At 34.5% G+C, this 144,179-nt stretch overlaps 7 protein-coding genes and 1 long non-coding RNA gene across 14 annotated transcripts; 4 read left to right on the top strand and 4 right to left on the bottom strand.

The window, feature by feature from the left end:
• The first annotated feature begins 30,697 nt into the window (after positions 1 to 30,697).
• On the top strand, positions 30,698 to 33,629 carry LOC111902990 (phosphoglycolate phosphatase 1A, chloroplastic). The gene is made up of 11 exons (XM_023898782.3): positions 30,698 to 31,247; positions 31,847 to 31,914; positions 32,022 to 32,114; positions 32,192 to 32,263; positions 32,371 to 32,442; positions 32,524 to 32,583; positions 32,683 to 32,735; positions 32,839 to 32,936; positions 33,033 to 33,132; positions 33,208 to 33,311; positions 33,406 to 33,629. Exons 1-11 carry the CDS (start codon positions 30,950 to 30,952, stop codon positions 33,510 to 33,512), a joined length of 1,125 nt encoding a protein of 374 aa, XP_023754550.1. The 5' UTR covers positions 30,698 to 30,949; the 3' UTR covers positions 33,513 to 33,629.
• A 1,467-nt stretch (positions 33,630 to 35,096) lies between these two features.
• LOC111902991 (probable E3 ubiquitin-protein ligase ARI8) lies at positions 35,097 to 39,244 on the bottom strand. The gene is made up of 15 exons (XM_023898783.2): positions 38,776 to 39,244; positions 38,161 to 38,285; positions 37,974 to 38,076; positions 37,804 to 37,894; positions 37,334 to 37,506; positions 37,142 to 37,246; positions 36,980 to 37,068; positions 36,808 to 36,915; positions 36,620 to 36,710; positions 36,438 to 36,527; positions 36,294 to 36,341; positions 36,128 to 36,199; positions 35,921 to 36,020; positions 35,705 to 35,831; positions 35,097 to 35,629 (listed from the first exon to the last, which is right to left on the bottom strand). Exons 1-15 carry the CDS (start codon positions 38,941 to 38,943, stop codon positions 35,356 to 35,358), a joined length of 1,764 nt encoding a protein of 587 aa, XP_023754551.1. The 5' UTR covers positions 38,944 to 39,244; the 3' UTR covers positions 35,097 to 35,355.
• Positions 39,245 to 62,188: 22,944 nt separating this feature from the next.
• On the top strand, positions 62,189 to 63,456 carry LOC111902992 (uncharacterized). Its single transcript, XR_002854018.3, has 2 exons — positions 62,189 to 62,608; positions 62,953 to 63,456. It is a non-coding gene; the product is annotated as an uncharacterized LOC111902992 (long non-coding RNA).
• Positions 63,457 to 64,334: 878 nt separating this feature from the next.
• On the bottom strand, positions 64,335 to 67,723 carry LOC111902993 (putative metallophosphoesterase At3g03305). Its single transcript, XM_023898784.3, has 4 exons — positions 67,240 to 67,723; positions 66,467 to 66,708; positions 64,749 to 66,281; positions 64,335 to 64,634 (listed from the first exon to the last, which is right to left on the bottom strand). Exons 1-4 carry the CDS (start codon positions 67,496 to 67,498, stop codon positions 64,500 to 64,502), a joined length of 2,169 nt encoding a protein of 722 aa, XP_023754552.1. The 5' UTR covers positions 67,499 to 67,723; the 3' UTR covers positions 64,335 to 64,499.
• A 1,796-nt stretch (positions 67,724 to 69,519) lies between these two features.
• Positions 69,520 to 70,828, bottom strand: LOC111902996 (acyl carrier protein 2, mitochondrial). The gene is made up of 2 exons (XM_023898789.2): positions 70,546 to 70,828; positions 69,520 to 69,922 (listed from the first exon to the last, which is right to left on the bottom strand). Exons 1-2 carry the CDS (start codon positions 70,750 to 70,752, stop codon positions 69,746 to 69,748), a joined length of 384 nt encoding a protein of 127 aa, XP_023754557.1. The 5' UTR covers positions 70,753 to 70,828; the 3' UTR covers positions 69,520 to 69,745.
• A 1,993-nt stretch (positions 70,829 to 72,821) lies between these two features.
• Positions 72,822 to 75,660, top strand: LOC111902994 (uncharacterized). 3 transcript variants are annotated; one of them, XM_023898787.3, is made up of 13 exons: positions 72,822 to 73,046; positions 73,166 to 73,221; positions 73,503 to 73,536; positions 73,664 to 73,762; positions 73,833 to 73,993; positions 74,095 to 74,133; positions 74,208 to 74,300; positions 74,400 to 74,498; positions 74,586 to 74,675; positions 74,847 to 74,930; positions 75,049 to 75,114; positions 75,360 to 75,473; positions 75,556 to 75,660. In XM_023898787.3, exons 1-12 carry the CDS (start codon positions 72,971 to 72,973, stop codon positions 75,441 to 75,443), a joined length of 981 nt encoding a protein of 326 aa, XP_023754555.1. In that variant the 5' UTR covers positions 72,822 to 72,970; the 3' UTR covers positions 75,444 to 75,473; positions 75,556 to 75,660. The 3 variants fall into 3 exon arrangements, with proteins under 3 accessions (XP_023754555.1, XP_023754556.1, XP_023754554.1); XM_023898788.3 differs by having other exon boundaries at positions 73,845 to 73,993; positions 75,360 to 75,660; XM_023898786.3 differs by having other exon boundaries at positions 75,360 to 75,660.
• Positions 75,661 to 90,911: 15,251 nt separating this feature from the next.
• On the bottom strand, positions 90,912 to 117,420 carry LOC111902997 (endoribonuclease Dicer homolog 2). Its single transcript, XM_042898673.2, has 22 exons — positions 117,180 to 117,420; positions 98,542 to 98,719; positions 98,332 to 98,448; positions 98,128 to 98,262; positions 97,955 to 98,039; positions 97,799 to 97,863; positions 97,564 to 97,704; positions 97,346 to 97,477; positions 97,143 to 97,272; positions 96,957 to 97,050; positions 96,624 to 96,819; positions 96,387 to 96,547; positions 96,082 to 96,300; positions 95,139 to 95,368; positions 94,795 to 95,060; positions 94,274 to 94,710; positions 94,076 to 94,179; positions 93,138 to 93,334; positions 92,851 to 93,060; positions 92,367 to 92,777; positions 91,997 to 92,275; positions 90,912 to 91,443 (listed from the first exon to the last, which is right to left on the bottom strand). Exons 1-22 carry the CDS (start codon positions 117,236 to 117,238, stop codon positions 91,087 to 91,089), a joined length of 4,203 nt encoding a protein of 1,400 aa, XP_042754607.1. The 5' UTR covers positions 117,239 to 117,420; the 3' UTR covers positions 90,912 to 91,086.
• Positions 117,421 to 126,034: 8,614 nt separating this feature from the next.
• LOC111902998 (uncharacterized) lies at positions 126,035 to 128,184 on the top strand. Of its 5 annotated transcripts, none has more exons than XR_002854020.3 (5): positions 126,035 to 126,340; positions 126,448 to 126,853; positions 126,950 to 127,167; positions 127,250 to 127,319; positions 127,916 to 128,184. XR_002854020.3 is itself a non-coding variant. In XM_042898676.2 (3 exons), the coding sequence occupies exons 1-3, from the start codon at positions 126,994 to 126,996 to the stop codon at positions 128,032 to 128,034; spliced, it is 363 nt and encodes a 120-aa protein (XP_042754610.1). In that variant the 5' UTR covers positions 126,042 to 126,993; the 3' UTR covers positions 128,035 to 128,184. The 5 variants fall into 5 exon arrangements, 1 of the variants encoding a protein (XP_042754610.1); XR_006187603.2 differs by having other exon boundaries at positions 126,038 to 126,723; positions 126,807 to 126,853; XR_002854021.3 differs by having other exon boundaries at positions 126,038 to 126,743; positions 126,807 to 126,853.
• Positions 128,185 to 144,179: the final 15,995 nt, after the last annotated feature.

The raw sequence follows: 144,179 nt of genomic DNA, 5'->3' as shown, positions 1-144,179 counted from the left end.
ACATCCTTTCCTGATTATTTTTAAAAACAATTTTTGAAAATCATTTTTAAACCTTTACAGTTCCTTAGTTTGAGACTGGATTCCCACGAATGTTTCTTCACTCAAACCAAGACTTTGATACCAACTTGTAACGTCTCGAAAATCACAACAAATTTAAATTTTTTAAAACAACCAATTTACTAATGAAAGTGTTTACAAAACCATTGTTTCCAAAATATTACTTAAAACCAGAGTCTCCCAAGATCAACAATATAAAATCAGGATGTGTACGGTCATGCTTTCGCCCTGTCACGGTCCTCTGAAGTACCTGAAACTATAACCAAAAACTATAAGCCAACGCTTACTAAGTTTCCCCCAAACTACCACCACATAAACATAACAAACAATAGCATGCATACAGAGCCTTCAGCCTAACTAGACCGTCGTAACAGCCTACAGACTATCTAGGCCGTTCACAGAACCTTCAACATAAATGGACGCCACAACGGGCCTTCATCCTATCTGGACCGTTCTCCGGGCATTCGACCTGACTGCTCGCCTCACATGCCTTCAGTCTATCCGGGTCGCCCTGGGTTTCTTCAGTCTCCACTGGTTTGCCTTAACCCAACTACACATAACATGTCAACATATGCATAACAGATAAACATATACAATCAGTCAACTGACAATCAGGAAAATCTACAGATCATTAAGCATATCATCATCCTATATACCAGGATACCGATCTAACAAATCACTACAACACGATAACATACGAACACATAACAAGATATATAATCTAATAGGTCAGCCTTGGTGCCTTTGACCCGTAAGTATAGTGAGGAAAACTAACCCCTCAATCTGAACAATAGCTGATGAGGTCCCGACTCCAAATCTCAGCTTTAACCGTCACCTATCCATCCAAATGACCAATTCTCAAAACAATGCAAAATACCCAAAATACCCCTAGGTCAACTTGGTCAAAGTCAAAGTTAAGGTCAAAGTTAACACCCGACCGAGTCGACTCAGTCGAGTACGCTTGGTGTACTCTTCTGTACGCGAGGCGTACTCAGTGTTTAACCAAGTTACGGGGCTATGAATGCGTACGCGCAACGTACCTCCAGGTACGCCCAACGTACGCTGCCCAATCCCAAAACTTCATTAAGAGCTTATTCCATTAAGCCCTTCTGTCCAAAACTCAAATCCAAGCCCAAAATGATGTCATATGTCATAAAATTTCCAACTTTATGACTTTGCATGGCTATTAAGTGCTTAATGTCCAAACCCCTATGTTCTTAACCCGATAAGACCATCTAACATATGCATGTGTTACATACAACACTCAAGATCATATTTTTATGGTTCATAATAGCTCCATAATGGATAAAGTTGGAAACTTTATCCATTAGAATGGTCCCACCAAACAAGATCTAGTCTTTAAGTCTCAAAGGGACCCAAAAACTATATCTTTTCAACTTAATCCATTAAGTCCCAGTCTCTAACCTTCAGATCTGAATCTGGATAAAGTTTCCAACTTTATCCGTAACAAGGTCACAAACTTTCAAGATCTAAACTTTATGCACTTAAAGTGACTAAAAGCTCATAACACCCAAAACTAGCTAGATTTAACAATATCATCATCAAGATTCAAACTTTATACCTCTAGAAGAAAGATCAAGGTGAACAAAGTCTGATCTACAAGCTTCAATGCAACCAACACTTCTTCAATGAGTTCCTCCTTCTCCAAGGTGCACCAAGAGCACTCCAAAACACTTAAAAACACCTTCTTTTTGCTCATAAGGCTCAATCTAGGGTTAGGGTTTCAAGAGAGGGTGTTGGAGAGGTGGAGGCTAAGAATGGAATGGGTTTGGGGGAGTTAAGGAGCTTAAATAGGGCTCAAACCACGAAAATAGGGTTTGGGCACTGATCGTGTATGCCCTACGTACTCAATTAACGCCCAACGTACTAGGGATTCCCTAGTATGGCCAGCGTACATGTTAAGTATGCCCAGCATGCTAGGGATGCCCTAGTACACCCTGCGTACTCCCCGTAGGCCTTGCATACGCGGCTGACCCAGAAATCGCCTAACTTCAAATAATCGTAACTTCTATGTTCCAACTCTGTTTTCGACGTTATTTATATCCATTGAAAGGTATTGAAGAGCTCTATAATATCATCTAACTATCTTGGAAAAAAAACTTCTCGAAAAAAAATCCATATTTTATGCAAGAACCCGACTTATGACTTTTCCCTTTTTACCCTTCGACCCAAAACACAATTCATGGTTAAAATCTCTTAACTAACATTACCTCCTTCGACAAGGACTAAACTTTATCACCTCAAGGCCCAAAGCCTTAAACAATTGACTTCCAGCCCACTGCCCATAAATGGAAGGAAACAGGATGTTGCAATTCTCCCCTACTTAAATTAGATTTCGTCCTCGAAACCTGTCTCGGTTACGATTTCTAAAACAACACCAAGATGTTCTATAAACTCCCTTTAACCATTTCGAAATCAAGGCTTCTTATAAATAAAACTCGAGAAACCACTAAGAAACCCCCAACTGCCAACAAGCAACCCAATAAATTGAAAATGCTCAAACACAACACTTTTCTTTCTCTCCCTAACTGCATGATCCAAGTTCTAGAGAAAACCACACAAACCAGGGACTCTCAGTACTATAATCACAAACCATCCTTGTCAATATATTTCCCGAAACCAGGAACCCATCAGTCTGTTCTCAAAAACCATACCCTAAGAATGATGACCATCCATTCGTCGAACCTACCCCTAGTCCCTGATTGGGGACACCACCAAAACATGCTAAAAAGATACTCAAAACATTCTGATTGCGAATTCCACATAAAAACTTTAAATATACTCTTGACTTCTTGAAAAATCATCACCAACCCGCTGCCTCCATAGGCATAAGAATGGTCAATCCAAGAATTTGCACATTGCATCAAAATCCTCATCTACTCAGGTGTACCTCCACCTTACAAATCACTCAAGATTTTAGAACCAACTCATCATACTGGAAACCAAATCCTAATAGACAACCTACAAGAAGATGAGGTCCACCATAGCAACCATTCATTAAGCGACTTCCGTTGCGCAAATAATATACCATTCTAGATAACTTTTCCTGACCACATGTTCCAAACCAGCTGGTTATCGAGTCTCCCGAATCCTAAGAACAACACACTTGTAACGACCTAATTTTTCGCAGAAAAAATTTCATTTTTAATTAATTAAAACCATTTGCCATAACTATAAATCCCCAAAACATTTGTTTTCAAATCCACATTCATTACATCATTATTTTACTTTTAAAACATCAGAGTGTCCCAAACACTAGTAGAAGAGAGATAGAGTGCATGACGCGCCATCACGCCTTGCCCTTGCCCTTGGGATCAGAAGTACCTAAAACAAATCAACAACCCGTAAGCGAAATGCTTAGTGAGTTCCCCCATAGCATACTATACACAAACCATATACACATATCCTGTTAGCTATTAACGTTATACACATACCACAAAACCATGCAAATACGAACCAGCAAGAATGTCATGGGCTACCCCACATGGTCTTTACCTAGGACTTCCATGGGCTACCCCACATGGTCTTCACCTAGGACTGCCATGGGCTACCCCACATGGTCTTACAGCCAATGCCACGGGCTCCCCCCGGGGTCTTCCATGCAAAACACATAATCACATATCATATCAAGTCACATAATGACCAACTCACATAACATAATCACATAATAACTAAAACATATAACATAATCACATAATGGGCCGGCCTTGGTGCCTTAGACCCATGGGTATGGTGAGAAGACGCACCTCAGACTGCTGAATACAAATACTGCTCTCCTAACCGTTCACAACCTCCTGAGCTGAATCATAATAATAATAATAACATAATCAATATTATGACTTTAAATTAACCAAGGGGACAACCCAACCTCCAAACCCTCACTCAAGACTCAAATACCCTATCCTTGCTAATGGGCCCCAAAGTCCAAGTCCAATATCCTTAATGGGCCTTTTGGACCAAAAGGCCCAACCATTGAATCCATGGGCCATAACAGATGAAAAAGCCCCTAACTCACAGAATCCAATCAAGCCCAAAAACCAATGAAGCCCAAAGGCTCAAAGGCCCAAAACAGTTTAGGGCCCAACTATGTTGCATACACCCAGTGTACCACCCTGGTACGCGCGGCGTACTAAGGGTTTAGGGACTACACGCCGCGTACAGCTAGTTATGCCCAGCGTACAATCAGTTTAAGCACTTTCTCCATTAAGTGCTTAATGCTCGATTCCATCACGACCAAAAGTCAGATCTAGACTTGTTTAAAAATCCTAAGGCATAAAGTTGCCAACTTTATGCCCTTGCATGTCTCATAAACACCCAACACTTCCATTAAGACCTTTCCAAGGTCCTTAATCCATGCATGAGACCAATACATCCATCAAGATCCTATTTTGATGCTTCTAAATGACTAAGGGACCTTAGATCTGACATTCCCACCTCATGGAGTTGCTTAACTAACCAAAAGAGGTCCAAAACCAACCAAAAGGGTGTAAACTAGAAAACCCTAGCTAGATCTAAGGATTTAGATACAAAGGTGTAACCTTTTTACCTCTAGAAGTCTTGCAAGATGCCCAAAATACAGATTCTTGAAGCACCAAACCGATCCAAGCTTACCTAGCAACTCCCCTTCTTGAAAGAACTCCAAAATGCTCACCAAAACCCTCTTCTTAAGCTCAAACTCTCACTCACACTCTATCTCAGCTGAAAGTAGATGAAATGGGGCTAAAGAGGCTGATAGGGTTTGGTCCAAGAGGCCAAAAGATGTTTAAATAGGGGTTCAAGTCCGGATTTAGGGTTTTGGCCTTCACTTGCATATGCCCGACGTACCCTTACGTACGCCTCGCGGATGCGAAATGCCCCCATGATCATTCATGCAGAGTACGCTAAGCGTACTCATAAGTACACCCAGCGTACTCCAAGGGACCATTTATGACAAAATTGGAATTCTTCGAGGGTTTTCAAGCCATACCCGATTTAGGGTGTTATAACTCTCCCCTACTTGAACTAGACTTCATCCTCGAAGTCTGCAGCTGTGAATAGATCAGGATAATGCTCCTGCATCTCCTCCTCCGGCTCCCATGTCCATTCGGAGCCCTTCCGGTGTTGTCACTGCACCTTTACCAACTTCACTTCTTTGTTGCTAAAACCCTTCATCTTCCTATCCAAGATGGCAACCGGCTTCTCGACACAATTCAGGCTCCCATCCACCTGAATGTCGTCCAAGGAAACAACTGCGGTCTCGTCAGCAACACACTTCTTAAGCTGAGACACATGGAAGGTGTTGTGAATTTGACTAAGCTCCTCTGGAAGCTCTAAACGATATGCCACCTTTCCCACTCGAGCTATAATCCTGAACGGGCCTATGAATCGAGGCCCCAATTTTCCCCTCTTACGAAACCTGATAACCCCTTTCCAGGGCGACACCTTCAGCAAAACAAAATCCCCCACCTGAAACTCAAGATCCGAACGCCATCGGTTAGCATAACTCTTCTGTTAACTCTGCGCGACTCGCAGCCGATCGTGCACCTGATGAATCAATCTGGTAGTCTCGAGCACTACCTTAGTGCTCCCCATGACCCGGTGCCCAACCTCGTCCCAACACACTGCGGTCCTGCACCTCCGCCCATATAACATCTCGAATGGAGCCCGGTCAATACTGGCAAGATAACTGTTATTGTACGAAAACTCTGTCAGTGGGAGGTACGTGTCCCAACTCCCTCCAAAATCCAACACGCATGCTCGCAGTATGTCCTCCAATGTCTGGATTGTCCTCTCACTCTGACCGTCAGTCTAAGGGTGATACGCCGTACTGAAATGCAGATGAGTACCCAGTTCCTCGTGGAACTTCTTCCAAAACCTAGATTTGAACCGAACATCTCTATCAGAAACCACCGACACTGGAACCCCCGTGCCTAGCCACCACTTCTTGAACATAGATGTCTGCCAACTTCTCTGCGGATATAATCTCGAAGATCAGAATGAAGTGGGCACTCTTCGTCATCCTGTCCACGATAACCCATATGACATCCACTCCCCTCGGCGTCCTCGGTAGCTTCATAATGAAGTCCATAGTGATCTCTTGATTCTCTTCCCACTTCTACATGGGAATGGGTAGTGGCTGAACCTTGCCATGAGGACGCTGATGCTCGGCCTTGACCTTCCTGCAGGTCAAGCACCGCTCTACAAACCAGGCGATCTCCCGCTTCATGCAGGGCCACCAATAACTCAGTCTCAAGTCGCTATACATTTTCATTGCACCTGGATGTATATATAACTTGGATTTATGTGCCTCCTCCTGTAGCTTCTGCCTCACTCCCCCTGATACTGGCACCCATACTCGGCCACACTACGTCAAAAGGCCGCGACTATCCTTAACAAACAAAGGATACTACCCCCGAATCCGCTCTATCTTCCAATTCTCCTTCTTCACTCCCTCGACCTGAGCCTCCTTAATCAAATCCAGCAGAGGAGAAATCACTTTCATCCTCATACAAACGTTCCCAATCGGGGACCCTGTCGTCTTGTGGCTCAATGCATCGGCAATCACGTTGGCCTTCCTTGGATGGTATAGGATCTTGCAATCATAATCCTTCAACACGTCCAACCACCTCCTCTGACGCATGTAGAGGTTCTGTTGATCCATCAAATACTTTAGACTCTTTTGATCGGTGTAGATGGTGAACCGCACCCTGTACAAATAGTGTCTCCAAATATTGAGGGCAAACACCACTGCCCCCAGTTCCAAGTCATGCGTGGGGTGATTCACCTCGTGGGGCTTTAACTGCCTCGAGGCGTAAGCAATCACATGCCCCCTCTGCATCAGCACCGCACCCAACCCTGCTATCGACGCGTCACAATAAACCACTAAATCATCCAACCCCTCAGGTAGAACAAGAACCGGAGCCTCGCATAACCTCCGTCTCAGGGTCTCAAAAGCCATCTGTTGTTCTGTACCCCACCGAAAAGTCACATTTTTATTGGTCAAGCGTGTCAATGGCACAATAATCTTGGAGAAATCCTGAATAAATCTCCGATAGTAACCCGCTAAGCCCAAGAAGCTACGAATCTCTGATGCATTCTTCGGCACTTCCCACCGCATCACAGCCTTGACCTTAGTTGGATCAACCGAAATACCCTCCTGATTGATGTCATGCCCCAAAAACTACACTTCTCTCAGCCATAAATCACACTTGGAGAACTTTACATAGAGTTTCTCCGCTCTTAAGGTCTCCAATACCTCCCTTAAGTGCTGCTCATGCTGCTCCCTGGTCTTGGAATAGACCAGAATATCATCAATAAAAATGATCACTGACTGGTCCAACATCGGCCTACATACCCGGTTCATGAGATCCATGAATGCTGACGGGGCATTGGTGAGCCCAAACGACATCACCACAAACTCATAATGCCCATATCTAGTCCTGAAAGCCGTCTTTGGTATATCCTCGTCCCGAATCCTCATCTGATGATACCCGGACCGAAGATCAATCTTGGAGAACCAAGATGCACCCTGAAGCTGATCAAATAAGTCGCTGATCCTTGGCAAAGGATAACGGTTCTTCACCGTCAGTTTGTTCAGCTCTATATAATCGATGCACATCCTGTGCGATCCATCCTTCTTTTTCACGAAAAGGATCGGTGCTCCCCATGGAGAACTGCGACGAATGAACCCTCGGTCTAGCAGCTCTTGAAGTTGTGTAGATAACTCATGCAACTCGGGTTGTGCCAATCGATATGGTGCCCTGTGTTGGATATAGTGTCTAAGTTCATAACTTTATTTGGTATGTACTTGACCCGACCCGACATGGTCCATTTGGGTTGCATGGCATTGCAATACTTGGATAGACAAAATGAGAGAAAGTACACTTGTGATTATTAATATATTATAAGTTCTAATATATTAATAATAGTATTATTTAATTAGTATTGATCAAGTATTAATTTGGTGATCAAAGTGAGACTAATTAAATATATAGGGTTGATTATGACAATCATCGATTCTTTTATGGTGGATTAATGATCCATGGTTTATGGGTTTTGTTATAACCATATGGAGCTCCATGGATAGTCCATGGGAGTTACAAACCCATGGGTCATGAGAAATAAAGAGTCATGACAATTAGGGTTTACATTTGTAACTCCTAATTATGACACACTATAAAAGAAACCCTATAGCATGCAAAATCGGCACTAGAGTGGGGCATAACCGATTTTCAAGTGTAAGAAGTATTTTCTCAAGTTATTCCAAGTTTTGTAGTGTTGTGTGAAGCATTTGAGGCACAACATTTGGGGTGCTAGGCTCACAAAGTCTTGAAGGAATCCAAGCAACAACAAAGTATGTATTTCTACTAGTTTTATGCTTTATATATTCCCCATGCCATGCTAGTTAGGAAATAACCTTGAAAAAGAAATTTGCATGTATATAGAGAAAACATAGATTCAAGGTTATTAGGGTTGCATGTACACTTAGGAAGTGTTAGAATGCTCAAAACCCATCAGTGGTATCAGAGCCTAGCATTGTTTTCTGTCTACTTGATGCAAAACTGCTTAAAAATCGAAAAATCTGCTCACTGGCGACTGGACTCGCCGAGTTCATGGGGAGGACTCGCCGAGTCCATGAACAAATTCATCCAACTCGTCGAGTAGGTTCTTGCACTCGACGAGTAAGAGCGTGTTGGGTAGTTTTTCGAGTTTTGTTGCTGAAAATGGATTAAAATCATTATCCCAAACTGGTTTGGACTTGTAAAAAAATTGTTTTTCAAAGTGGTAATGATTACGTTAACCCATTTTAAATGAATATTATCAATTTTCAAGTTTTATATGTGTTAATATGATTTCTTGAAATTGTTTGATATTAATATTTGTTCTTATGAGTTTTAGAAGATCATAGGAATTATGTGTAACCTACATGTTTGTTTAATTCACGATCTTAATGTTAATGATGGTGTCCATAACTTGTCCTCAAGTTATGGATAACCAAAAGTCACTACTTTAAAAGTTGTCATTAAAGAATAGTATGTTTCATAAAATGAAGAGTCTTCAACTTTATGAACCATTAAACTCATAAGTTACAAATTTGAAGAGTCTTGAAATAGTTTCAAAACTTGCCCTCAAGTTTTGGAATTTGTAAAGTCTTAAACTTTAATTCCAAATTAATTTTTTTTTAAAAGTTAAAAAATTCAAACTTTATGGACTTCATTAAATTAGTTAATGTGTTTAATTAAAAGAGTTAATAATTCCATAAAGACATGGTTTAAGTTTAATTAAATTAAGAGTATAGTTTAATTAATAGATTAAACCACCAAGTATTTTAAATGTTTAAAATACACCTTTATACTATTATTATAATTTTAATTATATAGATATGTATAAGAATAAGTCAATCTTACCATTAGTAGGCCTAATTCACGAAGCCGGTCTATAAGGGGGGTATAAGGTTACTGCCTATAAAATGGCGTTTAATGGGTGTCCACTCTCACCCACCGCTTCCTTGACTGGTGGAGGGTCGTTAGCTGAAAAAGGTAGGATAGGACCTTAATCCTCATTAAAAGTATAATGAAATTATAAAGTAACTATACCTTAATAATTCTCAATCTTAGTTACTTTAGGAAAATGTGAATTTGGTGTTAACCCATAAAATTACACTTTGTACCTTACCAAGTCGTTAGTGGAGCGTGTGTGGTTAACCGGCACACTAACAAGAACTAGTAAGTGTGGCAAGGGGTAACTTGACCTATTATAGATCGGTGGAGCTGTGTGGCTAACCGACACATCGATTAGGTGATAAAGTTAAGGGTACCAAGTCAATTTGTATGGTTATTCACACCTTGTTTGTGATCCTCGGCATCCCAGTCACAAACTTGAGAGGGCACAATCGAGATTCAAACATGCCATTGAAAGTTTAATGTATCTCAAAAGATCTAGGAGTTTCAAATCCAATTAAAAACTTAATTATATTTCGTTTTTATGGTGGAAATTGGTAATTCGTCATTTACCTACCTTCAACTATTTTATAATTTGGATTACGGCATCCCTCTTGCAGTTATAAATAGGTTGGTGGGTCCTAGACTTAATATTTCATATTGGGTGTTATATTAAGGACTTTAAATCAACTAACTTGAATTTCTCCCATTATAGATGTCTAGTTTAGACAGCTATGGTCTTCCCAAATCTTTAGGAACAAGCTTCCTAATGAAGATGATATCCCAAATGGCAACCAAGGTGAAAGATCAATCCCTTTGTTGTGCATTAGTGGGACTGGAAATCATACTTCACTTCCTCCACCTCCTCCAATAAATCTTCGTATCCCACAAGTTTCAAGACCTGATAAGTTCTAAGTCACTCAATCCCTATTAGAAAACAAAGTCTATATGTGCTTAGGTCTTGGAGATTAAGTCCCATATTGACAAGTCGGGAGAGTCGGGTGTTGAAGTCTCGAGGTAGCTGGCTATTGACTTGGTTCTTCAGTCACCCCCTGATGACAGGTCACGACATGACCCTTAATGATCTTACCTATTTGCTTGATGATGTTGAATCAGCAATGATTTGGAGCATTGGTAAAGCAAAATTTAATTGGAAGATCAACTTCCCAAACTTCCATGGACATTGACAATGGTAACATTGGAAGTCCAATAAAACTTTCTCTTCCCAATTGAAAGGGATTGGCCATAGTCAACTCGGTTGACCAAATGGTAAAGAGAAAGGATAAGTCTGTGTACCGTTTCCAAAGAGTCCATATGTTTTTGTTGCCAAAGGAAGGGCATTGGTTGCGAAGCTACCAAATTTACCTAAAAGTCCATAAGGATAGTAAAGTCAAATGTTTGACTCTGCTTTAGGTAAAGTCCATTATCTAACTTTATTAAGTTTCTGTTCTGATATTCTTATTGCATGATGTGACTGGGTCACATATTGATGTTTTAAGAATCAAAGAAGAGTGAAGAAACTTAAAAGAAGTATATGTTGATTCTGATCGTGAAGATGGATTTCGATCGCATGGTTCGGTGATCAGAATTTTGAGTTGTTACTTAAGAGTTATGATATATTTCTTAGGAATTGATAACAACAAGTTTTCCATATGGATTTTAAGGATAAGTTTTCCGCAAAGTTTTAAAATAAAAGAAAATGGTTTTGATTTTATTTATTTTAAGTATCCTTACAATGGCATTTGTGAAAAAGGTTGTTGCTTATATGTTTCCATTGATAAGCAATATAGGTAAATGGATGTGATTCTTTCATTAGTGGTAGTGTCATAATTTACCAAGTAAGGAAAGATTCTCATCACCCAAGTTTCAATTGGATATAAACTTGGAATCATGCAAGTTGTATTGTGTGATGAATGAGAATTTTCATCTTTGGTAAATTAAGACTAATTCCTTGTTCACATTCGCATGTGAGTCAAGCGAAGGACTAAAGGGTCGGGTACATTAAGTTGTGCACTAGTCAGGTCCACCACAAAGGTAGATAAGATTATTCGTTATGATTTACTAAAGTTTAGTAAATATGGTTATGTTTACGAGTTTAAGTGTAATTCTGAAACACTGGAAAAGTTTCAATGTATGGCAGAATGAATAAGAAGAATCAAATAAGGTAGAAAGATAAAAGTTTCTACAATCTGAAGAGATGGGAGAGTACTTGTGTATTTTGTTTTATGATTATCTTAGTGATTATGGAACCATATCACAATTGATCCCTTAAGGACACCTTAGTGTGTTTGTTGCCTGAGGAGAGGAATCATGAATTGTTGAAATGGTTAAATCAAAAGATAATTCATACTTCGTTCCATAAACAAATCCTGGAGTAATAATCCAAGATTGTAACTTGAGTGACATAGTCTTTAGAAAGTTCATAACACTTGTCAAATACTCAAATGTAGAGTAAGATGTTTCCTATTCTTGTACATTTGAGATTGGTAAGTTGTGATGTTTTGGATAAAACAAAGACCAACTAAGACCAATAGTGAGAAGTGTTTAACTTGATAAGAATGCGCACTAGCTCTTGAACATTTGTATTGTCAAGAAATGGTTCTTGAAAAAGAGAAGTCTTATATGTCAAGAGGACAGTGGGAGTCTAAAAGATTTTGAAATAGTTTCAAGAACTAATCAAGAGTTTTGTTAATCACTAGCCCACGACTTGAGGTTTGTAACCTATCGTGTTGACATATTCTTATTTTTGTGTCTATTCCAGTTAAAAGTTGATTATTCTTGTGAGTTCTCTGAGTTCTCAATTGTTTGTGTAACAACCCGGAAGCAATGGTGGGCATTGTGCTACCAGGTGGCAAGAAATTAAGATTGAACAAGTTCAATCTATATGAGTTTGGATTTGTCACTAACCTTGTCTTGTGATTATGGTTATGAAAAATTCACATGGATAGGAACACATACACCATAAAAATCTAAGTGTCATAAGGTTTCTCTTCGATTCATGAAAATGATGGTCAGGAAACTCTTTCACTAAGTAGATTTTGAGTAGATAGCAATTGTGAGAATGACAAAAGGTCTAAACGTTATGATTACGACATCCCTCTTCATAATTGTTTAGACACACAAGTGAGCTATCTAAGGAAAGGTGTATGGTTTTGATAAAGTCTTATCAAAGAAATTGCGTATCAGAAATCTAAACTTTAGTAGAAAAGTCAATAAAGTGTTGGTTTCTAAAAGTCCAGCTGATCTCTGGATACATGTCAAAGCTAGTGGGAGCATAAGTGTTATGCTAGTAAGATAATAATCATGATGCTAGTGGGAGCATGATTATTATGTTAAGTGTTGCAAGTCAGCAATATTAATTATAGAAAACAAAAGTTTCAATTCGCCTTGAAAAAGTTGTTATGCTATAATTATAGGAGAGGATTTTATACTTCACTCTAATTCTACAAGCTTAGATTGAGAATTTAATCTACTTTAGTCAAGAATATATATGAATGTTATGTTGGAATGGTTCAACATAAGGAAATTCTATATATGTTGCATTCTCAAAATTCGATTATGATTCCAGCATCCCTCTTCATAGTTCGAATTATGAAAACATGGCAAATAAAAAATTTTATAGCATAAATCATGTCCCATATGCTTTGGGTATAGGTTTGATTACATGTGCTATAATATTCATCCATTCTAAATTTTCCAAATGCCTAGGGCATTAAGATGGAAAAAGGAATAGAACTGGAAATGACTAAAATGATTAAGCAAAGTTGTTGAGGACAATCTGAGGTTTACCAAAGATTGGTTTCTCATGGACAATTAGAAGTATAGAGTAAGGACCATATTGACATATTTTGAAAAGAGGCAACTCTTGTTCAGAAGTGATGGTCAAAATGGTAATATGGAATTGTCTCCATAGGTGGAAGTTATTCTTTGAATATGTGTAAGATTAAAGAACTTAATGCTAAGAAGGATGTTCAAAGGAATGTACTTTGAATTTGAGACTTCATTTCCATGGAATTGTTTTCCATTGGAATACTTTGTAATGTCTGTTGCCAACTCTTTGTGACTTATGTGCATAGTCATTACAAGGGGATCATTGCATATAAGTTTAGAATCTAACATATTATAGTAAATGGCAAGAGTTTGGTATTCTTGCATTTACAACAAGGATTGGAATTATGAAATGAGCATCATTGGAATATTGTCAATTGATCTATTTCACAAAGAGAGGACCATATGTAAACATAGTATGCATACTTGGAGTATGGCATAATTGTTGTTTGGAAAAACATAGTGTACATGCTTGGAGCATGGGACAACTAATGTTTTAATTCAAGCATAAAGTTGATTAATCGAAACATAAATAATGAGTAATCAATATGGTGCTTAAATAAAAGGTGTTTTTATTTACACTCAAAGTGTTGGGGCCATATAAGATTAGTATTATTCTTGTGTTTCACTTTGCATGTTTTGACTTCCAGAATAATTATGTTATGGTATATATCATATTATTCAAACCATCCACAGTCAGTCATATGTTGGAAGTAGATATGAATCAAGACTTACATGAATTTGGCTTGTATGATTTGTCTAAAGTGCTTTAGACAATGCAATGGTTGCCACAACATTCATGAGTACTCATAAGGGTTGAGTATTGGATTCAACCCACGCTCACTTGCATCACTTCGTGGAATTTATCTCGAGTGATCGTGAGACGGTAATATCAAGTAAATCTTCAAACCTAGATATATGAGTTGTTGACTATGAGTTGGTTATTCATTGATTGTACGAAAACACATTGGTAACTTGATGTTATAAAACATGCCTTTGTGAATAACTCAACAAGTAGTTAGTACAAGCATATCAGTCGAAGTTTGTCTATTCCTTCTAGAAATAGAAGCGATATCTGGGCCCCTCGATGATTTGGTTTTGACCTATGTACCAGGCCCGGTCAGAACCTAATTGATGTGTTCAATTTAGTTCTATGTCGAAACAAATCAGAGATCAAGAAACAAATGCTGGAAAATAAGTAAGACCATGTTCCATGTGTTTGTCCGACTGATATCATGAGAACATAGGATTATATGATCACTTATCTTAAATGGCGTATCATCATCATCTTAGTTCCGAGAGACTTTGAAAGAGCTACGATTGCTAGTCGGATTTTGAAGTCATATTTGCAAATATAGTTATTAGACTTATCTAAGTGGGAGACTGTTGGATATAGTGTGTAAGTCCATAACTTTATTTGGTATGTACTTGACCCGACCCGGCATGGTCCATTTGGGTTTCATGGCATTGCAATACTTGGATAGACAAAATGAGAGAAAGTACACTTGTGATTATTAATATATTATAAGTTCTAATATATTAATAATAGTATTATTTAATTAGTATTGATCAAGTATTAGTCTAGTATTAATTTGGTGATCAAAGTGAGACTAATTAAATATATATGGTTGATTATGACAATCATCAATTCTTTTATGGTGGATTAATGATCCATGGTTTATGGGTTTGGTTATAACCATATGGAGCTCCATGGATAGTCCATGGGAGTTACAAACCCATGGGTCATGAGAAATAAAGAGTCATGACAATTAGGGTTTACATTTGTAACTCCTAATTATGGCACACTATAAAAGAAACCTTATAGCATGCAAAATCGGCACTAGAGTGTTTCTAGAGAGGGCATAACCGATTTTCAAGTGTAAGAAGTATTCTCTCAAGTTATTCCAAGTTTTGTAGTGTTGTGTGAAGCATTTGAGGCACAACATTTGGGGTGCTAGGCTCATAAAGTCTTGAAGGAATACAAGAAACAACAAAGTATGTATTTCTACTAGTTTTATGCTTTATATATTCCCCATGCCATGCTAGTTAGGAAATAACCTTGAAAAAGAAATTTGCATGTATATAGATAAAACATAGATTCAAGGTTATTAGGGTTGCATGTACACTTAGGAAGTGTTAGAAAGCTCAAAACCCATCACCTTGGATATCGGAGCTGAACCTGGCATTAAATCAATACGAAACTCCACATGCCTCTCTGGTGGCAGTCCTGGCAAATCTTCGGGAAAAACATCCCGGAAATCTTGTACCACTGGCATACTGCCCATATCCGACACGGTCGATACTCTCGTATCCGAAACATAAGCCAGAAATCCCGTACAACCCTGCGGAAAAAACCTCATAGCCCTCGCAGCCGAACAGCGGGTCGGTCCCTGTGAGGCCCTCTCACCAAGAATAACCAGTTCTCCCCTACTTGGGGTTCGAACTCGGACCAACTTCCGGTCACAATCAATCATGGCCATGTTGGCCCCCAGCCATTCCATCCCAACGATTACCTTTAATCCTCGCAACGGTATGGGAACTAAATTGACGCAAAACCTCTCGCAATGCACATTCAAGACACAGTCCTGATATACCCTCATAGCACTCACAGTGTGATCATTTGCAATCTCCACTTCGAGCGGGGTATCCAGAGTCCCCGACGCATCTCGGAATTTCTTGCTAAGCGCAAGGGACACGAAAGATTGGGTAGCACCCGAATCAAACAAAACATGTTCTGACATACCATTGACCAAAAAGGTCCCTAAACAAGCATGATAAATATCAAGCTGACAAGAATAAACACGTACCATCCACAACGTTCGGCGCTGCCCGAGCCTCCTTGGTAGTAAGCTGGAATGCGCGGCTCTTCACCGCTAGAGCTTCCGCCTTGATAGGGCGGCCATCAGTAATCCTCATAGTGGCGGGCGCGGGTGCCGTCATTGCTCCTCCCCCTCCCTGCAACCTTGGACAATCGTCCTTTTTATGTCCTGTCTGGTTGTAGTGAAAACATATCAAGCCCTTCTTGGGGCAATCCTTTCTCATGTGGCCCTGCTGACCACAAGAGTAACATCCTGACGTCACAGTTGTCCTACAAGCCCCACTATGAAACCTCCCGCACTTGGCACACCTGCCCCGACCCTGATGGCCCCTACCCGAAGAATCAATGGTCTTAGGCTTCTTAGCCTAAGCCCCTGTTGCCTGCACCTGCTTAGTCTTCCGCTTCGTGCGGGACTCCAACTCCATCTCCCTCTCACGGGCCTTCTCCACCATCTCATTCAGGGTTTTGCACCCCGTAAAGCTCACAAACTCCCGAATATCCTCCCTCAGCATGGAATGATATCGGGTCCGCCTCATCTCCTCGTCAGTAGCATATTGTGGGATCAACAAAGCTCGCTCTCGAAACTTGGCGGTGATCTCCGCCACAGTCTTGGTGGTTTGCTGCAAACCATGAAACTCCTTCACCAATCGTTGCACCCCAATAGGCGGTGCAAACTCTGAGTCGAAACGTCGAACAAACTCAGCCCATGACATCTCAGCCACAGCGGCTGCTCCCACCTGGCTAGTAACCTCGCCCCACCAATCCCGGGCCCTATCTCTCAACATACAAGAAGCATACTCAACCTTTGCCTCCTCCGGGCAAGAACTCGTGCGCTGGGCATTCTCAATGTCCGCCACCCAGCGTCGACTCACAATGGGGTCCCTGGCCCCAGAGAACTCTGGAGCTCCACATGCCTTGAACTCACGGAATGAGGGAGTTCGGGCTCCAACCTGACCTGCAGAAACCTCAACTCTAAATGCCCTAAGTTTCTCCTCCATAATCTCCATCATACCCTCCTTGACCATCCCAAAGATAACTGGGGTAGCGTCAAGGATGCCCTTCGTGACCTCGGTCGCAATCAACTCACGTAGCCTCTCATCAATACCATCAGTAGCGTCGCCTGACCTTGACCCTGCCCCAGATCTAGATCCCGATCCTGATCCCCCTGCTCCGAATCGTGTCGTCACCATGCTGGACTGAAATGCCATAAAACATAATGATCAGGATATCCATAACAAGGTTCCTTCCATATTGGTCTTCCTTGGAGTTCCCAGGGAAAACATGGGTTTGGGTAGTAGTACAGTCCCAATACTACCTTCCACACCTACCTGTACATTTCCCCACTGCCCCACCTAATAACTCCACTTCATCCCAACACTAAACCATATCCCACAATAATCGCATAAATCAAATCCTGAGTTGTCCTACAATTTTCTCTACCCATAACAATCAAACCAATCATAGCAGGTTTCTTTTATTCATGCAAATTATACACAGAAAGGATCCAATAGAATTTCGAATAAGAGATTCTACCCTAAGACCACATCCAGAAAAGGAAAAGAAAATAAGGCCAAATCAATCATTCTGAGGCTATAAGCTCCTAACCGTATATAATTTTAAAAGCATACACATAGCAAGTTCCATATAAGCAACAAGACTCAAATATCAATATAGCATGGCTAACATGTTGGGGAACTACTTACTTGGCTCGGCTGATCACGCGTGTTGCACTCTCATCCTTCACTTCCTTTTGAAAACCCTTTTGAGTTACTTTTGAAAATCAATTTACTATTTCCTTAGCTTGATTCTTGACACACCCGAGGGTGTGCCCGAATCCCTCAAACCAAGGCTCTGATACCAACTTGTAACGACCCAATTTTTCACAGAAAAATTTTCATTTTTAATTAATCAAAACCATTTGCCATACCATAAATCCCCAAAACATCTATTTTCAAATCCACATTCATTATATCATTATTTTACTTTTAAAACATCAGAGTGTCCCAAACACTAGTAAAAGAGAGATAGAGTGCATGCTGCGCCATCACGCCTTGCCCTTGCCCTTGGGCTCAAAAGTACCTGAAACAAATCAACAACCCGTAAGTGAAATACTTAGTGAGCTCCCCCAGAGCATACCATACACAAACCACATACACATATCCTGTTAGTTATTAAATCTATACACATACCACAAAACCATGCAAATACGAACCAACAAGAATGCCATGGGCTACCCCACATGGTCTTTACCTAGGACTGCCATGGGCTACCCCACATGGTCTTACATCCAATGCCATGGGCTACCCCACATGGTCTTTGTTGAGTCTATTTGTGTTGCGTCATGGGCCTCATGTTTTGTATCGGGATTGGGCCTGTCCATCCGTGATTATCTAGTAGGGTTATAGTATAAATATGCATGCATGTATGCATAATACGTAGTTAATAATTACGTTCATTATTTTGTAACCCTAAACATCTTTACAGTCGAAGTTCTTAATCGAGCTCTTCTGAGGTGTTGAAGTATTAATCATTCGACACATTCAAAGCCATACTCGTGTTCTTATTTACTTTCATAATTTTTTGCTTGCATAGAATCCAACGATCCTTAAAGAACTTTTGTTCTAACAATTGGTATCAGAGCGGGTCTTTAAAGATCTATTAATTTTTGAAGTATCGGTTCAAGATTTGATGATTTTTTGCACAAGTTATTGAAGATTTTGGTGTTTTGGCGGTATGGAATCAAGATTTTTCTTCAAGCTACTGCTCTTGGAAATTTATGGTGTTTTCTAGTGTTCATGTGGGTATAATTTCGATCCAACTCTCTTTTCATTCTTAATTTGTTTTTGGATCTGATCTGCTTTCTTACCCTAAACCAAATCGTCTAGCCGAATTTTTTTTTATCCATATTCTTGATCTAATCACTATGCATTCAGCCGGTCCTTATTAATTTTCTCATTGTTCATTCGTTCCATTCTTGAGCCCATAGTTCTTCATTACTGCTTAATGGTTTAGCCTACATATGGTTCTTTGAAATCGTACCACGCAAGTCGAATCATCTTGTATCTCGAAATCCTTTGTTCAAATTAAGCGATTCATTCTTATATTTTGATTCACTACGCTTATTTGATTTATTAATCGATTTCTGTTCTTGAGTCGAAATTTCTGAAAAGTATCATTCTCAAAATCGATTTTGATTTTGTAATTCGATTATATGTTTGAATTGAGTCGATCTAATCTATCATGTTCCAAAATTGACTCTGTTTGTTGATTAATGATGATTTTTCTGGATACTCTTGAACATGAAACCTCACAATTGACCAAAAGTCAACGGTCAACCTTTGGTTGACCTATGCGTTGCGTACTCTAACTCTACATTGGGCATAGTGTCTTAATCCAGAAAAACGGGTGGGAACCAGGCTACATTGGGCGTAGCCCAGATTATGCCTTATGCATAGAGCCTAAAGGCAATTTTCATTTTAAGCTCTTAAGACCAAACGTCCAACACTCATATCTAAACCTAACGGACGTCTAAAATGATAAAGTTCCTGACTTTATTCCTTTGCATGGCTTAATGGAGCTCAAGACCAAACCCTAGTTCCATAACTTCCTTTAATGACCTCAAACCCTTGCATGGGTGAAATATAACCATCGACATCCCATTTTTAGGCTATAAGATCCTCATAAAAAAATAAGAAATGATAACCTCAAGCTCTGGAGCAGCTAATACTCACAAAAGCCAAACTGATGGGACCAAAAGCATACAAATCTATAGGTTATCCTAGATCTAACCCAAGGAATTGTAAAGGTGAGAACTTTATACTTCCTGAAGTTGGAAAATGAGATGAAAGCTCTTGATCTTCAAGCTTGAGCCACACTAATCCACAATGATAGACTCCTTCTTCAAGATGCACCAAAACACACAAAAAGGCTCAAAACAAGCTCACAAGGGATTAGGGTTTTGAGTTGGTTGATTGGGAGAGTGGAGGCTGATGATAGGGAAGGCCTCAAGGGAGTTAATGACTTTAAATAGGGCCAACCCTAAAAAAATTAGGATTTAGAATCAGCACACCTATGTGTTGCGTACACAAGGGTACGCCCCGCATAGGGCTTTAAATGCCCGCGTCCACTTTCCCTTTCTACGCCCTACGTAGATAATTACCTACGCACCACATAGGACCATATTTGCAAGAATTTTATACTTTAAGCTAAAAATGAAAAGTACCTGCGAAACGGGTGTTACAACAATTTTGGGGGTTTTCTACATGTTCTTCTACAAGTTAATTAGGTTAATTAGCAGCAACATGTTTATAGGTAACAAAGGTCAAATTGTATGTGTGTTTGAGTTTGAGGTATGCGTATGTCTGTGTGAAGTGTTTTTTGTGTTTTCATATTTGATTAGTGGTTTGTTGTTACATGTCATTTGTTCTTAAACTTTAATGTGTGTATATGTGTGTTTCTTTGAGTTGTAGGTATGATAAAACCTTGTTGTATGGATGTGTGTGTTTGACTGAAAAAGGTAAAAGATGATGTTGTGAAATGAGTTTCAAAGGGCTTCTGGTGCGCGCATGTGTTTGAGAGAGAGAGAGAGAGAGAGGGTACCATGAAGAAGTGGTAGGGCGTTAGTTTGTTAGTTTGTTTTTCTTTTATTTTTAAATTAACAAAAGTATTAAAATAAATATTAGACAAAACTTCAAAAATGGTCCCTGTGGTTTTCGAAAATATCAAGTTTAGTCCCTAAGTTCAAAAAACCTCACAGATGGTCCCTGTGGTTTCAAAACTTTTAACAAATGGTCCTTTTCGCTAACACCGTTAACATTTGACCGTTAAGTGAAGGGCATTTCAGTCATTTCACCACCAAGGGACCATTTATGAAGTTTGCCTTATTTAAAAAAAAGAAAAAAATTATAATTATTTAATATTAAAGGGCCCCACCTCTCTCTCTCTCTCTCTCTCTCTCTCTCTCTTAAGATCAAAAAACCCACCTACCCTATCATCTTCTTCCCATTCTTCACCTGCAACAATTCAAGTGGTGAACATGTTATTTTTTCTTGACTCGTGTCTACCTGTTAATAGCTTTTCTTATTTACCCTCCTTTAGACTTTCTAGAATTTTGAATCCTTTTGTTTGACAGAAGAAGATTCAGGCTTCAGAGTCCCCAATTTTCCCAAATCATTCCTTCTTCTATTCTCGTTTCATTCTTCCATGTTCACTGTTTCTGTTTTGTTCTTTCTCTGTTCTAGTATTACTAGAAGTGCAATTCTGAATTAAACCTTGGTAGTATCATTTTATCTTAATTTGTTACAATTTGGATTCATTCCAAGAAAAAAAACATAACCTGTTGCATCAAGTATATGAGGATGATTTAGTAGTATGGCTTCCAGTTCTGCGGGAGCTACCTGATACCCATCAACCACCTTCGCAGAAAAAGTTTGAAGCAAACCTCCTGAAGCTGCTGACCGAGCTTTGGCTTTTTCAGTGAAAAGAAAGACAGCATTTGTCGCACAGCTCTCATCGGCCCATACCCAGGCTTTAGGCCAACCCATGGGAACTCTTCCCTGAACCTACTAGCCACGTCCTTGCTCAAGGGTGCAGCACCTGAGGCCACACTTCTCAAAGACGACAAGGTGTATCCACCTCCATTGTACTTCACCATTGCGAGTATAACAGGAGGAACTGCTAGAATGTTATTCCAGTGTGTAGTTTATGCATCGCTCCATCGATTCACAGGAATCGATCAATTCTTCGACAGAGGCTTCATTGCTTTTTAACGGATCACGAGTAGTGACGATGGTAGGAATTTCAGTCGAGAGTAGTTTATGCATCGCTTGAGAGAGGGGGGGGGGGGGGGTGGGGCCCTTTAATATTAAATAATTATATATATATATATATATATATATATATATATATATATATATATATATTATTAAGGCAAACTTCATAAATGGTCCCTATGGTGGTAAAATGACTGAAATGCCCTTCACTTAACGGTTAAGTGAAAGACCCCAACTTTCGTATTTATGAAAGACCCAAACTTTCATACTATTCCAACATTATTCTTAAGTTACTTCCTCGAAACATGCTACATGCATATTTATAAAACAATATTTTATATAGATAAAGTGATTACAAAGGATTGGATATAAACCGACTAAGTTTTATTACATTTCATATCTACCCAGGAATCTACTATTCATATACATACATGAACATTAAAATACATAGAAATAGTATTAACTATTCTAAATCTTTCAGCAGTATAAAACTATATTGGATACTCATCACCTGCAATTGTTAAATATTGAGAGGGATAAGCGATAATGCTTAGTGAATTCAATAAATAGATACAATATAATCTTATGCCTTATATATATCAATATGACAGAAGCAAAAGGGAACAAGAACAAGAACAACAATAGCATATGCGTATCATATGTCACGCTTTCAATATCAACTCAAGATTTGATTCAAAGATTTACGATCAATGAGACATAACAATTTCCATGCTAGATAGGCATGAATAAAGCTTTTTGGCCCAAACGACACAGAAGATATACAACTTCGGATTAACATTTTGGTAGATTTCAGGCTTAAAGCCCTGTCTAACCATTTGGCAATACCATAGAATAGAGTTCATTCTCTTACGGAGTCATGCTCTACATGGTCAGAGGCTACATACCAGTCCTATCTAACCTTCTGCCAATGCCATAGAATAGAAGTCATTCTCTTACGAGACATGTTCTACATGGCCAGAGGCTACATACCAGTACCACCGTGAATCTAAGTCCTTTTACTGATCACATGGTCAAAGGCATAACTTTGCTATTAAAAATAGCGAATAGAAATAACCCGGGAAAATAACCCGGAATAATAACACTGAAAAACACATAGCACATATAACACATAACATACAATTGTTCCTATATATTGAACTCACCTTAAAATAATCGGGGGTTAAAATAGTAATTTGAGCAGCATATCGGCTCCAAATATGGCTTTATTTGTTGAAAACCGGGAGAATTAGCTAAAAACTGGACTCTAAAAAGGTAGAGCTTCAAAACCGAAAAGATAAATTTTTCGGGATTCTCGGGAGTCTCGGGGTGTCTCATGCGAAGGTGCTCCGGGCTTAGTGGTCCTCGGCTTGGTCCAATCAGAAGGCAACACGCAAGGCTGCGGTCTAATCAGAAGCGAACATCTGTCCGATACGTGGAAGCCTCGCATACGAGGGTGACGTGGCATTTCACTATTCATACGAATTTTCTCGAAAAATGTGCAAAAACTTCTAAAATCCATAACTTTCGCATACGAGCTCCGTTTTTGACGTTCTTTATATGCACGCGAAGCTAGAATTATGCTCTACAACTTTCGTTTAGACTTCGTCGGCTAATTTTGATTTTAATTTTAATATTATTATTTTTAACAGACCGGGGCAGGAAAATCCGTTAAAAATTCATAACTTCTTCATCCGACGTCCGTTTTCGTCAGACTTTTTACCGTTGCACTACTAATGACGAGACCTTCAATTCTCGTTTAGGTTGTGTCGGCTAAAAATCACTCGATCTAAAATTCGAGTTTTTAGCTGTCTACTGCTAAGCTGAAACTTCGAAAAATCATAACTTACTCATACGAAGTCAGATTCAAACGGTCTTTATATGAAAGTTGATTATTTTCACGAGTTCTACAACTTTCATTTACATTACTAAGGCTAAAAATTAGTTTATCGAAAACTAGATTTTTAAGCGACAAGGTATTTTCCGGATTTATCACGGATCTTCGTTTGGTCATAACTTCTTCGTTATAACTTGGATTTCGATGAGGTTTTCGCCTAAATGTTTCTAACGAGATTATCTACAACTTTCAATAATAAAATTTTACTTATTTCAAATTTTATATTTTCGCTAAATTTTCATGATTTGACTATTAATTGGAATCTCATAAGACTTCCAACATTTTATGAGTGATTCTAAACATAGTTTTACTTCATTTCTAGTAAAAACTAGCTGTTAGAACTCAACACTCAATTTTATTCGCTTTTAATAATAACAATACACAATTTCAGAACGTGTATGTTACAAATACCTCCTCCTTTTGAGGATTTCGTCCCCGAAATCATAACGATTAAAACAATTAGGGATACTTCACTCTTATTTCATTCTTACTTTTCCCAAGTATAATTTGAGCCTCGACGGTGTTTCTATATGAAAATCACCAACTCTACATCTTTATTATGTAGATTAGTCGTTCTTTCATTTACGATCTCTTCTACTTAACTTATTATCCAGTTTCACCTCTGATAATAGAACCCTTTCATCATATATGCTTAAACCTTTACACAGATAGCTCACATGAAACATTTCATGAATATCTGTCAAATCTTCAGGCAATTCCAAGCAGTATAATGCCTTCTCATGAAATAACTTCAGTATTACTAAATCATCCACCCGGAATTCTACGGGTCGTCTCCTCCTTTCTGCATAGGGCATTTGTCGATCCTGGGCCGCTTTCATTCTTTCTCGAAAAATTTGTATCTTGTCAATGATGTCTTGAATCATTTCAGATCCTCCAAAGATCTTCTGTCCTAGGTTACGCCAACATATTTGAGTATGACATTTATGCGCATATAGTACTTTATATACCTTCAGTATATTTTCTACTATTTGGATTGCTCTCTTCTTCTGATCATTTGTCTGAGGATGACAAGTTGTGTTGGGTAATTCGAGATCCCAATTCACTCTTCATACTCGCCCAAAAGTGAGAAGTGAAGCGAGTATCACGATTGGAAAAAAATCTTTAGTGGCGCACCATGTCTCGCCACAATTTCGTCTAAGTAAACTTGTGCTTATGTCTCCATTAGAACCGTTGTACGTATGGCGAGAAAATATGCACTCGTAGTTAGCTTGTCGACAATTATCCAAAGGTTATCATTCACAGTGTTCTTCTCCTCTTTCAAGGTATTAACTGTATAAGCCGGATAAGTAGAATATCCCTTCGACATAATTTACGAGTTTCTAAGAAAGAAATTTATTATTTTCACCGTAGACATAAATAGAATCTTCCCTTTCGATAGGGATGCATATCATCTCTTTGTAGCACAAGAGCTCTGCGTGGTTCTTTAACAACCAATCCATGTCGAGAATAATATCAAAGATAGGAATTAGGTTAGCAGGAAGATTATAACTTTCAATTCCTATAATACTAACAGCAAGTAATGATATATTTCCTATGTTATCTATATGAAATGATTGGACAATTGCGTAATAAGCAATTTGAAGAGAATATGCGAATTTATAAGGCACGAAAGAATCCGAGGCATTGAAATCAAATAAGATTTGAGTAAATCTAGAGTTTACGAGAAAATTACTAGTCACAACATTCGAGTTTTAACTTACTTCCTTTGTAGTAATCTAAAATGTACAATATTTAACTTTTAGTTTGCCAAACGATTGTCAAACTCTTCAAACTTATTAATTACTAGCGGTGCTCAAACTTGCACCCGCTCATCATTCTCTATTGGGCTTTCGATCCTAATCTTTGAGTTAAAACTCAATTCTCATTGCAGACTCCTGCTCCTTCTTGGTTTATAGACTAAACCCATGATAAGGTCTTTACTTTTGCTATAACAGCAACTCAAATGGTTTTATTCTAATGACCTTTGATTTTATCTTGCACAAGACACATAACGATCCAAACTCTTGTATTAGAATCAGATCGAATAAATCGAGCTGATAGAATAGCGAAAACAAAAAGAGTTTGATCAACACGTAGATGCTTTGGAATAGAAAGAATAGCGCCACGTATCTCTAATTCGTGCTTTCGAACCTACATATCTTTTAGCTTTTGGTACCTCCTCCTTTTTAGTTTGAGTACTCTTTGATTGTTGAATGGAAACTTGACTCCCTGCCATTTGACTAGTAAGAGTAGGGCAGAAATATTTCTTGTGTCCAGTAACACCACATAGCAAGTCATATCTCTGGCGAATGATTGCTCAATTCTTTAATGAAGATCCTTATATTTCTATCGACTACCTTGACCATTTACTTCTTCAGTATTCCTACTGAAGTTTCGTCACTATATGAGACATGGTTCTCTGAACCAATCAACTCCTTTCGCGGATTTATACTAATCGGACTCGATTCTTTATGACATTAAGACTTGAACGATAATTATCTTCTTAGTCATTACCGAAACGAAGGTAACGACACACATGAATAAAACGAAATCATTTACTAGCTTCTTGATAACCTTGTGACTTTTCCTGATCCAAGTGTGAGTCATGTGCTTCCAGTAGTATAGGCCTCTACTACTATTCACACCTACTCATACTCGTCCCAAGTATTGTCTCGCAGTTCCCAAGTCACCATTCAAAAGTTTCCACAAAGCAACTTATCACACATGAATGTGTTCAAACAAATACATACAACAGTTTCTCCTAGACTCAAATAGGGTTTTCACGTTTTTATCAAACATATATTGGATTATCTATACTCGCCTTCTAGGATTCTTCTCATGCATATGCTCGCTTTAATATATCCTAATACTTTTCCATAGGTCGATAGAAATTTTACTTCCATTTCTTCATATAAATTCTTTCTCGAGTAGTGTCTACTCTACAAGACACACTATTCCAAAATTTACTCTAGCAGCATGGAGACAAATGGTCTTCTACTACCTGCATCATCTTCTAACTCATGCAAACCATCATGCACATTTGTTCATTTCATTATTCTTCCTTGAAATCGTGATTCTTATATCTGAGTAAGCCTAAGTCTACTTCATAGGAGTCTATCCTAAGAAGTCTGCATCTTAGCTGCATCTCAGCAAGCTCTACTAGCTTCAACTTAGTTCTCTGTCATTCCTGACTACAACATCTCTTCTCATACGATACTATGGGTGTATTTCTTCTTCAATTAAGCATTCTACCTTACTTAAACAAGTAAGTTGCTTAACCAATTACCATTAAATGACTCAATTCACCAACCCAATCTTGTATGTTAAAGTTGGCTTAACATACAATGGAACTTCTATAAGGATGGGATAGAAGTCAATCATCACTTAGTATTATTAAATACTAAGTCTGAACATCTTTTACAGGGTTACTACTCGAACTACATACTACATCACAAAGTCCTGGCCTATTGAGTCTGAAAAACTTCATTAGCCTTTCCTTTGATCTTCATTTAATTCTTCTAATCTTGTACCACATCAATTGAGATACTATTGAAGTATTGACCGCCATCTTCGGTTCTTTTGATTCTCTAAACAATCACTGCTTCAATCTAAACAACGGTGGAAACAACTTCGTGGATTTGCACCAACACATTTGTCTCGCCCAAACGTGTTTCAAACGCACATCTTTCTTCCAAAGATGTTATTATATATCAAATATACCTTAAATGTATATTACCACTCTATTGGCATTAATACACTTATTACGATAATAATTCATATTTATTATTTTACGATATCTCGCGATCGTTTATTTATAAACTTATCGATGTCAACTATCATAAGTCTCTTTATCACTTCGAAAAATTCTATTACGAAAATTCTTAGAATTCTGATCATAAAATTTTCTAAACCAAGGTCAGCAACAGACCTTAAGCTTTCTCAAATAATAGCAATTATAGATAAGCACCTTAAGTCATGCTATATTCATTTATCATTTAGCACATATTAGAATATAAGGCATATCTCCTCTTAATATTCTAGTGCTTGATTCCATTAGGTATTCAACCTAAAATATACCAGATACATATCATATCATCTTTACTTAACAATTCTTGTTTAAGTTTGGAAACTCTCAAAATTTCTAGTTCACTTAAACTAATTTTCTTAAAATTCTGAAGTAACTTAATATCTTAGAATACTAGGGTTTATCACTACCCGATCCCACACTTAAGTATTTCCTATGGTTTGTATCCATATACTTATTATGAATCAGCTCATATATTGAGCTTCCAACAGTTTAAGTCTAAATACCAATCCGTGATATTTAGTTCACTTAAACCATTGCTCTGATACCATGATTGAAAGACCCAAACTTTCGTATTTATGAAAGACCCAAACTTTCATACTATTCCAACATTATTCTTAAGTTACTTCCTCGAAACATGCTACATGCATATTTATAAAACAATATTTTATATAGATAAAGTGATTACAAAGGATTGGATACAAACCGACTAAGTTTTATTACATTTCATATCTACCCAGGAATCTACTATTCATATACATACATGAACATTAAAATACATAGAAATAGTATTAACTATTCTAAATCTTTCAGCAGTATAAAACTATATTGGATACTCATCACCTGCAATTGTTAAATATTGAGAGGGATAAGCGATAATGCTTAGTGAATTCAATAAATAGATACAATATAATCTTATGCCTTATATATATCAATATGACAGAAGCAAAAGGGAACAAGAACAAGAACAACAATAGCATATGCGTATCATATGTCACGCTTTCAATATCAACTCAAGATTTGATTCAAAGATTTACGATCAATGAGACATAACAATTTCCATGCTAGATAGGCATGAATAAAGCTTTTTGGCCCAAACGACACAGAAGATATACAACTTCGGATTAACATTTTGGTAGATTTCAGGCTTAAAGCCCTGTCTAACCATTTGGCAATACCATAGAATAGAGTTCATTCTCTTACGGAGTCATGCTCTACATGGTCAGAGGCTACATACCAGTCCTATCTAACCTTCTGCCAATGCCATAGAATAGAAGTCATTCTCTTACGAGACATGTTCTACATGGCCAGAGGCTACATACCAGTACCACCGTGAATCTAAGTCCTTTTACTGATCACATGGTCAAAGGCATAACTTTGCTATTAAAAATAGCGAATAGAAATAACCCGGGAAAATAACCCGGAATAATAACACTGAAAAACACATAGCACATATAACACATAACATACAATTGTTCCTATATATTGAACTCACCTTAAAATAATCGGGGGTTAAAATAGTAATTTGAGCAGCATATCGGCTCCAAATATGGCTTTATTTGTTGAAAACCGGGAGAATTAGCTAAAAACTGGACTCTAAAAAGGTAGAGCTTCAAAACCGAAAAGATAAATTTTTCGGGATTCTCGGGAGTCTCGGGGTGTCTCATGCGAAGGTGCTCCGGGCTTAGTGGTCCTCGGCTTGGTCCAATCAGAAGGCAACACGCAAGGCTGCGGTCTAATCAGAAGCGAACATCTGTCCGATACGTGGAAGCCTCGCATACGAGGGTGACGTGGCATTTCACTATTCATACGAATTTTCTCGAAAAATGTGCAAAAACTTCTAAAATCCATAACTTTCGCATACGAGCTCCGTTTTTGACGTTCTTTATATGCACGCGAAGCTAGAATTATGCTCTACAACTTTCGTTTAGACTTCGTCGGCTAATTTTGATTTTAATTTTAATATTATTATTTTTAACAGACCGGGGCAGGAAAATCCGTTAAAAATTCATAACTTCTTCATCCGACGTCCGTTTTCGTCAGACTTTTTACCGTTGCACTACTAATGACGAGACCTTCAATTCTCGTTTAGGTTGTGTCGGCTAAAAATCACTCGATCTAAAATTCGAGTTTTTAGCTGTCTACTGCTAAGCTGAAACTTCGAAAAATCATAACTTACTCATACGAAGTCAGATTCAAACGGTCTTTATATGAAAGTTGATTATTTTCACAGAGTTCTACAACTTTCATTTACATTACTAAGGCTAAAAATTAGTTTATCGAAAACTAGATTTTTAAGCGACAAGGTATTTTCCGGATTTATCACGGATCTTCGTTTGGTCATAACTTCTTCGTTATAACTTGGATTTCGATGAGGTTTTTGCCTAAATGTTTCTAACGAGATTATCTACAACTTTCAATAATAAAATTTTACTTATTTCAAATTTTATATTTTCGCTAAATTTTCATGATTTGACTATTAATTGGAATCTCATAAGACTTCCAACATTTTATGAGTGATTCTAAACATAGTTTTACTTCATTTCTAGTAAAAACTAGCTGTTAGAACTCAACACTCAATTTTATTCGCTTTTAATAATAACAATACACAATTTCAGAACGTGTATGTTACATTAAGCCACACTGTGATTTTGATTTGGCACCATTAAACCAGGAAGCCAAAAGATGGTGAAGAGAGGAGCTTTATAAAAGAAATCCACATTGAGACTGGGAGAGAAATGAGACCCTATTATCCTAGGAATATCACTTTGAGAGAGGTGATCCACTCTTTCTATGCAAGGAGAGGAAAGACTAAAAGAAAAATTAGTAATGTTAACAGTGTTAGCGAAAAGGACAATTTGTTAAAAGTTTTGAAACCATAGGGACCATCTGTGAGGTTTTTTGAACTTAGGGATTAAACTTGATATTTTTGAAAACCAAAGGGGCCATTTTTGAAGTTTTGTCTAAATATTACAATACCAAAGGAAAAAAAGGACAAAATTGTCTTTTTAACCTTTCATGGACCAAAATCTCTCGTGCAAGTCTTATCCATCATATCTTCTGAATAGCCACCAATTTTACAGTTTGTCAGAAGAATTTTGTCAACTGAAAAGTATTGTTGGACTTATAAATTTTTACACTAACGGATTTTTGAAATGAGGTGGATCACAATTCGCAAACAAGGTGGAAAGATTGGCGTGAAATTTTTTGGATGATTGGATAGAAACCCGGGGCTGCCGTCCACTCATTCCGCCACCTCACCCAACCCCAAATCTTTAATACAAACTTTTAATCCGTTAATTTCAACCGCCGACGATCGACGGAGATATAGTAGACATGCTTGTTAGCAGCAGAGCAACTGTCGTCTCCGCTGCCGCACCTCAAAGATTTCTCTCTAATTTTAAGCGCATTTCTTCAGTTTCGATCCCCTCATCATTTGGTTTTCCATTGATCAACGACCACGGTGAGAAGAAGATCAACACCACAATCGGATGGAGTAATTACTCTTACAGGATGGATAAGAAGAAGAATCTAGCTTTCACCTGCGCCGCCGCCGCTTCCGTCGCTGCACAGCCTCTGGAAAATGCCGATGCCCTAATTGACTCCGTCGAGACTTTCATCTTCGATTGTGATGGTACCTTTTTATGTTTCTCTTGCTAAACTCGTCGAAGAATTATGTAGATGAACGGTTTCGATCGATTTCAGTACTTGTATTAGTAGTTTTTGACATACTCACTTGCTTGGTTAGTAACTTGTGATTCGTAAGAGTTATTGAATAACATTAAACTCGTTTCATGAAAGGATAAGTTTGCTTCATTTGAGCTAATTCAGGTATGCGTTGCGTTTAGTTGGAATAAGTTAGAGAATTTTGTAGGACAGTGATGAAATTTCCCTCCAGCTTTCTTTTGATTTATGTTCTATCTTCATTTATATGCACCAGAGGTTTATACGCTTGCAACACGGAGTTGTGTGTTTTGAGCTTTGACATAGATAACACCAAATTCGATCTAATAACCTGCTTATTGCAACTAGTAAACCATAATAACTACCAATACTGAAGTATAATGCTATTACCTGTTTACCACCATTGTTGAGATCAGGATCAGGTAACCCACATTCATGGTAGCATCAAGCTGTATGCAATTGAATATCAGAGCTTTAATACCACACCACTATCAATATGTCATTTTTCTTCCCTTGATATTGGTTTCTCTTGGAACTTGTATAACACAGGAGTCATTTGGAAGGGGGATTCATTAATCGAGGGTGTTCCAGAAACCCTAGAGTTGCTCCGATCAAAGGTTTGTACAAATTATGTTCTTTAAGTTTAAGGTTTGTCCAAATATATTCCATTTTCTTTCTTTTCTTGTTTTCTAAGAGGCAAAATTGTTTTGTATTGTTTTGTTAGGGAAAGAGACTAGTTTTTGTAACCAATAACTCAACAAAGTCCAGGAAACAATATGGCAAAAAGTTTGAGACACTTGGTCTGAATGTCAATGAGGTGAGGTGTAACATTGTGCTAATGATTTTCCTATTTTCCATATTGGAAATTTTCTAAAATTCAAGTAAAGGTTTCAGGAGGAAATTTTTGCATCTTCTTTTGCTGCTGCTGCATATCTACAATCAATTGATTTCCCAAAAGACAAGAAGGTATATATGTCTATATGTCATAACTCATAACTACTTTCTTGAAATAATGAGTATCATATTTGAAAAGAACCAGGATTTTCTAATATATCAATTTAAAAATTGTCCAGATTTATGTGATTGGTGAAGAAGGGATATTGATAGAGCTTGAGCTAGCAGGCTTTTCATACCTCGGGGGTCCGGTATGTCAAATGACGAAACTACCCTTCTTTGGGTACTTGTTATTTTCAGCATGAAGTGAAGTTACATTTTTCTTTTTGCAGGAAGATGGTGGAAAAAAGATAGAGCTCAAGCCTGGGTATTTGATGGAACATGACAAAGATGTATGCTTTTATTATTTCTTTCTTGTAAATTATAAATTTAGTTAAATAATATTAAACTTCAGAATTTTTTTTTTAAATGTTGTTTTCTGAAATGTATAGGTTGGTGCTGTTGTGGTTGGGTTTGATCGTTACTTTAACTACTACAAAGTTCAGTAAGTTCTTTTTTTTTTAAATAATAAATCTAATTATGCATTACTCTTTATTAAACTAAACTGAAACATTTCCATTTTATTTTAAATTGTTTTGATTTGCAAGGTATGGGACACTGTGTGTTCGTGAAAATCCAGGGTGTCTTTTCCTTGCTACAAACCGTGATGCTGTAACTCATCTTACAGATGCACAAGAATGGGCAGGTTTAACTTTTTTTTTTTTTTTTTCTAATTTAACTAAAAAATATTTAAATAATATTTAATATTAATAAATAGGATATAATATAAATGTGGTTTTAGGTGGTGGTTCTATGGTTGGGGCTCTTGTTGGATCTACTCAACGTGAACCACTTACTGTTGGGAAACCTTCAACATTCATGATGGATTACTTGGCAAACAAGTAAGATGTTTTTTTTTAAAACTTAATGTAAGGGTAAAATGGTCATTTAGTCTCTCATTCTTATGTGAAAAACAGATTTGGAATCACCAAGTCGCAGATATGTATGGTTGGTGATAGATTAGACACTGATATTCTTTTTGGGCAAAATGGTGGATGCAAAACTCTCCTTGTTCTCTCAGGTGATATATAATTTATACATATTTTTGGTTATTATATTTATAAACTTTTTTTGTTTATTTGTATATACATTTTGATCCCTTTTTATATTTATAGGTGTAACAAGTCTATCGATGCTTCAAAACCCAAACAATTCCATCCAACCAGATTTTTATACCAACAAGATCTCGGATTTTCTGTCTCTTAAAGCTGCCACTGTGTAACAACTTTGAAGCTCATCTTTCATTGCTGCTTTCTTGTATATGTAGAAGAAACAAGAATTATAAATTATAACACAATATCGACTCCATAATCTTTATCCAATTCATTTTTCAAGCGAATGAATTTTGTTGTGTTGGTTTAATAAGGAGTTAAACAACTTAATTTAGGTAGTTGTGATATAAGTGTTTTTTTTTACTTATCAAGGTGGAATGACTTAATGGGTTAAGAGAACAGACTTGGTTTAATGTAGTAAGAAACCAACCATTTACTTGTTTGCCCTTCTATTTTTTTCCACCCACTCCTCAAAAGTTAAAATTGATGTATATTATGAAAATTGATTATTGGAGTTTAAGGATAAAATGATATAATTTAATCTCATTACAACATTTTGTTTATACATACATCGTTATTCATTCCGCTATTTTATCATATAACTAAATTTAAAAAATATATATAAAAAATAACATAATAAAAGCTCTTTGATCCCAAATAATGGAATAAAGTAATGAAAATCATATTTGATTAGTTGTAAAGGTAAATTAAAATTTTATATTATTTATAAATAATGGTGTATTAACTTTACATATTATCTAAATATTATTTAGTGTAAAAATAAAATTAAACATAATAAAAGCTCATAGGTCCCAAATAAAGCTCTAACAAAAAGTAGTGTTATTTTTAAGAAAAAACTAATAACATTCTGAGTTGTTTTTCAATATTTTTTTACAAGTTAAATCAAAAGTTTAACCTAACTTTTCTATTTTTGTTTATTTATCGGCTTTAATGCTTTATAGGCCTTCTATAAAAAAAAAGTGATCAAATATTTTATGATTATTTGCATAAAAAACCAAATATTTGGAACCATTTTTTCGGAAAAGACCTAATATACTTTTATCAGATGAAAATCTGTAAATTAGATAAAACAAAAACAAAACTTCGGTCAAACATTTGGTTTAGATTGTAAAAAAAAAAAAAAAAAAAAAAAAAAAAAAAAAAAAAAAAAAGTCTTAATCTTATCCAAAAAAACATGTTAAAACATTAGGTTTTTCTTATTATTTTATAAAAATAAATGTCATTTAGTTGAAATTGAAATTTTTAGAACTTTTGTATTGCAATATGCGTTACAGATTTTCATTTCATTTCATGATGAAATGATAAAACACGTTTGAACTAAAAAGATATAAATTAACAAAAAAAAAAGTTGCCCTTAATCAATAATTGTCCATTTCATTCAAACAAAATGAACAAGAGTATCTTCGGCAAAAATAGTTTATAACAAGTAGGTAACTTGTAGCTAAAAACATTTTGTTAAACACTATAAAATATCAGTTGGATTTTGAACACTTTGTTTAAATTAAATGCTAGAACGTCAAACGAGACTTTCTGTTCGGAAACACTCAAAAGCTCCGTGCCAAACACACCCTAAAACAAACAACTTTTTTCTTACATTCCCTCTCTAATCTTTTTCATATTATCCACACTTTTACCAATTATTGCAATATTAACAATAATTTTTTCTCAAAATATATATTAAACAAAAAAAATAAATAAATAAAAAGCATCAGATTAGTCAAACACTCTAATAGTTAGATGAAAGAAAGACACATAAATTTCTATATGAATACAACATTCAACTACAATTCCACTCTCTGAGCTTGAACCAAATGTATACTTTTTGTCTAAAAACGTATATTAAAAATACATCCAGAACACTTTTTGAACAAGCAGATACCGTGGAAACTATATACATACAACATCAAATAACAAAAAGAAAAAAACATCAAATTTAAATTCTTTCTTCTTCATTTCTATCATTTTCTGTTCCCTTCCATTTTTATTGCAAATTTATCGACGTTGCTGACACATCTGGCAGACGGTTGCTGACTTGGCATTAGCAAAAGTACAATACTCGCACGACCAGTGTTGTCCGGAATCATCTGTGGCTCTTGAACCGCTTGATGACCTGGCAGCCCCTTTGCTTCTACTGCTTCTGCTCTTGCTGCTTCCAGCTCCCAATGTCCTCGCGCCACCTGTCCGGCTGCTTCCACCGTGCCCATCCACATCAGACAGCCCGTTCTCCAAAGCCCTCACTAGATTCTCAAAATAATTCCTTGTCACACTGTTTAAAAAAAAAATCAGTATCAGTCCAATGCACAACAAACACAGTATTACCTATCTTGTCATGTGAAATTACCTGGTTAGCCCTGCTAGTTTCATGCGGAACTCATTGAAGTCTTTTGAAGGGCTTTCAACATTGAGGTGAGTTTGTAGTTCCTTTTCAGCACATTGATGGAGTCTTTCCAATCCAGATTCTGCTTCACCTGAAACAATTATTAAAAAAAATAAAAATAAAGTTTTATTTAGTAGAATGGCAGTTTGGTAAATTATGGAACGGAAGGATGTGTAGAACCTTGCAAGTATTCAAAGAACTGCCTTTTGGCATGTTCGCGTTCAGGCAAATAATATCCATAAGCATATGTCCACTTTAGCACTCGTCTACATTCAACTATCTATTAAAATTCAAAAAACAATATTTATAATCAGGATTATATTGTTTTTTATAATAATAATAAAAAAAAAAAGAAACACATGTCACCAGTTAATAAAAAATAGGCACCTGTAGCCAGGCCTCTGTGATGAACTTTAGCTGTGATTCAGGCTGGCACTGCTTGTCACTCAGCTTCTCAAGCTACAAAAAATAAATCAAAATTAATAAATATGCTTTGTATTTGTTAAAAATTTAACTAAAAAAAAATAAAGGATGTATAAAAAAAATGGCTTACATGTGTGCTTTGCATTTGCTGAAGATCTGCCAGGGCCTTTTGTCTAGACTGCAGAGCAGAAAACAAAAATTATCATGTTAAAAGTCAAAGATTTTTTTTTATATAAAAATAAACAATAATATAAAAATAATGATATCAGCTTACAGATTGGTTTGTAGCCCATCTTTCATAATAATGAGTGTATCTTTCTAAAGAGTTTTTAGCCATCTCTCTTCGTTTCTCTGTGTCATCATACTGCACACAACAAAAAAACATAATATATAATATTTAATAATTCCAAATGTGTAAATTATTTATTAAATGATATAAATCTTAATTTATCTTACCACTCCCTCTTGTTTTGCTGCCTCATAACGGTTGCACGCATAAAAACCACCTGTTCTTTCACCATGATCAGACCATGCACCAAGACAAAGCCTGAAAAATAAGACATTTCACAACAATTTTATATTAAAAAAGAATCCATAATTACAAAAAGTACATTGGAAAATAAATAAATAAATAATAAACGTACCAGCAGAATTCAAATTTGCAAGGTGGAGTACATGTAATATGCATACATCCTTGGTTCTTTTCAATTGGTCGCTTGCATTTGGGACATGGTTTTGAATTAGCTAATATCCTGAAAAATTAATCAAGTCAGATCACAAAAGTACAGGGGTAAATAAGTAAATATAACTAAATACCAATTCATGTTTTCAGATTCTGCACTGTTCTTCATTATCCACTTTGACACAGTGTCACAGTCAACCGGTCTGTGAGCCTCCTCAGTACACTGTTAATATCAGTCAAAAATAATGAATATTTATTTTGTTTTTCATTTAAAAAATTAAAATAATGAAGCTTACATTCCAGCAAAAGCTATATGAGCAACCACAGGTAACATCAAATGTTCCACCACCAACAATGAAGTCCACAGCATAGTCACAACCAGGGGCAGGACACCATTTTGTCTAAAATCAATAGAAAAAAAAGGATAATATATCAGTGAATAAAGGGAATAATATGTGATGATTTTTAATTATAATAATTTATATTACCTTTCTATTGTCTTCCACAAAGGATCTAAGAAAATAACGTTGATATTTCTCTGCATCATCATGTGAGACCATGGAAACAATCATGTCTTGACCAACAGCTGCACCACAAGATGGATCAGGACACCTCAGAGTCAAGCATCCAGGTCCATCATTGATGGAAGTGCTTATATATCCTGCATACATTCAAAAAAAAAAAGAGAGCAATATAAAACTAGGGACAAAATTGTAATTGTTAAGATATATGTGTATATACGTATATATGTGTGTAGAGAACAAAAATCAGCAATTTAAGATTAGCTAGTTAGTTTTCTAATCCTAAGTCCTTATCACTTTAGGCTTCTCTAATGTATACTTTATTTAAACAATTGGTCCATATCAATAAAAGTAAGAAAGCATTCAGCTTCATCAAAACTAAAATATGCATATAAATATAAGTGGTGAATGGTACATATATGTGCTTCAGAACAAACCTTTCCAACAAGTTACACAAAAAGGATGACCACAAGCAGCAGAACTCATACTATCACAAGGATAAACTTCAAAGCAAATCCCACATGTCAACTGCCAAAAACAAATGAACTGTTAGAAGTGGTAAAGTAAAACACAGGAAATCAATGGCCCTCAAATTGTTGATATTTACCTCTTTGACATTGGGAAGTGCACGTGGTTCCTCTAGCAATCCAACAACTCTGCGAACCTTTTCTTCATCAGCAAACCATTCATCATTCACTTTGCTGACGCTCCTGTAGGTAGAAAACATTGAAATCTAATTAGCAGAATATATATAAAGTTTATATGAGAAGAGGAAGGATAGAAACATAGATTACCAGTTATAATGGCGGAGTAATATGGCAGCTGCAACATGAGAAATGGAAAGTATTGAAGATATCTTCATGATATCATCCTCTTGACGTAGATGAATATCAGCTTCATTTAAAATGGTGTAGTTTTGCTGAAAAAAGAAAGGCCAGAAGCACTTATACTAATGCTTAATATGAAACAGATGTAGATATGACTGTATTTCCTAGATCATTTAGGACATTATCAGGGGGAAGAAATGTCCCTAATTTATAACCAGTTATTAATTGAAACTGAAAAGAAAATCAGCTAGAAAGCTGCATCATGGATGCTGAGTTTCTTAAAACTTTCTGTTACTTCTTAAGTTGTTTTTGATAGCACGCCGCCATTGGTGAATTCTGGAATAACATCAGCACGATTGGACACGACAAAAAGTTCCTAAAATCTGCTAGTTTTATGATCGTCTCACTAATTTATAAGATAAAAACGAGCATCATATATTGTAAAAATCTCAATCTAAATTCGCAGCACTAGATCATCTCAAGGGGTCTATTTCCTTCTCATTACGTTTAATAACGGAAAGTATAGATCACAATACCAAATCAATCAATCAATCAGCTGTTTTGTCACGTAATCCACCGTACCTGGCTACGACGAGAAAGGAGATCATCAGAATCATCGGAATCATTGTCGATGAACTCGTAGTCGGCTGCATCGCCATCATCGGAGTCCATCGCAGTCTCCCCACTGTAGAAGTCATCATCAAGAGACTCGGCATCGTTCGCGTCGTGCATATCATCTTCCGAATCCATCTCAAATATGAATTAACGTTTATTCTTCAACACAATAACGTGCCCTAATCGGTACTCCAAGATAAATAAATTAAAAAACCCAATTCAATCAGAGCAATCCCTAAAATTGAAATAATAAAAAGCCGAATTCAATCAGAACAGAACAATCACACACGGTCTCTCCCTCTCTCCGATTTCTCCAACTGTGCTTTGCTTAAAGCTTGATTGGCCGGAGATTCCGATGATTGAGAGAGAGGGGAAAGAACATATAGCTTTTTAAGCTTTTTAATGGTGGATGGAATGGAGGAAAGAGGTGTATTCTGCATACATACATTTCTACCATAAAGTAGTAGATGGACTTCACCGTCTCGGATGACGGGCTAAAAAACTTATACGGGTTGGGTCGGGTTTTTACTTTATACATATTTTTGTTAAATAGTTATATTATAATTAATAATTTGTTTTTTATAATATAAATCAACTTAGCAAGTATATATATATATATATATATATATATATATATATATATATATATATATATATATATATATATATATATATAGGTTTGTTGTTGTATATATGTAATTTGTTAAATATGATATATAACTCATATTAATATATATCATGAGATTTACAAAAACAATAAAAATGACGTACAAGAATTGGATCAACAATTTAGTGTTCATTTGGATAGATTTGTTCGATTTGATATGATCAATTGATTTAAAGTTGATTTTAGTTTTCAACCATTGATCAAGATAATTTAAACTAAGTTCAAACTCAATATGATCCAACAACATTAAAATTCAGTTAGATCGTTACTTATAATTTGGGTTTTAAGAGGCAAGATAGTTTAAAAATATTTAATTTTGATATTAACCGACTTTATAAAAGAATCTAAAAAAATTGTTTAGTTATACATTAAAATTTATAAATAACTATTAGGAAAAATATATATTATAGTTGGATATTTGGTAAACAAAAACTTTTGATAAGAAATATATATATCTTAATGTATTATATTGATGAAACTTTCTAATATATTAGAAAAATAATTTAATAAATTTATAAACAATTAAAAAGATATATATTAAAAATAATAATATAACTAAATAAATAAATAATTGGTAATTGATTTTTTTAATTATTCGGTTCTTATTTTTATAAACCAAAATCAATTTTAAATTCAAAATAATAACTCAAATTTATAAAAATCAATCTGAACATCTAAACCAAATAATCAAATTCAAATTATCCAATTAAATAATTTGATTTTAAGAAAATAGCAACAACTCTACTCAAAATATGTTCAATGAAAGCTTTTTTTTATTCAAATAATATATAATTATTAATATTGTATACTATTACGTATTCCTTTTAAATATGGATTTCCAATTTGGAAGATTAATATTTTTCATTAATCCGCTACTAGTGTATCAGCTCTTGTCTTGATTTGAACTTACTGACTTTTTTTATCTAAATAATAAATAATAAAATAAATAAATATACTAAATGATAACATATGAGCTAATTGGTGGCCTTTCCGAATATTAAAATGAGGAAACTACGATGTGGACACCAAAAGGATGCTAAATCAGCACTTTTTTTGGTAAACTATCTATATCAGTTTATATAGCACATTTTGAATAATATTAATACCTAGTTACCCTTACGGACATCAAAATATAAATAACAATACACAAAATTTCTTATACACAATCACTTTCCAAATTGAATAAATGGGAATACACAAAATTGTAGGTTGACAATTAATGAAATTAACCTTTCCTTAAATACTTAAATGTCTAAAAAATGTATTTATCTATATATCGACTCGAATCTAAATACCCATAACAAAAATTATTAGCCCCAAATCATCAAAGATTGCAAATTACGATTATATTTAATTTATTCTACATACACTTAAATTACTATTACCTTCATCCACTTAGGATATATCATCATTTTACTTAAAAGTTATTATATTCAATCGCTCATTACAAGTATTGAACATGAGCGTCAATGTTCATCTCATGTCAATTAATCCCCACACTCATCACATCATAGCAAAACTCAAAAAAGATACCATCTTTTAAAACATGAAACACATACCGCACAACGTGTAATCTTATAAAGTTTAGTGAGTTTATGCGTTTAAATAACATAAAACGGTTAAATACATAATTGATAAGAGATATGTTTGAGTAAACACGAAAAGCTTAATGTAACAAGCACAAACTTTCATTCTTATCATCTTATCCTTCAATTATAAGAGTCTCAATTTTCTTTAATATCATATTACTAATAATTAGAAGACAAAATAATAATATATTGATTAAAAATATAGTTACATGCTACTAATCTAATTCATGTTTTGTTAACAAAAAAATTAGGTTTAGTAAATATTATTAATATCAATTAGGATTTAGATAATATAAAGACATTTACATATGCAAGGTTCTACCAAGATCACGAGTTTAAAAAGGCTTTGAACTAAGCCAAAGCCATATATAACTTCTAATTTAGGAATTGATATGATATTTGTTGAGAAAAATAATATTTTTTTAGAAAATACATTTTGACGAAAATGACGATGAGTCATTGGAACTAGTATTTGACCTTTCATCCTAACAATCATTCACGATTTTAAATTTTGTGTAATAGTTGATCAAGTTATTTGTTCATTGAACTAAAAGTTTGAACAATATATTATGGAAACATTTTTGGTTTCTTATTCATAGCATAAAAGTTAAACATACATAATAATATCTAAAGAAAGTTAAAATTTATTTCTAAAGATGCTACAAAATGGTCACATCTAAGATATCAATGGTGATATTTTTTATACAAAAAGCTAGAATTGTTATAATTTTTTTACTAACTGAACATAATACAACTAACATAATACTAAATTTCTTTAAGAAAAAAGGTAAACACTTAACTAGTTCTTTAAGAAAAAAGGTAAACACATGATGTTCCTTTTTTTTCATGATTTCCCAAGGAACATTAGCTTTCTTATTGCCATCTAGGGACCTTTCTTCCATAATCATCCTAAGAGTAGCTCATTCCATAAACCAATGTTTGTTTTAGACATCAAAGAGTAGCTCATTCCATAAACCAATGTTTGTTTTAGACATCAGGTATGTTTTATAAAACTAGTTGGTAATTATAACTTTTATTTGTGTAAAAGTGATTTGTAAAAAGTAATTTTAAACTTTAAAAAAAATAATTACATAAAACATAAAAACTAAAAACTCTCAAAAACTACTTGAATATATTTTGGATTATAATTTTTTGTTTAAAATAAAAATTTTAATCTTGTACTCTTAGACGAATCTTTTCTTTTTAATTCAAGTTTTTTCTTCTAAATGAATAAGGAATCAACAAAAGCAATATATTGATGTATATAATTTTATAGTCGTCTCATGCAAAGTAGAAAAACACGAGAAATCTTATATGAAAAATCAACATCTATTTATACCATTTTAGTTTGATATATTGGTTTCTATGCACCAGAGGAGTTTCTTAAGAGATTCAAACGAATCATGGATAATAACCTTATGATCCTCAAAATCTGTAGATATCTTTTTTAAAAGAAATAGTGTTGGTATTGTCCATTTCTGTATAGATATAAAATCATTAAGAAACATTTGCTTTCCTTTTAAGAAGAAAACAGGATTTAGAAATGAAGCCACCATTTGTCATCTTTCTTCTTTGAAATATTTTTATGTTTTTTGTCGCCTTCTTATTGTTTCTATTGAAATACTAGACGGCTTCATTTGTCATCTTTAGTGTAACCTCTTTTTGTTAATTTTTTATTTTCAATATTGAGTTATCAAATTTTACCAATAAAACATCGTCATCTTTGATCCGAAAAATCACATAAATAAGTGGAGCCTTTGACAAAATAACTCTATTTTTAATTATTTTAACAAAACAACCACAACACCACTTTATGTGGTGAAATTGCTTTTTGAATGTACTTTACCGGAAAAAATATTCCACTTTTTTCAACTTTGAGTTATCAAAATTTACAAATAAAAAGTGGGTTATGTCACAAAAGTTATTATTATTATTATTATTATTATTATTATTATTATTATTATATATATATATGCTTAGTTTATTTTGTTTTTACTAATTATTGTGTGCCAGAATGCACAGATCTGAACCACCGGATGAAATTAAAATCAAAAGTCATGATCTGAGGGTCTATGATATTACAATAAGGTAACATGTACCATATAATCACACAAATTTCAGCATAAGGGCATTTTAGTCAATTGAGACAAAATTAAAAAAGGAAAAATCGAGATTTATGGGATAATTAATGATCTCATGGAAGTTGGTTGTCCCTTCATGGGATAATGAATTCATAATTCAGAAGTACTTATGTCACTCAATATGGATGTCAGTTGTTTATTAATGAACTCTTGGTTCTGATCGATACCGTTGTTAGGAAAAGAGCGATAGCAAGTGGATAATGATGTTGGGAGTGTGGGTTAGTTTAGACGCTATAATTGTTAAAAGAATTTCGAAAATTATATTGATTGAAGATGATTATACTACATAAATCCTTCGGTAAATGGGTTGTTGGGTTGGTGATTCGTCAATTCCGATAAAGGGGTTCATTATCCGTTGTCTTTAGTAAGGTTGGCAAGGTGTAGTTAAATCCAAGTTGGGGGGGGGGGGGGGGGGGGGGGGAACCATTAGGATTATTGGCAATAATTCCATGTGTGAAACAAGGAGGAATTCCATACCTTAAGCAAGTGGAGGGTCGGTTCTAATTGCGGTGTGGATTGAGATTGTATAAGGAATGAAGATTCATGTTATCTTTCCGAATATGTGAAGCATCAGTTGTGGCACATAGCGAATATATGATCAGATACAAGTTGAAGGTTGTGTTAGAGTCTTTCTTCCTATTCTTGTCTGATAAAGGCTTTAGGGTTCAAAGCATGACCTGAACACCTGATTGGGGTATAGTCGGATGCGTCTTCGCCTCTTGATGACTATGGTTTGGGTTGGTAGATGGACATCAGGACCACGGGCTAGATCCATGTAAAATATGGGAAGTATTGTAAGACTATGGGGTAGCCGTAGCATACACAAGGTTGATAGTATGTAGAGTGGTGTTATAAGTATGCGAAGGAGTCGTAGCATTTACCAAGATAAGATAGGCCATTATAGGAGTGATTGTTGGGTTGTAGAAGGATCACAACGCATGCATGGGTCAATTTATACCGCCATTGTTGGTTGACCACTCCTTATGGGGAACGAGGATTATTGGAGTTATGTTGGTATTTCATGCTTGTATAGCCCCAAGTGGGTGAGACCTGTGGGTGAGGTCGTCCAAGTGTATAGATTGGGTGAATCCCATGGGTGAGGCCCATTTGGTTGTGATAGCATGCGTGAGACCCGATGGAAATTGAATGGAGTAAGGCATTAGATCATGTTTTGAGTGGAATAACTTTGTGGTAAGTGGTTGTCATCCGTGTGGTGGTTAGGCTAGGGTATCCCTTATCTGTTAGACTCTTAGTCAGAGCCTTGTGGTGGGACCAGGTGTGAGATAGCCAGTCTCAGTGGTCGGTTGAGGATCTTATATCTCAGTTAGTAAAAGGTCACCATGGAATCAACAGATTTCGGATAGCATGCAAGTGTGAGTCTTTGGATTTTAGAATGTGATGCTTCAGGCCTTTTATTGAATTTAGAATTTAAGTTCGGATGATTTTAAGTTGAAGGAGATTAGATGAGATTGTAGGGTTTCTCATTACCTTTCTAAGCATATATATAACGCCGAAAATGGATTAGAAACACGGAAGTTGTAACCGTTAGAAGTTATTAAAATTTTGGGTTAAGCCGAGTACGTTGGGCGTACTGGGTAGGATTGACCGCAGAGGACTACCTGGTACACTAGTGTACCAGGAATACGTTGGACGTACGCGGCCCAAACTCAAACCCTAATTTTGAGTCTTGAACCTTATTTAAAGGCATTAACTTATTCCCAATCCTCTTTACTTTCAGCCTCCACCCTCTTAAGTTGTTTCCTCGAAACCTTAGCCTTATTTGAAAGATTATTGAGCCTTTGATTGATTTTTGTGGGTTTTTGGTGCACTTGGAAGGGGAAGAACTCATTAGAGAAGTGTTGGTTGTCTTGGAGCTTGTAGATTCATGCCTTGTTCAACTTGATCTATCTTTTGGAGGTTTAAAGATTCAAACTTAATGGTTATTTGATGTAGATCTAGCCTGAGGTCATGATATGAGTATGTTTTGGTCCCATGCTTTGGATCTTGTGAGTATAAGTGACTCCATAACCTTTGAGACCATTTTTAGTTATTTTTGAGGTCATTAAGCTATAAAAATCGGATCATGTTGAGTATAATCCTGCCATGCATGAGTTAGTGGTCTTTTAATGAAGTTAGAGATTTAGGGATTTGGTTTGGACACCATTAAGCCATGCAAAGGCATAAAGTCAAGAACTATATGGCTTAGGACGTCCTATATGAATCAGATCTGGAAGTTATTCATATTTTCTTAAGGCATTAATAGGTTTGGGGTATATTTTGGGCTTCAGCGTCATACGTTGGGCGTACTAGGTTGGTACGCGGGGTTGTCGGGTTATTATTGTGTTGTGTCAAATGTTTTTACTAGAATAGTCTCATTTATAACGGGTTGGCCCTATCCATCCGTGTTTTTATGTTGCTAGGGTTAGACTATTTAATGTGCATGCATGTATCGTTTTAGGGTCATTAATTGTATTTGCCCTACTTATCTTTTATAGAAAATTTCACGTCGAACTCTTCTAAAGCTATTCAATCTAAGCATTCGACACTATTTGATCTTCGTTGTTTGTGTTATTGTGTTCACATCGTTTATAGAATCTATAGATCTACGTTTTTATTGTTTCAACAATTAGTATCAGAGCAGGAGATAGTGTAGTTCAATCGCTATTCTTCTATCAAAATTTTCAACTAGGGTTTATCGTTTTTCTTGGATTTGTTGTTTCTGTATCAACTACTTCAATCGGTTGTAGGCTCCAGATGTAGATATCTTATTTTGCCCTAGATCTCGATTCACATTATTACACATCTGATTCTATATTCGCTTCTGTGAACTCTTGAGAAGATGAATCATGAAGATCCTCATACTCTTTCTTTCAATTTTTCCAACAGTATCGAGTCTATTACCAGAATCCCAATCCTTTTTACGCGGGATTATGAAGTCTGGGCACTGCACTTCGAGGACTATGTTCTCGGCGTTGAAGATCATGGCACCACAATATGGGAGGCCATGACGTAGCAGAAATTCTCTCACACAGCTACAAGGAAGGTTGTCAAGACTCAAGCCGACTACAACACAATTCTTGTTGAAAATAAAGATATTCCTCAAGACAAAAAAAGACAAGTTGTTAAGCAACATCAAGGAGATGAGAATAATCAAGTTCGCTCTACCTCCAGACACTTTTTGTCTGGTGAGTGAATGTGAGACTGCGAAGGATATATGAGACAGGTTATAAGAGCTTTATTCAAGTGACACAGATTTGGAACACTCCGTGCAAACGTTGCTTCTTTCTGAATTTGGAGCCTTTGTTCAAATTTTTGATGAAAAAGTCAATCAGACTTTCATACGTTTTAATCATCTGTTGAGCAGGATGCTTCAGCATAATCTAAGGCATAAAGTAATAGAGCAAAAGTTTACATTCATGAATGGGTTAAGGTTTGAATGGAAATCGGTTGTGTCCACAGTAAAAGCTCATGAATAGTTCAAGAGCTACTCTCTAGCAAAGCTTGTGGGAATTCTACGATCCCTCAAAGATGAAGTGGCGAAGGATGTAAAGCTTGTCTCTAGCATGGGATCATTGGCCTTGGTTGTGAAAGGAAAAAAGGTTGTTGAAGAAGATTCTGAATCCGACTTTTTAGACAGTGAACTCACCAAGGAGGAATATGATTTGATGGTGTCTAATCCCAAAAAGTTCATTAAAAAGAACTTTGGTCGATTCAAGAATAGGAACAGAAAGAGAAACTTTAGTTCAAAAAAGTCTAGAGAAGAGAGCTTCAAGAACTCTCAAAAGGAAGAAGATAAGCAAGAGAAGAAATTGTTAGGCGATTAAGGGTATGACTGCAATTACTGCCATGGAAAGAATCATTTTGCCAAAGAGTGTATCCTACGAAGGATGAATGAAAAGATGGGAACAGAGAAGGATGAAACTTACTATCTTCAAAAGATAGAGGATCTTAGAAAGAAGAGTGTTGCGAACTCAAAGCCTGCTTTGATTGTGCAGGAGGAGAGTGACGAATATGGACGTGTTGAAGTATGGTCCACAAATTCTGAAGATGAAGAGGTTCGGAAGCCCACACATGGGGGATGTTTTTTTTTGGCTAATTCTAAAGAAAAGGAGTATGAAGAAAGATGCCTAATGGTTCAGAACGAGATTTGACTGATGGTGGCCAGGCCTCTAAAAATTGCTTTGCTGCGAAGCCTGTGTCTGAACCGGTGAAAGAATGCGAGAAGGTCATCAATAAGGTACACTATATACTCCAATCTCTTAATATTCCTGCTACACGTTACGAATCTGAATTAGATGATTTAAATTATACTTTCTCTAATTTTAGTGACATCTTAAAGAGAACTCGTCTAAGTAATTCTAACCTAAGTGATCAAATCATCAGGGTAACAAATAAAAGTGAAGGGAGAAGGATGTGGATAGAGAAGTTGGAATTAGAGCTTACCAGATGTCATTTATCTTAAGAAAGACAATTTAGAACTTTTAAAACAAAAGAATATTTTCTGTTTAATTAAGAAGCGTTTATATTTGGAAAATGTAGAAGGTGAAAACAATTCCTCTGAAGATTGTGGACCAAGTGGACGTTTAACTATTAATGTTTGGAAAAAAAACGTGAGTTACCAATCATATCTTACAACTTTTTCTATGTATAACCTTTTGGTTTACATCTACATATCAATTCAAAACTAAACCGATTACATGATTATTTGCAGGCTCATGCCACCAGGCCCTTGTGTACACTTTATTAGTCGGTCCTTTTTACAAAGAGTAGATGCACAAGGGTACACTTGGGTAAAAGTAACCAAAGAAATGCGCGGATTATAGTGGGAGGAGTTCCAGGTAGTTAACTATATGTGATAAATTGTTGTTTGGTAACATTTACATTTAAACTTATGTTTATATTGTTAATGTGTAGAAAAAATGTTGTTGGGATGAAACAATAGACTTGTTGGTGAGGCAAGCTTGGGCAAGGAAAGCGACACAAAGTTATGGACAATATCTCTACAACATGCAGAGCCCACAAAGAAACTAACATGGCTTTAAACCATCTCATATTCCATATGAAGTCTGGAACTCCTGGCAATTAAAATGGAATACAGATGAATACATGCTAAAATCCGAGCAAAACAAGAAAAATAGGCGTAACGGTGTGGCTGATGGGGTAGCACAACCTACACATAATGATGGATCCGCAAGTCATTTGAAGATAGCTTCTAATTTGGTAATTTTTTTAATGGTACATCAATGTTTATATATGTTTATCTGTATATTTGACATTTTATGGTATTTATGCAGAAGATGAAATTAGAACGTGATCCACCCCATAGTGAATTGTTCCTGTATACACACACGAAGAATCAAGACGGAGTCACTTTCACAAATGAAAAAGATAGACAAATTCATGTAATATTCATTTCAATGCAATTAAAATTTTATATTGTAGCTAGTCCATAATATCATTCATAACTTTGATATCTTTTAACTTATATTATTTTTATTTTGTAGGCGACCTATATAGAAAAACGGGAAGAGTTGGAAGCTGAAGGTGTTGAATTTGAGGAGGACAAACTATTTTATGATGTTGTTGGTGGTCATGACAAAAAAAGAAGACTTTATGTATTAGACTCTTTTGCAAAGGCAGTTCCCAATAGGAACAGTAAAACGGATGAATCTTATATTCCGGAAAAAAAAAATGATGAAATAGAAGAGACGAAGGAGCTTGTTGCTAAACAAAAAGAGCAAAACAAAGAGCTTAAAGAAATGATGAAGGCCCAAGAAGAACAAAACAACGCAAGAGTCGGGCAACTTGAAAAACAACTTCAAACGACAATTGATCTTATTAATGTCTTTACAAAACAACAACACTAGTAGGTCATAAAGTGTTGATATATGTTTATTAGTATTTATTTTACATTAGCAACTTACCTTTTTCCATGTAATAAATAATTATTGTATTATTTTATGATATAATGTTATTTGATTTTTTTGTTATTTTTTTTTCATATATTACAACAAAATAATTTGGATCTAATTTTAAATCAATTATCCATCCATATGGAATCTGATATATAATATACACCACGAAAATTACTAGGGATTCATGACCAGGGGCGAGTGTACAGTGTTATAAAGGGTGTCCATGGACACCCCTAAATCTCAAATTTTATTTACAAGATATAATATAAATTCCATGGGACACCTGTTGGGAAAAAGTCTAGACACCCTTGGATACGGTAACACAAAAGAATAAATAATACAATATTTTGATGTGATTTATCACATTTGTCAATCGCAATTTCTTATTAATCTTTAAAACTTTCAAAAAAATTCAAGAGCATAAATTTAGGAGTTTGTTAAGTAAACAAAATATTTTTCAAATATATAATAAGAAAGAATACTGCAAGCTCAGATCGATCTATAAATTGTAAAGGGTAGAAAATTAGTAAAGTGGAAAAACAAAAACCTAAAAAATTATGATTTTCGAGTGCCCTTTGTCTTCCAAAAACCGAATTTCCGCCTTCCGGCCGCCGCTGATTTTTTGGTGTCGCCAACAATAACGACTCCGACTGTCTCGATCTCCGCTGACCACAGGTTGTCTTCAACATGTCTTGGGATCATAGTTTTAGACTACTGGTTGTCTCTCACCTACTCTTCACCACTCCTACCGGATACCATCCCCACATTCATCTGACCGGACTGGACCATCTATCGCCGACACTACAACGAGAAGCATGCGTTGCTTCTCCTCTATTCAATTTTTATTTGGGTAAGTCTTTCTTTTCTTTGTTTGAGGACTTGAGGTTAAATTTCTTGTAGCAGTCGATATGGTTGATATGGACTGTAAAGCAAATAAAGGGAAAAAAGCATAGTCTACCTACAAACTAGAAAAGTCATAGTCTAAACCTATTATTGTTTTTGTGATCATACATGTCAGGCATCAGATGTCTCTTATTGCTTTCTATAATGAACAGTTGTAATTATCAATTTAATTTACTTCACTAAAATTGTACTGAATAATACTTTCGACATATATAACGTAATAAAGCTTAAATGAAACAAAAAAAAATCACTCTTCTTGTTAGGTAAAATGAACAATTATGATTATTATTTTATTATATATATTATAGATTTATAGTGATAGTGTATATGTATTTGTTTTTGAAGATTTATATAGATTTGTAATTATTTATTTTATTATTTTTGGCATAATGCTAAAAATTTACATAAAAAGGTGAAAGAAGCTCTTTTATGGTATGATCATGATACCAACAACAAAACAATAAATAACAAACACCTTGATCAAAGTATATCGACAAACCGACTCATATCCAAAATTTTCAACTCATTTATTTTATACTAGGACACACGTGAGTTTGAATCCTAGATTCGCCACTGTTCATGACCACGTAATTTGCTAGGAAGTCATCAAACAGAAGTTGTCAGGGATTCATTACCACCAAATTTGCTAGGGATCCACGACCATAGAATTTGCCAGGGATTCATCACCACAGAATTTTCTAGGGAATCACCACCACAGAATTTGCCAGAGATTCATTACCATGAAATTTGCTAGGGAATCACCACCACGAAATTTACTAGGGAATAACCACCACGAAATTTACTAGGGAATAACCACACGAAATTTGATAGGGAATCATCACAACAGATTTTGCTAGGGATTAACTACAACGAAATTTGTGATGTAATAACTACCACAAAATTTATGATGGAATCATACTACAAAATACACGACAGAATACCATTTACCACGAATTTCATTCCATTGTCACAATTGCGACGGAATGATTGTTTCCCTAGCAAACACTCGCTACAAAGTTTTTTGGGACAAAACTCGGTCATCGCAAATTCCGTCGCTATTCGTCCTTTGCAACAGAATTTTAGCTTTTCACAACGGAATCCTTCCCTATCAAAATCACGTTTTTTTTATAGTGCTTAAACTTGGCCTCCAATGGAAGAGAGTTTGCGTAAATCAACCAAAAGACACTCAGATATTAATCAAACCCGATCCAAATCTAAAAAATCAGTCCAAAATCATTTTTGAAATTCTGAAACTTAATTGATCACTTGTCAACAAAGACAATCTCACCAAAGAATACCCTTAACGTCCTATAAATGTAGACGCAAGGAAAATCTCATGGCTTAGTCCCTTTGAAATACTTCACAACCTTTTCTATTTATAGAGGAGGAGACATTCTCTTGTTTATTCTCACCATCGATGTGGGATGATGTAACATCCTAAAGTCAGAATCAAGAGTTCAGGGGGTAAAGTGTAAGTTTGGAAAAGAGGAACTCGGCGAGTAGGAGTTGCAACTCGTCGAGTCTAAGCGTGTGTCGGGCACATGTTAAGTGACCGGACTCGCCGAGTCGGAGGTTGGACTCGACGAGTCCGTGCTAGAATGAGAAACCATAATTCTTGGGGTTTTGCACCCTATTTAAAGAATGATATACCTTCATTTCAACCTCTATCTTCCATGAGTGTTCCAGAGAAACCCTAAATCGTGAGAGACTCCATAGTTGAGAAGATTGAAGCTTGGAAGAAGAAATTGGTGAAGAGAAGTTGGAGGAATTTGAGGATAGCATCAAGGGAGCTTGTGGATCTGAAGTCTACATCAGTTTAGACTCATCTCTAAGGTAAGAAGACCTTACCTTAAGCTATTTCCTTTTTATTTCATCCATGGTGTGTGATTTGGGGTTCTTTAGCATGGTTGGGATCTATTTCGGGTATAGAGACTAGATCTGAGGTTGCAACTTCAGATCTAGGTTGGTTTGGAGCCATGTGATCAGAAAGTGATAGCTTTGGGGCGTGATTGAGAGTGTCCTTGCCTTAAACCTTCATTTTAGCTTGATTAGAGCTTGTTGAGCCTTGCATGCACGTAAAGTTGGAAACTTTACGTGTGAATCTGGCCCTAGGAGTCCAAATCTATGTATTGGAAGCAATGGAATGGCCTGTGATCGTCTGAATGAAGATTTTACGTATGGACTCGGTGAGTTGTATGGGTGGACTCGACGAGTTATATGAAGATGGGCAGGAACTCGACGAGTTGGAAGAACAACTCGGCGAGTCTGTTGAAGATTGCCTTGGACTCAGCGAGTCTGTTCTTGGACTCAGCGAATCTGGTCGTGAAGTCCTAACCTTTTCTGGTTGAGCTATGAATCAGTGAGTTGAGGGATGACTCGGTGAGTTGAGCAGGAAGGGACTCGGAGCTTGTTGGACTCGACGAGTCTTGGGGCGACTCGGCGAGTTGAGTTATGGCATAGGATTTTTTGAGCATAGGAACTCGACGAGTCAACGGGTTGACTCGACGAGTAGGGTTAACCAGGAAGGTTGACTGTGACTAAGGACTTTGACTTGGACCAAGGGTTAACCAGTTTGACTTCCAAAGGGTATTTTGGTAATTATTAGTATTTATTGGTTTTGGTTATTTGGTAATGATCAGTGATGGAGTTCGTGCTGGTGGTCGGAGCAGTGTGGTCTTATTTCTTCAAGTCGGCAGTTGCAGGTGAGTTATACTCATTATATCGATAGGGTCTAAGGCACCAAGGCCGGCCCTTTATCGGATGGGAATCCGGGTAGTCGTTTGTTATGTTATTGTTTTGTTATGTCTGCATCCTAGTAGTTAGGATGGTGTATGTTAGAGACCTGGTCAAGGTCGGTATCCGATATATAGGATGATGCTATGCTAGTGACCAGTTAGGTCGGTATCCTGGTTAGGATGTTGCTATGTTATGTGATCTGCTAGATCGGTTGATTAGTTGTGAATTGTTATGTGATTATATGTTTATGTGCACATGGTTGTTGGACTGGGGTTGGGTTGAGGCGGGTCTTGCTTTGTGCTATAGGCCAACATACCCAGGGTGGACCGGTTAGACCGAAGGCCCGACGAGCGGTCCGGATAGGTTGAAGGCCCCAAGAGGGCAGACCAGACGTGTCGAGGCTCGGAGAGTGGACCAGACAGACTGAAAGCCCGGTGCGGGCGGACCAGCCATGCTGTAGACTCAGAGAGTGGACCAGGTGGACTGAAGGCCCGGTGCGGGCGGACCAGTCATACTGTAGACTCGGAGAGAGAGTGGACCGGGCGGACTGAAGGCCTGGTGCAGGCGGACCAGTCACACTGTAGACTTGATATGCATGGTTGTTCTGTTTATGATATGTTATGATATGTGGTTGGTATTATGGTTGGTATTTTGGGGGTAACTCACTAAGCTTTCGGGCTTAAAGTTTCAGTGTATTGTTTCAGGTACTTCAGGAGATCGTGGCAAGGCGAAGGTGTGATCGTACCGCTCCTCAGTTTTATGTTGATGTTTCTGGGAGACTCTGATAATAAATGAACTGAAAACCTTTTTCTAATAACTTAATGAATATGGGTTGTTTTTGAAAAAGTTTAAATTGGTTGTAAATTTTCATGGTGTTACAGATGAAGACATTTTAATTAAAATCCTTTCTTTATTTGCCAATAATTTCATTTTGTTAAATAAAATATTAAATAATAAAATTAAAATGTTTTCCAGAAAATTTATTGTTCAATAGTTCAATTTTTCAGTAATCTCGTAAGTTGCTATCCAAAAAAGTAAGTTTTTATTGAATACTTTTTGTTAAATCCTAAAATCATAAATTCAGTTAGGTACTTAATATAGAAAGTTTGTTTATATGTATTTTCATGATTCAAAAGTTCATTAAAAAATGAATTCATTTATAAAAATATACTCAAGTATATGTTTCGTGCTTTTGAATCAAAGTGAATTTTCAAACAATTATAATTTTATGTTTAGGTAGATTTTTTTTTTATATTTACATAACATTATATAAATTATTGATAATATTATCAGAAACAATTTGAATAATCGTGACAGTTTCAAATGTATGTGGTGGAAGGAAAATATTTCCTTTATCGATCCAAATTGATCAAACTCGGACCGATTCAACTCAATATAACAAACTACACAACATCTTTTCTACTGAAACCCGGTTCGAATATATTTTGTGTTTTTAAATCAAATTCATTTTTCAAATTATATTTAGGTAACTTATTTATAATATTATTAGAAATGATTATAACAATATCTTTAGAAAAATATTTTAGTTAAATTGAGATTACAATTTAGTTTTTGCATTTATCACTACAATTGATCACTTTTAACTATTTACAAAATATTCTTTGGTTTTTTAAATGGAACTGAAATTTATATTTAAGTTGACATTATAACGTTATATTTAAATTAACTATTTAAGTATTTTATCCAAACTGTTCAAAAATTGTAACTTTAAACTGATAATGGTTTACACACAACAACATTTTAAATCTAATAAATTAAGTATAATATGTTAAAAGTTAAAGAGATAACTTTATAAGTAGAAGTAAAAATATTATTTTAAAATTGAAATTTAGTTTATTTATGATTACACTTTAAGTTTGATATTTATTTAACCTTATTAACCAACTTATAATCATTATTATAAAGACACTATAATTTATCACTTTTAACTATTTCTAAAATATTTTTTGTGTTGTTTAAGTTAGACTAAAATTTATATTTTAGTTGACCCTGTAATGCTATATTTAAATTAATAATTTAAGTATTTTATACAAGTTGTTCCAAAATTTTATATTTAAAATGATAATGGTTTACATCCAACAAAATATTAAAACTAATAAATTAAGTATAATATGTTAAAAGTTAAAAAACACAGCTTTATAAGTAGAAGTAAAAATATCTTTAGAAAAGTATTTTAGTTAAATTGAGATTACAATTTAGTTTTTGCATTTATCACTACAATTGATCACTTTTAACTATTTACAAAATATTCTTTGGTTTTTTAAGTGGAACTGAAATTTATATTTAAGTTGATATTGTAATGTTATATTTAAGTTAAAAATTTAAGTATTTTTTCCAAACTATTCAAAAGTTGTAACTTTAAACTGGTAATGATTTACATATAACAACATATTAAATATAATAAATTAAGTATAATATGCTAAAAGTTAAAAACATAATTTTAAAAGTAGAAGTAAATAAATTATTTTAAAATTAAAATTTAATTTATTTATGATTACACTTTAGGTTTGATATTTATTTAACCATATTAACCAACTTATCATCATTATTAGAAAGACACTATAATTTATCACTTTTAACTATTTATAAAATACTGTTTGAGTTTTTTAAGTTAGATTAAAATTTATATTTAAGTTGACCCTGTAATGTTATATTTAAATTAATAATTTAAGTACTTTATACAAATTATTCCAAAATTGTATCCTTAAAATGATAATGGTTTACATTCAACAATATATTAAAACTAATAAATTAAGTATAATATGTTAAAAGTTAAAAAACATAACTTTATAAGCAGAAGTAAATATATTATTTTAATATTAAAATTTAGTTTATATATGATTACACTTTAGGTTTGATATTTATTTAACCTAATTAACCAAATTATAATTATTATCAGAAAGAAATTGAAAAGTCATGGGAGATTTAAATGAATGTGGTGAAAGGAAAAATAAATGTGAGTTTCAAATAAATGTGGTGAAAGAAAAAAATGCTTCCTTTATAAGTGTACTAGTTGAATATCTGTGCGTTGCACAAAATACAACAATATACTTGAAACTTTACAAATATATGTTTTTTAAATATATCAGTGACATTGTTATTAACGTTTATAGAATAAATCTTATAATAAGTTGGTATAAATATTGTTTGTTTTGAATTATATGATAATATAAATATCTTTTAAAATTGTATAATCTTAAGTGTCTTAATGATGTCTACCTGCAGGTTACTTATGAATAAAATTAAATATATTATATGATTATATGATATTTATAGTTGTTGTTATGATTAATTAATTTTAAAAAGTTTATTTGCTTAAAATTTTAATTTCTAGCATTGTAATTATTTAAAACATCAAACATTGTTTTTGTTTTTAAAGACAACAATATAATTTTTGTATATAATTTTACTTTTAATTATTGTTGTTGTAAGTTATTTAAAACAACGTATTTTGAAACTCTTAATTATTTTAATTTGGTTTAAAAAATTTAATGTTTTTAAAAGTTATTTGATGAATATTGTTAGTTTCTATGATTGTAGTTATTTAAAACAAAAAACATTATTTTTTCTTTTAAAGAAAATATTATAGTTTTTTTTATATTATATTACTTTTAACTATTATTATTGTAAGTTACTTTTAAGCTATTTATTTGAAAATTGTTAATGATTATAAAAAATAGTTTCATGGTTTTTTTTGTGAATTTAGGAATACAATTTAGGTTTAACACTATGATTTATAATCTTTAACTATTTATAAAACAATCTCTCGATTTTTTTTTTCAAGTTTAACTGAAATTTTGATTTAAGTTAATTGTTTAATATTATATTGAAATTAATAATTTAACTATTTTGCATCAACTCATAAATTATACAAATGTTGTGACTTTAAAATGATAATTGCTCCTATACGGAGAACATATTTAAACTAATAAGTTAACTATAATATGTTTAAAAAGTTAAAGTCATAATTTTATAAATAGAAATATAATATGAGATTTTAATATTATAGTTTAGTCAATCGTTTGAATGACTTCTATACGCGAGTTACACATGAATAAAATTAAATATAATATATTGTTTAATGTTGTTTATAGTTGTTGTTACTCTTAATTAATTTTTAAAAATTATTTGTTCAATATTTTAATTTCTGTCGTTATAATTTTTTAAAACATCAAACATTGTTTTTTTATGGGTTTAGGTCATTTTTGGTCACTTAACTTTTGGTTTTGTGCTCATTTGGTTACTTCACTATTTTTAAGTTTTAAAAGGTCATCAAACTTTTGACTTTGTGCTCATTTAGTCACTTAACTTTTGGTTTGGTCAAATTTAGTCACCTAACTTTTAGATTTGTGCTCATTGAGTCACCTAACTTTTAAAATTGTGATCATTTAGTCACTCAAATTTTAATTTTTTTTAAAAGTAGCACAATTTTAAAAGTTAGGTGACTAAATGTGACCAAAACAAAAATTAAGTGACTAAATGAGCACAAAGCCAGAATTTTGATGACATTTTAAAACTTAAAAAGAGTTAAGTGACCAAATAAGCATAAAACCAAAAGTTAAGTGACCAAAAATAACCTAAACCATTTTTTTTATTTTAAAGTTAACAATATAATCATTTATATAGAAATATTCTTAACTATTGTTATTGTAAGTTATTTTAATCTACTTATTTGAAATTTTTTAATGATTATAAAAATATTTTTAGGAAATATTTTAGTTAAATTGAGATTACAATTTAGTTTTTGTACTTATCACTACAATTTATCACTTTTAACTATTTATAAAATATTCTTTGGTTTTTCAAGTGGAACTGAAATTTATATATAGGTTGATACTGTAATTTTATATTTAAATTAATAATTTAAGTATTTTGTCCAAACTATTCAAAAGTTGTAGTTTTAAACTGATAATTGTTTACATACAACAACATTTTAAATCTAATAAATTAAATATAATATATTAAAAGTTAAAGACATAACTTTATAAGTAGAAGTAAATATATTATTTTAAAATTAAAATTTAGTTTATTTATGATTACACATTAGGTTTGATATTTATTGAACTTTATTAACCAACTTATAATCATTATTAGAAAGACACTAGAATTTATCACTTTTAACTATTTACAAAATATTTTTTGGGTTGTTTAAGTTAAACTAAAATTTATATTTAAGTTGACCTTGTAATGTTATATTTAAATTAATAATTTAAGTATTTTATACAAATTGTTCCAAAATTGTATATTTCAAATGATAATGGTTTACATCCAATACTATATTAAAACTAATAAATTAAGTATAATATGTTAAAAGTTAAAAAAAACTTAATTTTATAAGTAAAAGTAAAGATATTATTTTAATATTGAAATTTAGTTCATATATGGTTACACTTTAGGTTTGATATTTATTTAACTTTATTAACCAACTTATAACTATTATTAGAAAGAAATTGAAAAGTTATGAGAGTTTCAAATGAATGTGGTGACAGGAAAAATGATTCCTTTATAATATAGTATGATATGATAATGATATATATATATATATATATATATATATATATATATATATATATATATATATATATATATATATATATATATATTTGCAGATCAACACATGCAAAAATCTAGGTAGCATGCCATTTTTTTTAGTTTTTATGGTTCACCATTATGATTTGTTTGTTGATTGTTATGAAGTTCATATACAAAAGTTATCAAAGTTTTTTTTTCTTTTTTTTTTTTTCATAATTCTTATCGAATAGGCTACTTTTAAGCTAAAAAATTGTGAATTTCTAACATCCGGGTTTAGAGTGTAATTTATCTACGGGCAACCCTTGTTAAAAAGTCTGAATTAAAAAAAAATAGTCATAATTTTCAAAGTTGAGTTTTTTTTTTTTACATAAGTTTTACCGAGTAACCTACTTTAAATCTAAAAAATAAGACTTCCTGAAATCCAAATTGGGAGTGTAATATTTTCATGGATAAACTTTATTACAAAGAACATAATGAAATAAGATAGACTCAAACGGAGTTCCTATGCAAAATTTTTGAATGATCAAATTTGTGTTTTTCTTTTCATATATGTCACCGAATAGTCTACTTTGAAGCTAAAAAAATATGACTTTTTGACATCCAAATTTGGAATATAATATGTCAATGGAAAACATTTGTTACAAAAAACACAATGATTTTTTAGTTCAAACGGAGTTTATATGAAAGAGTTATGAATGTTTGAATTTATAAATAAAAAAATGATTTTCACAAGTGGCTCACCTTTGAAAATCATGGCAATAATTTCATTTTCGAAAATTATGACTATTTTGTTAGAAAAAATTTGGTTATTACACTCATTTCTCAAATAGTAACTAGATTTTCAACTCTATACTATCTAATAAATAAAAATGATATGTGTTACATGTCATTTTTCTAGAATATTAGTTCAAAACTTTATCATTCATTCTCTTGTTGACATATATTTTTAAAATAAATTAAGATATTTTTTTAAAACATTATCATTCTAGAATATTAGCCTCACATATTTTTCTCTATTAATTCAGTTTCTAAATCTCTATACTAATTAAAGAATAATTCTTTTGTCATGTGTCACCATATTAGACATTTTAATTAATGTGTTGCCACTTGTCAATCTATTAGTTTTTCATTTTAAATTTATTAGACCTCCTCATTAATATGATTCTATTTTAAATTTTAATTTTTAAATTTTAATTTTTAAATTTTAATTTTTAAATTTTAAATTATTGTTTTCATTAATTCACAAATAAAAAATATCTAATATATATTAAAATTAATTTATATATTTATTTGAATCAATGATTATAATTTCACATAACTAATAAAAAATATCTCTTAAATTAATAATTTATTTAAAATAACTTATTAATAATTTTGAGTTTTTACTATAAAAGTTTGATTAATTTTATAACCGTGGTTCCCACGGGTTATAAACTAGTTTCAAATAAATTAAGATATGTATTAGATTTGAAATTTGAAATTTAAAATAAATTATTTGAAATTCTCTAACATAAATGTCATCAAAATAAGGTAACTAAAATTTAGAGATTTGTAACCTATTTAAATCTTTTAGAATTTAAATTTAAATTGATTTCTTAGGAGTAAGTCTTTTCATTAAAAATAATACCTACAAATCATGGTAACTAATTTGAAATAAGTTCCATTTCTCTATTAACTCGTTTTAATTTTTGATATTTAAATAAATCAAAATATGTATTAAATTTAAAATTTAAAATAAGTTATTTGAAACTTAAAATTTCTATAATATACATTTTAATTATGGGTGGTGATATTTCCACTTGCATATTTGATACTTCCACTTAAAATCAAATTGCTTTACATTTTTACCCTTATTTGAAATTTACAAAAATATAGAAATAGATAAGAAGCCCAATAATCAAGTCAATACGATCCTTCTTTCCAAACATCGAACCATTCCTCTTCCTATTAGCCCATCGTCGTTCAAGAATTTTCCTTTTTCTTCGCATATCGCCATTATTTCTTCTCCGTTTTCTAGTCGTTGCTGTTTCATTGCCCTTCACCGGTTGTCGGTATTGAGAAGTAGGAGCCATAAAAAACAAAGTATTTAACATTTGTTGATTATATTCCTGATTTCATTTGAATTATATTACATTTGTTTCTACCGGTTCATAAGTTTTTCACGATATGAAAAATAAACAAATCTAATATAACCAATTTTTGTTTTAGGTTTTGGATGATTGAGAGTTAGTCGACGTTTGAATCTAAAATTAATATGTGCATGCCCATTCATTTGTTTCTAGAAAGTCGAAGATTAATGATGAGAATAAATGGAATTTGAAAACCAATATTTGGAAGAATAATATTCTCAACTAGAGACCTGGTTCAAGGTTTTTGATGTACAAATTGACAGTTTCGTGAAAGCCCTTGTTGATTGACTTCGACTTATCAAAAGGGAGTGCATTTGAATAATTTGATTTCAAGGATAAATTTTATACATGAATGAAGTCGTAGCATATTTTTAAATGGTTTTATGGTTAACACAGTTTTATATTTTAAAATGACGTTAACTTGAATGCATTCCAATAATTCCAATAATGGGATTGTGTGATGAATAATAAAAACACAAATTGATTTTTATTAGCAATAAAAAAAAAGGGGGGGGGGGGGGGGAAGAAAAGATTGAATCATTTGGTTGAACGTTTTAATAGATAAGAAGCGGCACATGTTATCTATTTATAACTCTTCATTTTTTTTTGTAAACTTTTTAAAGGGTAAAAATGTCAAAACATTTTATTTTAAGTGGAAGAATCATATATACAAGTGGAAATATCAATACCCTTTAATTATGTGTAAACTCCATGAAATACAGAAACAAAATTTTTTGGGATTTGAACTGATTTAAATATGTTATGAATTTAAGTTTACATTGAATTTTTAGGATTAAATCTCATTCATTACTATCGAAGCATACTTTATGTAACCAGATGTTGCTATAGTTATTTATGCTAATAAATCATTTCTAAAGTTTTTCATTGCAAATAGTCAACTGTACAATAAGAATGACACCACGAGACTAACCGCTATTTAAAAAAAAAAACTTTCTAGAGAATACATCTACTATAGGTAAGCTGTTACGGAACTTTGTGTGTATTGTGGTCAAATCCTTGCTGCCATAGTTTTTACTTTGTTAGAATTTTATCTGATGATTAGGTGTGTACTCTTATTAACTTTTTATTCTTTTAGTAATATTTTGTTAATTGTTTTTTGTGAAAAATGCATCTTCAATTTATATGTTCGAAGTTATGCCAAACTTGGTGTAAGAAAAAAATATTTGACGAATATTCTTATATCATTTATTATTATTAATTTCAATATATGAACCAAAAATTGATACATTATATTAGTTTATATTTAGACAAATCCTCACTTCATCTATATTATTTTGTTTATACTTTATTAAATTAAACTTATATTCATGAAACTAAATACTATAAGCATTAAATGATGTATTTTCGTTTAACTCATTTTGAATTTTTTTAGATTTTATTATGAAATATCGATTATATGAAAATATCATATTACCATTTCGCAGTCTTTGTTATTAATTATTGAATATTTTCCTCATTAAATATTTATAATACACCATCCCACTTACAAAAAAAAAATCTTATTTCAACATTCTACTTCCAAACTTTGACTTCAACACTGTATTTTTATAGTCATACTATTTCTTCGTGTTTCTGTCGCTTTTTGTATGTATTTAATAAAATACAATATCATTCTACTTTGAAAGTACAATTTTTCAATACAAATAGGGAAAATCATACGGTAGCACATTAACGTTTTGACAATTGTCTAATTTGATCACTAAAGTTTTTTTTGGTACATCAAACCACTGAACTCCATTTTTACCTTTTAATTACACAAGTTTTCAAAAAATTAGATGGTTTTTGCTTAGATGGATTTTTTCAATTTTATAAAAAAAAAATCAAAAAAATCATATATTTTTTATGTACATGGCTTTTCCTTTTCCCCAAATTTAAAACTCATTCCTCCTCTCTTTCCTCTTTACGAGTTTGAAGAACCATCGCCACCGTTACTTCTTCTCCGGTCCCAGAACCAACCCTAGCCACCTCCTTCATCTCCGAGATTTTGAGCTTCTACGTCTGCCACCAATCGCGCTCCTACGTGGCATGCCATTGATCGAAGCTTCAATTTGTGTAAAAATTTTGCTGAAAAGGTGTTCCAGTCGTTCTCCATTGTCCCTCTCTGTGAACTCCTTCCAAACTTCAAGTTCTCCGACCTCACAAATAGGTATATAAATTTCCATTTTTTATTAAGATTTTAGATTAGATGGATTTTGTTCTTGATTTGGACTTTTTCACGATTTCCCGATTTCAAATTTTGGGTTTTGTTCTAATTTTGATTCCGATTTTGCATCTGGGAATTCATTTTGTTCAGATTTTGATTCCGATTTTTGCATCCGTGAATTCGGTTTCTTCCATATTTGTTGCACAAACTTCATTTTTTGCATCTTGGTTTCGTTGATTTGGATAGTATTCATTTTTTCCATCTGTGTTCTTTGACCTCTAAAAAAATAAGAATCAGGCTTCATTTTACAATATGAATCGTTGAATGCTTTGATTTTTATTTTGCAGATTAGGTAAAGAATTTGGTATCCGATTTGTGTTCTCGTTCAAGAACCCATATCAACGATTGGTTTATGATTTGCGATTTCTGGAACTACTAACTGGAGACCGATGTTCCACGTCTGTTTCATCTGACCTGAAGACGGATGATTTTTGGGTGGTTGTTTATTTCTAGTTTTTGGTTACAATTGCCAATTTTGGGGAAGTGTTAGACGATGTCATTACTAGAGACAGGGGTGAGATTAGGTGGTGTGGGTTGTAGAACACAATGGATTCCATGAACTCCATTTAGTGAACCTGTCATGTCGATCTCCATCTGATTACTTTCTTTGTGCGTGATTGGTCTCTGTTTCATGTACTGCAACATCAATCTCCAAATTTTGTTGTTGGTGGTGAAGGGTGATGATGGTGGTGGGAGGTGGGTTAGAAGAAGATGAATAATGATGGTTATGATTCCAAAAGAATCAAGACAAATTGATAATTAATGATATATCAGAATATTTGATTTTTTAATTTTTAAAATATTCAAAAAATGCCACCTAAGCAAAGGTAACCGGTGAAACCGTCTAATTTTTTGAAAAAAGGTGTAATGTCATTTTCCCATACAAATAAATAAAGATTATAAAAGTAATATTTCATATATTTTCACCATTGTATTTTTCGACATATTTTTGTATGTATTGTATTATTATATTTTTTTTTTATGTTTTATCAATGTAGTTTGATTTTCTAAGTTGTCAATGTATATAATACACGAGTCTCTAATCTAGTATTTTAATAAACAAGCACTTATTTATTTCACAATGGATTCATTGCAAAACCATTTATATAACGAAATTATTTTTTGAATGGTTTTCACCGCAAAAATATTTAAAAGAAATTGACAAAATTCATATAATGCTAGAAGACACGTCATTTATTGTGATTATTTGTGAAATTATAATATATCACACAATATATGATTTTGATAATTTTTTTTTTTTCTTTTATGTTTCTTTGTGGTAAGGACTATTTAAACTTTAAAGGCCACTTCCTAGCATAAAATGGTTTTGCAACTGGCCTATTGCGAAATACATGGTTATTTATTTATTTATTTGCTATTTTGTTAAAAATACTCCACTTATTTTGGTTAATTTTCTGTGATTGAGAGTTCAGCTTTAGATATTAGTCATTTAGTCTAAGGTCTTGTTTTTAATAATGTTTACCTTAGAATATATTTGAGATAATGACAACAAATATTAGAAAGTCAAAAGAAAAACAGTAAATCCAAATGTAAGAAGCCAGGACTTAATAAGATACACGTCATCTCTATAACTAGTTATTAAGTCGTTCTTTTCCCACTTCTCACTTTCACATAATGATGATCAGTTTGCTACATAAAACCAAGTATGATAATTCAAAATGTCAACATGTTAGTGTTTATTCATTCTTAAGTTTTGAATAAACAAACTACTTAATAACATAGCTTTTTGTATTAAGTCAAAAAGAAACATATTCATATATAATATAGCTTACCAAATTAAGTCATATTTGTTTTCATGCTGAACCTTACAGACCTAAATCTGGTGTGTATTGTGTAGTCTTTTTGTCTTGTAGAAAACATAAGCTAATAAAATTGGGATTGAAAAACTATAAAATGGAAAATGCACCACTGGATTCATCTCATAAGCTTTCATAAGACCCCAACAACTCTGCATCCAAAAAATTTATAAAAAAAAAAAAAAAAAAAAAAAAAGTATAAGTTTAATAAAAAGATGAAAATACAATACTATAATAAACAAATGAACTATGTAAATAACACTTACCTTAAAATGCTTCCAACAAATCGCCAAAGAGAGAATCAAAAGTATACTTCGACTCCATTTCCTCAACTTGTCTAAAACAAACCCACTTAATTTATTTCTTGAATTTAATCTTCCAAAATTACCCTCATAATCATCTCTTTTCTTTCCCGAAATTGAACAAACATGATCTTGATAAATCGCCCTTTCAGCAGCTACACCCAAAATTATAAAAAAAGAAGGTAACACCACAAAATATAAATGTGGAATCACAATCACCATTACATCTGGAAACCCAATAAACTCCAATTTTTTTAAATCTTTAAAATCCACCACCCATCCTTTATATGTCATATACCCCCTCTCACCACCTTCAGTAAAAACTTGACCTAAAAGCCATGGACATAGTAAAAGGTACAACAAATACGCCAACATTAATTTCCACAAAAACGGGATGTTATGCACCTCGGTGAAAACCCATGTCAAAAGACTAAAAAGCCCTTTATTCGACTTGTAAAAAAGGTAAGTGTATTGCCTTTTCCACAAAAGGGTAATGAATTTTGGTAGAACAAGAACAATGAACATGAGAAGGTAAAAAGACCAAAAAATCGGGTAGTATAATCCCTCCCATTGGCACCCCATGACAAAAAACTCCTTCCATGTCCATGAAAGATTAGCACGAAAACCGTTTAATGAAAAAGGGATCAAATTTGATGAAATTGTTAAATCATTGATGTCAATTGCTTCGATTTGTAGCCAATATCGTGTAGGATTTGGATCAATGAAAGGTTTAGAATTCCATGGGGAAGTGTATATATGATCTGCATTTTCACTCATGGGTGTTTCAAGAACCATGTAAAGATCCCCATGGGTAGAATCGTAAATTTTCGCGGTAACTTTTTTGATTACATTTGAAGAAAAAACCAAAGCTTTGATGTGTGAGTGTGACATGTCATCTAACGATTGACATTTGTATTTGTTCAAAATGGTTGTTGATAAATATCGTGAATCTAATGGAAATGTAGGCAATATCAAGATTTCTTTAACTCCATTCTTGAAATTAATATCCATGAATGAAATATGCCCTTGATCGATTGCCATGATACGCATAGATCGGCTTTTCCTCCAATCGCCCATTTCCATTTCCCAAAATTCGTTGACTTTTTGACTTTCATTTGGACAAATTGTGCTACTTGATTGAGTCTTTTCATGGATATTGAGTTGGAGAAGGTTGTAGGAGTTTATTTCATGGTGTCGTTTCAAATTGTTACCAAATCTTGTGTGGAGATGGCCACAAAGGTAAGCGGATATGGAATGGTTGAGGAATATGTGTTTGAGGGTATTTTTGGAATTTGTGGATGCGGAGAATGAAAGAGGGAAATGGCCAAGGGCGATTTTGGTTAATGGTTTTGCTGACGTGGCGTCATGTTGTGAGAGATGAGAGTTTAATTCGGTTAAGAGTTGGTCAGTTGGATGGCCGAATACATTTGTGGGCCCGCGTAAGCCCGTGGATGTTGTGCTGTTGAATGAAACAAATAGAAGATCTCGTGGGCCCATCTGGAAAAAAAAAATTAAATAATTATTCGATTCTGATTCTTCAAGTCATAATAATCACTTTGAAAATGCAGAAAGAACAACTTAATAGATTAAGTCCCAAGTTTTTAACAATTTGCCCTCATATATTAAATAAGATATTGATTTATAAATGGATGATAAAATGGAGGTTGAAAATGAAAAGTAACCTGCAGAGTAACACTATTGACAGATTGAGTTCTTCCCAATTGGCCAGTGATGCTATATTTTGAAAAATAATCATATGAATCACCCGTTGTGGGAACACCAAAATTATCATGATTTCCTCTAAGATCATAGAAGATGCTCTTATCAAGGCCACTCTTGTTGATTACATTTTCCATTGTATTTTGGTATTCAATCCACTCTTCTTCATTCTGCTTCATTGTCAATAGATCCTTGCTTTTACCATCTGGTAAGAATTACATGATTATGATTTAGAAAAACAGAACCCATTATCTTAGGGGATGTTTAAATGTGCTACAAAACCAATTCTGATTATGATTTCTTTTAAGGCCAAAATGATTATATTTATTGGGACAGGTTAGAAGTTGCTGCAAGAAAGCTAAATTTTAGGGCAAATGTAACATTAGGTATCTCTATCTTTAATCAAATGATTATATATTTGATTCTTGAAATAAAGATGATCACTTTGAAAACACAGTTAGGTTTAGATGTGAATTCCGAAGTGATGATATGATTAGTTTTTAGTGTTTGGGTAACCTAATTGTACTTAGGTTATTGAAAGCAAAGCAAAATTACTCATGTGCTGTTATCTATCTATTATCTCCTTGTATAAACAGAAATTTTCAAACTCAATATCCTAAAAAGCAGTGATTATTATCAAATTCTGATAATTGCATAAAACGTCATCAAAATCAACTCTTCACCATATGGCATCAGATTAATTCCAAAGAGGTAGTAAAATTCAAGAAAAGAATACCAGTGAGATCGCCAGTGATGAAAACCAACGAAGGATTGATCATGGATAGAGTTGAACCCATAAATTTCTGGAACTCAGAAGCTCTCTCAGGACGATGAACACTAAAATGAAGATCAGAGAGCTGAACGATCCACACCACATCATGCTCACCCTTTACTTCTACTATCTCTCCGTTCTTTACATTGCTATTACTGTCGCTACTATTACAATTCTTACACAAGAACAAAAGGATCAATAACAAGGTAATGTTGATGCCCATTTCGGCAATTTTTTGTTGTATGATCCTCCCCGGCGGAGAAACACCCCCTTCAAGGGTTTCGTGGTGGTGTTTTGGGGCTTCACTTGGCCCCTAGAGCGCAATCACACAAGTCGTGCCTTTTCCTATCAGTGATGATCATGTTGTTCCTGTAAAATCGATAACACATACAATCTGTTTTATATTTGGGTAAATTTTCGGTGTTTGATTCCAACTTTGGGGTTTATGTGTTTCACAGTTAGGACTAGGGCTTTTTTTTCTCTTAAAAAATAATAATAAATAATTAGAAACATAAGCTTGTTTCTTATTGCTAAACAATTAGACTAATTTTATTTATTATTATTTAATATTAAGGTAAAATTAGAGTTTATCAAAATAATGATTAATTTCACAGATAATATCTACGAAAAGGCTATCTTGCAGAAAAAAGAAATAAGTTTTTAATTTAATCTAAGGATTTTGTTATCTAAGAAATGTCGAAATCTTCTGCCAAAAAAAAATGATAAATCTCATTTTTGTCATTTTCACATGTTAAAAGTACAATGTCAAGTTTCTTTGCTATGAAAATAGTTTTTGAAAATTTCAACCATAAAAAACTTTAAATAAATAATTTTTTTACTAGAATACTAAGATTTTATATTTTGCATATAGTTTTGTAGGTCACACATTCGGGATTCTCTAGAATTTTTTTGGTCATTTTCGCGTGTCACAACTACAATATTAAAGGAATATAAGCAATAAGTGTGACATTTCGTCATAAGACGACTTCTATTTTTTAAGTCTACCGTTTATGTAACACTTTTTATAATATTTATTTGATTTGATTGGCTTCTCAACTTTGTGAAACAACAACCTAAAAATTTCAAACTTAAAACCAATCATAGTAACATATTAACTTAGTAAATAATATTTATATTAACATATGTGTACAAATTCGATTTTATTTTAACTTAATAATTAAAATACATACATATATTTCAAGGTACGCATGTTCTATTTATGTATTTTAATTTAATTGTCATTGTTTAGAAATACTAATTCGGAATGGTAAAAAAAATGACCTTTAATAACGATTTCACAGATGAAAGTCAAACACTTTCGCATGTAACAAATGTGAAATGGTAAAAAACGACTTTTTCGCATGTGGAAGTTACCATTTCGCAAAAGACATGTACGAATGACCTTTTTTTTTTAATTTTTATTTTATTTTTAAAAACAATAATTTCTTTGATAATTTATCCACTTTTCGTAGATGACAAGCGGATTGCACATGTGAGACATGCAAAATTTATGGCTATTTACGAAATATCATCCTAATTTTTGGAAAACTTTTATTTTGATTAGTCATTTTTTTTTTCTCATATACTAATATGCTTGGTGTATTAAAAGGAACAAAATATAAAACAATGAAAAAGCTCTATGTAGAGCTTGTATAATTTGAAAAAAAACTTATTGATTAAAAAATCTCTCTAAGAACCGAAATTGCTTTTCCATCAATTTATGCATGAGACATGGCGACGCACAAATACTATTTGTATCATTTTATTATTGCTTATATAAATTGCATATTAACAATTCGTTGAAAATCTATTAAGACACACCACAATCATTGAAAAACTCATGGTTAACACTAATGATCTACAAGATATTAGAAAAACTTTGGATTAAATAAACTTCCACGAATTTTTAAGAACTCATTTGATCAAAGCCTTTCCACTTGAACCCCAAGAAAATCGAATTTAGGCGCACCATAAAGAATAACTTAGTATAGTAAATTTTCTACAATGACTTTCAACATGGCGCCACAACTGCTCACATAGTACACATGCATATTAGAACAAAAAACACAACAGATCCTTTGATTTTGCATATGATACAAAAACCATTGTTCAAAAACATCATTTTCAACCAAGACTAACATGTTTAGTGAGATAACTATAGAGAGAAAAAAATCAACTCAATGATAATATAATCAATTCATTATCCATAGCAGCAGTGTAATGATAATGAATGATAATATGATATGCAGCCACAAAAGCACTTATTTAAGCAACAGAGATACACAAACATATATCTGACACAAATTAATCATTCAAGTTATACTAAAGTAATTTCCGATTAATTGGAATTATGCAAAATGGTGTAACAAATCCAGCAGATGATCTGATATCTGAACTAGAGATTTTGCATGAGAATTCAAAAAAAAACAAACAAAATAGTTGTTGATGACATCACATACTCTTACTCTCCTTATTTAGCCTGAGGATGAGATGAAATGAGTTCAACAGCATGAGTAATGGTGCTAATTTTGTCTGCATCACTGTCAGGAATCTCAAATCCAAACTCTTCTTCAAGTGCCATTACAATTTCAACTGTATCTAAACTGTCTAACCCAAGATCATTTTGGAAATGGGCAGTTGGTGTAACCTGCAAACAAAAAACATTATTGGTCTTAACAAGCTAAAGTAGTAGAATGGCTCTAAAACTCATCAATTTAAAGCCATGGATTAAAGTTCATATACTTTGACCACTCATGCTTTTACTTTTCTTAAAGCTTAACAACCCGTCAATCACATATCAACAATTGGTCTTAACAAGTACACATATCTGGCAATAGATCAGTTAAACTCGAATCTATATGGCTATATATCAGGTCTAGTTATTAGAACCCCTTTATAATTCTTTCTGCGAATGTTTGTAAGGAATGAGCTACTTAACTGTAAGTTAGGAATTGATTGGATTAATACATTGAGATAACAAACTCGCACTTTTTTTATCTTAGGATAAGGATTACATTGCTGGTTGATCTATACACCTATCAAGAATTTTTCATTTCTACATATTTTTTTTTTTCAATTTAATATAAAACAACCCGGTAAGGATAGCAAATCTTGCAAATTTCATTTGGAATGGGTAAATCCAAGCATATAGAGATTGGTATATGGGTCCTGACAAAGTCTCGCAATCTTAATCATGATATCAATAGAAACCCTAATCTAAAAAATACTGTTTCTCGGATATACAAGCACCCATACAAGTCATTTATTTACCTTGGAAGGATCGACTTTCTGGAAATTTTTAACGCAAGTAACCACTCGATCAGTGACCTCAGATTTGTCGAGGAAAGATCCTCTGACTTCCTCGGAGAAATGGCGCCTGAACAGCTGAATTACTCCTCCTCCAATTACTCTAGGGTTTTGAACAACGGGTGTCACATTCACACGCAGGTACTTGAGGAGTGCATTTCTCGCCGCCATGGATAAAACCTAGCTCAGCGATCAGAGAGAGAGAAAATGTGTGCGAGTGTGTGTAGCACCTTCTTGCTCGGTCTGGCTGTTTAGGGGTTTACGCTTATAGCTGGATGTGAAGTTCTTGAACATCCCCTTGGATTTTATTTATGGTCACTATCGACCCCTATACTCTTATATTAACTAGGGCTGTCAAATCGGACAATCGTGTTGTGTTTTTGTCTGACACGACACGACACGACAAAATTTTGTATAACAAGAACACGACATGATGTCGTGTTTTTTTTACATTAACACGAAAACAAACTAATTAAAACACGACACGACAAAGATAATATTTCATAATAATTAGTGTATTTCGTTCATACTTAAAGATATATAACACGAAAAACACAACAACCACATGCTTAATCGTGTCAATTTCGTGTCGACTTATAAACACAAACACGACACGACACGACATCGTGTTTTTTAATCTTGACACGAACACGAATTCGAATTTTGATTTTGTCCCGATTTTGTTTCATTTCGTGTATTTTTTTCGTGTCGTGTCATAAATTGACACCCCTAATATTAAATCTATTTTAGTATACCTCCTATGTGATAATGCGACCAAATAAGGGAAAGTTATCACATGACCAAAAAATTAGGTGTGTACAAAAAAAAAAAATACCAAGAAAAATTTAGTTTCATTAAATTGATCAAGATTTTTGTAGAGACCTTCTCTACCAAAGTCAGTTTAGTCTCATGCACAAGGACAATTTTTTTGAGGAATGATGTTTTAGGGGTATAATTGTAAAATTACATGAAAAAAAAAAACAAAAAAGGGAGCAAATTTGTGGATTCTACATTGTGCTCTGTGGAGGAGACGGCGATGGGACTCAGATAAGTTCACCATCTTTTTCCCCTCTTTGAAACCCTAGATTTTTTAGTTAAATCGTAGAAACATAGATTTGTAGTTATAATTTGTATATTCAATGAATGGTGTGTGTGTCAAATAGGTTAAACCCCGTTAAATTAACAATGAAAAAGTTAACAAAGTCGCTGGAAATTTTGTCTTTGTGAAGAACAAATCTGTAGAGGCTTCCTATATCAAGAACAGATCTGCAGGGACCCGCACCATTTCTGCAGAGACCACCTTTGAGGAAATGTCAAACGTAAATAATACGAGGTAATATCTAAAAGTATTTACGTTAGAGTTGTTTGTACATTGAAACTGAGATCATAATACAAGGTGGTCTCTAACGAGTTATAATCTCGAAATAGTAGATGTCACAAACTTACCAAAACCAAACTAGCTATGGGGATGGACAAACTTACTTTTGAAGACAATGTGGTCCTTTCCAAATACATACCATTTTCACTTGTCACTCAATTGACACATCATTTTTTTAGTTAGGTTGAGTTTTTTTTTTTATAAAATGTACCCGCATGATACAGCTTGAGTGGTTTTCAAGTTCATTTTTTATAAGCAACACCAAAGTCTCTTATAAATTCATCGGATTAAGAATTAATTTCACTAAATCACTATTTACCTACAACTTTATTTGCCATGTTCATTGAAGTTCATGAACTCATCTCCATAACACCAATGCTCAACTCATGGGGTGTTTGACTTAGCTTTTTAAGAGCCAAAAGTCTTTTTTGGAAAAGTTGCAAAAAATCAGGTTTTTCTAACTTTACCAAAAAGTTGATTTTCCTTCTATCAAAAATCCAAAAGTAGATTTTAAAATTGTTTTGTCAAACATCTTTTGGCTTCTATCTTTTTCTAAAAGATCTTTTGGCTTTTAAAAGCTAAGCCAAACACCCCCTCAAATTATTCTAAATTTTGGTTTAACATTTCATATGACATATTGGATCAAGACATCATCTCATGTGTTATATTGACTATAACTAATTATTTGATTATGGTGATTCAATTCCACACACATAAGCCCTCTTATTATCAGGCTAATAAAAAAAAAAAATTCAAACTAATTAGTTATAATCAATATAAAATACAATACTTTCAATTTATACATAACAATTTAAAAAATCCACTCGATTATTGTGTATTTGTGTTCCATTATTTTTGTTAGCATCTTTTGTGGTGGTAAAAAGTCCAAACCATCGAGCCGGGCAACGGCGGTCAAAACGACCTTCCATTCGGTACTCTTTGGAGACACCGATTCATTCTAGACGAAGGTGGCACTGGCAGAATCCCTGCACTCCGACTGAACCTAAAAAAATGTTGTCGATCGTCTTCTCTTCCGTGATTCTTGCTCTGCTTCTTACTTTTTCCCACAAATTTCTCACAGGCGATGGTATTTTCACTCTCCTGCTCCCCCTCCCCACTTATTCACCAACAATTTCAGCTTTCGTTTTGTTGTTAAATACTTAAATTCACGATTACGAATTCCTTAGTTTGTGGCTGTTTCGCTAGGTGATTTCACATTGCTGTCAAAAGGAAAAGTAAAGCGCGAAAGTTTTCAAGATAAGGTATTCGAATCTTTACTTCGAAATTGTCTTTATGAGCTGATCTGAGGATTTGAATGCGAAATGATTTGAATTGCATTATGAATTTAACATCACCAAATTTGTTACAAATTGTTAATGTTGAAGTAAAGTATTAGAACTGATTGGCAGTTTAAAAGTTGAAATTTAGCTGAATTAACATGAAATCGTAAGGGTTATGAGTTTATCCTCTTTTGCCTCGTCTGAAACTAGACTGCAACATTTTCCACCTTTCTATATCTCATACTACTTAGAATGAATAACAGGTTGTCTGGATTACTGGAGCAAGTCGGGGAATTGGTATGTAAAATCATAGCTTTTCATTCTTCTTCTTACTGTTATTCCTCAATTAGGGTTCATATACACATGTGTTGCAAACTCTACGAAGTAGAAGTTGTATTGATTATCTTGCTCTTTTTGCATGAAGGTGAGGTTCTTGCTAAGCAACTTGCAACTTTAGGAGCTAAGTTAATTATTTCTGCAAGAAATGAGCCAGAATTGGAGAGAGTTAAAAACCAAATCTCTGGTACATTATATCACATTCTATGTATAAAATTTCTGGTGTCCTTGTTTTCATGGTTTTAAGATATTTTCAGCTTTGAATTTAGGAAAACATGGACCTGAAGGGGTGGAGATACTACCTCTAGATTTGAGTTCTGGTGAAGATGCAATCAGAGAGGTTGTTGAAAAAGCCATATCTTTATTTGGTGGAGCAGGTGTAGATTATGTTATCCATAATGCAGCTTTTGAACGACCTGTAAGTTAGCATTATCTCTGTTTATGAGATTAAAATGCTAAAATGAAGCATAATATCATACCCTTTTAACCGAATTACTGACTTTTGGCTCTTTGTTGCAGAAATCAACAGCACTTGATGTACCAGAAGCAAGTCTGAAGGTATAACATATTATTCTTTTGAAGTAAATTCATTTGAATTTATTAATTTAATATCTTTATATTTTATTTTGTAGGCTACACTTGATGTAAATGTTGTGGGGCCGATTTCTCTTACACGATTACTACTCCCTCACATGCTGAAGAAAGGAAAAGGACACTTTGTTGTGGTATGTTGAGAAAAATTATTTATATATTTCTTGTAATTCATCTTACATTTTCTTTTTTCCACTTTATATAATTTACAATTCCATTATATTTTTATGTAGATGAGTAGTGCTGCAGGTAAGGCTCCTGCACCAGGTCAAGCAGTATATTCTGCTTCAAAATTTGCTTTAAATGGCTACTTTCATTCCTTGCGATCTGAGGTACACCAACTTTATATTAACTTTTTTTTTAAATAAAAAATCAAAAAGTTTATAATTATGATAATCACACTTTTCTTGTTATTTCAGTTTTACCAAAAGGGAATCATGGTAACAGTTGTTTGCCCTGGCCCAATAGAGACATCAAATGCACCTGCTACAAGCACATCATCCAAGGAGGTTAGTTTCATATCTTGTAATAGTATCCAAATTTAGATATAATTGCAGGAAATAGCAACATACTTTACTCTTTAGACCAATATAGGCAATGTACTTTATAGGTAAAAATTAAAGTATATTGCTAAAGAAATGAAAAACATTGTTTAATGTTTAGTGTGTGTTTGTTAACAGAAACGAGTATCATCAGAGAGGTGTGCAGAGCTTGTATTAGTTGCTACAAGCCATGGTTTGAAAGAAGCTTGGATTTCATATCAGGTATATCGGTATTATTTTTAGTTTTTGTTTATTTGTTTATTAGGTAAAAATGCATGATTTCAGTTATTTTTTTATTGAATGATTATTTATGATTTTTGGTTTACTTTTGCTTTTGCAGCCTGTGCTTGCTGTTATGTACCTAGTGCAGTACATGCCGTCTGTTGGATTTTGGCTAATGGATAAGGTACTTTTTCATATTATTTTTGGTTGATTCCGTGGGATTTGGCTGGAATGGAATTCAATTCCATTCCGATCCTATGGTTAGTGCGGAATTGAATTCCATATTGTGAACAAAATCTTTTGACGGATGAATTTCAACATTCCATCATTAAAACTCATGGAATTCAATTCCCAGCACTTCCTCGTTGAAATTACTCAAATACCCTGTTAACCCCTAACGGAATCTTCATTGATGTGAAATGACTTCAGATTGGGGCAAAACGGGTGGAAACAGCTGCAAAAAAGGGCAATACATACTCAATGAACCTACTCTTTGGTCGAAAGAAGGAATAACTGATATTGGATTAGTAGTTTGGGCCTATGGTATTTGTATATTTTCATTTAAATAAAATCTTTTGAGGCTTTGTTATAAATGAAATGTGTTCTGATTATTTTTTTTAAACAGGCAAGATGAATAAAGCCTTAATACAAAAAAAGACAAACCGAATCCTCTAGTTGTTTAGAGTCCCGTTTATCGAAAAATTGGAATCTCAATTTTCTTTTTTTGTGATGTGTTTTGTTGCCCGATCAAATGAATTGAGTTGGAAAATTCATGTATGAGTGATATTATCATGTGGATGGTAAAAATTAAATCCATTTATCATTTAAAAACCATATTGTACTTAGAAACCCATTAAAACACAAACACATTCTTCCTTCCATCATTTATCATAGCAAAGTAATGTATTTGAGTTCAACTGGTTACATTTTTTTTTTGGATTCTAATTCCTTTCAATTAACTTTATTTTTGATATATTGTATTCTTTTGGGTGGAAGGAGTCCATTCCTCTAAACCCACTTGCCACGTCACTTGTTTTTTCTTTTTCTTACTTTAAACTTTTTCATTCCACCACAAAATTGCAAAATTGGTCCCTATGGTATGCATTTTTTTTGGGTTTTAGTCCAAACCCCGATTTTTTGGATTAGTGGTTATTTTAAGCTAGTTTTGTTGCGGATTTGGTCATTCGGTAAAATGAAATGACTTTAATGCCCCTCATGTATTTATTTTTGATTTTTCATTCATTTTTTAATTTAATATATATATTTATCTATTTTGATAATTAATAAATAAAGAGAGGTCTCTCTCTCTCTTGTTGAACCACCACCGGAGGTGGAAATCGGTTGCTGGAAAAGTGCAACAGCCCTCCACAACCCTCCTCCACCTCTTTCTCTTGTCAAGTGATAACCCCAACACCCTCTTCAACACAGATACTTTCTCCTTAGCTCCGAAAGCTGCCAAAGACGAAGAACAAGCCACGAAGGGCTCGTCGGAGACGCCAACTGCCACCCCTACCCCGTCTCTTCCTTTCATCGAGCAAGCACCTTCGACACCTCACTGGAATCGTCTGTCATTACAACCCTTCCCCCCCCCCCCCCTATATGTTGCCGGCAACGAGGACTCGACTCCTCCTCCTTCTTGTCGATCGGAACAACCCAAGCACCACCTGAGAATCGCCGCTCCTTTTGCCATTTCCGTTCGTGATTTTCGCCGAATTAGAAAAACAGCCAAGGGAAGTCGCCGGAGCAGCCTCCCTCACCACCACAACAGACAATTGACGCCGCCTCCGCCTCTTTTTCTTCACGAATCGTTGCCGGAGATCGACGTTCGCCCCTCCTCATGATTTCATCAACCACTCTGATACCATCATTGTTGCTGATTCGTTTCCTCTTCCCCTATCAGATGAAGATACACCCCTATTGATTGTTCGTGTATGTGTCAGTATGTGTTAAAGTGAAAAGTGAAAACCTGTGAATTGATTTCCAAAAACAAAAAATAGATCCTACCCAAAATATGAACCTATGTGCATCATTTTCCAAATTTTATGTATGTATGTGTTGAAGAACTTGTGTATTTTCAAGAATAAGAAATATAATTATGTGTGTGTGTGTGTGTGTGTGTGAGAGAGAGAGAGAGAGAGAGAGAGAGAGAGAGAGAGAAAAGGGGTGTGAGCCCTATTTTATTATCAATAATACATTAATTAAATAGACAAAAAATATAAAAAATATATTAAGAGGGCAGTTTAGTCATTTCAATTTTCGGAGGGGCCATTTTCACATACAAACTAGTCCAAAAGGACCACGAAGCCAAAAAAGTCGTGGTTTGAACTAAAACCCCCAGAAAATGCATACCACAAGGACCATTTTTGCAATTTTGTCTCATTCTGAAAATCTATTTGTCTTATCTTTCTCAACCCAATTGATTTATTTATTTTATTTTATTTTCTAAATTAAACATTTAACGATTTGAAATTAAAAAAATAGAATTTAAAAATAAAATAACAGTTCATTAAATAAAACATTGAAATACTACAAACGTTAAATAAAAGGACAAAACAACATACAAATTCTTAAAAAATTAGACTGGTTATTTAAAATATCCCATATCGCCTCGTGTCAAAAATCTTTCATGTTATGACGTTCGGGATACTCAACTTTTGTTGCATTTAAAACATCAACACCAGAAATTCCGGAAATAAACGTATTTATCTTTTAGGTGAAAATCTAATTGAACTCAATAACTTTCATCAGCATATCCTTCCATTTGTAGCTAATTTGATGTGTTGACGACGATCTGTATAGTTTAGTTGTTTAAAACGATCAATAAATCTTCCTAAAAAGCAGACAATCTTTGTTGATTTCCCTGGTTATTATATTCCAAAGTGTCAATGTAAGCTTTTGCCAACACCACTGCTTCATGTTAATACCATTGTTTGCATTTCAGTATTGGCTAGGAGTAGAATCCATTTTAAAATGAAAATGGATTAGAATTGGAGAAAATGAGAATGGAATGGAGGAAATATGTGGTTTTTGAAGTGGTAGTGTAACGCCCCGATTCTCAGGTATTGCTTAAATAAGATTTATTGGGTTAAGCTCTACTCGACGAGTTGGTTAACCTACTCGTCGAGTACCAGCGGGATGGGATCGCATGTTGAGTGACCTACTCGACGAGTCCATATTGGGACTCGGCGAGTAGGAGCTGGCATAGGAAACCCTAAATCCCGGGGTTTGCACCCCTATTTAAAGGGACCTCAGCCTCCCTTGGGTCTCTTTACAGATATAGAGAGTCCTGAGAGTCCATATACGTGTGTGAGTGCCTTTGTGTGGTGTTTTGAAGCTTAGAAAGAGAATCTTGGAGGAAGAAAGCTAGGAGTGCAAAGGAATTGAAGCAAGGAAGGCATGGGAAGCAGGATTTACCTTAGCTAGCATCCTTTGGAGGTATTAAATTGCCATCCTTACTTCCCTTTTTCCCTTTTGATTGAGTTTCTAGGGTTTTTATGGATTTTCAAGTTGGTATGATGAGCTATGGGCTAGATCTGAAGTTGTAACTTCAGATCTGGACCCTCCTTGGATTCTAGAAGCATAAAGTTACAGTTTTGCTCGTGATTGAGGTCCCTCTTGGGCATGAAGCCCCATTAAGAGCTTAGATTTGGCATTTAGAGCCTTTAAAGCCATGCATGCTCATAAAGTTTGCAACTTTACGTGATAAGCATGCCCTAGAAGCTTGGATCTGTGATTTGGAGCCGCTGCATGGCTCAAAACAAGTCTGTATGGAAAGATGACTGAATGGACTCAGCGAGTCACAAGGTTGACTCAGCGAGTCACATGAAGATGGCTGTGAACTCAACGAGTTGGATGAACAACTCGGCGAGTCCGATGAAGATTACCATAAGACTCGACGAGTTGAAGAACAACTCGGCGAGTCGGATGAGTTTTCTCTAGAATATGTATGCGTGTGTATCCGTCGAGTTGCAAGGAAGGAACTCGACGGGTGGCCTTAAAGTTTGAATGAGAATCGAAGGAACTTGACGAGTCACCCTGATGACTCGGCGAGTTGGATTGTGCTTCAAGGAACTCGACGAGTAGCGAAGGGTACTCGGTGAGTAGGGGTCAACATGGACTGTTGATCTTGATTGAGGATTTTGACTTTGACCAGGGGTTGACTGGTGGGTTATGGAGTACCTTATAAGGCTAAGGACTTATGAGTATATTGTACTATGATCATAGGTGGTGGAGCCTGTGTAGGGTGATCCGAGCGTTGGAGTGTATCTTCCGAGTCGACATTTGCAAGGTGAGTTATCCTCACTATATCGATAGGGTCTACGAAACCAAGGTTGGCCCTTTAGTTGTTGATTTTATGATATGCTACATGTGGTTATGATCTGTTAGATCGGAATTAGGGTAGACAGTATGTTGTGCTCTATGATCCGCAAGGATTAGTATGTTAGTGACCTGCTAGGTCGGCACTCTAGTTACGAGAGAATTATATGATTGTTGATCAGTGTGATAGATATGTTTGATGTTTGTATATGCCAGTATATAATAGTTATGCGCACATGGTTATTTGCTTGTTGGTTGGGTTGAGGCGGTCCTGCTTTGTGCTGAAGGCCAACATACCCTATGAGCGGTCCGGGGAGACTGCAGGCCCACGAGGCGGACCAGTCATGTTGTGAGTCCCTAATTTGCCTGTGTATCAATCAGATCCGTTTGATGGTGCAGAATCCCAATCAAACGGGTGATGTCAGATAAAATAGAAGAGAAAGAGAAGAATAATAATATGAATCTCTGTATGAATTGATTATAATTAAAGTTCTAGATAACAAAAATTCACACACACAAAACTTCTCTCTGGCCGTAAACTCTTTTCTGTTCATCAATCTCTACTCCTCACCCTAACACCTGTATTTATACTTGGAGAATATGGGCTTGGTGAGCATGGGCCGTAAATGGGTTTACGACCGTAAGGTGTTTACGGTCGTAAACTCAACCGTAAACATGACCGTAAACTCCAAAAATATTACAGAAAAATATAATTGCCCACAAAAGCAAAGTATAAACCATATTTTGACCCAACAATCTACCCCTTGGTTTATAGCTTTCTTTTCTTAATTGATCCAACAAGCTCCCCTTAAAAAGTAGCTAGCCTTTCTTGTTAATCTTCAATGGGAGCTTTGGCTTCAGCTTTAATCTTTGATGACTTCACGACTTCAAGATGAACTTGATGAATCTTCAATAAATGACTTCATCTTGAGCAGTTGGGAATTTCTTCAGAATTTGACATTGAACGCACGTTGGATGAGGAGGCTTCTTGTACTGATTCTTGAAAGATGGCGCTTTCAGCTTGAGAATCTTCAGAGAGAACATCAGAGAGAACAAATCTTCCAGATCACTTCAGCAGGTTTAAGATAGCAACAGACTGATTGAGGAGGCTTCAATGCAATCCGACACATAATCTTCAATTTCAGCTTCACCTTGCTTCTGGGGTTGAAAGATTGAATGTCGAAAGAATAATCTTCATTTCTTGCTCCTTCGAATGTGAATTCTTCGATGCTCACGGACGAGGCTTTGACTCATAAATCTTCAACACAAACTCCATGAGTCTTATCTATACCTAAAATCACTTTTCAAGACAAAACAAAACTAAAAGAAAAATTTAGCACACAATATTTTTGGATTTTTCATATTTTCTGAAAAAGAAATAAAACAGAAATTACACTATTTTTGGATTTTTGTTTGTTTTTTTTTTTTTTTTAATTTTTAATTCTCCCCTAATATTTAAATTAGAAGAAACTATGAACAAATTTAACAAAAACTAAAATAATAGCTAACTTTAAGAGTGATTTGGGATCAAAGTTGTTTGACAGCCTTATTCCACTTGTCGGTACCCTTATCTTCACATATACGTCTGAACGATCGCTAGTATTGTGGTCCACTTAAACACGAAAAATTTGTGACAGTTTTGGACAGTTTACCAATGACATGACATATGCATATACCTAATTGTAATTTTATCATCATGATTGACCCTAATTCTTAAATAAATTTTTCTTAAGACCATTTAACTGACTACAACCAGGGATATTGTTATCCACCTAAATCAAGCAGAAAGATCTACAAACAATCTGTATGTGTTCAATTTATAGTGTACTAGAACGTGTTTCTCGCTTCCTGATATGCCCCAGCCATCAAGAACTTCCAGAGTACTCCTTACACCGGGTGAGCAGACAACCATTAAGAGAGAGGATAGATTCAGAATTCTACTACTTATTGTTTCAGAGGAGTTGAGAAGTAGAAGGTTGCATATGCTGTGTACCAGGTCGGATTAGAAGTCACGCAAAGGAGACAACATATGGCTAACAGATGAGAGGAATCTCATATATATAGCCTGCAGAGAAATAAAGTTGCATATGTTGTGTACCAGGTCGGATTGGAAGTCACGCAAAGGAGACAACATATGACTAACAGACGGAAAGAAAGAAAATGATATTCTATAGACCTAATTTATCGGAATTTACCAGTCGCCCCACCCAACTGGAATTAAGGACAGAATCCGCACATCAAGGAAAAGTGAATCCACAGTTCTAGATATGGGTTATTTAATGTGACCGGTAGATTCCCATGTATATCTCCCTGCTCAACCTATCCGAGCGTCGTGAAATCAGGTTAAACGGATCTAACTAGGTCAAAGTTTGTCAAGTCCTTAAATACATTAGGTTCAACTTTCCCTAATCAAGTCCATTTAAAATCTTTCGTGCCTACCAGTGCATCGAACACAGAGCATAGACGATTCAACTTAGGTACGTTACGCCGATTCAGATTGCCCGTTATCACTTGCTAATTTCATTTCCCAAAACATCTCTTACAAGCACATTTCATTTACACCATATTTTTTTGGATTTTCTGATTTTGTAATGTTTTTGGATTTTTTTTTTTTAAATTTTCTAATTTTTGTTTTGTTTTTATTTCTCCCCCTAAATTTGTGCATAGGAGAGAAACGAAAATAAATGCGCAAATTTAAACTATCCTAAAACAAAAATTAGTCTTTAAAGCAAATCGGTTTAAGAAAAACTCAGGAGTATAGAGAAGAAAACGCAAACCGTAATTCACCGATTGAATTTGCATTCAGAAGATCTGAGAAAAACAAGCATAATCTCAGAACAGATCCGAAAATTCTTCATATCATTAAGCACTAACCCCATTTGTGATCTCTTCCTTTCTTCCTTTCCCGCAAAAGGACACATACTCTCAACAAAGGTCTGAATGTTGTACAGTTGAGAGATGTCCCCAATCATATGCCAGGAACAGCCACCATCAACAAACCGAAGTCTGATGATATGCCTCCATAGCTGCTCCGACACATGGCGGGATCAGTTGGTCTTTGGAACCCAATCCATTTTGAAACTGGGTCGACCTTTGTCATCCTTGCACGGTACTTTCTCCCATGACATATCCTGCTTATTACAAACAGAAGACGATGAAATATTAGAGTTATTAGAAGATTTGGGAGTTTTCACCTTTGGTACCCATCTATATTTGGGTTTAACCCATTTCTTGTTCGATCCGATGGGTGCCTCGTCACTTGCTTTAGAACTTGAAGTCGGCTGCTGAGATGACTTTGACCTAACAGGTCTTGGCTTCACAGGAGCATCTCTTGAGCTAGACTTCTGGGCCAACATTCCCTTCTTGTTCTTGGGAGTTGGATGCTTGACCTTGGGAGTTGGATACTTGGCCTTGGGATTCAGATTTTTTGCCTTGTGGGCTTGATTCTTGGCCTTATGTGTGTTCCATTCACCATTATCTGAACATGACCTGGAAGGGTTTCTTTTGAAGTATCTCCCACTTGACGCGTTTTGCCATCCTTGTGCGTTGTAGGGAACATATGCGTGATTTGGACAATTTCGAGTAATATGACCAGGTGTTCCACAGTGAAAACAAGTCTTTTTCTTCACTGGGAAATTGTTTCTTCCTGCCCCTAGTGGCGTATCCTTGCCTTGTCTCTTGTTTTTCCCACATGCACAATTGCAACAGGCACTCTGTTGCGCTGGAATTGGAGGCCTGTATTTCTCAACGACAGGTTTGTTAGGAGTAACAGAATTCGAAGCAACAGATTCTGAGTTCAAGGAGTCATTGGTTTGTTCAATAGTGTTCTCCTTGTTCTCATCTTCTGCTACTTTACCTGCACATGTAACAGAAACATCAGTATTTTCAACCTGAATACCTCTTGACACAAATCCAGCTGGTTTTCCATATTTAAGATGTGCCTCCCTGTCAATTTCTTCCTGTGTTATAGGGATGGATGTGTAGTTATGATTGAAAGGTGGAGGAACACTATCATACCCTAAACCCTTGTTTTGATTATCTTTGAATTTTAATTGGGTTTCAAACAAGGACTCGACTGGCTGACTTGACGCAGTATAATTTTTAAAACTAAAATATGTTTTTCCACACTTAATTTTCAAAGTGTCAAGTTCTTCAGTTACAGCAGCAAGTTGTCTCTTAATATAGTCATAATTTTCACACTTATTGCTATACTCTTCCTGAAGCTTCCTAAAGTCCTTGGTTTTTGCTTCTAATTCAGCCTTCAGGGGTTTCTGTCATTTCCTGAGTTGATATCCTTCATATCTCAGGTCCTCAACTTCTCTTTTTAATAAATCAAATTGTTCCCGAAGAAATTTAATCGTAGCTTCACAAGCTGGAGTACATGTAAATTCAGTGATCAGAATGTTTTCAGAACTCATTGTTTCTCTACACTTCAAAGCATCAAGTTCTTGAATTACATCAGCAAGACTAAGATGATTGAGATCTTTTGTCTTCTTGATGATAGCCACGTTCATATCCCACGATTTTGGAAGTGAATTCAGTAGCTTTTTGTTTATCTCAAACTTAGACAAGAAGATCACAGCTATATTCATCTCAGTAGTAAGTGTAGTAAATCGCTGCAACTGAATTTCGAGGGTTTTTTCAGGGATATATTCGAAAATGTTGAAAATTTGTCTCAACATATCCTGACGACTCTCTTTCATGTTTTCAACTCCCTCGTAGACCTTAAAATCAATTAAAAAGCACAACTAAAACCCAAAATAATACTTAAAAGTAAAACCCTTTGATTATAAACCTCAAAAGTCAACCTTAAAAGTCAAATTTAAAAAGTTAAACTCAAAAGTCAAACTTAAAAGTCAAACTGAAAAACTAAATTTGAAAATTTAAAAGTTAAACGAAAAAGTCAAAGTTTAAAATCAAAGGTCAAACTTGGAAGTCAAAGTCAAAATTTAAGGTCAAAAGTTAAAAAAATAAAAGTAAAAAAATTAAAATATAATTTTATTTATTAATTTTAATTTAATTTAATAATTTTATTTATTTATTTATTATTTATTATTATTATTATTATTATTATTATTATTTATATACTTTTTTTGGATGAAAAAAGGAATTTAAAAATAAAAGAAATTGAGTTTATGGGTTAAAAGTGTCAAAATTCGAAAGTTGGAAGCGAGAAGGAGTCTATTTGAATTAAAATCAGAAGGAGTTTTTGGGTGGTGGCCTAGCTGAGTTGGTAAGGCGCAGAGGTAATGAACCGGAGGTCCCGAGTTCGAACCCCAGCTCCTCCAAATCCGTCTGCCCCTTTCCTTTTGTTAATAGATGCTGCGAAGACTGCTTCTTGCGAGGCTGCTGCTTGCGAGGCCGAGGTGCGAGCCCGTAAACCGAAGACCGCAAGCTCGGACCAGCCGTAAACTCTAAGGCCGCAAACTTCGGACCGTGAACTTCGGCCCGTGAACTCCGAAACCCTAGCTGCTGGCCGCCACCCCCTCGCAGTTTACGACCAAAAATAGTGATTTTTGCCCTTTTTTGCTCCAAAACTCGATCAAAAACCCTTTTTTATGAAAAACACGAAGAACAAACCCCCCTTATTTTTCAGAGATCTATCTAAAAACGCAAGAACATTTCGAAAATAAGATCAAATAATGCTCCAAATCTGACAAAATTGACTGATACAACCAAGCTCTGATACCAATTGTGAGTCCCTAATTTGCTTGTGTATCAATCAGATCCGTTTGATGGTGCGGAATCCCAATCAAACGGGTGATGTCAAATAAAATAGAAGAGAATGAGAAGAAGAATAATATGAATCTCTGTATGAATTGATTAGAATTAGAGTTCCAGATACAAAAGATTCACACACACAAAACTTTTCTCTGGTCTGTTCATCAATCTCTACTCCTCACCCTAACACCTATATTTATACTTGGAAAATATGGGCTTGGTGAACATGGGTCGTAAATGGGTTTACGGCCGTAAACTCAACCGTACACATGACCGTAAACTCCAAAAAGATTACAGAAAAATATAATTGCCCAGAAAAACAAAGTATAAACCATATTTTGACCCAACACATGCCGAAGGCTCGGGATAGATTCAGATAGACTGTAGGCCCAGTAGGGCGGTCCAGTCTGGCCGATGGCTAGTATGCATGTTGATTGATTGTTAGATTGTTACTGATATGGCTTTGTCAGTGTGGTATTGGTATTTTGGGGGTAGCTCACTAAGATCTCGGGCTTACAGTTTCAGTTTATTGTTTCAGGTACTTCAGGAGATCATGGCAAGGCGAAGGCGTGACCGTATCGCTCCTCATCCTTACGTTATGATTTTGGGACACTCTGATGGATAGTGATTTGAAAACACTTTGTAAGCAATACTATTTAATTTTTATTATGATCGAAAAAGTTTAAATTTGGTGTAAAAATTATGGATGTTACAGGAAGAATGTAACATTCCAAATCCCGAGGTACCAATCTATTTATTTTATTAATTCAAGTATTAAGGATTTTCGGCTTACGTAGGGCGTACTAGCCATGTACACAGGGCATAAACTTAGTGAGGACCAGGGTGGAGGCGACATGCGCTAAGCGTACGAGTAGGTATGTCGAGCTTACACGTACATGTGTTAAACCCTAATTTTGAGTTGTGACCCATATTTAAACACCTTATACCTCCTTTGGATAACCACCATTCCCTCTAAACCCTAAATATCGAACCCTAGCATTGTGAGTGTGATTTTGAAGCTTGTTGGTGACTCTTGAGCATTTTTGGTAGAGAAGGAAGCTCCTGAAGAAGAAGGTGGTGCATTCTAGTCTTTAGATCCAACTTCTACTTCACCTTGTGCATCTTTTGAAGGTATAAAGTTCATACCTTGCTGATGTTCTTTCTAGATCTCTTCAGATGGGTATTTATGATCTTTTTGTCCCATATCTTGGACCTTTGTGAGTATGGGGGTACTCTAGAGCATATTGTTTGTCCTTTTAGATGTTTTAGAGTGTCTAGATTCATAAAAATGTTTGCTTGATCGTTTTCTTTGGCCCATGCATGAGTGAAGTGGCTTTGAGTGTTGTGAAAGTTAGGGCTTTGAGGTTTGAGCTCTATTTAGCCATGCAAAGGCTTAAAGTCAATGACTTTACAAATTAAGACATCCTTAGGAGGTCAGATCTGTGTTTGGGTTTCATGTCTTAACGTTTAAGACGTTAGAGGGTGAGTTTTGGGATCAGTCAGAGTACGCTGAGCGTACTCCAGGCTACGTCCCGCATCCTGTTGACTTTTGCTGACTTTTGACTATTGGTCAAACTTGGTGAGTTTTAGGCCATGGAGGGGCGAAACAGTATTTTCTCCTCTTAGGGACTTAATTGAGGATTTTGGACTTGTGAGTCGGGTTGATGACCCTAATTATTAATCATGGTTAATTATTGTAATTATTAGGCGGAATCTAGTTTCGGTAGTTCGGGTGTGAGATTTATCAGTCATTAGTGCCAGATGAGTCTACTTATTCTTACCTGTATGGTAGAATAACTGTTTATATACACATGCGGTGAACAGATGGGTCTAAGTGTTATTACGGTGTATGTGTTGTTTATATGTGTTGAGACTTCAGGTAGTCTCTAGGGATGCTAATAACCCAGGGGGTTGCTGTTTGCCTATTGAGACTTCAGGTAGTGTCCAGGGTTGCTGATAACCCATAGTTGCTTTATGTGTTGTGTTGTATGTGATATCTTGGGGAACTCACTAAGCTTTGTGATTACAATTGTTGATTAAATGTGTTTCAGGTACTTCTAAGGATCGCGGGAAAGCAAAGGCTTGATTGTACACATTCTTTTGGAGATTTTATTATTGGATATTTTGGGTTACTCTAATATTTGTAGTGATGATTTGTACTTGATACTTGTGATTTTATGATGGTTTGGTTTATGAACAATATTTTGGGTAAATTAAACATGAAAAATTTGGTTTAAAATTCGTGGTCGTTACAATTTGGTATCAGAGCCTTGGTTTGAGGGATTTGGTTGAACTCTAGGGGAATTCCAAACTCAAAATAAGGATCTGAAGATTTTCATAAAAACTTTTCAAAGAAACAAAAATTTTTACAGGAGAAAAACCTAGTGAAACAGTGTGTACAATCAGCCAGAGCTTGAGCGGTAGTTCCCAAAATATATCAAATTATTTTATGAGTAATGTAGAGATGATATCTTATGAACTGATAAAATTGCATGCTAGTGATAAGCTAAGGATCTTACAAGAAAGGTGTGATAGGGCTGTCTGATTTGTGATGCCTTTAGCTTAAGAGTTTGCTCTTATACGATTGAATATGTCATTGTTATTTGCATGGTGTATGTTGCATAATTGTACACAGTTAGGATTTTATAGCCTTAGAATGTATGATTTAGCCTTAGAATGTTTGATTTAGCCTTTCCTCATGTTTCTTGTTTGATTGTGGATTTGAGGTAGAATCTTGTATTCAACTGTCTATCGAGTCTTGTATTGTGTACAATTGGCACGCGTAAAGCAAATGACGAGGATATTGGAGATTTATCTAAGATTCGAATTTTCTTAAGTCTTGCAGGGCATTATCGGAGATTTATACAGGATTTCCCCAAGATTACAGTGCCTTTGACCTATTTGACTAAGAAGAATGTGACTTTTCGGCAGGGCCTGATCAACAGTTGGCTTTTGAGACTCTGAGGCATAAACTGTGTGAGTCCCCGATTTTCGCGCTCCCTAAGGGTTTGGATGATTTTGTGGTTTATTGTGAAACCTCTATTTTGGGTCTAGGAGCGGTTCTTATGCAGAGGGGTCACATGATTGTTTACACTTCGAGGCAACTTAAGTCTCATGAGGCGAACTACCGTACACATGACTTGGAGTCGGGGGGTCGTGGTTTTTGCCTTCAAGATTTGGAGACACTATTTGTATGGGGTTTGGTGTACTATCTATACCAACCATAAGATTTTGAGGCATTTGATGGACCAGTCGAATATGAATATGCGGCAACAGAGGATGGTTGGATATGGTATAAGATTATAATTGTGAGATCCTGTACCATCCTTTGAAGGCCAATATGGTGGTCGATGCCTTGAGCCGCAAGGCCATGGGTTCTTCTCTCATGGGTATCTACTTGAGGATGATTGTCACCTCGCCTTTAATGGATTTGATTAAGAAGGCTCAATGGAGGGATTGAAAAAGGAAAATTGGAAGGTTGAGTTGATTAGGGGATAGGTTCCCTTATTTTTCAGAGACAGCCGGGGGCTGTTGACTCAGTGTGGCAGAGTTTGGGTTTCGGGGTCAGGTAGAGTGAGACAGACGTTTTTAGAAGAGGCGCATAAGTTAAAGTTTTCTATCCATCCAGGGGCCACAAAGATGTATAAGGATCTGAGGTTGAGTTATTGGTGGCCCTATATGAAGAGGGATATAGCTTGGTTTGTGGAGCGGTGCTTGACTTGTAGGAAAGTCAAGTCCAAGCATCTGAGACCCCACGACAAGATGCAACCCCTACCCATTCCTATGTGGAAGTGGGAAGAGATTACCATGGATTTCATCACAAAATTGCCAAGGACGGCATGCGGTGTTGACTCTATATGTGTCATTGTCGATAGATTAACCAAGAGTGCACATTTCATACCGATTGCCTATAGCATATTTTTCAGAGAAGTTAGCTGACATCTATGTCAGGGAGGTGGTAGTTCGGCACGGGGTGCCAGTTTCGGTGGTTTTGGAACAGTATGTTCGTTTCACGTATAGATTTTGGAGGAAGTTTCATGAAGATTTGGGTCCTCAGTTGCATTTTAGTACAACATACCACCCTCAGACCGATGGACAGAACGAGCAGATGATTTAAACGTTTGAGGATATGCTCTGGGTCTGTGTGTTGGACTTTGGAGGGAGTTGGGATATTTACCTTCCATTGGCCGAGTTCTTCTACAACAACAATTATCATGCTAGTATTGACCGACCACCATTTGAGATGTTGTATGGAAGAAGGTGCAGGACCCTAATTTGCTGGGGGGAGGTCGGGCATTGAGTCATGGGAAGTACAAAGGTTGTACTCAAGACAACTGAGTTGATTCAGCAGGTGCGTGAAAGGTTGCGAGTCGCGAGCCGGCAGAAAAGTTATGTAGATCGGCGGCGTTTGAACCTTGAGTTTCATGTGGGAGAGTTGGTGCTTTTGAAGGTGTCACCTTGAAAAGGTGTCATCCGATTTCGGAAGTTGGGCAAGCTGGCCCCAGATTCATTGGACCATTCAGGATTTTGGCTAGGGTGGGTAAGGTTGCATACTGGCTGGATTTGCATGATGAGATCAGCCAAATTCATAATACATCTCAGCTTCGAAAGTGTGTGGCGATGAGCCCGCAGTTGTTCCTCTGGATGATATTTAGGTTGATGACTGCCTGAATTATGTGGAGAGACCGGTGACGATCCTAGATCGAAAGAAATTTTTTTTACTGTTTTTGGGTCGTTAAATAGTGAGAGAACACATATAAAATGGATGGATGGGAGTTGGAATGGGATTAGATGGGATATGGGGTTGCTTACCCATTTTCTTTTAATGAAAAACTAGTTGTGAGACCCATGTATTATGTGAGTTTATTTTAAAAAAAAAGTTAAATATGAAGGTCTAGATATTTAAGAACTTTAAATTTATAAGAAAAATGAAAAAAATATTAAATTATTAGAACTAAAGTGTTTTTTTTTTTTTTTTTTTTTTTCTCTTTTAAATTTAGACAAATAATGAAATTAATGGGGCTTTAATTTAGAAACTTAGAAAATTAGAAGGTAAGTTCATTAATGAAATTGATATTAATTCAGTATTATTTATTTGCAATTATTATATTTAAATATTATGTGAAATTTAATAAAATAAAAAAAACCATAAAATGACATGTGGATAAAAAAATTAAAAATAACCACAAAATAACATGTGGTAAGATGAATGAGAATATGACATGTGACAAAAGAACTTTATTTATTAGAGTAGATAAAAATAAATGATAAATAAATTAAAAAGACAAACCGGTAAGCGTAATATAGTAATTTCATGTCTAATAGGGACCATAGACGCAACAAAATCAAAACATAGGGACTGTCCATGTTAAAAAAAGTTTTGAGGGACCAAACGTGCAAATTACCCCGTTTAGCTGTGTTTGCATGACAACAAGTTATGCCATAACTAGAAGCGAGGACGGTGTTCCTCCCGTATTAATGGCGTTATGAAGGTGCCACATAGGCTCCTCCACGTCGTTTTTGACCCACACCGTATAGTCTTATAACACCTTTCTAGTATTTTGTCTTAGTGATATAATTCCTGCTTTCTTAATAGAAAATCAATTTATGGCATGAAACCATTAAAAAAATGGTCACAAATTGGTAGATTGATATAAAGAATTCTACATTTTTCTAAGATTATGCCTAAAAAGGCATAAAAATGTATTGTAAGGGTCGGCAACAGCAAAAACGATGGTATTAAGGGCTTATAAAGCATTTGAGTTTTTGTACACACATGGCAACCAACTACCAACGCAATAAAGGCAAGAGTAGTTTGCTAAAATGGTGCATGTGCTTTCTGCTTTTTACCATTTTTTTTTTCAATTTTTGTCCTTATTTTGTTTCATATCACTTTTGATCCTTTGGACTTTCTAGTTCAGGGACTGAAATTGATACAAAACCTTGAAACAAAGACCAAAACTGAAAAGTGTCTTAGTTTTAGACTATCCATTGTAAAAATCAAAAAGCACAAGGACTATTTTTGTAAGTTACTCTCTAAAAAACAAAAAAAAACCAACATTTCTAAAAACATTCAAACCCACACCCCTCGAAAACAACTTAAACAAAAAAAATGTTATCATGCGGCTGACAAATACTCTTTAAGCAACTTCAAAACAGACTTTGACGCGAGTCTTTCGGCCATTTTCTTGTCTGCAGCCATGCAAGAATCTTTAAGGACAATATTGTCTTTTACTATCTCTATAGTGAAAGAGATGGTACCATCATCAGTAGTACCACGCTTGGCTGACTTTTTCATTTCAAAGTGATTCTTCTGACAAATATCATGCAACTCTTTCACTGGATGCAGTTTCAGTGTCTCGGGTGTGACTAAGGGATCAAGAAGAGGCCTAATACTCTGAAATACTTTATCTTTATCGTATCCAGAATCTACAAGAATCGCCCCGGCTATAGACTCTATCACATCTCCAAGTACCTATTTACAATAATACCCCAAACAAACAGTAAATTATATGACTAAAACGTCAGATTGGTTAACAGCAACGTACTTTACTATCACTAATTAACAATATGGACAATGTACTTTATTTTAACCATAATAGCTGTATTCTTATATTTATTACTCATAATACAAACATATATACATACTTTTCTTACAAATTATAGCAACATTACTTTATTTTTTACCAATGATATTAACTTACTTACATTTCGCTAATGTACTTTATCTGCTGGTAATTGCTATTATCATTATAGAATTATATATATATATATATATATATATATATATATATATATATATATATATATATATATATATATATATATATATATATATATATATATATATATATATTTAAGTACATTACTAGTGTGGGTTGCATAATGCTACTATCAGTAAAAAAATGTAAGTATGCTGAAATTATAATTTAAGAAATGCAAGCACATTGCCCATATTGGTAAAATGAGTGCTATTTCACACAATTTGCCCAATGTTTTAAACACGTTAACTACAAAAGATCACTGACCTTAGGAAATGAGGTCTCAGACTCCCACCCGAAAGTACTTTTCATGGACAACTGATCAAATTCATGAACAGTAGTGACAATAGCTCGGTGAAGATCTTGAGATCCATGGAGAATATGTTTGTGTAATTCGTATTTTACTGCAGATTGTGCATAACAATCATTATTCACAGAAGCTGACCTCAAATCAGTCAACATTCCAGGAGACATTCCTGGATATTTATTATACAAATGCACTGTGATCATATAATCCAACACTGCATCCCCAAGAAATTCTAATCTCTGCAAAAATTGTTTAAAAAAATTTGTAAGTAGAGTGCTAAAAGCCTAAATAATAAGAAATGAAAGTGGGATGTTATTTTGGGAAGCAAACCTGGTAACATTTTGGAATTTCGGGTAGCATGTAGGACCCATGAGTTATTGCTTCAACAAGTAAAGATACGTCTCTAAATGAGTAATTTAGCAACGACTCAAAGTACTGAATGTTTACATATTTTTCTGGATGCAAAGTCAAAGCTCGTGTATATGGCGTGTTGACAAAGTCAACCGATATACCGATCCATCTCATAAAAGATAACGCTGCCAGCTCACCTCCTTCGCTTAGAAAAACACCAATTAATGCTTCCACAACATCCGCCACTACTTTCTTTTTTATTACCCTTTTGCCCCTGATATACATTTTTCTTTCATCCAATAGAACCTCTTCTTCCAATTTAAAGCTGCTAGAACGATCTCCGGGGACAATCCATGTTTTTGGCTCGAATGGCTCGTTACGGATAAACCCCTGAATACAGTAACTAATTACCAAAATACCCTTATCTTAGATGAGTTGAATAAGATATAAAAAGAGACATTACCGGAAGATTACAGTTACATCCCAATCTGCATAACGAGTCATTGGATATAATTTTCTCCCTTTTTGGACTCAAAATTCCCTCGTGTTGATCTTGAAGTGTTTTGAATAACTGTTGAGTAGCAGCATACTTAAGAAAAGAATCGCCTAGAGTCTCAAAGGATTCCAGATGAAACTTTTCTACACATTTCTTTGTTGTGATAGCTTCCAAAACCTATAAAGAGCCAACAACAGAATGACATAAGGAGAAGGATAGTGAAATGAATAAAAGAAGGGTAATGAAATGAATACCTTAATGACAGGAACATCTGCATTTGGCATACTATGACATAAATGCATCTTTTTCAAATTCAAAGCAATCATCCACGACTCGATCCTGTGCATGATTGATGGAACAAAGGAGAAAGAATAAATTGTGCTTATAGAAACAGGAGACATGATGATGTCACATAGTTCAGATGGCAGCTCAACTCCTGCATTACTTGTTTCTGCAAATAAACAAAACAATAATAAGCATAACAACAAATAAAAATAAGTATATAAATTCCGAAGTAAATACATTTTTGGTCCTAGAGTTTAGTTTTTTTTTTTTTTGTGCATTTTCAGTCTCCAAAAGTTCTCTTGCAGTTTTGGTCCTTAAAATGTTAACTCCAGCTTCAAGCTGTTAATTTAAATAAGGACCAAAAGTGTAAGAAATAACTTTTTGAGCCAAAATCAGCTAAACTCAGGGACCAAGAATGTAATTTACTCTAAATTTCGTTTATAATAATAAATAAATCTATTCTAATAAATAAAGATTTTTTTTGACACATGTCACATTCTCATTCATTTTGCCATATGTCATTTTGTGGTTATTTAAATTAGTTTTTTTTTCATGTCATTTTATGGTTTTTCCGTTTTATTAAATTCCACATAATATTTAAATGCAATAATTATTGCAATAAATGTAATAATTAATGCATATCAGTTTCATTAATTAACTTTTTTTTTAATTTCAAAGTTTCTAAATTAGCCTCGTTAGTTTCATTTATTTATTTATCTAAATTATTTTTTTTAATTTAAAAGAGAAAAAAAACATTTTAATTTTAAAAATTTAATATTTTTCTTATTTTTCTTATAAATTCAAACTTTTCAAATGTTTAGAATTTCATATTAATTTTTCTTTTAAATAAACTCATGTAAGTCTTACCCTTGCTAATAATTAAACATAACAAGAAAAAAAAACAAACCTTTTTCCTTTTGTTGTCTCCCTTTTTGAAGAAAATTTTGAACCGTAAAAAGTTGTCTAGCAGCAAAAAGCGGTTCTTTTTCGAACATCAAGTCAACTCCATGTCTGCATTTTTTTTAACAAACTAATTTTACACTTATCCAGAATAATAAATAAAAGAAAATTAATAAGTGTGAATCAATATTCAAAAATCAAATACCGTCTTTTGTAGTGATTTTTATAGGTAACAACTTCCCCTTCTTTTATTTCCAAGGTCGAATTGCCATTCAAACCAAGTAATCTTTCAGTAGTGCAATATATGCGCCCATTATGAGGGGTATACACTAAAGAATTATCCACTAAACAACTACATACTAATCCACTTTTTGTGTGCACTTTTTCATGATTATTTCCCTTTAAACAACACATACGTTCGTCTACACCTCTTTCATATGAGAACATAGCAGCCTTAACAGCCTTCCACTCCACAATCATTGGAGCTTTATGTGGGCCCGCTGACGGGAGTAACAGATAGTCGTACGCCATGTCAGCATCATTTTTTAATTTAAACGAATCAACACACGTTTTCAACTTGGAAATTGACCGGTGAATAAGTAGTGTCAACACCACCATTTGGAACTGATTCGTTAACGTTATCTGGAAGAAACAAAAAAAGAAAAACAATATTGTAACGATAATGGCAAGAAAATTTATAAAAAAAACTCGAAAATTGTGTATTACCTGTTCAGAAGTAAGCTTACACGTTCCAATATAAGTCAAAGAAACAGAAATGTCTCCTCTATCCGCTTCAAGATCAAAGGTCAACCCTTCATTGTCAAACTCTAACTTTGTGCTTACTGCAAGAACAATATCTTGTAGTGGAATGTTGTAATCAAAGTGTTTTTCTAAATTGATCGTGTAAAAATGATATAACTTAGATGAATTATCTCCAAATCCAACAAGCTCTGGTGGTATGTATTGAACTTGTTCTTCGACATACTTGATTCCTGTTAAAAAAAATAGTGAATTGAAAAATGAATCAAGTAAATAGAGATTGTGAAGTAAATTAAATGTTAGTATTTTACCGGTTTCTTGTTCATCATCAGCTGATTTTTTCAATGTATCAGGGATAAGATTGTCCGTTAGTGCGCCCATTGCATGCAACTGCTTACATGCTTCAAAACATGCAAGTTGCTTCAGCATTTTTGTGGGGCCCGAAACATGCACGCTTGGAAGTGGGCAGCTTTTAGGAAAATAGATAGTGCAAGTTTTTAATTCTTTGTCAATCACGAATCTTGGGTAAGGTTTAAAATACCTACAAGTGATAGAATAGTCGAAGATAAGCATAAAGTCATTAAAAATGAAGACAAAATGATGGGTGTAAATTATACTTCCCACATCACATGAAACCTGTAACAAATCAGCAACATTCGTCTATATTGTCTTTTCGTATTTTATTTTCGACGTATACTCAAAGAAAGATCTTAAAGTCAAACATTGTATTTTTCATGGGATAGAGTAACATGTTGTTTATTTTTTACTTAATGGACTTTACTATGGTAAATTATATATAGACGTTTCTTTTTCATTCTATACAAAAGAACAACTTAATAAATAAAATCATGAAAATGATGGTTTCCCCATTATTAACTAACCTTTAAAAAAATTGACCTCGATTATTATTTGGGATAGTCGCAAAAATGACCAAAATTATTGGTCTCATTTAACAAATTGACTACTTTTTTCCCTACAATTCCGAAATTAGATTTTACTAACAGAAGGCTGCAAAAAGACTTGATCTTTTTTTTTTTTGCGAAATGGCATCACCATTTCACAAAATACGAACAATTTCTCAATACTTGCGTTATTTGATTTTTTTTTTCAAATTTTCTAAAATGCTGCAAAATTTGTTAAATAAGACCCCGCCCATTTTGGTCCTTTTTTATATTATCTTATATCTTTTTCCTTCCATTTTGTTAAAAGGTAAAAAATAATAATGATAGAAGCATCCAAAAGTTAAGAGCAAACCCATCAGAAGGTAGCCTGGAACAATAGAAATAAACCATGGAAATACTCGAACTCAATCTTAAAGTCGCTCCTGTGGATTCAACATGATACACCACTTCATCATACAAGTCTTTTTCAAGGGGCCCACATGGTTCAGAAGCATGGCTCAAAGACTCATCCCGCATGATCTTTCCACTCAGAAGGTAATTATTCACCTTATTCAGCGTATCATCATCCCCACTAAAAATCATCAAAAAATAAATAAATAACATATTTCACAAACACCACATCAAAATGTGAAACAACTCTATTATTAAAACTTGTACCTTTTAACCAGTAAAAGAAAATCAGAGTTCTGCATTCGAGCACGACCTCGAGACTGAATAAAACTGCAAACAGTAGATGCAGGATCAAATCTTATTACAAGATTGCATTTTTGTACATCCAAGCCTTCTTCAAGAATTGATGTTGCCACAATGATATTTACCTGTATATATATCACAAATTATGTTTAATTTTAACACATGCACTTTGACTATAATATTAAATATAGACATACATACGATTCCTTTATGGAACTCATCCACTATTTTGTTTTGTACACCCCGACTTTGTGACTGCATAAGAGCATTATTCCCAGCTACATATTCTGTTTTCCAGTCAAAAAGTTTAGAGTGCAATTCACTCAGTAAGCTTTTTAGTACCCTTGCTGTTACTACCCTCTCAACAAAGATTAAACATCTCATTTCCTTCACATCCCTACAATAAATTTATATAAAAACAAATTACAGATTGGTAGATATATAGAAATAGAGTACAATGCCCACAACATTAGCGAGAGCAAAGTACATTCTTATTTTCCTCAATTTTCCCTACGTAATATGGCATATATATACCTATATTCAGCAAGAGATTCGATTAAACAGGCGACTTTTGTTGAGAGCAACCCAATGCTCACAGTTGCTTCGTTGACTTGAGTGATTGACCACTCTGGAAATCGCCAAAAAAGATAGTTTGAAGAAAAAAGAAAAAGTTTTTCTAAAAAAACAAGCACCATTTAAAAAGAATGTAATATTAAGTACCATTAGGTATGTATGAGCAAAAAACTTTGTTGGCATCTTTGCAAAATTCCCTGGATATATTTTCTCCACGTAAATCCAGTTGCCCCCATAAAAACATGTCATTTTTGTCGCATGAATATGCTTCCGCTGCCTGTTACAAGGGGTAAAAAGGTCATTTTCCATTTCTATGTTTGCAAGAAAAGATTAGTAGTTTGAAAACACACCTTTGAAGCCAAGAAAATGCCCAATTCGTCTAAGCAAAATTCAAAAGTTGAATACAAAATGGACAATCTTTTAATGGCATTTTGCCTTGAAGATTCTGAGAGGGTTGAACTTATACTGACTTTTGATTCATGCTGTGGAGTAACATTTGTATTTGACTATTTGTTAATTATAATACAACTTTGATAAATATTTAAAAGTCAAAACCAGTAAAGATTACCTTTTGTCTTAAAATTGAAAGAGTGTTTTTTAACTCCTCAAGAACATGGTAAGGAGGTGCCATGTTTTTGTAAAACTTAATCTTAACAGTAGAAACGGGAATGTAGTCAGATAACACAGATTCACTTGAGCACGTATACACCTTCATTAAAAAAAATATACTACTTAATTATGCCATTATAATCAAATAACTAGTTTAAATGCTTGAAGAAAAATGTGAAATTTTCTTTAAAAACCTTTGAATTCAACATAGTCTCAAGTTTGTTCATCTGTTCCCAATAATCCTTGGGTGAGCTTGACACTACAATACAAAAAACAAGCTAATTAGGATCACACTAATTACAAACTAATTAAGAAAACAAAACAATAAAAATAAATTTTAATTTTAATACCTTTAGCTTCCACAGGTGAAGCTGTCATCCCAAGTATCCTAGGAAGCTGAGAACCACCATCACATAACCGGGGGTGATAAAACTCCTATATAAATGATTTTCACATTTAGAAAATTAATATTAATACAATATGATCATCCTAAAACATAAGATGTAATAAAAACATAACACACCTTCATAATAAGAGCATACTCATATTTTTTCTTTGCACGATGACATTCATCAAATATCAGAAGCTTGATGTTATCCAAGCTTAAAAAACTACGGTTCAAAGCATTAAGTAAAATTTGAGGTGTCATCACCAGTAGCTGCAACATGATCATTCGTCAAAAACTTATACTGGTCAATGTGTCCGGTCAAATGTTGACTTTTTATACCTGGTTTTCATCTTGTTGCTTCTTCCAATAAGCAGCAATATTCAAAAGATCAACAACTTTTTCCCCCCAGTATTCTTCCACTTTCAGATCAACATGTTTTCTAACACTATCAGCTTGCTATACAGCAATAAGGCATACAAACTCTCATAAATGTAGTTAACAAAAAGCATATGGAGTGCAAAAAGTTACGAAACATGGTAAGGGTCTAACCTGTTTGACTAATACAACAGTGGGTACCAAAAAAACTGCAATGAAAGGTGATGGTTTTTGCAACAGGTAAGCATAGTGGCGTAGAAGCATAATAGCAATTAATGTTTTGCCTGATCCAGTCTCCAAGAACACTATTGTGTTCTGTTTTATTGCTTGCTCCAGAGCTTCTATCTGATAACTGATCAAAATACACAAAATATTGCATCAAGAAAAGTGCACTTACAACTAATCAAAAGTTTGAGTAAACTATCCCTTAAAACTTAAATTCGTTATAAAAGACATCCAAGAACTTCAATAATGCAATCACATCTATGATATCATCGCTAGGTGTTACAAAATTATAACTCATCGACTCCTATCAAACAACTTTTCTTTTTTCTGTTTATGCCAATCACATGTGTCTAACAACACCCACTGTCCATGTTCTACATGTCCTGAGCAAAATTTAGGACCCCCAAGACCAACTCCAACCCTTAACACTATCTTTTACACTCAAATTGATAAAAGTGGTGTAAATTTAGGACCCCTAAGACCAACTCCAACCCTTAAAAGATAGCATAAACGATAAATCTTATCTGAACCATTATGTAAACATATGTGGACCCAAGATTCTCTCTCTCCAAAAGAGCCTTTGAGGAGAGAGGGAGACTCCAACATATATATAGAAACATAAGGGACCGTATCACACCAATGTGGGATACACTAACACTCCCCCTCAGAGAAGGAGGTTCAATGAGTAAGACAAGGATATGTTAAGCCACTGGGATGAAGACGCCGACTATGATACCAAATAAACAATATGTGGAGCCCCAGATTGTCTCTCCAAAAGAGCCGTTGTGGAGAGAGAGAGAGTCCAACATTTATAAAGACAAAAAAAACTGTGTCGCACCAGTGCGGGTACACTAACACATTGCACTATATTTAACATAAAAAAATTAATATTTTAAGTATATTCCTCTTTCAGTAACTTTCATAGTTGTTGAAAACAACCTTTGTATTTATTAGTCTTTTATAAAATTAGCATACATATTTCTTTACAATAGCTTTATAAATTATATTATTATGTACATTTATAATTAAAATAAATATTCTTATATAATTAGTTATTGTATTATTGAAGCAACTTTATTAAGAAAAAAAAGTAACAATATTAAATAGAGAAAAAAACAAATATGTCTAATCCCATCAACCACTTTTCAAAAAATAGACAAAAATTGTTGGTATTAAAAAACTCTCATATTTAATACAAGAAAATAATTACAATAAGAGCAACTTTTACATTCAATTATTACAAAATAAAAACAAACCTCTTTCTAACACTCTCAATCTAGTGTTATGATCTAACTATGTTTGTTTGGGATGTATTTACAAACTATGGTTAGAACCTCTATTTATAGCCATGGTAGCCACCGTTTTAGCCTCTCCATTTCTTGTGTTCATCATGTCAAAAGAAGAAGTTGCCATTTTCTTTTGTCAACAAAGGAGGGTATCTAGAATGGAGGCTGGAACTCAACAAATCTCCCCCTCCGGTCTCCATTTAACAATCCTCAATCCATCTATGTCGACACATAGTTTGTGTTTCTCTTGTGTCGCCACCTTGTTCAACTTTTCTGCAAGATTGTCATTTGTGTTGACCTTTGATAAATTTAATTTTCTTCCCTCGATTGCTTCTCTGAGCTAGTGATAATGTATATCAATGTGTTTTGTGAAAGAGTGGTACATAAAGTTCTTGATCAAGTCCATAACACTCTGACTATCACAATAAACGATGTCCTCTTGATGTGGAAACCCTAATACTCGAAGATACCGTTTTAGCCATATAATCTCCTTCCAAGCTTCAATTGCGGCCATGTACTTGGCTTCCGTTGTTGATAATTACAAACACTTATATAACTTGGATTGATATACGTATATACTTTCCCAGAATTCCTAGATATCTACTGACAACACTAATGACATGAGTGGTATCAGGTCGTGTATACATTATCACATACATAAGGCTTCCTACAACTCGTGTATACATTATCACATACATAAGGCTTCCTAGCTACAACTGGGGAATAAGGGATTATTTTCATCTTGTTTGTTCTTTATCAAAAGGACAATTTTTCTTACTCAACTTAAAGTGATTTTTCAATGGTGTATCAACGTGCGTGACATTTTTCATGTTGAACCTTTTGATCACAATTTCAATATACTCCTCCTATGATAAAAACAATTTTCTCGATTTTCAATCACATATAATTTTCATGCCCAATGTTAATTTATGATTTATTTTTATCTCATGTGTAGTGTCGGGTCCTTATTGTAAATAATGTATACATGTTTGTACTATTTATAGAGATGGAATACACTAAAACCCTAATGGGTATTTTCACTATCAAACATGCTATCAAGCCTCATACGTATCCTTCCTTCTTCATACGTACACTCTTTTTCCCAATGTCTCCTTCTTTGTTCCAGCAATTGATCATCCCCAACCAATCGTACATGATGTTTTGCTTGTGTTCCAAGTATCTTGGGTTCATATCCAATTGTTATTGGCTCTATCACAGTCTGTTACATCAAGTTTTTCTCGTGACTGCTTCCACCGAACAACAATCACCAGTGTTACTCCATCATCGACCTTCACTCGACGTTGTTGCTTACTGTTTCTATGTTCTCGAAATCTCTCATCGTCACGACGTCTAGGATTGGTGCTCCATACGCCTACAATCCCTCTTCCTGCCCATAGTAAGCTTCATCTTGTTATTTTGTCGTTTTTTATTTCACGAGTTTTTATATTTTCGGAATTATGTCCATCTCGGGCTCATCCTCTACCAATTTCCCAACCGCTCAAACGCTTGTCTATGCGGTGACTAAGGTATATAATCAATTCAGTTTTAAACTAACTAACTGTGGACGGGTCAAAATACAAACTTTGGCGAAGAATCCTTATTGATATTTGTAGAGGTGCCAAAGTTGTTGGTCATATTACTGGAAATCAAAACCAACGGGCGATGATGATGAAGATTGGGATTCCATTGATGCACGTGTTAAGTCTTGGCTTTTACTCTACAGTTGATCCAAATCTGCTTCAAATTATATCACTAGATAATTGTACTACCAAAGATCTTTGGGATGAGCTGGACAAATTTTCCTCAACAACAAAATGTCATGCATGTTCTAACTGCAAGATCAATTCAAAAATACAAAAAAGGGTGCATTCTCAATCACCGAATTCTGCCACACCTTGAAGAATCTAGTTGATGCATTGTCTAATTTCGACTATGAGATTATAGAAATTGAGCTTGTTATGCAAATCTTACGCCAATTGTTGCGTTCATATAACAACATTGTGGAACAAAACCGGAATAACAATCGGGTTGCCTCTAGAGGGATAATTCTAGTTTGTATGTTAGTACTAATCAAGTTACGGGAAATATTCCGGGTCAACGATCTCATTATGCAGGCATACTCCAACAAATCAAGATTTTTTTCAAGCTTCTCAACAGGTTATGGGAATCAGCACTCCATGGTACTCGCCTTATGCTCCTTTCAGCTCAAATTCTCTCAGTCCATCAAGCTTTGGAGCACCATCGGCCCACCAGCTGATTTGTTCATCATCTCCAGCCGGACTAGTTTCTACAGTCGACCCATTCTCCTTTTTCGATCTAGCAACAGCCTCACGGACACCCCATTTCACACAAAACAATCATGCTGGCCTCAGTCATAATCCATAGCAGTTAACAATTTTTTTGGCAGCCAAGGTCCAGACCTCCGACTCCATCTTCAAAAATGACTGATATCAGCTCCATTTTTCAAGCAATGTGTGTACAACCACCTCTGGATAATATTTTCTACATCGACACCGGTACAATCTCTCATAGGTCATTTACTCAAGGTAACATGATTTCCCTTACTCTGTGTAATTCTAATTCCATAATAGTTGGTAATGGTGCTTTGCTTCCGGTCAGTCACACAGGTCACTCTTTCTCTCCTCTCTCAAAATAAATTTATGCTAAAACATATTCTTTTGTCTAACAAAATTGTCAAAGATCTTGTGTGGTTCATAAATTTACCACTGACAACTCTATTTCTGTTACGTTTGACCGTTTAGTTTTTTCGTTAAGGATGTTGATTCATGTGTCCTCCTCCAGCGTTGTGGTAATACTGGAGATCTCCATCCCATTACTCAGTCTTCTTCACATTCCTCTGCTACTGGTCTCGTTATTGTGTCTCTCCCTACCTGTCATCGTCGCTTAGGGCATCCCGACCCTTTAATTTTGAAGTTTTTACGGTCTCGCAATTTTATAACGTCTTCTTCAAATAAGTTCTCTCTATCATGCATGTCAACTAGGAAAGCATTGTCGTCTTCTTTCCCAGTCTTCATCAGCAAAGACATCTAAGTTGTTTAAATTAAGACATTCCGATTTGTGGACTTCTCCGGTTTAGGATTAGTGGTTTCGAATACTATATACTTTTTTAGATGATTATTCTCCTTTTTGTGGGTCTTTCCCATTCGTGCTAAATTTGATGTTTACTCTGTGTTTTGCAATTTCCAAGCTTATATTAAAACACAATTTAATTTCGAAATTCAATGTGTTCAATGTGATAATGGTTGTGAATATAGAAATCAATCTCTTCTAAATCAATTTCATTCTCACGACATACGTGTTTGTTTCTCATGCCCCTATACATCCCAACAGAATGATATGGTGGAACTTGTCATATGTACAATTAACAATATTCTCCGTACGTATCTCTTTTAAGCATCATCGCCTACTAAATTCTAGGCCGAAGCTCTCCTTACTACCGTCTACACCCTTAACATCCTTTCCATGGCCACTCTATCTTTTAAAACACACTTTGAGGTCTTCTTCAATATGTTTCCCTCCTATGATCATCTTCGCGTATTTGGATGTCTCTGCTATCCCAATCTCGCATCCACCTCTCCTCACAAACTCTCACCACACTCAACATCTTGCATCTATCTTGGACACTCTCCGGATCACAAAGGACATCGATGCCTTGAATTTACAACCCAATGTCTCATTATTTATTGCCATGTTATTTTGATGAGGATAACTTTCCTTACAAATACTTTAACTCAACACCCACTACCTCTGAATATGACTACTTGATTCCAGAAAATGTCTCATTTGTCCTTCCTACACATGCTACTTCATCTAGTATATTGAATCCCTTCATCTCTTATCCTTTGGACGCCACGTCTTCTCCTCTCCTTCTTCCCTACCCTAGTCTTTGGATGATTCTACTTCCTCCTCTCCTCCTCCTATGTCGAATCATATTCCTTGTGACTCTATGACAGCCCATTCTCAAACTGGATCTTTAAAGCCTCGTCAAATCCTCAATATTTCTTCTACTTATGACATCTCTCCAATTCCTCGCTCTACCCTTCAATCCATGTGTGATCCTAATTAGAAATCTGCCATGGATATTGAAATGGATGCTCTTCATTGTAATCAAACTCGGGATCTTGTCTCTTGTAACACCTATTCCATGTATTACTTAATTAAGTTTTATGGTTTTGTGTGTGGACTCTGCGAGTTGGGAGTCCAACTCATCGAGTAGAGACATTTTGGTGGACGCAGGATTTCGACCTTACTCGACGAGTCGGAAGGCCCGACTCGACGAGTAGGTGTTGTAGAGGAAAACCTTAAATTTTAGGGGCTGGTACCCTATTTAAAGGACTTATGGTTCATTGTAGCCTCCCTCATCATCCTTACAGTCCAAAAAGAAACCCTAACCGCATATTTGAGCTTCTTTGAGTGTGTGTGGACCTTAGAGAGTGGAATTTGTGCCTCTAAAGAAGGAAACTTGAAGATAGAAGAGCTTGAAGGAGGGAGAAAGCTTGGGATCCAACATCTATGGGTTGTGAGAATTCATTTAGAGGTAAAGTTACCACCTTGATCTCTAATTACTTATATCTCATTTCATGGTAGAATGTAGTCACTTTTGGGTGCAAAATGGGGTCAAACTCAGATATGGACTTATCACAGGGAAATGGCTCCAGATCTAGACCTCTCTAGGTCCCCAAGGACATAAAGTCACTCACTTTATCCATATTAGCCCCTTTCCATGCATGAGAACCTTGTAGGAAGCCTAGTTTTGAAGTTATAGCCTTGGAGGACCTTGCATGCACGTAAAGTTTGCAACTTTACTTGGTATCTGCACTAGGAGAGTTTGAATCTAGAGTTTGGGACTTTAGATCCCACTGGAAGAGGCTGAACTTAAAGGAGACTGAAGGAACTCGTCGAGTGCCTTAGCTGACTCGACGAGTCAAATAGGGTTTACCCGTTTTCGGGTCTTTTGAGTGAGTTTTCGGTTTCTTGAGTTTTCGTTTGTCATGATTTTTCGGTTGTATGAGTTTTTGGTTCAGTATTCATGAGTTTTCGGAGGGATTCGGCGAGTTACACAGGTAACTCGACGAGTGGAGGAATTACTCAGAAAACTCGATGAGTTGCTGGACCCACTCGACGAGTAGAGGTCAACATGGATTGTTGACCTTGACTGTTGACCAGGGTTAACTTTAAGGGTGTCTACGAGATTTTGATGAGTTAATCACATGATTATTATAGGTGGTTGATTTGGAGCAGCACGTGGGGGATTAGCTAATCTTAGCTTGTCAGTTCTACATTCATAAGAGGTGAGTCTTCTCACCATAACAATGGGTCTAAGGCACCAAGGCCGGCCCATTTCATGATAGATGGTATACTTGTTGTGTAGAGATATGTGGTCTGCTTGTTGTAGAGACATGTGGTATGATAGTTAGATATGTTTGGTAATATGTTATCTATATATGTGATACTTGCAAGGAAAGACCATGGGGGCAGCCCATGACACTTGGATGTAAGACTATGTTGGGAAGCCCATGGCTTTTCAAGCAAAGACTATGGGAGGATCCCATAGCACTTCGTTGTAAGACCATGTTGAGGAGCCCATGGTTTTCCAGCTGAAGACCATGGGGGGAGCCCATGACACTTAGGTGTAAGACCATGTGGGGGAGCCCATGGCACCTTGGAGTAAGACCTTGGGAGGAGCCCACGACATCCTTATATGTTTGTATGCATGGCTTATGTGGTAGAGATAGCTCTTATAGCTAATATGATATGTGTTATGTGAATTGTGGGTGGGGTATGCTCTGCGGAACTCACTAAGAATTATATTACCGTTTGTGGATATGTTTAAGGTACATCTGAGCCCAAGGGCAAGGTTTGATGGATAGACATGCACTCTCTCTCGGGCATCTTATGGGACACTCTGATGATTTGAAATAAATTTGTAATGGTTATGAATTTTGGAAACAATTGTATTTGGAAACCTCATGGTTGTGGAAATATTTTGGTTAATTAAAAATGAAAATTTTCTTTTGAAAATTGGGTCGTTACATCTCTCCTCTCAGTACCAACATTGTCGGCTGTCGATGGCTACAAGGATCGCTTAGTTGCTGAAGGCTTCTCCTAACCGCCTGACTTAGATTTCGACGACACGTTCAACCATGTTGTTAAACCCGCTACCATTCATACTTCTAAGCATTTCCATCTCTCGACGTTGGCCTATTCATTAACTTGACATTAAGAATGTGTTTCTTCATGGCGAACTCACTAAGGAAGTTTATATAAAACAAACTCCAGGTTATGTAGAACCTTAACACCCTGCTTATGTATGTCGATTTCGCAAAGCCTTATACATGCTTAAGCAAGCTCCTTACTCCTGGTACCGGTGTTTTTGTTGGATTAATGTCTAAGTCCATAACTATATTTAGTATGTACTTGACCCGAATCGGCATGGTCCATTTGGGTTGCACTTCACCGACATAATTTATATGGTTAGTCTTTTGAGAATAATATATTTATGATTTATATTAATATATTATAAGTTCTAATATATTAATATCGAATCATATTATTTAATTAGTATTGATCAAGAATTAATTTAGAATTAATTAAGTGATCAAAAGGAACTAATTAAGCTATCATGGATAGTCCATGGAACTTTAACCCATGGATCCTAGGAAATGAAAGGTCATGGGTATTAGGGTTTAACCCTAATCCTTCACACTATATAAAGGGTCTTATAGTTCATGAAATGGTGCTAGTGGCTAGTGTGGATACACTAAAGAGGGCAATAACCAATTTCATAAGTGTGAGCCAAGTAGCCATATTCTCAAAAGGTTTTCCAAAGTGTTTTGGTGATTTGTGATTCAACTTGAGGCTTCCACACTATTGGGGCTAAGCTCTTAAAGTTTGAAGACATCAAGCTGCATCAAAAGGTATGTCATCTAACTAGAAATTTGTAGTATAGGTGCTTCATAATATGCTAGTTAGGAATATTTAATATTTGCATGTATAATAGAGAAAACATAGATCCAAGGTTTATAGGGTTGCATGTACACCATATGAGTGTTAGAATGCTCAAAACCTATCAGTGGTATCAGAGTCATGGGTTGTTCTCTATTATATTGATGCAAATGTTTTATTTTCAAAGTTGAAAAAAAGGAAAAAAAAACATGACGTTTGTCAAATTTTAAGATAATTACTTGTTTTTGTGAAAAACTAATTATTTGTAAAATTTGAATCATTTGCTATATGAGTTGAATTAGGTCAAATTTAATAAAAGATAAAATGATATGATTATTTTATTAGTTTTAAAAGTTTGATCTAAAGAGTTTTTTTTTAAAACTCCATAAGTTATGGATATGAAAAGGTTTTAAAAAAAATTGATTCAAAGTTTTTATGGACTTACATATTTTGGTGTTAATGTTTTAAAAGAATTCCATAACTTATTCTTAAGTTATGGAACATGAAAAGTTTCATCATAAAACAACATTTAACTCCATAAGTTATGGATTACCAAAAGTTTTATGTTTCCTTGATTTATGAGTTAGTTTAGATTAATGAAAAAATTGTGTTTTAGTTGTTTTCAATCCTAATTAATCTAGAGGTAGTTCATAAAATGTGTTTTTGTAACTTGTCCTCAAGTTACATAAAAGGTCACATTTATGAATCTTAAAACTCATAAAAGTGTCATAGGTTAAATAAAAAATGAAGAGTCTTTTTCATTAAATAGTATTATGACTCCATAACTTGAGCTTGTCCTCAAGTTATGGATGTTTAAAAGTCACTTCTTTAAAAGTGTTATTAAAGAGTAAGAGGTTACATAAAAAATGAAGAGTCTTCATTTTAATGAACCATTAAAATCATAAGTTATGAAATGAAAAGTTTTGAATAGTTTCAAAAACTTGCCCTCAAGTTTTGGAATTTGTAAAGTTTTCCCATGAATACTTTAATTCCAAGTTAAGCCCTTAGAATTTTAAAAGTTAAAATTCAACCCTTATACTTTATAATATTATAAGTTAATAATATTTATATATATATATGTATAAGAGCAAGTCGTCTTACCATTAGTAGGCCTAATTCACGAAGCCGGTCTATAAGGGGGTATAAGGTTACTGCCTATAAAATGGCAGTTTAATGGTGTCCACTCCCACCCACCGCTTCCTTGACCGGTGGAGGGTCGTTAGCCGAACGGGTAGGACAATGACTATAATTCTCCCTTCATTAAAAGTATTAATGATAAATACTAAGTAACTAAACATTTATAAATTATCAATCTTAGTTACTTAGGAAAATATGAATAAGGTGCTAATCCATGAAATTACACTTTGCACTTTGTTTAAGTCGTTAGTGGAGTGTGTGTTGTTAACCGGCACACTAACCTGGACTTAACAAGGTAGGCAAAGGGTAACTTAATGTTTATCATAGTATCGGTGGAGCGTGTGTGGTTAACCGACACATCGATTGAGGGGTAAATATTAAGGGTACCAAATATATTTGCATGGTTACTTCACACCTTGTTTTGTGATCCTCGGCATCCCAGTCACAAAACCTGAAGGGCACACTCGAGATTGAAACATGCCATTGAAAAGTTCAATGAATCTCAAAAGAATCTAGGAGTTTCAAAACCAATTAAAACCTAATAATACATTTCGTTTATCTTGGTGGAAATTGGTGAATCGTCATTCACCTACCTTCAAATATTTTATAGCTTGGATTACGACATCTCTCTTCCAAGTTATACAATAGTTTGTTGGGTCCTAGCCTTAATATTTCATATTGGGTGTTATATTAGTGGCTTTAGATTAACTATCTTGAATATCTCTCAAAAGATGTCTAGTTCAAACATCTATGATCCTCCTAAATCTCTTGGAACTTCACTTCCTCCACCTCCTCCAATTATTCTCCCTAACCCACAAGTTCAAGGTCACTTAAGCCCTATTGGAAAGGCAAGGTCTAGGTGTGATCACATATTGGAGATGAAGTCACGTATTGACAAGCTGGGAGAGTTGGGTGTCAAAGTCTTGAGAAAGTTGGTGGTTCAATCACTTTCTAAGTCACATAGTGAGTTCCTTTGGGACTCCTATGAAACAGTCTATGACAAGACCCATAATGATCTTATCTATTTGCTTGGTGCTGCTGAATCAGCAATGAAGACTAGTAAAGCAAATTTGATTAGAAGATCGACTTCCCAAAACTTTATGGACATTGACAATGGTGACACTGGAAATCCAGAAAAAGCATTATCTTCCCAATGGAAAGGGATCGGCCATAGTCAACTCGGTTGACTAAATGGTAAAGAGAAAAAAATAAGTTTGTGATAGTCCCATGTACCATTACCAAAGGGTCCATATGTTAAATTGCCAAAAGAAGGGGCATTGATTGCAAAACTGCCAAATTTACCTAAGGATGTTAAAGTCAATAAGTTTGACTCTACATCAGGTAAAATCCGTTGTCTAACTCTGTTAAGCTCCTATTTGGAGATTCTTATTACATAATGTGAGTGAGTCACACGGTGATGTTATAAGAATCAAAGAAAAGAGAGAAAGCTTAAAGGAAGTATATGCTGATTCTGATCACGAAGATGGATTTCGATCACATCAAAATTTTTGAGCTGTTACTTAGGAGTTATGACACATTGCTTAGGAAAAGATAACAACAAGGTTTTCATATGGATTGTAAGGATGAGTTTTTCCGCAAAGTTTTTTAAAATAAAAGGAAATTTTTGATTTTATTTATTTTAAGTATCCTTACAATGGTATTTGTGAAAAATTGTTGTTTATATGATTCCATTGCTAGTAATATAGGAAAATGGTTTTGATTCTTTCATTTGTGGTAGTGTCTAAATTTACCAAATAAGAAAAGTTTCTCATCACCCAAGTTTAAATTGGACCGAAACTTGGAATCATGCAAGTTGTATAGTATGATGAATGAGAATTTTCAAGCATTGGAAAATTAAGACTAATTACTTGTTCACATGGATGTGTGAGTCATGTAAATGACTAAGGGATCGGGTACACATTCTTGTGCACTGGTCAAAGTTCACCACAAAAGATGGATAAGACTATTCGTCATGATTACTAAGGTTTAGTAAATATGATTATACTTACAAGCTTAAGTATAATTCTGAGACATTGGAAAAGTTTCAATGTATGACATAACGAATAAGAAGAATCAAATTAGGTAGAAGGATAAAAGTTTCTCAAATCTGAAAACATGGGAGAGTACTTTAGTATCATGTTTTAAGATCATCTTAATGATTTGGAGACCTTATCGCAATTCATCCTCTAAGTGCATTCTGATAGTTAAGAAGAGGAGTTATGAATTGTTGAAGTGGTTAAATCAAGAAGATGATTCATATATCGTTCCAAAAACAATTCTTAGAGTTATAATCTAAGATTGTAACTTGAGTGACATGTCTTAAAGAAGGTTTAAAACACTTGTCAAATGTAAGAGTAAAAGTTTTCTACTCTTGTACATTTGAAATTGGTAATTTGTGATGTTTTGGATAAAACAAAGACCAACTAAGGCCAATTGTGTTAAGTGTCTGTCTTGATTAAATCCACACTATCTCTTGAATATTTGTCAAGAAAGTCTTATAGTTCAAGGAGACAGTGGGAGTCTAAAAAAGGGTTTCAAGAAGTAATCAAGAATAAAACATGTATTTCCTCACTAGCACACAACTAGAGGTTTATAACCTACCGTGTTGACATTTTTGTGCCCATTCCAGTTAAGTTGGCTATACATTTGAGTTCTACATGTTCTCAATTGTTTGCATAGCTACTTGGAAGCAATGACAGGCCCTTGAGCTGCCAAGTGGCAAGAAGTTAAGATTGCACAAGTTCAATCCATATGAGTTAGGATTTGTCACTAACCTAGTCTTGTGATTATGGTTTGACAAATTCACATGGATAAGAACACATACATCATAAAATCTAAGTGTCATAAGGTTTCTCTCCGATTCATGAAAATGATGGTGAGGAAATTCTTTCACTAAGTAGATAGCAATTGTGATATTTGCAGTTCTCAAAGTCATTAGTGGAGCGTGCGTGGTTAACCGGTACACTAACATTGACTTATGAGAACTGGCAAAAGGTCTAAACAATTGAGACTATGATTACGACATCCCTTTTCATAGTTCTGAAATTGTTCAGACACACTTGTGAGCTATCTAAAATAAGGTGTATAATTTTGAAAAAGCCTTATCAAAGCAATCTAGTATCAGAAATCTGAACTTTGGTAAGAATGTCAATAAAGTATTGACTTCTAGAGGTCCAGCTGTTTTCTGGATACATGTCAAAGTTAGTGGGAGCATAAGTGTTATGCTAATAATCATCATGTTAGTGGGAGCATGATAATTATGATAAGAATTGCAAGTTAGCAATGTTAAATATATAAAACAAAAGTTTCAATTCATGAGGTTGTAGGGGTTGAAAAGGTTGTTTTGCTATAATTAAGGGAGAGAAAATTATAATTCATTTCAATTCTAAAAAGCTTAGATTGAGTTTATAATCATTCTAAAGAGCTTATATTGATATTTTAATTACCTTTAGTCAAGAATATATATATATATATATATATATATATATATATATATATATATATATACACATATATATATATATATATATATATATATATATATATATATATATATATATGAATTTCATGTTGGATTGGTTCAACTTAAGAAAATTCTATATATTGCGTTCTCAAAATTCGATTATGATTACGGCGTCCCTTTTCATAGTCAAATTTTGATAATATGGCAAACAATAAAATTATTATGGCAAAAGACTGGTCTAGAACCATGTCTTTATGTGAAACATCATGAATCGTGTCCCATTTACTTTGGGTACAAGATCGATTACATGTGCTATAATATTTATCCTTTTTGAATTTTCCAAATGCCTTGGGGCATTAAGGGGAATAATGTCTAGAATTGGATATGACTAAAGTGATTAAGCAAATGTCGAGGACAATCTAAGGTTTACCAAAGATTGGTTGCTCAAGGACAGTTGGAAGTATACTGTTAATATTGGAAGGACCATATCGACATAGTCTGAAAAGAGGCAACTCTTGTTCAGAAGTGATAGTCAAAATGGGAATACAGAGTTGTCTTCATAGGTGGAAGCAATCTGTGTAAGGTTAAAGAAACTTAATGCAAGAAGCATGTTCAAAGCAATGCGCTTTGAATCTGAGACATCGTTTCCATGGAATTGCTCTCCATTGGGATACTCTGTAATGATTATTGCCAAGCCTTTGTGGCTTTGTGCATAATCATTACAAGAGGAACAGTGCATGTAAGTTTAAAATCTAAACATATTTCGATAAATGATACGAATTTGGAATTCTTATATTTAAGACAAAGATTTGGGAGTGTGAAAAGAGAATCATTGAAATTATGTTCAATTGATCTAAGTTCACAAAGAAAAGGATCATAGTCAAACATAGAGTTCATACTTGATGTATGACAAAGTTATTGTTTAGAAAACATAGTGTACATGCTTGGAGCATGGGACACCTAGTGTTTTAATTCAAGTATAAAGTTGATAAAACCGAAACAATGAATAATAAGTAATCAGTATGGTGATAAATAGAAAGTGTTTTATTTATATTCATAGGTTTTGATACCATTTTAGATTCATTTATTCTTGTGTTTCACTTTGCATGTTTTGACTTCCATAATAACTAGGTTATTCTTCCGGAATGACTAAGTTATTCAAACCATCCATAGTCGGTCATATGTTGGAAGTAGATATGAATCAAGACTGTCATGGGTTGGCTTGTAGAGGTCCAAGTTGGTGGACAAAGTTGTGCTACAACACTCATGAGTGCTCATAACTTCTGAGTATTGGATTCAGCCCGCGCTCATTTGAATCACTTCATGGATTTTATCACGAGTGATCATGAGACGATAATATCTTATATTCTTCAAACCTAGAGATATGAGTTGTTACTATGAGTTGGTTGTACATTGATTGCACGAAAACACATTCGGTAACTCGATGTTATAAAATGTGTTTTTGTGTATGATTCAACAAGTAGTAGAACAAGTCATATGAGTCGAAGTTTATCCATTCCTTTTACCTTCGGGATAAAAGCGATATCTGTGGGCCCCTCGATGATTTAATGATGACACATGTGAGTGCTTGGCCAATCCAGGACTGATTTGATTTGTTCAATCAATCAGTCATCATAAATCGGAAATCGGAAAACAACAAATGGATAGAGAGAATGATTGATAATCCATGTATCAGTCCATATAATATCTAGAATAGAGGAATATGTGATCTCTTATCTAATGGACAAGTCATTGCCAAAAGTCAGAGTTCGTTGACAAGGTCAGAGTTCGACAACGGCTTTAAGAGCTATGATTTCCAGTTAGGTTTTGAAGTTATACTCAATAATAGTTTTAGACTTATCCAAGTGGGAGATTGTTGGATTAATGTCTAAGTCCATAACTATATTTGGTATGTACTTAACCAGACTCGGCATGGTCCATTTGGGTTGCACTTCACCGACACAATTTATATGGTTAGTCTTTTGAGAATAGTATATTTATGATTTATATTAATATATTATAAGTTCTAATATATTAATATGGAATCATAGTATTTAATTAGTATTGATCAAGAATTAATTTAGAATTAATTAAGTGATCAAAAGGAACTAATTAAATATGGACTCTTATATATATATATATATATATATATATATATATATATATATATATATATATATATATATATATATATATATATGGAATGGGCCAAGTTCATTTAGGTTGGGCTAAGCTATCATGGATAGTCCATGGAGCTTTAACCCATGGATCCTAGGAAATGAAAGGTCTTGGGTATTAGGGTTTAACCCTAATCCTCCACACTATATAAAGGGTCTTATAGTTCATGAAATGGTGCTAGTGGCTAGTGTAGATACACTAAAGAGGGCAATAACCGATTTCATAAGTGTGAGCCAAGTATCCATATTCTCAAAAGGTTTTCCAGGGTGTTTTGGTGATTTGTGATTCCACTTGAGGCTTCCACACTATTGGGGCTAAGCTCTTAAAGTTTGAAGACATCAAGCTACATCAAAAGGTATGTCATCTAACTAGAACTTTGTAGTATAGGTGCTTCATAATATGCTAGTTAGGATGAAACCTTGAAATATTTAATATTTGCATGTATAATAGAGAAAACATAGATCCAAGGTTTATAGGGTTGCATGTACACCATATGAGTGTTAGAATGCTCAAACCCTATCATGTTTTACGGTCTATCCTTCTCCATTGGATTTCATAGTAGTCGTTCTGACACTTTTTTTTTCATCGTAGCTCTGAAGCTATCTACCTTCTTCTGTATGTCGATGACATCATTCTTACCACGTCAGATATGTCCTTAATATCTCTTGCTATATCTCGGATGTCCTCTAAACTTTCCATGACAGATCTTGGTCATATCTTTCTTCCTCAACATTACTACTACTAGGACTATGCAAGGTCTGTTCCTCTCACAAGTTGCGTTTGTAAAAGAAATTCTTGATCGTGCGTATATGTCTTCCTGTAATCTATGTAGCACTCCCACGGACACTAAACCCAATCTTTCCGGTGTTGGAAAGTCGGTTACTGACCCCACTCCGAAGCCTGGTACTCTTCAATATATGACTTTCACTCATCGAAATATTGACTATGCAGTTTAGCAAATATGTCTTTATATCTATGACCCTCATCAACCTCATTTCTTTTCACTCAAGCGCATTATTTGATATCTTCAGAGTCCTATGTCTCACAGTCTTCAAATTTGTCTGTCTCATGTTAATCATTTAGTTGCTTATTTCGATGTTGATTTGACTGGTTGCCTTCAAACTCGTCACTCTACTTCTATGTTGTGTGTCTATCTTGGGGATAACCTTATATCTTGGTCCTCTAAGCGTCAACACATTGTGTCTCGATCTAGTGTTGAAGTAGAATAGAGGGGGTAGCTAATGCTTCAAAATCTCCTTCTTGATTTGTCATGTCCGTTATCTCATACTACTGTCTTTTGTGACAATGTTAGTGTCATGTACTTGGCTTCTAACCTAGTTAAGCACCAACGAACCAAACATGTGGAAATAGATTTACATTGTGTTAGGTAACACATTGCCATTGGTCAAGTGTGTGTGTATGGTACGTTTTCCATATGCTCATCAATTTGTTGATATATTTACAAAAAGACTTCCTACATAGTTATTTTTATATTTTTGAAACAAGTTACGAAATAGTGAACCCCCTGCTCAAATTGATTGGGGGGGGGGGGGGGAGGGGGGGTTTAGTTTATGATTTATTTGTATCTCATGTATAGTGTAGGGTCCTTATTGTAAAGACTGTATACATATTTGTACTGTTTATAGAGATGGAATACACTAAAACCCTAATGGAATACACTTAAGCCTAAGTCTTTCATATCAAAGAACTTGGAAAAATCTTTCTTAAAGTTGTTGATCATGGTTTCATCTTGGCCCACTACTAGCATATCATCTACATATAGAAAAAGGTTGACAAATTTATCATATGGAAGACTTGTTTAGGTATACACAGTGGTCTGCGACAATTCTTTTGTACATGTGACTTACCATTAACAAGTCAAACTTCTCGTATCACTGCCTTGGCGCTTACTTAAGACCATAAAGTCTTTTCTTTAATCTGTAGACGAGATGTTTTTTCTTTGGCACCTTAAAACCATCTGGATGCTCCTTATATATTTCTTCATCCAAATCACCTTGGAGAAAGGTTGTTTTCACATCCATTTGCTCAAGTTCAAGATCTAAACTGGAAACCATTCAGAGTACGACTTAAATAGACATCGTCTTCACAATCGGCGAAATTTTTTTTATCAAAGTTAACAGAAGTTAACCCAATCAACAAATTCCAAGATGTTGTAATTTTCAGGTCGTCAGAAAATTCCAAGAAATTGTAATTTTCTTTTGTCAAAGGAGGACACCTAGAATGGAGGTTGGAACTCAACAAAAGTTAGCCAAAATAGCCATCACTTATCCATATGGCATTTGCAAAATGATGATGTCATCTGAGAAACGGTGATGTAGCAACCAAAACGACGTCGTTTTGAATAGGCTCGATCCTTAAGGAGTTCACTTGATGAAATGGAACATAGCCAAATTTTGAAAGGGTAACTTGAATGGTCGACTCATGTGATTAGCCTACTCATGTGATTAGCCTGAATGGTCGACTCATGTGATTAGCCGATTACCATGGTTATGAATAAATTAGCAACAATGTCATTCTCAAGCCTTCATGAGTTCGCAAAAATCAGAAATAAATATGCCTTATTTAACCATATTTCACTCTCAAATTTCGTACTTTCAATCTTTCCTTCATGTAATTCTTTTTCTCCACTATACCACCAAGAATATATATATATATATATATATATATATATATATATATATATATATATATATATATATATATATATATATATATATATATATATACGATTTCATTTTCTGATTCTTAGTTTCATCTTTGCAACGTTAGGGTTTGAAAATGTAAGATTTTTTATTCTATTAATAAGATTTCTGCACTTTTGCAATGTTTCAATCAGGGTTTGAAAATTTCATACTTTGCAATTTTCTTCAATCTTTCTGGCAGGGGCGTAGCTAAGCTTCAATAAGGTAGGTTTTAAATACAACAAATATATATAGAAAATATGAATGACCTATCTCATTTTTGCTTAAAGACCCACCTATTTTTGCTAAAAGACCTAACTATTTTAATTTTATTTACATAAGAAACCATATAGTTTTTTGTTCTAGATTCACCCCTGTTTTCTCGGTGTTTGAAAATTATGAGTTGTTATTGCAGATTTCCAATTTCACATTAACTTTTAGGGCCTAAATTTACTAAATCGTAAAGAGCCTCTAAAATGACAAAGTCACACAATCATTTTAAGAAAAAATTATATATAGATAAATCCTATGTAAAAAACAGACGGCATCTGCGTTTTTTTTCTTTCACCATTTTTCATATTGCTGTCATTATTTTGGCAATGCAAATTGATGGCCATTTTTTTGGTTGAGCTACTTTTTTATTATTTCTTGAAAAAATATATGATGGGAGTAGAGACATATTTGTCCTTTTTTTTCTTTCTATTTAATATAGACTATTAATATTATTATACGAACAATAAAATGGCAAGTGTGGGGTTGGTGATGCTCACCATTGATATGATGAAAGCAGTGATTAAAAGTGATAGAGCATCTCAATTGAATGAACCATAAACCAAGTGAAGGTCGTATACTAACCTTCTTGCGAACGGAAGTTGATCGGCAGATGTTTCACTTTCACCATTAATCACAACCATTCTCTTTCTCGCTGTTAATCTTCAACAAAAACAGGGGGAATGATGAAAATTAGTATGGGAGTTGAATTAGAATAATATGAATATGATAGATGATTAGGAAGTTGATCGTGGGTTTCTCAACTTGGAATCAATCGCATTAAAAAGGAAAATGCTACAAAATGGTACTAGTTTTTTTTTTTTTTTTTTTTTCTTGGAGGCTAAGAAATAAAGCTATTTATGTAGTTTCTTTGAAGCTTCCTACTTGTCCCACACTAAAAGCAGAGATTCCCTTTTTATATGAGTATAGTATTTCTAAAAAATATTTACCGATTTAGTTTGGAAATTAATTACTAAAAGATAGTAAATCTTATTTTGTTTTTTAATTTTATTACTTTATAATGTTTAGTTTCCTTTTCAACTTTATAACCACCGTCATCATAGCCACCGGCCACCTCACTTTTTCATGACACCGCCATTTCTTCCAAGCGACACAAGTAAAACCAAACAAACTTAAGAATACTTATAATTCATTTCTAAATTTATCTCCAAACAATGATACCACTGGTAATCACGTGAATAGCTAATTGTTTTCCTATTAGCCTCTGATCGTTGACATTCTTATCTTCCATGGCACAGGTGAAGGTAAAAAATTTTAAGATAAAATTTCGAAATAAAATACACACTATGAAACACCTATGTATTGTAATAGAAAATTTATCTCAATTTCTCATTTCTCACTCAAAGTTCATGCATCACGACAAAAGGAGATATGGCTCCACAAGAAAGTTTGAAAACGAAAAGTGGAAAAATAAGTCTAATGGTGGTGGGTACCTATCTTTTCTAATCCATGTGGAGCAAGACATTCTTCATGGAGACCACTAAAATCATAATATTTCATATTCTTTTTAAATTGTTAAAACACATCCTTGTCATCAATTATTGAACCCATATCAAGTTTTGAGTGTGTGCGGACAAGTGAACGTTAACTTGATTAACGATCAAACTACCTTAAAAACATCAATTTCTAACTCTCAAAAGGCTATTTTGGTCAAATAATCCACTCTTACATAAATTTATAGTTTAAAGTTTATAAACATAAATTTACAGTTTAAAGTTTATTATAAGCATGTGACATAGCTTCACACCCAGGCAAGAATACCTTGACAAAATTAACCTTAGTTTATATATTTGAGGGCCAGACCAATAATAAGCTCTCTTCAAACCAGGGGAGAATTCCTTTTGACAAAACTGCCCTTAGATGCTTTATTTTGAGAGCAACCATCATTTCATTATTATTTCTTCAAATAATGTCCTCCATTAGTGTAATTTCTTGGAGTAATGTCATCCATTAGTTTGATTTATTGAAATAATGTCCTCCATTAGGTTAGCTAGCCTTTTGCTGGTGGAAAGTGGCTCTCTAGGCATCAAAGTGATAGTAGCTTCCTACTTTCCAAGTGCTTCACGGTATTTTACACCTTCAATATTAGAAATAAGAACAAATTAAGAAAATATACAACATAAAGAGGAAGTGAAGATCCAAAGGCAAAACCATAAATGATTAACTGGACATCAGCAGCATAGTTCCAGCAACAATAGTTATTCGATTCAGAAGTTGTTCGGATTACCGCTATTCGATCTATAGAATTTAGGTCTATTACAAATTTCTAATTTCTCCAAGAAGAAAAACACATTGCAAAACAAAATAAAGAAATGAAAGAAGGATTAGGGAAACTACAAGAATATCATTAAGGTGTGTTTTGTAACTCCAATTCCATGTCTTGAATTTGAAATTTGGAGAAAAAATTAGTCTGGAATTTGAACAAACAGTTCCTTAATTCCAAACCCCCGAACAAAAATAGCAGCATAAATATGAGCTTTTTCCTTCATGCCAGCAGAACATCACACACTTGCAAGGTGTTTGAATCTATATATATATATATATATATATATATATATATATATATATATATATATATATATATATATATATATATATATATATATATATATATATATATATATATATATATCATGGTTGCAGAAATCGGGATTAATCGGCGATTAATCATGGATTAATCGCTTGGCGTTCTCCAACCGCCGAGGATTAGGGCAATTAATCAAAAATTTAGGATTAATCGGGTTTGGCGGGATTAATCAGCCTTGGTGGGATTAATCGGTCAACAAAAGTCAAAAAAGTCGAAAAAAGTCAAAAAAAAAAAAAAAGTCGAGAAAAAGTCAAAAAAAAAAAAATCAAAAAAAGGTCAAAAAAAATTTTAAAAATTCAAAAAACCAACTTTTTTTTTTAATCCAAAATTTTCAAATTTTCAAATATTATACCAAAATGTTCATATTTTCGTATTTTCAAATTTCCAAATTACAATTTTTCTTATTTTCTAATTTTGAAGTACTTGTTTTTCTTAAGATATATTAATATTTAATTAATTTTAATATTTTATTAATAATCTATGGTCCCCGATTAATCCTCGATTAATCACCGCCAAGACCGATTAATCCCTTAACACCAGTCGACTGTCGAGATACCATCAAACGATTTTTACAACCTTGATATATATATATATATATATATATATATATATATATATATATATATATATATATATATATATATATATATATATATATATCATGTTTTAAAACGTTTACCTTTAAAATATTGATTTTAGCCTACAAATCTTTTGGCAGACTTGTTAAGCTTCATGACTTCATCTATCAAGTGAGTCAAACAACTTTATTTTCAACACCAAGATGCACTCACCAAAATCCAAAGATTGCATGTGTAAAAAGACTTGCGACATTTTGCAAGAACAGACTAATCATGTATTCATCATTAGAGGCACAAGTTCCAACCAAGTTAATGATAGAGTAAAAGAAAAATGATTCAATTCAATCAAACAAAAGTAAGAAAAAACTTATAGTGTTGCCAAAACTATATGTATTTGCATCATAGATGCCTAGTTAATATCATTTTGAAGCTTCACTGCAACAATAAGAAAGAAGGTCATGGGCGAAGAACCATATGTAATCGGACTCCATCATGTCAATTTCAAAAATAGTTGCATTGGTGAAGCTAAATCAAATAAAATCCCTAGATATGGGTAGATATATGGGATGTAGCTTAAATACAGGGGAAGCATTAGAAACAGTAGGAAAGTAACGAATCCGGAAGGTTTATTTATACATTTAATAGAATTTGATAGGATGAATACATTACCTACATAATAGAGGTAAAAGTATTGAGGAAATGACAATTAGAAAAAAAATAATTTTGATTTATTAGGATTAGAAGTTCATATTGAAACATTAACTTTAATTACAGTTAAAATACCTTAACTCGATTAACCAGCGTTTTTTTTTTCGTTGGGTTTTTTAGATGACTGATGTCTTAATTAAGTATGGTTAAGAAAATCTATAATATAATACATTCATTGTTTTTAGATTCTTAATCATTTTGATCAATTGGTGAGTTTTGTTGATGAGTTTAGTGTAATCAATATATTTTAGTTTAGTTAGTATTATCATCTTAGACAGTCTTAATTCAATTTTCCAAGATTGGAGGTGTATGGTGCACATTCCACTATACAAAAATGACCTACGATCACACTTTCTAAAAAACGTTCTATCACACTTTTTATTAAAAGTGTGGCCAAAGGTCATTAAAAAAATTTACAAAGTGTTTTTGGATACATTTAAATTAGTTTGTGTGGTCATTGTATAGATAATCAAAACTTTAACCACACTTAATTATACCAAATGTGACAAATATTAGTTACACTCGAACATTGAGGTCATAGGTCACACTCAGCCACATGTATCGATTAAGATTGTCATACTTTTTTTTTATAAGAGACAATAGATAAACGTATTCTGACATGAGGCAGTTGTATGTGTGTCTATAACCTGGTGCCTTTTTAGACACATAACATTCAAAGTAGCTAAAATGTGATACATATGGTCACACTAAATATTTGTGTGTCCATAGGGCGGTTATGTACTAGTTGTACTTAGTTAACGCAAGAAAAGAAAACAAGTTAGTATTGGTTGTTTATGGTCATGTGCCTTTTATTATTAATTTATTATGTGTGTCAAAATATGATGAATTGGCTTTGAGAAGAAACAAATATTGTGAGTGTAGGTAGCGTTTAGTTATGATGACAGCTATTATATGTATCTATATGTAAAGATAGTTATAAAAGAACAATAATGTCTTATCGATATAATTAGGGGTCGTTTATTGAATATGTTACTATAATTATGTAATGTTCATTCTTGTTGTATTATTGTATTTGTAAGTTTAAAGAATAGTCTTCATAAAATGAAATTTTGTTGTTGTAAAACCGAAATTGTTTCCTGCTTAAGTTATTATTCCAAAAAATGACAATTTTAGACATTTTGGACGAATGGTAAAATTGACCATTTTTTTCTTTGATATCATTTGGTAGAATTAAAAATGAACAAAAAGGCCAATCATGCCATTTTACAAAAGTACATTGCTTTATTTGCATTTAAAGGGATGTATAAATAAATGAAAGAAATTGAATGGTAGTTTTGTAAAGTTACCTTAACAGAAACAATTTGTGAAAAAAAAAACAAAAAAAAAATAAAATGAATATAAAAACAAAAAAAAATAACAATATAGTTGTATTGAATGGTGGAGTTTTGGTAACAGCCATAATAAATGTCCAAATTGCCCTTTTTGTCATTGCACCAGATCATACACCATTAAAAATGAAAAAAAATACAACTTTCTTTAACAAAAAAGTATGATAATAAATGAAAAGAATACAACTTTGTCTAACATTTCATAATGGAAGTACATTGCTATAATATGCAGTTTATGTTATAACATGTCATCCACCATTACAGTAAAAAACTGAAAAAATTAGTTTTGTGTTATAACAATATTACAACAGAAAATTTTGATGGTATAATATGGTAAAAAGAGGTTAACGAAAGTACATCGTCATTTTTTGTCATTTAAGTAAAAATTAAGTGTGTTATAACAGTATCAAACATGAATTGGCAGCAATGTGTGCTTGAAATAGTACAATTAAAAGAATAGAAACATTTATTAATTGTTATAAGTACATATATCTAATAAACTCCAACTTGGCTAAGATCTCATTTGTAATAACAATAACTGGAAGCTTTGCAACCACCTCTTTACTTGCTGGTGGTGCTCTCGCTGTTGAATCCCCTTCTGGAAACTGTATATAAACATCAATAAAAATTACTATTATGCCCCTCCCCTGGACCAGATACAACATGAGAGTCGTATACTCTATTTGTCATGCATTGGACTAGGACCAAGACTGCTATCAACCGGACAAAATTTGTAACTTTTTGTCCCACTGAAAAAGATGGAACAAGGTGAGATAGGGACTCGCTCCCGATATCTCATCTATTGGGAATAAGCTCTTGAAGTCTATCCATGAGCTCTCGTGGGAGATTGGTTGGCCCATCTGACGTGTTGTTTTCAGATGTTTCAGCTTGAGACATTGTAGCAGCAAGGGTAGTCATTAGATTTGATTGAACCAACCACTGAGGCTGTGGAGGCTCTTGGTCCATAGTTAAATGTTCTTCAAACAAATACCCTGCAATAAATGACAGTTTTACCCTTTATTAGAAGTGACCAATCTAAATACAATTTATCAAGAACCAGTTAACTATACAAGTCTTCAGATGTTGCTTTTCAAAAGATTTAGACACCATTTGTTCAGCTTCTAAAAAGAGCCCTAATCTAGCATTCTAAAATCTGTGTGAGGTGTATCTTGTCTTTAATATGGTTGCAACATGAGATATGACTGTGAAAAACTGTGGCACCCATAACTTTTTTATAATTAATAGATCAAAAGTTATCAAAGATGCATTTTTTCAATCCATTGATTATATTCGATTAAAGGCCTAAAGTTGTTAAACCTTTGCCTAAGGGTAACTTGATCATCAACCCTTGATTACAACTAAAGCGAATTGAAAGTTCATGTAGTGATCATTAGTTCATAGTTCATACTCATGTCATGGAACTAAATCATGATCGAACATCATAATATTGTTTCATCATTGATTTGTGTAGATTTCAAACGCAAAGTCGTTACTTCGTTAAAAACATATTACAACAAACAAAAAGGAAAACGATAAAGAGGAAGCTTGATCATTATTTGTATATCATGTAAGCTAAAATCCATGTAATTTCAAAATAAACAGACAAAAATAAAATCATGATAATAGATACTGATCTGCAAGAGAAATGTTTAATGTTTAACTTACCGATTTACGAAGAGAAGGGGAAGCGAAAGGGTAAAATTAATGGAGCAGATATCACTTCTTTCGTTGTGAGTCGACCTCCACATTAGTGCCGGTGGGCACTGCCTCCTCCCCTCACCGATCTTGTTCTTTCTCCTTTTAAATCTATCTCTTTATCTCTTGATTTCTTTTGTTTCCTCACCCTCTCTTCTCTTAATCCCATATCTCCTATCTTTTTCCTACTAAATTTAGCGAACACACACGACCAATTGGTGGCGGTGTATGTTGTCGATTATAGCGGGAAAATGAATTTGGGGGTAGCTGATGCCTTATGCTTAAATTTTTGTTTGAATGGCTTTTAAATTAACCACCTAAAAAGGGTTAAATAAGGTTTTATTATTACTATTATTATTATTATTATTATTATTATTATTATTATTATTATTATTATTATATATATATATATATATATATATATATATGTGTGTGTGTGTGTGTGTGTGTGATACGGCTTATGGCTTAAGGATTATAGGTTATGGCTTATGTATTATGACTTATGATTTAGGTTAGCCTAGAGCATGAGTTATGACTTATGACTTAAGGCTTAAGGCTCATATCTTAGGTATTACGGCTTGTGGCTTATGTATTAGGGCTTAGGGCTTAGGCCTTATGGCATATAGCTTATGGATTAAGGTTTATGATGTATATATACTGTAGGGCATACGGCTTGGATATTATGGCTTATGGATTGGATATTAGAAATTATGGCTTAAGGATTAAAGGCTTATGGCATGAGGATTATGATTAGGTCATATGACTTAAGATTTATGCCTTATGGCTTAGCACTTAGGGATTAGGTCATAAGGATTATATAGTATGACTTAGGGCTTAGGGATTATGGGGTTTAACTTATGGTTTATAACTTATGACTTATGGTTTATCGCTTATAGCTTATGCCTCATGGTTTATGTCTTGTGGCTTAAGCCTTAAGGCTTAAGTGTCAAATCTTAGGTCTTAGGGAATATGGCTTATGACATAAGGCATAAGGCATACTTACGGCATCGACTTATAAGCAAAGGCTCACTTCCACCTCAACCACCTCCACACCCCACACTCCATACCCACCCAACCATCTACCATACTCTATCCCCACCCACACCTACACCCATACCACCCACCTCACCCCACGTCCATAACCACACTCCCACACCTACGACCCCATTTAAAATTCTAATTATTATTATAATTAACTATATATATATATATATATATATATATATATATATATATATATATATATGTGTGTGTGTGTATGTGTGAGTGTGTGTGTATGTGTGTATATGTGTGTAAATAAAAGCCTTAATTCCTAATCCATAAAACCTAAGCCCTAATAAGCCTTAAGTTGTAAAGCTTATGGTTAATGCCTTATGACTTATGTCTTAAGGCTTATAGCTCAAGGCTCATGACATAAGGCATATGGCCTAGGGCTTGGGGTTTATTTATTAGGGTTTAGGGCTTAGACTTAGGTTTTATGGCTTATGGGTTATAGTTTAGATACTATGGGTTAAGGATTGAGGCATTGGGCCTATGATTTAAAGATTAGGGTTTACATGTTACAGTTTAGGGCTTAAGGCTTAGGGCTTATTGCTAACGACTTAGAGCTTAAGTCATACATATTATGGTTTAAGGCTTAACACTTAGGGTATATGACTTATAACTTATGGCTTAATGTTTAATGCTTAAAGCCCATTCCAACAAACCTATGTTGATACTTATCCTACCCCACACCCTATACCCACCAAGACTTATACCACCCCCTCGCCCCACATCTACAATTATACTCTTATGCCCACCCACTCTCACTCCATATAACCTACACGACCTACACATAGACACACCTACCCCACACCAACATGATCACCCTACCCTACCCTATATTTACCCAACCCCATACCTACACCTATCCGCCCATTACCATAATCCCACACCGACACTTACCCTACCCTCAAACAACCATCCTCATACCTACATCCACACCCTGTACCCCGATATATCCACTTAACTATACTCCCACACCCACCCATATGCTTAACCTAAACCCACCCGACATATACCTTTCCCTGACCCACCCACGTCCACATCCACCTCCACACCACACACCCTACTCGCACTCCACATTCGACCTTAGCCATCCACCTACACACCAACTCCAGACCACTCTAACATCCATGTCCACATATAATCGTGACCCATCCACATATGATATGACTTCTTTAATAACACCAAATATATAAGTTTTATTTTATATATTATTAAAAATTGAATATTGTATTTAAAAAAAATGAATATTGTTACGGATCTATATGTAAATTATTATCATATAAATAAGGTAATTTTGATAGACAACAATGCATTTTTATTTTAAAAAATTTAAAATTATTAAATAATTTTCTTTTATGAAACTAACATCCATATAATAATAATATCTATAAATTTTAATTAAAACATTTTATACTAAAAACTAAAAAAAAACTTTTTCCAACCTAATTTACATATTTAATTCCATCACATTCCAATTTTGAGACATTTGATTTCCCCCCAAATCCGATACGACCGATTTAATCCCAAAATTTAAAAACCTTTATCCCTAATCTATTCTTTTTATCTCCATCGCATGCACAGAAGATGACGTTTTCCCCCTTCTCACGACGATGACATCGTTGAGCCTTCTACTGAAGGTCAGATTCTAGATTTTGACTGGTGGTGGTGGACGACACTAACATTCAACCATCATGGTTTCTGAGTAAGAACCGTTATAGATCAATTATCTCTCAATCCCATAATGGAGACGTCGACATTAAGGTGTGGACTCTGCGAATACTCTATTAGACCGAGAATCATATAACAATACTAGGCCAAGGGAAATCAATATGATGCATAAATTGATAATTTCCAATCGATGTCATCAGGTTCCTTCACCACTTCTGGATGTTGATCGTGTCGTTATTGCCCTATGTCGTCGTTGTTATTATCGAGCATCTTTGTGCCACCAAGTATGCCTCTGTATGGTATCGAGGTTTTTATTTTCTTATTTGATTCCCATTTCGACTAATTCTTTATCGATATCGTTCTACATCACACCCACCACAAGAAACCTCTTATCCCCTTTCCACAGTGACGACATCGTCGAGCCTTCAACGCCCGATCAGATTCAAGATTGTGACTTCTGGATCAAGACTTACGTTGTCGGCTTCCATCTTTCCCTGTAAGTAAGCTAATAACTGAAATACATATCTTATTCTTATCTTGTTGGTTATTCTGTTTGTAGATTATGGAAGCGGACTGATGTCTACTCGTTTTGTGAAGGATTGAATGGTATTTTGGATTATTGATTGTAGTTTAATAATTTTCCTATGATGGTGACAGCTTTTATGAGAGCTTTGTGCAATTTGTCCTTTTTACCCCTGTTAGGTATCTTGTTCGGTGGCAGCCCTTGATGCTATCAACTTCTTTCCATGCTGCTATTTGGTGTTTGCGGTCATATGATAGTTTTGACTGCTTTCCCCTGTCAAATTGATTGTTTTGCTCTTGATTGCCTTATTTGTGCTAGCTTTGATGGTTATAGGCATGGTGGTGCTTATTTCTGCTGTAAGCTTAGTTGTGCTCACTGCTGGACAAATGGTGTTTGGGTATATTTACTTTTAAACTTCTTACTTTTTACTCCTAAAGTTGTGGTTGGTTTAAATTGTAACTATAGATTTGATTCTACAGCTTTTACTTACGGAACAAATCAGAATTGTGGGTGTCTTAAGTCTTGTTGATGATAAAATTTATGAGCCAGGTAATTGTCATTCACTTTTGGTAAACTTTATTCAATGAAAAAGTCTAATGTTGGGTTGCTTGCTTTTAACTTGTATTTTTGTATCACATGAAATGTTGCATGCTTGTGAATTTAACATAATGGAGAAAGTTGATTAACTTTAGTCTTCTTGATTAACAACATCTAATTTTTGTTAACTTGCATCTTATGTTTATGCAAGTAAGGTGTTTGATTAATCAGCTCAAAGAATCTGACTTACATGTATATGGGTTTATGTTGATATATCTTGCTGTTAGGTACCTTGAGTTCTATAAAATTTATTTCTTTGGCTGAACTGGAGGATTACCGTAAATTTTGTTGTGTAGCTTGATTTTGGTCACATCTTTCTTACCCTAACTTTGTTTATATTTGTTAGGCCCTAAAGAACCTTAGCTACAACAGGTTCAACCATCCAAGAACTAGTAAAGCCATCATTAGTGATGTGAATTGCATGTATTGTTTGTGTGATGATTTAAGAATTTTTTATCAACAAAATTAGTAGATTTTAATCTCAGAACAATATAAATGGATGGATCATGATTCATTATGGGTTTTAACACCTCGTTTTATTGTTACAGGGACCACAAGTAACTTGAGATTAAGACAACCAAGTCTAAGAAGGGAAAAAAAAGTTTCAACAACACTACATAGGATAATAAAGAAAACAAGGACCAATGTTATTAGGAAAACAACGTAGAAGTTCTCATTCTCGGTTTAATATTTTCTTAAAATTTTTCCTTTTTGATGTTATTTGGATTTTATCTTTGTTATTATTTTTTGGTCAACTATTAACAGTAAAATTTATGTACGAATTTTATATTTTTATTAATAAAATTTTCTTTTATTACATTTATTGTATATTTCTATTTTCTGAATTTGATAATAATTGGTGGTTATTATATGTATTTATATTTGTGCCAAAATATATAAAAAAAACTTGCAGTTGTAATTAATGGGCCTAAAATCAAACAAATGTCATGGCCAAAATAAATAAATGTGACGAAAGGCAAAACAATAGCCACATTTTATATTAATTGGCGTGCTTCAATAATAGTCGCTATAAAAAAAACAATTGTGTCTAGAAAATAATATGACAATATGGAAGATAATAGTCATGTTCATTTAAATTATGTGTGTTGATAGGACATTAATGACTATGGTTTAATTACTTGTCTATAATTGTAGTACAAACAATAGTCACACTGCATAATGTTTGCATGTCTAAATGATAAAATAGGTTATACTAATAATCAATTTTTGTCGTAATAAATTGAATATTGGTCACAATTAAAAATGCTATTGTATCTATAAATTAATTACAATTATTTTTAATTGATTTTGTATGTCGAAATGATATAAAATAGTCATAGGTACAACTTTTTATATGTCTTAATGATAGCATTGGACATGATTAGTAATATAAATAGGGCTATAAGCTAATACTAAACCCATAATTTTAATAAAATATGTCTTTATAATACCTATGATCAAGGTTGCAGAACTCGCTACTTGGTACATGTTCGGCTGACTGGGGAGTAGCAAGTACTCGGGAGTACTCGGAGAGTACTCAGATTCGGTAATTCATGTAGAAATATTTTTTGGAAAATTATATATATGTCAAAATCATAAGTTAAAATCATAATTTGATTGAAATATATAACCAAAACTAGATACATGTTAATACATAAAAACTAAAATACACATAATTGTCTCACTACGTGGATAATTACTGAAAATTTAAGATATATATGTAGTAATAATCACATGTTTGTGTTAAATAATAAATCATTAAGTGCATTATACATATTAATCTTGAAATTCTTGATTTTTTCTCTTTTTATGACAATTTTGACCCTTTGACCGAGTTTGACCGATTTTGACCGAGTTGGCCGAGTTTGACCGAGTAGGCCCGAGTTTGACCGATTTTGTCCGATTTTTGACCAAGTTTGACCGATTTTAACTAAATCCGAGTTTTTTGGCCGAGTTGACATTACTCGCCTCGGTGGATGGCCGATTTCGAGTAATCGGCCGAGTAGGCCGAGTTTTGCAACACTGCCTATGATCATGTTTCACTTAATTGTGTGTCTCTATACGATAGACAATAGTCACCAAAACTGATTGTTTTTGTAACTAATTATTAGCAAATTGCCACTTATGAAATTAATTACATGTGACGATTTAGCGAACATGGTCATGTTCACCATAATTAAATGTCTTCAAAAGATATCCAATAGTCTTAATAAACTTTACACTGTGTGACAATTTATTAGTAAAACGCCACACTGAAACAACATGCATGTCGCAAGTTGGTGATATACAGTCACTACAATTACTAATAAATGTGTCTACTGACGGTTTAAAGTCACAATATTAGATAAAAGGATTCATTTTAGGAACAAAATTCGCTACCCAATAGCCACACTTTTATAATACAACCACATATTTTCATATCATACGGATACTACATTTTAAAGTGACCATAAGACCCATACAATGGCGTCACCTTCCGTCACACTTTCAGTGAAAAAATAAAATGTCACTATACGCATATGGTCAAACTTTTATGGTGTGTTCGTAGGTCATTTTGTACTAGTGTTCGGATTGATAAATGTGGACTCTAGAATAACGGGGGTTTGAGCCTTTGAGGGAAACGCCCCTAGGGGACAGGGTTTCAAGGGGCAGCACCCATAACGGGGTCCAAGGGGCAGATCCCTAATATTCACGCCCATTAAAAAGAGCCAGTTTCTCCTTATCAATTGTCGTCTTCTTCATATATAAAGAAGACATGAACGTTTTAGAGGAAAAAACTGATATGAAATCGCTTCTTCTTGTGATGCTGGGTTTCAAGTATGAATTGCACCTTTTAATTTTGAAATTTGTGGTTGGCCACGACGTGGCATTCCTGCATGAAACGCGTGTTTTATTTAGAACACCACGACGTGGCATGATGCTTGTCACGGCATGGTAGCGGCAGATATGCAAAACCCTAATTTTTGGGCTTTAGGCCCTATTTAAAGGATGTGATGGCTAGGGTTTCCTACACCCTCAACCTCCATCACCTCCATAAGTGTTCTTGAGCAAAACCTAGCCCCTTTGCAAGCCTTGAGATCATTTTGGTGTTTTTGGTGCACTTTGAAGAAAGAAGAAGAAGTTTTTTGTGCAAGGATCAAGCAAGCAACTCCTCACCATCATTGGAATCACTCTCTGGACCATTTATATGACTTCAAGCTTCCACTTTTTCGGTTCTCTCTTCATAGATCTAGATTTTATAACAAGTTTTAGTTCATATTTGAGACTGGATTGGTTAGATGAGATAAAGTTTGCAACTTTATGGCTTACCTTGGCCCCTTGGTTACTATATCTTCTAGATCTAGAAGATAAATGAGTTTTGAGATCCATGCATGAGTTTTAGGTTGTTTTCCTCATCTTTTGACCTAGTTGGGTGAAGGACATGCATGGGTCATGCATGTCTATAAATTTTGGATTTTTTAAGGACGATTAGGGTCTCACGAAGCTTACTAGAAAGTAAGAACAAAGGGCTTAACGAATTAAGGACTAATTCCATTAAGTCGTCCAATTGCAGTAGCCATGACGTGGAAAGATGGGTGTCGCGGTGTGGCAATGGAGGACTTCACGACTGTTTTGCCTAGATGTTGCTATGGTGTGGTGGCATGCCTACCACGATGTGGGAGCGGATTCTAATCGCAACTGAGTTAGATACAATGGCATGGCCATGGTTTGGCCACGACATGGAGGTGAACTTGCATTGACTTTGACCGTTGACTTTGACTTAGTTGACTTTTGGTCAAATTGCTAGTTTTTTCAGTGTAGAATAAGGTTTGATCTTGGGTATTTCGATAGGTGGATTATAGCACCGGTTTCTCAACTTTTCGAGTTGTATTTGTTTGACTGCGAGTGTAAGGTGAGTCTTCTCAATGCACTATGTAAGATGCTAGTTGTCTTTGTGACTCTTGAATGGAAGACTAGGATTTGGCCCTTCGAAATTGTATGAAATACCTTGTTTTGGCCCCTAGAAATTGTATTCAAGACCAGGATTTGGCCCTTGGTAATTGTATGGAAGATCAGGATCTGGCTCCTGGCACTAGTACAAGTGAAGACCATGATTTGGCCCATGGAAAAAAGTGATTGTGTGACAACACAGAGAATACGTCACCAACCGTCGTTAATTTTTAATGATAGGACGTAAAAATGTAATAAGGACAACCTTGTAACCACCCGATATATTTTAATATACTCAAAATTTTCGTCCTTAATTACGTCAATCATTAGGCTCAAAGTTGTGTCACTTTGAGAGTAGGTTAGCATATTTTGACTCCCTATGCCACCACGATTCTATAAATATAAATTCTGCAAGAATCCGACACAATATGGGTGGGATATGACATTTATAGTAAATGAACATCTAGCGTAATTAAAAAGTTACAATGACGAAAACTACAAGGAGATTGGTTGACTTTTGGAAAAAGTCACCAACTAGGCAATCATAGTACTACTTAAAGTAGGAATTATTAGGCAATAAACGCCTAAAACGGAAGTTATATGAGAGAGTTATAATTTTTATATAATCATAATAGTAATAAAAACTCGTCGAAAAACGAAAGTCAAAACTAAACAATATAACCAAAAGGAAAGTTGTAGAGAATGACGAGACCTACATAGATATAAAAGAGTCGCTGAGAATGGAGTTTGTATGCGAGAGTTACGGAATTTCAAAGTTAAATTTTACTGTCACACACGCTCGTGCTCGGTGCGCCGCGCGCACCTAACACTCGATATGTTTGGATACAGGATGATGTGGCACGCTGAGGGGACAACACATAGCGGCATCATACGGTTCACACGCATTTGCGCGGCAAGCTATGCACGGCGCGCACTCCAAAACTTGCTATAAATAGCAAGTTTCGATAGCTTATTTTCCTCACCCCTCTCATCCGTTCTCTCTCTATATCTATCGAAGCGCTAACTTAAAGTTTCTACCCTACATCAACATTTTCATAACTCACAGGTGAGTTCACTGTAGTTAGATAATTATGCTCATAATAATAGGATGATATTATGCCCAATAGATACTCTACCCAAACTATTTAGCTAATATTATGCCTAGTTGTTATACTGAACTACAATGATAAATAAGATCATACCTAGTTGCCACGCTGGCTAGTTGCCAGGAAACGCAGAAACTCGTTATTATAGCCACCCTTTGGATAAACTTAGTATCTAGTGTTACTCTACCCAAATACTCGGCTACACAAAACACACTAGTTATATATATATATATATATATATATATATATATATATATATATATATATATATATATATATATGTATGTATCAGATAAATAATATATATAATAAGTAAACTTGTAACACCGTAAAAATTAAAACAATTTTTCACATTTTCAAAACACATTTTTCATTCACAATTATTAATAAAATCTCATTGTATCATATCTCTGTTCCACAAAACCTTTCCCAAGATCGAAATACATAAAACTCCATGTGTGTGTACGAATCATGTCGGTGCCTTCCCGCACTTCTCACTAGTACCTGAAACACATAGCACAAAACAATGTAAGCACGAAGCTTAATTAGTGAGTTCCCCAAAATACCACACATAACACAAACTAGTCACTCGAGGCTATAACTCTGTGGGCCCTAGGGCCCTAACTCTCTGGACCCGCTGGTCCTAACTCTGTGAACCTTCCGGTTCTAACTCTGTAAACTCTGGAACATACACAGCATAAATCACGTAGAAATAATGCAGTGCATCACAATCACATAAATAGCATACATGATACTCTGTCATATAACTCTGCATACAAGATACTCTATCATATAACTCTATTTACCACTCTAGGTAAAGTATAGTGAGAAGACTCACCTCGGATGTATCGGTAATATCTCGCTCGTGTAACACTGATCTAGCCTCTGCCTCAATATGAAGTCCCTAGGCTCTAAAATCCATAGAATAGCACTCTCTTCAGTTCCCTCTTGCCTTGGCCACCTTCTTCTTGCAAAAACACCCACACAAGGATCAAAAATGGCCTCTTCTTCCTCACAAACGCTCTAGATCTCTTAGGGTTTCGCTCAGGGGTCTGGTAGCCGCAAATGGTGGCTATAAGCCCCTTTAAATAGGTCCGAAACCCTGGGGATTAGGGTTTCATTAAACAGCGCGGACTCGCCGAGTCCACTAGTCGACTCGCTGAGTTCGGTCATTAAACCGGATAGAATTCGCGATCCTACTCGGCGAGTCTAAGCGTCAACTCGCCGAGTCCCTCCAAAATCTCCAAAATAAATGAATAAATAATGTACCTGGAAATCCGGATGTTACAAAACTCATATAAATATAATGAGAATAACAACATGACCGACCAAGGGAGGCCCCCACAACAAGAGTTAGATGAGACACGATTCATCAACATGCATATAGATTTTCAGCTAGCTCCCGACTTATAATCGTTAAATCTTAAGTGAGTGGGAGAGATATGTATAGATCTATATGGGATTGACACTCCCACCTGTGGTTGCTAGCTACAACCTGATGGCAAGACAAAGCAGACATAACTTTCTAAACACATTAGTGACGTCCGATGAAGTGTTGTGGTTTTTCGGGATCAACAGTCATAGCTTGATTATAGGAACTCATCGTAACTTTGCTAAAATAAAACTAATTATCTTAAACTACTACTAGGAACCAACCTAAGAAAGTAGTGATAGTACACATAAACTTGAGAAGCAAGTTTAGGATAAACAAGATAAACTAAAATACTCACTCAACACCTTAAAATCATAAACTTGTGGACTCACCAACATTATGTTGACCTATCAAACCACATGTATTATCAGAAGAATGAACTCGTCTGAAGGAGGAGATAAACTCGGTGATGCAGCCCAGAACTTATGTGCTTTAGTTTTGTACCCTGCTTTCGTACGCTACTTGTATCTCGAACAATTGTGTAACATATTTTATTTAATGAATAAATAGCTATGTTGTTTGTTACATCATGTGTATTAATCAATGTATATATTTGGCCTGAATCCCAACATCCTAACGTCGCACAGTCTGATGCTTCCGCCGCCGGCCAGGGGTGTGACAGATTAGTATCAGAGCTTCAGATTATAGCGAACTAGTAATTCCTTAGAAAATACAACTATAATATAGGGCTACACTCTTATTAGGTTTAACCCTTTAAGCCTAATAAATTAATAAGTATTAATATTAATTATCCTACTTCTTGACTACTTACGGGAGAGGTTACTAGTTTGAACTATCGCTTGGATTGCTGGGTTTCAAAATGGCTATATGCTAAAATGGTCCTACCCTCTGTTACTTCTCACCTGGCCAATCCTTACTTGATAGTACTGGGGTACAAAACCCTAAAAATTAATAAAATACACCCAACCCAACAAAGATTAAAAAATATAGGGTGACATAGATACTCTCATATAAGTATACATACTATCTACCAACACAACCTACGAAGTCGCAACTCAGGATTTTATGTCAAAAAACCATATTTAGAGTTGGTATAGTACAGCAGTTGTACCACAACTAGACCTAGAATGTGAAACTAAGTTTTATTATGGTTCGACCAACGTACGACTGAACTCGGATATGGTGGTTGGCAATCTAAACGCTTGAGGACTTCTGGATTGGATGCATAGGCAAGGATTCTATACTCAGAGGCTTCTCTTAAAGACTTCTACGTCTGGGGATTTCTGACTCAACAATCTAAACTTGAGGATTTTCTACCCTAGGAACCTCTAACTTACAACATAGTAGGGGGACTTAGGAGCTACGAGTTTGCCGAGAGCATGGCATGCAATGGATCATGGAGGGAAGCTTCCTCATCGAAGGAGGATCGTGCGGTACTTGAAGACTCGAGCCCTGTCAATACCTTGGAGACGGAGGACGGCGTCGACAAAGAGCCCGATTATACTCCAGCTGAGCATCCTTCAGAGCCAACCCTTTCACCAGACTACACACCGGTTGGGCTAGAGCTTCTCAGTTCCGAGTACGAGCCTGAAGAGGACGAGGAGGCCACTGCCACCCCACCATTGTGACATATACATTTCCTATTAACGTTTTGTACATATCTATACTCTTATATTTCAGTGCTAAAAGAAGTTTCATTACACCTAAATTTAGAAAACTTTTAAGCCATAAGTCTAGGAACTTATATGAGCCTTATATAGTAGAAATGGCCAATGGAGAACCCGGTAGTACTTAGGAAATAATAGAAAAATGTGTTCTAACTCTCAATAACCACTCCTTTCACGCCAATCTCATGCATATGACCATTGGAGCTTCGATGTCATAATCAACATGGATTAGTTGTCGTCGCTCCGAGCTGAGATCTTATGCTACGACAAGGCAGTGCGACTACCCTTACCCAATGGGGAATCCTTAGTAATAAACGGAGATAAGACCAGCAAAGGCCTTAAAATCATCTCTTTCATGAAGGCACATAAATACCTTCACAAGAAATATCACGCTTTCTTTGCCCACATTGTAGATAAAGAGCAACAAGAAGAAGGAAATCAAGGACATACCCCAAGTATGCGATTTTCCTGATGTATTTCCAAAGGACTTGCCCAGACTACAACCAATTCGCGAAGTCGAATTTCAAATTGTCCTAGTCCCAGGGGCAGATCTAGTGGAAAAATCTCCATACCGTTTACCCTTTCGGAAATGCAAGAGTTATCCGGTTAACTCTAGGGGCTTTTGGATAAGGGCTATATAAGACCAAGTTTCTCACCCTGGGGATTCTTGAAGTGTGAATTTTGGATCAGGGAAGTACACTTTCTAGGTCACGTGATCAGCGACAAAAGTATTCACGTATTTCTTTTCAAGATCAAAGCCACAAAGAATTGGGAAGCACCGACAACGCCAAAAGAGGTGCGTCAATTTCTAGGATTGACAGGCTATTAGAAGATATTCATAGAAAATTTCTCAAAGGTTGCAAAACCCCTCACGACACTTACACAAAAAGATACGAAGTTTGAATGGAAAGAACAACAAGAATCTGCGTTTCATAAGTTGAAGCACATGTTGTGTAGTGCTCCAATTATTTCACTTCCAGAAGGAACCAAGGACTTTACTATCTATTGCGACACATCACATCAAGGCATGGGAAGCGTACTTATGCAAAGAGACAAAGTGATCACTTATGCCTCGCGCCAACTCAAGACTCACGAGAATAATTACACCGCCCATGACTTGGAATTGGGAGTTGTAATTTATGCCTTAAAAATCTTGTGACACTACTTATATGACACAAAGTGTGTCATATAAACTGACCACAAAAGTATTCAGCACATCTTCAACCAAAAAGAACTCAACATGAGACAACGAAGATGGCTTGAGCTATTGAACGACTACAAGTGTGAGATTCGATACTACTCAGGAAAAGCTAACGTAGTAGTCGATGCCCTAAGTAGAAAGGAACGAGTCAAAACGAAACAAAGTGAAAGCACTCACTCTAAAAATCCAGTCAAACCTTCCTGCCCAAATATGAGAAGCTCAAGTAGAGACAATTAAGGAAGAAAACAAGGCAAAAGAATGCTTATGAGGTGTGTAGAAACAAGTGTTGGATTAGTGTCTAAGTCCATAACTATTTTGGTATGTACTTGACCCGATGGTGCATGGTCCTTTTGGGTTGCCTTCACCAACGCAACTTGATAGGATGAATTATGGAGAGAAAGGATTAAATATGATTTATTAATATATTATGAGAATAATATGTTAAAGGAGAAATCATATTGTTTAATTAACATTAGTCAATAATTAATTGGTAATTAGTTTTGTGACTAAAAGAGATTAATTAAACTTAAGGGACTGGAATTGTAATTATAAGATAATTGCAATTTGGGCCATGGATTGTCTTGTATTAAGGGGTGGACGAATTCTATGGGGAAGCCCATAAGGAAATCGTCCAAGGCCTTAATGAAAGGAGTCTATGGGTTGCTTAGGGCTTAAGCATCCAAATTAGGGTTTCCTTGTTAGATAACCCTAATAGCCTCACTATATATATAGACCCCTTAAGGACCAAAAACGTGGCTAAGCTTTGTTCTAGGGTTTCACACGTTTTTGGGCAGCATCCATCCTCTCTCCTTTTCATCCTCTTGCTTATGCTGTTTGTGAACCATTAAAGGAGTGACATTTGTGACTCTATGCTTTCTAAAGTCATTACAAGGAGATTTGGGATTGTTATTGCTACATAACAATCAAGGTAACATCTTAAACCTATTCTCATGTTAATATGATTACTTGAATGCTAGAATTAGGGTTTATAGTCTTGGATAACATGCATGTACAATAGAGAAACCTAGATCCAAGCATTAGGGTTTGTATGAGCACATAGGATGTTCTTAGGACCAAAACCCATCAGTGGTATCAGAGCCTTGATTGGTTTCTATTGTATTGATGCCTTGTGTGTTTATTCAAGTTGCAAAATTGATTTTTGGGCTCCCTGGCTGATGAACTCGGCGAGTACCACAGTGTACTCAGCGAGTAGGCCTCAACTCGGCGAGTACAGTGTGGTACTCGGCGAGTTCGAGCGTCAGATGGAGCTATTTTCGGGATTTCTTGTTGTTTATCTTTGAGATACTTGCCTTTATCATATTAGATCAATATAAATCCGATTTTATGATATATATATATATATATATATATATATATATATATATATATATATATATATATATATATATATTCTTGATCTAATTAAAGATATTTATCAATTAATAAACTATTTGTTTCCTTATGTGATAATTGATTAATTATTTTGATTAAATTGGTAAATTGTTTTGCAAGAAATCATTAAATAAATCAAATATGGATAATTATGTGATTAAATGTTAATTTAGATTATTTGTTATTTGATCCTTGTGTTATGAAATGTTTCATATTTTCCCCTTTAGGTTTTATAGTTTAAATTTGACCTCAAAAGTTTTGTTGTTTTGAAATTTAAATAGTTGAAACCCTAATGTTTTGAAAAGGGTTTCAAAACTTGCCCTCAAGTTTTGGAATTTAAATTTTGATGTATATTTAAATTCTAAACCCTAATGTTTTGAAATGTTTCAAAACTTGCCCTCAAGTTTTGGAATTTAAAAGTTGATTAAAAGTTTAATTAGGAATGTTAAATTCTAAAACCCTAGTATTGTTTTGAAAAAGTTCAAATCACCCCCTTATGGTTTTATTAATTAATTAAGGTGTATAATTAAAAGAGATTTAGTAAATCCATAAAGTCTTGGTATACAATTTAATTAAATTAAAAGTATAATTATTAAATTAGACCACCTAGTATTTTAAAAGTGTAAAATACACCCTATACTATATATATAACATTAAAAGTCTAACATTATATATATATATATATATGTATGAGTAAAAGTCAGTCTTACCGTTAGTAGGCCTCATTCACGAAGCTGGTTTATAAGGGGTGTTTAAGGAAATTGCCTATAAAATGGCGATTGAATGGGTATCCACTCTTACCCACCGCACTCTTGACTAGTGGAGGGTCGTTAGCCGAACGGGTAGGATAGGACAAAACCTTCCATTATAAGTATAATGAATTACTAAAGTAACTAAATGTTTTTCAAATTCCCAATCTTAGTTACTTAGGCAAAGTGAATTGATGCAATTCCATGAAATTACACTTTGTGCCCTTGCGAAGACGTTAGTGGAGCGTGTGTGGTTTACCGGCACACTAAATGGTTCTAAGCAAAAGTAGCAAAGGGTGACTCAATGTTTTTCATAGTTCGGTGGAGCGTGTGTGGTTTACCGGCACATCGAATAGGTGACCGTAACATGTGAGGGCACCATGTAAGTTTGCATGGTTATTCACACCCGCTTTGTGATCCTCGGCATCCCAGTCATAAACAAGAGGGGCATATCGAAATTTAAACATGCCATTGAAATGTTCAATGAATCTCAAAGGATCTAGGAGTTTTCATAGATTTAAAACTTAAATTTCTTTTTCGTTTTTCATGGTGGAAATTAGTGAATCGTCATTCACTTACCTTCAAATGTTCTGCAATTTGGGTTACGGCATCCCTCTCCCGAGTTGTGGAATATTGTGTTGGGTCCTAGCCTTAGTATCTCATTTGGGTGATTTACTAAGGACTCAATCAGTCAACTAACTTGAATTCGTTTTCTCCCGTTTTGTAGATGTCAAAGTTCGACAACTATGGTCTTCCCATATCCCGTGGAACAAGCATTCCACATGAAGATGGTATTCAACGATTCGATCGAGGAACAAGAAATCATGCTTCATTTCCTCCACCTCCTCCAATTATTCTCCCGAACCCACAAGTTCGAAGGCTTGAAAAGTTCAAAGATCACTCAAGCCCTTTTGGCAAGTAAACATAAAGAAGGAAAGTCGGTGTGTGCACACGTCCTAGAGATGAAGTCACACATTGATAGGTTAAGAATGTTAGGATCCGTTGTCTGTGAGGAAATGGCTGTTGATTGGGTTCTTCAGTCACTTCCTAACTCATATAGTGAGTTCGTAAGAGAGTACTATATGATGAACCGCGACGTGACCCTTATAGATCTCACCTATATGTTTATTGTTGCTGAATCAGCAATGGTTTGGCGCAATAGAAAAGCAAAGTTGATTGGTGAATCTACCTTCAAGACCTCTATGGATATAGACGATGACAACGAAATACATGCTATGATCGAAAGGCAATGTCTAAAGTAGGTCCATGTCATGCTCCAAAAGAGTCAATTTGCTTTTATTGCCAAGAGAAAGGACATTGGAGACGAAGCTGCCCCACTTACCTAAGAGATCTAAGAGATGGGAGAGTCGAAACATATGGCTCTAATATAGGTAAAATCCATTAACTAACTCTTTTAAGCTTCTATTCTAGATTCTTAATACATAATGTGATAAGATTGCAATTGATGTTTTGTAGGATCGAAGAAAAGAAAGGAAGCTTAAGGGAAGAAGTGAGCAGAATCTAACCGTGAAGGAATGGATTTCGATCGCATTTCTCGAAGATTAGATTCTTGAGCTACTACTTAGAGTTAGAATTAGATTGCTAAGAAAGATGTATTAGCATAGTTTTCAATGAATTGCATTGTAAGGACAAATTTTTTCCCCAATAAAATAAATTTTGATTTTATATTATTTATTTATCCTTGCAATGGCGTATGTTTGAATATTAGCAATAATGGATTTGATTCTTAATTATGTTGTTTGTGGAAATGTCGAGAATTTACCAAATAGGGAGAGTTTCTCATCGCTCAAGTTTCAATTGGACAGAAACTTGGAATCATGCAACTTGGTTGCACGCTGAATGAGAAATTTCATATTTGGAAATTAGACTAATTCAAGTGTCAAGTGAAGAACTAGGAAATCAAGTACACAAAGTTGTGTGTTGATCAAGTAAACCACAAGAATAATAAAGATATTCGTCATGATTTACTAAAGGTTTAGTAAATGTGATTATACTTACAAGATTAAGTGTAATTCTGAATTGATTAAAGGGTTTAGATCAATAGCAGAACGAATAAGAAGAATCAAGTAGGCAGAAAGATAAAAGTTTCTCCATTCTAAGAAGAAGGGAGAGTACATTTTATGCTTTATGATAGGTCTTAATGATTAAGAACCATATCTCAATTAATCCTCTAAGTGAGTCTTAGTACAATTGTATGTCTAAGAAGAGGAATCAAGAATTGAAGAAATGGTTAAAATCAGAAAGTCAATCATACTTCGTTCCAAAGCAAGTCTTAGAGTTAAGATTGTGACATTGAGTGACAAGTATTAGAAAGGTTTATAACATTCATCAAATGTGGAAAGTTGTGATGTCTTGGATAAGACAAAGATCAACTAGGACCAATTTATGAAGTGTTTTGATAAAAACTACACTAACTATTGAATATTTGTTTGTCAAGAAATGTTTATTGACAAGAGAATCTTATATGTCAAGGAGCCAGTGGGAGTCTTAATGGACTTGAAAGGTTTCAAGAACAAATCAAATAAACCTTATCGATCATCACTAGCACACGAGTTGAGGTTTACAACCTATCGTGTTGACATTATTTTGTTTCTGTGCTGTTCCAATTGAGTTAATTATGCATGTGAGTCCTATGAGTTCTCATTTGAACGTATAAAAGGCATGTACCTTGATCAATGAAAAGTACATTAATAGGAAAAAGGTGATCTGTTTAACTACTTGGAAGACATGGTGGGCAGCTGTGCTACCATAAGGCAAGAAATCGAGATTAAGAAAGTTCGATCCATATGAGTTTGAATTTGTCGTAAACTTTGGTTTTGACAAATTCACATGGATAGGAACAAATACACCATTTAAATCTAAGTGTCATAAGATTTCCTCCTTCATGAAAATGATGGTGAGGAAATGCTTTCACTAAGAAAGATTTTAAGAAGATAGTGATTGTAAGATTGCATTCTCGAATTCAATTATGGGGGAATCCCTTTCCATAATTTGAATTGTGAGGTTTGGCAATTAGTCTTAATTGTTTAGACACACATAAGAGCTATCTAAGAGAAAAGTGTATAAACTTGATAAAAGATTATCAAAGCACTAAGTATTAGAAACATGAACTTAAGAAATTCAATAAGTGTTGATTTTCTAGAAGTTAAGCTGGTTTCTGAACACATGTCAAAGCTAGTGGGAGCATAAGTGTTATGATAATCATCATAATAGTGGGAGCATAAATGTTATGATTGTATGATTATTGAGGAAAGTATTGCAAGTTGGCAATATTAATTATAGAAAACAAGAGTCATTCTTTGCAAAGTTGTAAGGAAGAAATAGTTTTTTTGCTATAATTAAGGGAGAGAATATTATGCTTCATTTCAAATCTAAAGGCTTAGGTTATGGAATGTTAATAACTTAGTCAAAGAAACATAGTGTGTTCTTAAAATTTCGATTATGATTACGGTATTCCTCTTCACAATTCGAATTTTTGAGAACATAGCAAATAAAATATTATGACAGAAGATTGATGAAGTATCAAATCTTCATGTAAGACATTATGCATTGTGTCCCATACGCTTCGGGTATAGGATCGATTGCATAGGCTATAATATTTGACCATTCTAAAATTTTCCAAATGTCTAGCGCATTTAGAGGGAAAAAGGACAAGAATGGGTTTTGACTAAGATAATTAAACAACTATCAAAGGACAATCCAAAGTTCGTCGAGGATTGGTCGCTTGTGAGTAGTTGGAAGTATAGTATTGAAAAATATGGAAATGTTTCAATATTGGATGGACCATATCAACATTATTATGAATAGATATGATTCTATTAAGAATAAGTTGTCATATGGAAAATATGGAAACTTGTCCATATTGGGAATTGAATATTGAAAATCTATGACTAGATTAGAAACTTTTATGCAAAAAGGATGTTAAAAGGAATGTACTTTGAGTGAGAGACATCATATCTAAGGAATTGTCTTGTAACAATGTCCGATAGAGGACTTTGTAATATCATTGGCAATAGTCTTTGTGACTTTGGTGCAGTGACATTACGAAATGATCATTGCATAGAATTTTAGAATCTAGCATATTTTATAAGTAGCAAGAATTTGATATTCTTTCACTTATGAAAAAGGATTTGGGGTTGTGAAATGAGAATGATTGGAAATGTGTTCAATTTGATCTATTTCACAAAGTAAGAACCATAGGTAAACATTGTGTGCATGCTCGAAGCATGGGACAAGTGTAATAATTCAAATAAGAAGTTGATTACCCGAAACGAAAAATAATGAGTAATCAATATGGTGATAAATAAAAGAAGTTTTATTTATACTCAAAGGTTTGAGGCCATATGAGATTAGTATTATTCTTGTGTTTCACTTTGCATGTTTTGACTTCCTGAATAATTTAATTGGTTAAGAACAGTCAAATTATTCGAACGGGCCACAGTCGTTCATATGTTGGAAGTAGATATGAATGAAGACTGTCATGAATTGGTGTGTGGATTGTCTATAAGGTATTAGACATAAGCAAATGTTTGCTGCAACGTTCATGAGTGCTTATGAATATAAATTTGAGCATTGGATTAAACCCACGCTCACCTAGATCACTCCATGAATTGTATCGCGAGTGATTGGTGAGACGATAATATCTTATATTCTTGAAACCGAGATGTGTGAGTTGTATCTTGCGAATTGGTTGCACATTGATAATATGTAAACGGACTAGTAACTTGGTGTTATAAAACATATTATTGTGTGTAATTCGGTGAGTGAGTGCAAGCGAGCATTGAATCAAAGTTTATCCGTTCCTTTTATCCAAAGTAGGATAAAAGCGATATCTTTGGGCCCCTCGATGATTTAGTGATGACAAACGTAAATGCTCGGCCGGGCTAGGGCTAATTTGATTTGTTCAATTAGTCAGTTGTCATAAATCGGGAATCGAGATATAGTACAAAGAGAATGATTTAAAATCATATCTCATATGATATCTAGAATGGAGGAATATATGATCCCTTATCTAAGGACACGTGTATCTGATAGGATCAGAGTTGACAGCGGCTTTGGAAAGCTACAATTGCATATCAGGATCTGAAGTCATACGCATAATAGTTATTAGACTTATCCAAGTGGGAGACTGTTGGATTAGTGTCTAAGTCCATAACTATTTTGGTATGTACTTAACCCGATGGTGCATGGTCCTTTTGGGTTGCCTTCATCAAATCAACTTGATAAGATGAATTATGGAGAGAAAGGATTAAATATGATTTATTAATATATTATGAGAATAATATGTTAAAGGAGAAATCATATTGTTTAATTAACATTAGTCAATAATTAATTGGTAATTAGTTTTGTGACT

This window comes from Lactuca sativa, chromosome 9 (assembly GCF_002870075.4).
Source record: "Lactuca sativa cultivar Salinas chromosome 9, Lsat_Salinas_v11, whole genome shotgun sequence".
NCBI classification, from domain to species: Eukaryota; Viridiplantae; Streptophyta; class Magnoliopsida; order Asterales; family Asteraceae; genus Lactuca; species Lactuca sativa.
This window is presented reverse-complemented; position numbering and strand designations above follow the sequence as displayed.

Excerpts from the sequence above, each read along its gene's own strand:
- LOC111902990 (XM_023898782.3), top strand. The coding sequence starts at position 30,950 with ATGCTTGTTAGCAGCAGAGCAACTGTCGTCTCCGCTGCCGCACCTCAA. Across the intron at positions 32,584-32,682 it reads TGATGGAACATGACAAAGAT|GTTGGTGCTGTTGTGGTTGG; the intron begins GTATGCTTTTAT and ends TGAAATGTATAG. Across the intron at positions 33,133-33,207 it reads ATGGATTACTTGGCAAACAA|ATTTGGAATCACCAAGTCGC; the intron begins GTAAGATGTTTT and ends TGTGAAAAACAG.
- LOC111902991 (XM_023898783.2), bottom strand. The coding sequence starts at position 38,943 with ATGGATTCGGAAGATGATATGCACGACGCGAACGATGCCGAGTCTCTT. Across the intron at positions 36,528-36,619 it reads CAGCAAAACAAGAGGGAGTG|TATGATGACACAGAGAAACG; the intron begins GTAAGATAAATT and ends TGTTGTGTGCAG. Across the intron at positions 36,200-36,293 it reads AGCAAATGCAAAGCACACAT|CTTGAGAAGCTGAGTGACAA; the intron begins GTAAGCCATTTT and ends TATTTTTTGTAG.
- LOC111902993 (XM_023898784.3), bottom strand. The coding sequence starts at position 67,498 with ATGGGCATCAACATTACCTTGTTATTGATCCTTTTGTTCTTGTGTAAG. Across the intron at positions 66,709-67,239 it reads CATCACTGGCGATCTCACTG|ATGGTAAAAGCAAGGATCTA; the intron begins GTATTCTTTTCT and ends AATTCTTACCAG. Across the intron at positions 66,282-66,466 it reads TCAATAGTGTTACTCTGCAG|ATGGGCCCACGAGATCTTCT; the intron begins GTTACTTTTCAT and ends TTTTTTTTCCAG.
- LOC111902996 (XM_023898789.2), bottom strand. The coding sequence starts at position 70,752 with ATGGCGGCGAGAAATGCACTCCTCAAGTACCTGCGTGTGAATGTGACA. Across the intron at positions 69,923-70,545 it reads AGAAAGTCGATCCTTCCAAG|GTTACACCAACTGCCCATTT; the intron begins GTAAATAAATGA and ends TTTTGTTTGCAG.
- LOC111902994 (XM_023898787.3), top strand. The coding sequence starts at position 72,971 with ATGTTGTCGATCGTCTTCTCTTCCGTGATTCTTGCTCTGCTTCTTACT. Across the intron at positions 73,537-73,663 it reads TGGAGCAAGTCGGGGAATTG|GTGAGGTTCTTGCTAAGCAA; the intron begins GTATGTAAAATC and ends TTTTGCATGAAG. Across the intron at positions 73,763-73,832 it reads AGTTAAAAACCAAATCTCTG|CTTTGAATTTAGGAAAACAT; the intron begins GTACATTATATC and ends AGATATTTTCAG.
- LOC111902997 (XM_042898673.2), bottom strand. The coding sequence starts at position 117,238 with ATGGTTGTGATTAATGGTGAAAGTGAAACATCTGCCGATCAACTTCCG. Across the intron at positions 95,369-96,081 it reads TCCAGGCTACCTTCTGATGG|GTATTTTAAACCTTACCCAA; the intron begins GTTTGCTCTTAA and ends TATCACTTGTAG. Across the intron at positions 93,335-94,075 it reads GAGACAACAAAAGGAAAAAG|AAACAAGTAATGCAGGAGTT; the intron begins GTTTGTTTTTTT and ends GTTTATTTGCAG.
- LOC111902998 (XM_042898676.2), top strand. The coding sequence starts at position 126,994 with ATGCTGCTATTTGGTGTTTGCGGTCATATGATAGTTTTGACTGCTTTC. Across the intron at positions 127,168-127,249 it reads GCTGGACAAATGGTGTTTGG|CTTTTACTTACGGAACAAAT; the intron begins GTATATTTACTT and ends TTGATTCTACAG. Across the intron at positions 127,320-127,915 it reads TGATAAAATTTATGAGCCAG|GGACCACAAGTAACTTGAGA; the intron begins GTAATTGTCATT and ends TTATTGTTACAG.